The sequence below is a fragment of the Leiobunum rupestre genome, chromosome 4 (genome assembly GCF_980474605.1).
Source record: "Leiobunum rupestre chromosome 4, qqLeiRupe1.1.hap1, whole genome shotgun sequence".
Taxonomy (NCBI): Eukaryota; Metazoa; Arthropoda; class Arachnida; order Opiliones; family Sclerosomatidae; genus Leiobunum; species Leiobunum rupestre.
In genome coordinates, this window is record NC_143387.1 from 68739612 (window position 1) to 68864415 (window position 124804).

Genomic DNA, 124804 nt, shown 5'->3' on the forward strand with positions numbered 1-124804 from the left:
CGACACTCTTCGGGACTGTCTCCAATGTTCTTAAAATAAGTGGATAATGTATTTTGAAATTTAAACTTTTTCTTATTTTTTATTTATTTTTATTGATATTTTTTGTTACGGATCAATTAAGTTGACGAAAAAATTAGGCCTAAGCATTTATACCCTCGGTCTTGGATAGTTCTAACAATTGCGTATCAATATTTTATATTTGTTTCAATACTTCGTCATTAATTACCTTTTAAAACCAGATAGTGTATGACAGGGATGCCCAAATTTGTAATTTGAAAGATAATCATTCTGAAGGTCGATCATTTTCAAGATCCATATCGTTGTTTGTAGTAGTATTTTATTATAGTATTTAAGTATATTTTCTTGATAAACATTTTGTTGAAATAACAATTTTGAAGGTCGAGTTGGCCATTTGGTCAACCCTGGTGTATCACTTAAGCCACGTTCACAACCACTTCCGTATAGATGGCGCTATTGGACCGAACCCTGTAAATTAACTTCACTCTGAACACTGAAGCTTCGCGTGTGCGACACTTCTACAGGCGCCGGTAGACCAAATTTGTATCAGGGTTCTTTAGCAAGTAGCAGCTCCAACGTCTTGAATTACTTTCCGTATTAGAGCAAATAAGACCACCTAGAGTATTCGCCCCCTATCGTTGTGACCGCGCGAAATACTTTAATATAATTACTTGGCCATTTCTCAGGTTAGCCGGCTAAAATAATTTATCATTATTCTTTAAATAATAGATCTAGTACAATCTATGTTGATATATATAAAAATGGTGGGTACCTTTTCATATTTTACCTTTAATTTGTTTATTATAATTTAGGATTAAAATTAGCCAGAAGACGCTGAACGTGTTAAATACCAATGACAAACAGTAAAATAGAACTTTAAAGCGATGCCACCTGAATCGTTGTAAAAATACGGTAGTTATTTTGTCCCCGAACGTAGACTTTAGAAATCACCCCTGCCGTCAACGACATCTATGGAGCCATCGAGGCTCTACGCTTGAGCTGACACCCGCCTCAAACGTAATAGCCGCTCGTTAGAAAACACTTGATATTTCTTTTGAACGATAACGAAAATTTCGATTTTTATCAGGTGTACTTAACTAGTTCTTAACCGCTAGAAACAATTAGATAGAGTGCACCCGCGAAAGTTGAGCCTGTTTTCTGAAAAACGTCGTTGCTCCTCTAATTCCTCGTGGCTATCTCATTCAGCAGCTGCTGTTCGTTCACTCTCTCGCCATTATTATTTCTTTTGTCTTCCCGGAAAAAAGCAACGCGCTAACAATGAAAGCGCGAGAAGCGGCTCTTCGATCGTGTTAAAATCCGGCGAAACACGACATCCCCAGTTGCCTCGATGTTACCTCTCTGTCACTTACTCTCCGCTTTGTTTCTAGGGCGCTATGATGAGCCACGTCTTCGGCAGTGGATGGGGCATTGCGCCCCTGGACAAAGATCAAAATAGAAACGCCAAACGCTCTTTTATGGAAATGTCAGGATGGATAGATTTCAGGCTTCGGAGTTCACTGTTTTCGGCGAAGATCGATGATTGTTTTGATTAGAGCGGGCGGTTTGGATGGGCCCTAAGTCCTTCTGGGATGGACGGCCGAGTCCTTCTCTAATGACAATGCGGGGATTAAGCCTCTTCGCTTCCGTGTCAAATAAGAAGATGTTCGAGTCGTCTTAATTGACTCATTCTAATGAACGGAAAAAGTTTCGCAACCAAACGACCGAAGACAGAGAGGATTTAACGCCACCACCATCAAATCCCCTATAATGGTACTTCGAAGAATCAATCCGCTCAAATAATAGAACTTTATTTTTTCCTAGAGTGATGGAAAACCTCTTTTTTTTGGCTCTATTAAACTTTGGAACTTTAATTGGGTTTGTCGCGCGATTCACCAGCTACTCTCGCTAATGGCTCCCAATTTTCCCATCGTCTCGCCGTGGTTGGAAAAACCAAGTTCGCCATTTAACCTTTAGACGGGTAATTGAACTTCATCAATCGACCTTGTTTCCGAAGTTGAATGTCCAGTTTAACTCCTTGGGGAAAGACTCTATTCTATATAATCTATACTCTGAAGTATTTGACCGGTGTAATTGAGAGGACAACGGCGCTATCGCTTTAGATAAAGTTCTCGGGTAAATGAGCCATTCCCTTTTCCGTCGAGCGCTCGCTTTACGTTTCCCTCAAAGATCCCAAAATCTGTTGACTTTCATTTTGAATAATGTATTCGGAAATGGCTTTTACCCCGCAATTAAGCTCGAGCCGCGCTCCAAACGACGACCTTGACGCGACGGAAACCTTGTTCTTTTTTTTACAGTTTATCTAAGAAGAGGAGCGTTAGTCTCCGCTCTACTAGCGCATCCTGGTGGTGAGCCGTGGAAATCAATTTCCTTTGCCTATTTCCTCCACTCTCTCTCTCTCTCTCACTTCTCTTTGCGTCCCTAATCTCTCTTGTCGGCTTTTCGGCCGCGAAATCTCTGGTGCCCCGTACCTTATTTCCTCTTGAATAGAGCCGCGCTTCCTAGTTTGGGTTCGGGGTGAGACCTAAAACCCTTTCTCGGGGTGTTTGCCGTTTTCCGTTTTGCCGAAATTGTCTCCCAATTCCACCCCCCCCCCCCCCCCACACCTACGTGCCACTTTTTTATTTCTAAATGGAAACTTTCTCGTTCTCTTTTCTTATTAATCGTCGTCCCATTTTCGCTATTCTGTTTTTACTACTTGAAAACTATTCGCCCGCTCTCTGAGCTATCCGAAGATACACCATTACCAACTTTTTATTATTCGGTCCCAGCAAAAGTGTGGTGCTAGATTGGCCATAAATGTGTTCGGGGTAGGCCGAAAGTATTCGCCCAGTATTGTTCCGTTTCTGTGTGCGCAATTATTCCGAAATTTAATAGGCGCTTAAATAAATCCTCCTCCCAGAAAATCGCCAAGAAGTAATATTTCCGAGAGCCAGGACCCGCCAGGTATTGTTTATATAGTGCTTGTGGAAATAATGGAAACTTTTCACCTGTAAACAGAGCGTCGTGTTTTTGCCAAGCCTTAATATGTCAAAAAAGCTACTTGGATAAAAGGGAACGCCATGGGGGACGCTTTCTACCATGAATATTGTAAAATATTATTTACCATCTGCGGCTAGGATGGGCGGTGCTTTTCTGATTTTTTACGTAATCTCTGAATTCCATCAGAAGGCAACCGTTTGTCGTTGACTCGATCCACAAAACATTTCCGGGAATTGCTTAATTAAACCCACGAATTAAATTACTCTCTAAAAAGATTTTAAAGGGAAAGATTCATTTTAACCATGAATATCGAACGGCATTAGGTAGTCTGGCCTCAGTCGCGAGGATGGGAGGAGCTTAGTTATTATGACGTTGGGAACGCGCCACCGCTCAAAAATTGTATCGAAGGGCAACGATTTGAAACTTGACTAGTTTTCAGTGCCAAGGCTTAGCGAGAAATTTAGTTTAAAAAATTTGAATACACATCGTTTTGATTGAACGAAAATAGGTAAGAATATTAATAATAAATTCCTTTATTTATGATTTTCAAGTAATATTGTTAAAGTAGAGGAATTGTTCTAAGAATCACGAATCGTTTTCTTCGCCGGTTAAATCCCGGAAACGTTTTGTGGATGGAGTCAACGACAATCGAATATCAGGAGGCCTATTCTACAGAAATCGGTCAGCGAGTGATAATTTTTTTGTCGACGGACTGAGCGACCACTCCCTAACTACAATCGTTCTGAATTTTGAAAATGGGTATTCTACTCCTCTTATTCGGCGATGTAGTTACTAGTAGGGATGCAACGGATAACCGGAACCGGAACCGGAACCGGAACCGAGAAGAACCGAGTAAATTCTAGGAACCGGAACCGAAACCGGAACCGATAATATAAAAATTTTATAACCGTATCCGGAACCGGACCCGATATTTGTAAAAAAATTATAACCGAAACCGGAACTGAGTTTTTCATTGTTTTAAACGGTTTTTAAACGGTTCTATAACTTTATTTACCAACATTTTTTGTATAGTAATTTAGTAATTAGACTTCCTAATTTACTATTAGTTTTTCATATAAGCTCATCTTTATCCTTCTCAGATAATTCTATGTGGGTTTCTACGTAACTGTCTACTGACACACCCTTACGTATTCTCAATTGAACATGGGCTCGTCCTCCAAATGTTTGCTTTCAAAACTAGCATAATCCGGAAATCCGCGATAGTTTTAGTTTTATTTTTTTCAGTCGGAAAACTCAACACAATTTCACAAATGTAGCAAAGGCCACAAAAAATATTTGTCGTCTACTGCTACTAGTGTTTCAAAAGGCGCGTCCAAAACTTTATAAATACAACCACAATAACCATCGCATAAATATCCAAACAACGTACAAAATGAAAGTAACATACTGAAGTTTGAAAAGTATCGAGACACGTGTTTTATAGCAGATCGTTAAACCCTGTAAATTAATAACTAAGTTGTGTTTCTGAATTTAAAGTTTTTAAGGTAAGACTAATTCGTTTGTATAATATAATCGCTGGCCTGGGTAGTTTTTGTCTAGAAAATCTAAAATTTCAACTTATGCATTTGCTTACATTTCACAAATGACAATGCTTATTGGTCGAAATAATATGAACTCCATTTAGAACGATATACTCAACTGAAATCAAAACGAGTCATAGAATTCTCGTCTTTATATTTTTCCATGAAATGCGGCAGGGGCGTTGGAACCAGGGGGGCAATGCCCCTCCCTAGAATTTTGCTGGGAGGGGCAACTAATGTTATTTCCCCTTCAACTTTTTGGGCAGTTGAAATCTTCAAAAGCACAAATTCTCAATTTAAAAGCATATAAAGTTTATAGAAGCTCAACTGTGTCTTTTCCCGCCAATTTACATAGTAGTCAAACAGTAACACATGCATTCGGTGAAGCTACACTCCTTTAAAAATTCAAAACCATTCTCATTTTATTATTGTGGATTTGTGTATCTTAAATTCATAAACGACTCTAAAGACTAAAATACACTTCGTATGATAAATGATGTTACTGTTAATGCCTTAATGACATTCGCAACTGAGTACTCACTCTACATCGGGGGCTAAGCTCCTAGACCCCCGTTTCGTTTCTTTTTGCCCCCTCCAACTTCCAAAACGTTCCTACGCCCCTGAAATGAGGAGCGGAAGGGAAAGCAATGTCTCCCCAAAACTTGAAAGTACATCATTTCCCCCCCCCCCCCTCGATCTTGAAACGATGAAACCGTGGGAATTTTCAAACAGAAGATTTCATTTTTACCCTACTTTATTGAATAAACAAATAACGCGCTTACATGAGTTCCCTACGAGATAATAGTAGTAATAATTTTTAATTATTTTACATTAAGTCATCTAGATCGTGATTCTGGTCGTACTTGGGAGTCTGAACTCCAGACTTGCAAGTTCTACCTGAACCTTTGTTTTTAATGCTCCAGACGCTGATTGCCGTGATTTATCTTAATCGTTTCACTTAGGGCTTAAAGTCATTTTTAAGCGTTTTATATATTTAACATGCAAGTACGTGTTAAATCTAATTGTAGAAGGCAATACATGTTAGCCCTAACTCTAGATGTCGATAATCGCGACTTGTACTTAATGATTATAAGGTACCCCAAAAACAGTTTCGCGGGAGGACCCCGAACCCATATCTACGTCACTGAGAAAGCTACTATTTTTAAAATATAATTTAACAAAAACCAATTTTATATTCTAAATAAATAATTGTGGTGGATTTTATTTATCTTTAACTTCATTTGAATTGCTTGTGTATTTAACTTTAATTAATACCAAACACACTGGAACCGTATAGGAACCGTTTAGGAACCGAAACCGATCGGTTCTAAATTTTGAGAACCGGAACCGAACCGGAACCGATAAATTAAAATTTTAAGAACCGGAGCCGTAACCGGAACCGATAAAGCAAAAATTTAGGAACCGGAACCGGATCCGGAACCGAGATAGTCCAAAAAAGTGGAACCGTTGCATTACTAGATCAGTCGTTCAATGGTATGAACGACGGAGATTTTAAACCAAAAATTCCTCCTATGAATTTAGCCAATCACGACGTCCGTTGAAAAGGGTTTTGCAATCAGCTGCTGCTGGTCAGCTGGGGAAAAATCCCCAACAGCACACTCTGCGTAACACGTGGTTATTGTTGGCTTCATATTGTCGTGTTTTAGAGTTAATTTCATAATTAAAATTAAAATGGCAACTAACAATGGGAAACGGTCGGGGAAAATATCGGATAAACAAAGAGAAATAAGAAATAATGGTGAATTATATGAGAAGTAATCCGGAGTTTTTATCTTCAAAACAATCGCAAACGTTCACAAACAAAAAAAAGGCTTAATGTGGGAAACATTAGCTAACATGCTAAACAGTGATGGAAGTGGTCCACAAAAAAGTGTCATTTAATTCGAAAGCTTGTGATTCATCTCTTATCACTCTTTGTCTTCTTATATCTCGACGACCTTACCAATCAGCTATTTCAGCTAATCTTAATATTTACAATTCGATTACTGCTTCCGCCATTTTATTGAGAATATTAGTCGGTAAGAACTACACCATCAGACCATTTCGTTCACTGAACGATAAATTCTGGTAGTTACCTAACGAGAAAAAATTTAACGACGGAGTAGAATTCCATTTTCATCTTTTAGCGACAAATTTTTTTAAACGACTTTTTTTGTCGTTCAAAAGCCTAACGAGTCGAGTAGAATAGGCCTCCTGATTGGCTCAAGTGATTACGTAAGACGCAAAAGCCACCGCCCATCTCAGCCCCAGATGATAGTAAGGGTAATTATATAGTTCGATATTCATGGTTGAAATGAATACATTCATGCTACTACTACTACTAAGTTAGTTGATAATCAGAAATAAAGGTATTTGCTGTTTGTAGTTTACTAAAGTTTTGTTTAATCGAAAAGACGCTTACTAAATTTTTACGAAATAGGTTTTAGGCTAAGCCTTGGCAGTAAAATACAGTGAAGTTTCGAAACGTCACCAATAAAACAATTGTTTAGTGACTGCTCGTGAAACAACGACGTCATGATAACGAAGCTTCCCCCCCTCACGATTTTACGAAAATGGTGGGCTCGCGTAGCATGAAGGGCTTGCCACCACCCTCCTATGCAATTTAATCCGGCCATATAAAAAGGCAATAAAATACGCTTGATGACTTGGGCCTAGGGCGGTGCCTTGGATATTAGCCTAGCTGATACTTGCTAAATTTGATCAAAATTATTAAAACATAATTTGATATAATAATTTTGATCAAACGTTGCCCCGAATTGGTCCAAATCTTACTTGATCAAATTTGTTTGATCAGAATATGATAAAATTGAATTCTTTATTGAATTTTGATTTGATAAATTTTTGATACAAAAATATTTGATAAAATATTTATCACCATTTGATCGGTCAAATTTTGATAAAATCATTTGATCAAAATTTTATCAACCATTTTCGTAAGCGACTCCCATTCCCGCGACAGAGGGCAGATTACTTACAATGCTAGTGCAGTTCGATATACATCTGTCATAATTTTGTAATTACACTAGTATCATCCCTTGACAGAGTGGGATCAACCTATAGCCGAATGGTCTGATTTCCGATAACTTGCAAACTACTTTTTAAATTACTTTTACTAATTCCTGACCCTCTAAAAACTTACATTAAATAATTAATCTTAATCAGTATCAGATCAATTAACGAGTGCCATTAATCTCACCAACAAAAAAGGGGGAAAAGCCTATGGTGTAGTCGGCAAATAAATTGTCCAGTTCAAAGCGCCATCTGTTGAAGGCTAAACTAGGTGCAAAAAACAACCGTTAACCATACGTTATTTATCACCTGATCTCGAAGCTAAATGTTCGTACGATAGTGCTTAGCAGCATGGAGAAAGTGAAAGCAGTTGAAAAGATAACTCGATTCCTCATCGTAATCGATAGGTGAGGGAGGTTTTTATAAGGGGGGTGTAATTGGTACACGATGGCCATTGAGCCTGGATTCCTAATAAAAAGAATTAATTTTGCATCCCCTTTTTGTAAACTTCCCCTCTGTCCCCAGCAGCGGATTGTCATTACGCAGTTAGTTGTAGCAGCCTCATGTTTTCAACACCTTAAGTTTTCTCCAGGTGTCAATCTCCAAAATAGATGGAAAAGCTCAGGGAAACGTCAGTGACATAGCAGGGATTTTATTTAATCCACCAAACCATACATCATCAACTATTTTCCCTAGAAAAGCTGCCGAAAAATGAATAAAGTTTGTGATATTTAAAATTTTTGTTGTTCTTTCACTTATGAAAAACGTCAGGAGTATTACAAAAAAAAGATCAGGGATATTGTCCAAATAAAAGTGGTCAAGGATAACCTGGAAAACTTAATGATTTTAGATCATAAAGTATCGTAGGAGCCCTGTTTACGTATTTTTAGATTTTATCGGTGACATCTCGTTTTGACACACGCGCATCAGATAGTTCCCGTTTATATTTTAATACGCCCAGCATTGATTGTAGATTCCAACAAAACCCGTATATGGAAACAAGACCCACAAACCATCTGTTTTTACATTGTATAAAAGTTAGACCCTTCTCTAAACTGCCGTCGCCTTCTTACTAAAAAGAAAACAGCGTTAAAAAATATCGATATTTATTTATTTATATATTTTTATTTCACGTGCTGTCAATATAATCCACTGGCTTGCCAACTTCGCTTTATACGGACGAACGCTGGCTCCGAACAAGAATACATTTGGGTTAACAGAGAATATGTGGCCGCTACTACAGGCGCTGTTTTCGTTTTTCCCTGAAGATATTCTCCACCTAAACGAAGTGTCTTCCCCCGTTACCGGAAGAAAGGGGGTGATGATAACAAGACGAAAATGTGGAGGGATCATTAATTATACCGGACCGTCTTCCTCCCTTACCTGCAGAAAGGTGGTGATGATAACGGGACGAAAAATTTGTAGGGGGTAAGCAATCATACTCGACTGTCTTTCCCCCTTACCGGCAGAAATGGGTGATGATAACGGGACGAAAATGTGGAGGGGTCAGCAATTATACCCGACTGTCTTCCCCCCTTACCGGCAGAAAGGGGGTGATGATAACAAGACGAAAATTTGTAGGGGTCAGCAATTATACTCGACTGTCTTTCCCCCTTACCGGCAGAAACGGGAGTAAGAATACGCAACGAAAGGCTGAAGGGCAAGGGGCAGAAAACCTAGTGCAATGTCTTCCCCCTTACCGGGAGCTAGAGGGGAAAAATAACGCGAGGAAAGGCGTAAAGGCGAGGTTTTTTCAGGAAATCTCGAGGTGCTCCCCGTTTATTCTCCGTTCACCTGAATATATTCTTGGTACGATATATATGTAGTATTTTCCCTTCGTGTGTCGTCCCTTCTATACGAAATATGTCAGATTTATTTGACACGGTGCTGAAACGAGCTTTTCATTTCGCTGATTTTGCCGGATTTTCAGGCAGGAGGTGGCGACGTGACGCTAAGAAGACAGACGTCTCCCCCCCCCCTTCTTCTGTCCTTTCCATGTCCTGTTTTTTATTTCAATCCGTGACCAAGATTCTCCTCGCGTTGATTCTTGACATTGTTCGTTGTATATCCGCCTGATAGAATTAACAGGCGTGTTTCTCGGGCTAAATTATTTCTGACGAAAGTCGCTTGGCTGCCTCCTCCTTTAAGTTAAAAGGAACCACCTATGGACTGCATTGTAAAGGATGAAAAAAATCGTCTTTCCGTTGCTATGCAACTCGTTTTGAAATTTTTAATTTTTAATATTTAGGCTTAGTTTCTCTATTCGGTGTTATAGTCGCAAGCCAGATTTCCCGCACGGTACTGACGAGTCAAAAACAGTGTTGGGCATTTTCTTCAAAGAGCCGCTCACGCTCACGTCTTATTGAGCGGTAAAATTTTCGCTCCTCTCTTTTCGCTCTTTTTTTGAGGGGTAAAATTTTCGCTCCTCTCTTTTCGCTCTTTTTTGAGCGGTAAAATTTTCGCTCCTCTCATTTTTGTTTTGCGCTCTTTTAAAAAGATATTTTACCGCTCATTTTCGCTCATAATAACAAATCCGCTCACAATGAGATGAGCGGTGCCCAACACTGGTCCCAAATAGGACGAAACCGGTCTACCGTTGGATTTCCCGGCTATTTTATTTTTTTTAATTTAATTTAATTTTTCACTCGAAGATCTATTTGGTCCGAGTATCGCGTTTTTCGTTTGCTCGAAGACCTATCAGTACGAGCTATTAGTAAGTTTTTAAATTTCTTCAAATTTATTTAGGGTTTAGCTTTATTATCCCTTTTCATTATGGACTTATCTACTTTTTCGCCAATTTTGCCTCCTCCTTTGACTACCCGGAAATTGCATCGACGTTACTTTACGGTAGTAAATTAAAAGCGGCCATCGTTAAATACCACCGAATGTATATAATATATCTCATACTATAAGACTATCAACGACCTCTAAGTTTGAATTAGGCATAAAGAGAAATCAAAATTAGCATCTACGCTACCTGGCGGAGAAATGAGCAAATCCTCCCAATCCCCATTCACCCACATCACCTATACTATTTGCTATTTCCAAATTTGTTTCTGAAAAATATGGTGTACATCCCCGGTTGGGCGGGAAAATCATATGTTTCGTTTTTATAGTCATAATAGTTAAGTTATATACTTCTGATAACACTGTCTTGGAAACATGACTAATTACGAAACATAACGTGGGGGTTTCAGATTATTGATAATATTACAACATAAGTTTGTATACCACTTCCTATTAATTACGTACATAAAAGATCTGTGAAGTAAAAGAGACATTCTTATAGCAGTTGTCAAAACAAAAAAAAACAAAACTAGAAATCCTGTTTATCCGTGTGTGTGCCTGTGTTAATTAGTTCCATCTCGAAATTATATACGTATACACTTGGAATGTCTAAGGAATGTCTAAAGACGCGCCCCCGCAAGAAAATGAAGGACACGCACTCGGAAAATAGACTTTCTAGAAAATGAATTTAAGAAACCCCGATTTGTTCTCACATTGAAGATCTTTGTAGAACTCGACACGTTCTTTAAGAGCTAAAAATCACTTATTTATATAGTTTAGAAGGACCAAAGAGGGAAGTCTACTGCTCTTCGAGACAAGGCTTAATGTCTACCAGGAGCCAAGTTTAGCTTAACGCGTCGCGAGTGAAATTCTCCGTTGAAAACCACACAGAATACTCACAATGCCAGAGCCACCACAGTCTTCCCTAGACATTCCTAGTCTGCACTATTGTATTTTTGAAAGCATGTAACTAACACTAAATCTGCATAAAACGTTTCATATACTTATTTCAATTACGTTTCTAGTCTATTGCCAATCGAGAGTAAAGGCCAATGAGCACGAGCCAACATTTTGGTGGGAATGGAGGAAAACTTTCAAGAAAGTGTTGACCAATGGACCAAGAAACTAAGGGGACTCACTATTTAGGCTTTAAAAAGCACGCGTGAATACTGGGAAAAGAAAAATCACGGTTCATTTTAGTTCAATGTGGACAAACTTGGCGCCGCTGAAGTAAATTTCCGACGTAGTTTCGTAGAGAAGCTGGAGCGTTCACGTTCAATTTTTGTAAAATAGCACCGTTGTTGTCGGTCAAATGATTAGGCTTAGTAAGCTTTAAATATTTTAGTTTTGAAATTTGTTCTTTAAAAGTTTAAGTAATTGTAATTAACCATTGTGTTAAGTAAAAATAACCAGTAAGCCGCATATGACTGACAATTTTTTTATCAAATTCACTGGAATCCATTTCTAAACTTTTATGAACTAAGCCTAACCTAACTTTATCACACGTACTGTCGCCTAAGCCCCCACTAAGCCTCTCGTAGTGATAATTGAACAGAATTCTTGAGGCACTTCAAAGCGAGTGGTGTAGCTCAGTAAGCCTTCCGATTGAGGCCACGCCTACCGTTTCAAAATATCGGGAACAATGAGTCGCCTAAGATTCTTGGTCCATGGTAGACCACAAAACGCTTTCGTTTTATGACCAAGGCTTCACCCCAAGTATTTAAATGGAATGATCTTCATCCTAATAATTTTTATTGAACGAAACTAATTGAAAATATTAATCTTATCTACCTCTATTAATGTAAATTGACATATTTGGTATTAATACGGGTATTTTTTTAATTAACAGGTTAAATATGGCCAACCCAGTAGCGTGGCCAGAAATTTGCTTCCGGTGGGGGGAGGAAGGAAACAATTGTCGGTGGGGTGGCGGAGTGGTTAGCACTTTCGCCTCGCAGCAAGAGGAGCCGGGTTCGATCTAAGTTTGTGGCACTGTGTGAAACCTCGGAACAAATCCTTCCGCGTTGAGTTTGCAAGTTCTCTCCCCGCTGGTTTCAGGGGTTTTCCTTCGAGCTCTTCGGTTTTCCCTTCCATAAAAACTTGTTGAGGTTAACGGTAATAGCGAGTGTAGGGAGCTGTTGACTCGCGTGGCATGAAGGGTTTGCCACCACCCTCCTACGCATTGTAACCCGGCCACCTGAATTAATAGCTTTAAAAGTAGCTTGATGACTTAGGCCTAAGGTTATTAGCCTAGCTAGCTGATTATTAATTGAATCAAAAACCAAACAATTATACATACAAAATTCGTATCTGGTGGCTAAGGTGAACAATGTAGCAGCCTTTCGTGGAGCGTGTGCAATAAAGTGACGCAAAAAATGTTGCCTAGTGTGAACAGCAACACCCAAAAATCCGTAAAAGTAGAGATACTTTAGGACATTTCCCATTTAATAAAACTGAAATAACATTTTTCCGTTGACCATATAGCAACGGGCTCCCCTGTTAACTTATTAGCGTACAGAAAAAGAATATCGGGTAATTAGGGCGCTCCTGTGGCTGATCGAGACGGATTAGGTTTTCGAGTTTATCACGGCAGATGGAGTCAGCTATCTCGGTAGTACCAGAAGAATATAATATAGCTCTTACGACAGAGGTGTCCATCTAGGATGTAAAAATGAAACATATACCTTTGTAGGCTAAAGCAGTTTTCAATTCTAGCGATGTAAAAAGTAAAATCTACACTGCGTAAGGATTTTGACCATATTTTCCTGTGTTCTTAATAACAAAACGCAATCATAGATGGCGATTTGTTTTAGAAAAATCGAAATCGGATGAACTTTCGCTACAAAGTATGCGAGGGTGGGATTTAGAATCCTTGCAGCTTCATCTAGAAAAAAATATTGAATGAGTAGGTGGCAGTTTGGTTTCATCAGTGACTGCCAGTTGGATGTAGTTACGCACTCCGAACCAGGGTCTTTTTCACACGGTGACATCTATACCCGGAATCGTTAACTAAGAAATAGGAGAATAGCTCTCTGATCTGAATACAGATGGTGCCAAATAAAAATGATATCGACTAGGAGGCCGAAACTACATCCAAGGTACCTTAATTCATTTTTTCTCCCACACTATTTTTCCTTGTGAAATGTACTTCGAAACGTCAGCGGTAGGCTTCGAACATGGACATTATATCTCTAAAAGGTATATTATGTACTTCTGATAGTGCTAAAAAAAGTAGTCGAAAGATATAGCACTCTCTATCGTACTACAGTACCGCTACTGGTAAAGTTGATATCGCAATCGAACAAAAGCCCTTTAACTAACTTTTCAATTTATTCAATTTGGTCCGAAAACGGGCGAAAGTTTCTGCTCAAAGAGGGAGCTGTCCTTTTCCTGAAATTGGATCCGCCAACATTATCTTTCTCTTTGCTTCCGTGTTAAACACGTACCTAATGGTTTGTAAGGATAGAGTAGACCAGCGTATAAAGTTTATATTTGGGCTCGGAAATATATTGAAGCCACGCAAAAGTTATCCATTAAATAAATTAGGGTTTCTGGAATTAGAAACCGAATAAGGCGGAAAACGTGCTCTGATCAAATTATCGGCTGCACGCCATGTTGCTTAATCGAAATTGACGCGTGTATTCGATGAAATACTGACGCTGTTAAAAGTCTAATCGAATTGCGATTTGGAATTAAGTTCATATTTTACTTATAAGGGTTCAGTTTAAAATTTTACCGAAAGCCATTTCTATAATCAGCACGCGCGGATCGAATATCAGATATTTGTTTTTTCCAAGTCAAGTACCAAATATTTAAAACTCCGAATATTTTTTAATGTAAAAACGGTGACAGTTAATTGATGAAATACCAGTTCGAATATTTAAAATATCGAATATTTTTAAATATAAAGACTGGGTAAGCGAAACCTCGCCTTATTCGAACAATTTTGCAAACTATTTAATACTTGTATTATAATTGGTTTTCAAATTTCGTATTTATTTCGTTAGGAGTGCCTATCGTTTTGGGTGTAACGTCAATTCAACGTCATTCAGCATGTAGCCATCAGCAATTAATTACAAAAAATTGACATCATTTTAGTGTTATAGTAAACCTTGCCCAATAGAAACCCTCTTTTTTCTAGACTTAAAGATATGTATCGAATTAATTTAATCGTATACTCGTTTTAATTCATACATGTAGTACATCTTAGTAGAGGGAAAGTGAGGTCGACCCGTCAGTCCTAGGATCGAGGATCCGGGATTTAAGGGGTGAAATGGGATTAAAATCGTCGAAAAGTCAATGTATTTATGATATTTTTCGCGACGATTTGTTTTTTCGTATATTAACATATTGTGTTCAGGACCAACTTGTTTCTTTATCTCCGCTTATCTCGAGTGACACTTGAACGTATTTCTTATCGCGTTTTATCGTACGGAATAAGATGAAATGATGTAAAAAGCGATAGCCTGGGAGATAGCACGCGTGCGCGGATTACCCGGGGGACGCGGTTAATTTAAATTTAAAACACGGATTTGAGTGTTTTGACGTCATGGAAAATTCGCTGTTAAAATGACGTAGAATGGAAATATTTTTAAACTTCATTTTAATATCATTAGCGTGTAAGTGGTACTTAAATATGATTGGCACTTGAACCTATCTCACGAGTATTTCAATTTGAGCTTTTTATCGAAAAAAACGTCGTTTTTCCGATTAATTTTACAAATTGATCAAACAAATTAATCGGATAATACAGAAATATAAATCACGTGATAAAAACGTTTTACGAATAGTTTTGAGAGCTTTATTTTTTGCATAAAGGTTAACCATCCCCGACCTCTAGTTTTGACGTCATGGAATATTCGAATTAGAGGGGTGAAATGGGGGTAAAATCGTTGAAAAGTCAATGTATTTCGGGTATTTCTTGCGACGATTTGTTTTTTTTCCCATATCAACATATTATGTTCAGAACCGGCTTGTTTTTGGGTTATCTTTATCTCTGCTTATCTTTATCAAGGAATATTCGTCATATGTCACGTGTTTTGTAGAATGGAATTATTTTTAAACTTCATTTTAGTATCATTAAGTGCCTATATACTAAAGTGACTGTTAAAGCAACGTAGATTTCTTGATAACCTGGGAGATAGTGTTCGCGCGCGTGCGCGGATTTCCTGGGGCGCGGTTTTCGCGGCGCGGTTAATTTAAATTTAAATGAAAACATGGATTTAAGTGTTTTAAAAAGTGACGTCATGGAATATTCGAAGTATAGTTGTTAAAGTGACGTAGAATGGAAATATTTTTAAACTTCATTTTAATATCATTAGCGCGTAAGTGGTTCATGTACCCAAAATTGGAGCGCAAGTTATTTTTCTTTTAGGTGAATCTCTATGGGAGTTTAACATTACAATAAAGCTAATAGGTCCAGTTTAGGGTACTTATGGTCCGAAATAGGGTACATAGGGCCGGTAATGGTGACTTCGGTCGCTTTTAGGGTACTTTCGGTCCATTTTGGTCCATTTTTGGTTACAATACGTGTGAGGGGTTAATGAACATAAAAAAGTTCTCGACTAGCTCATTTCAAATGGCTATACGAATACGTTAAATTACATTCCGATGTACAAATATATATGTATATACTCTACGTTCAATACGTTTAATGCAACAAAATACAATTCCGATATTCAAATATTTAAAAATACTTAATTAATGTACTAAGTTACGTTTAAAAGAACCTTTTATAACAATTCCAATACTTAAATATAGGTATAAAAAACGATAAAAACAACTTGCCTATATTTCAAATACGGTAAATTAAAAATATTTAATTAATGTAATAAGTTACGTTTAAAAGAACCTTTTGTAACAATTTCAATATGTAAGTGGTTTTACTGATAAACTCTTAAGGAATTTAACTTTAAAGGGTATCTTAGATTATTGTTTTTAATTTTATTCAAGTTCAAAACGTATAAAGAGTCCGTCAAAGTACTATAAAAGGTTTTTATTTACAAACTAAATTCATATTTTCTTCAATATTTACAAACTACATTCATATTTTCTTCAATATTTACTACTAAATTCATATTTTCTTCAATATTTACAAACTAAATTCATATTTTCTTCAAACTTAGAAGTTAGTTTGTATGAAATACTTACTAATACCTGAAAAATGGACTTTAGGCCATAACGTCGATGCCGTTGCGTATTGCTAGACCTGAACGTGGAGCTAAAGATATATACTATAGAATGAATTAAAGGGGATTAATTTTAGTAACCATTAATAAATAATTACCTATACGTCCATATGAACCCGCCGGAGAGAGATTTTTTGTTGAAACGGATATAAGCATATGGACGTATAGGTAATTATTTATTAATGGTTAGTAAAATTATCCCCCTATAATTTATTCTATAGTACATGTATCTTTAGCTCCACGTTCAGATCTAGCAATACGCAACGGCATCGACGTTATGGCCTAAAGTACATTTTTCAGGTATTAGTAAGTATTTCATACAAACTAACTTCTAAGTTTGAAGAAAATATGAATTTAGTTTGTAAATAAAATACTTTTATAGTACTTTGAAGGACTCTTAATACGTTTTGAACTTGAATAAAATTAAAAACAATAATCTAAGATACCCTTTAAAGTTAAATTCCTTAAGAGTTTATCAGTAAAACCACTTACATATTGGAATTGTTACAAAAGGTTCTTTTAAACGTAACTTAGTACATTAATTAAGTATTTTTAATTTTCTGGACATATGTTTTACACTTTGTTCTACAACGTTTTAACATACACCATTTCAATACATTATTAACTTATTCCAGCATACGCTATTTAAAACACATGAGACTTAGATAACGAGGAAACAAGTAGACTCTGAACAAATATGTTTTACTCTACGGGAAGGATGTTGTAAGATTAAATTCATAATGGTTAATAAGAAGTATTTTTCTACCTTTTTAAATTTTGTAGTATTTCTTTATCTATATATGTGTATCGGAAATGTATATTAACGAATCGAACGTAGAGTAAAGAGTTTTTTATTAGTATTTTCTGTCTATATTTGCGCATCGGAGTTGTGTTATGCCGTATTAAAAGTAGAATAAGGAATTTTTATATTATTATTATACCTATTAACATATCGGAAATTTATTTTATCAAATTTAAAAACGGATTTTAGTAGTATTTTTCTATCTATATTTTCATATTTTAAATGTATTTTAACGTAATAAAAGCAGAATAAAGATGCATAAGAATTCATCTTTCTGACAAGAGTCTTACCAATCATACATACATCATCTAATCTGGAATTTATGTTTAACAATTGGATGAATTCGTGTTTACAAAAGGTTCTTTTAAACGTAACTTAGTGCATTAATTAAGTATTTTTAAAAGTTTGAATATCGGAATTGTATTTTGTTGTAATAAAAGTAGAGTTCAGTCTTAGCTTGTATTTGAGTTAGTTTACAATTCCTCGCCGGGGTGAAATATTTTGTCTATAGAAAATTGAAGATAATTTCTGTACAAATTTATAATATTTAAAATTTTTCCGAATGCACTTCTTCTAGGGCAGCGGTTCCTATTTAATATTGGAATATTTATAATAATAAAAGGTAACTATTGTAGAAAATAAAAGATATTTTAAATAAAACATTTCTTAATTTTTATAGTCTAAAAATATTTACAATATTTAATTTTTTTTTATATTGTTTAACGTCTTTCATTTTTAAAATTGTAATGGCTTGACTTAAATTAAGCGTGAAAATTATTAGTTACAAAATGATATTTACAAATCTAATCCACACAAATTTTATTTTATTTTAATTTTTGTGTTTTTATATTATCTTCCTGACTATATTTGTGTATAAGAATTGTATTTTACCGTATTTAAAATATAGGTAAGTTGTTTTTATCGTATTTTTATACCTATATTAACATATTGGAATTGTTACAAAATGTTTTTTTAAACGTAACTTAGTACATTAATTAAGTATTTTTAAATATTTGAATATCGGAATTGTATTTTGTTGCATTAAAAGTAGACTTTAGATGTGTTTGTACTATTTTTCTATGTATTTGAATATCTGAAATATATTATAGTATCTTTCCGACTATATTCGAGTATAAGAATTGTATTTTACCGTATTTAAAATATAGGTAAGTTGTTTTTATCGTATTTTTATACCTATATTTACATATTGGAATTGTTACAAAAGGTACTTTTAAACGTAACTTAGTAAGAAATCTACGTTGCTTTAACAGTCACTTTAGTATATAGGCACTTAATGATACTACAATGAAGTTTAAAAATAATTCCATTTTACAAAACACGTGACATATGACGAATATACCTTGACATCGCTATTTAAGGAGTTAAACACTCGAGATAAAGATAAACGGAGATAAAGATAACGCAAAAACAAGCCGGTTCTGAACATAATATGTTGATATGAGAAAAAAACAAGTTGGCAAGCCAAAATATACCTATCCTCGGAAGAATTGTCCCTAGTGGTATTAATTTATCGAGATAACCCTTAAAGATATATCTCCGCAATTTAGAGTTATTTGTTAAAAATGTTATCCCAGTTCTATCCCTTCCGGTATAAAATTTTAATTATAATTAAAATAATTGAGACAAAACGACCAATTATTTTAATTATAATTAAAATAATTGAGACAAAACGACCAATTTTAATTTATTCAGAATATCATAAGTTAAGTAGTTACAACAGTGCGTTTGATGTACTATAACAATGCACAATTGAATTAAACCCTTTTTACAGAAAAAGTTTAACAGTTAAATATAATACGAAGCAAATTTTTATGAAAGAAATATCTACAGAGGCTTTTTGTAATTTTCTCGCTTACGAAATACTTGCCGCATCTTTAACGCTCATTTTATTTCAACACTCGCCCTTGATGAAGATACCGTAGATATCTGGTAGTGGACGATTCGTTCACTCCCTGTTGACGTTGTGACACATACCACATGAAAAAGACCAATACCGTCCAATTTTCAATATCATATAATGACTCGCACACCCAGGAAATCAATGACTGCATTAGGAATCGTAGATGTCCAAATATCCACACCAATACAAAATGAATTAACAGGAAGCGAAAAACTTACCATTCACAAAGCACAGAAAGCCACCTGACTAAACGACAGCTGATATATCAATAAATGACCGTAGACGGAATAGTTAGGGCTCTTTATAAATAATCACAAACGAACCAAATTGATGAACTGCATTAAACATCTTAATCAGTCGAGTTAAAATACACAAGATAAAAAAAGACTGAAACAACGAAATAAATTACAAAAAAACTAACGGATTCTACCCTTTATCTTATCTGCTGACTGCGCTAAAACAAGATTTGACCTTTAAATTGTCATACGTAAAATATTTAGACTTTAACAAGTTCACAAAAAGTAAAAAACAAAGTTCAATAAACAATATATACAGATATTGTATTCATCCGTTTAGTAAAATAACCCGCCTTATCATAATGTTTCCTTTACTTTTTTATTTTCCCAAAGGAAGTCAATAATAATAATATAATAATATAATATTTTAATAAAATTACTCATTTTAGATTGAACATTATTTGTGAAAGTTTCCTTTATTAATACTTTCTATTTCGCTCAATAGATGGCGCCATCTGTATCTTACAAAAAAATTAATAGAACATTTGGTAGAGCTAGGTGGACATGAAAGGTTCTCACTTGCGTAAGCCTTCTAATAACAGAGGCTGGCGTTGCCGACTTTGGTAAAAAGTCCGATGTCGTTTCAGTTTTGAATTTATTTCGCTCAGTACTTTTGTGTGTAGAATCATTTCGCTCGATAATACGTGAAATTTATATATTTTAAGCCGGTCTATAGATGACATTGTCAGTCACGCGGAAGATTGAGGGCCATCCTGGGAGCGAAATTCTTTCTTTGACAGCGATTATTCGTCGAGGGTCCTCCCAGCGGCTCATCTTTTCTCTCGCTTGTCAATTTATCGCTCTCTTTAAATTGTCAATTTTCTACGGATTTATTCCCTTTTTCCCGGATACCGTTTTTATTATTATTTTTTCCGCGGTGGCAACCCGTATTTCAAACGACTTCGGACGACTATATCCACCCAATAAGCCGATCCCACGGACGAAGTTGGATCTAAATTATACTAGAGATTCAACCTACCGTAAAATGTTGTCATAGCGAAGGAAACTATGTAATTACACTAACGCCATCTTTAAAGCCGTTGCTGAACCATTATTTATAAAACGACTGATTCTAGAGTTCGGAGAAGTTGGATTATTAATAGTGCTTAGAATGGTGCCACGTACAGCCATATCGAGCCAATAAGCCGATCCCACTACCTATGTTTGTACAAAAGCCGCTAGCCATTTCAAGATTAAAATCGACATTTACTAAACATTGGCCCTGTACCGTGAACAGTAGCTCCTTCCCCCCTAAACCAATTCAAATCAGCCCCGTGAAGAGTAGCTCCTTCCCCCCTAAACCAATTCAAATCAGCCCCGTGAAGAGTAGCTCCTTCCCCCCTAAACCAATTCAAATCAGCCCCGTGAAGAGAAGCTCCTTCCCCCTAAACCAATTCAAATCAGCCCCGTGAAGAGTAGCTCCTTCCCCCCTAAACCAATTCAAATCAGCCCCTTGAAGAGTAGCTCCTTCCCTCTAATCGAAATCAAATTAGCAAGGTATCTCATTGGTTCCCTAAAACTGACGTCTGGCGAAGCGATTGAAGCACGAGCCGATGACGTATTTAATTCCCCCTCTTGTATCAGAGGTAAATTAGGCCATGCTAGAAAATTTATAAATAGAAGAAATTCACACGGATATTTATTTCAAATTTTAAAACTTTAAAAAAAGTTCTAAAAATTCAAGCCACAGAGTTTTAAATTTTTAAATAAATATCCATGTGAATTTCTTCTATTTATAAATTTTCTAACTTAGCTTTTAACCATGGACAATAATAAATGGCATATGTAGATTAGGTCATGATGTCCGGGGATCCTAACAACATTATTTCATTCTTGTTACTAAAGTCCTTTAAATAAAAGATCATTCATAGCCGTTTATAGAGTTTGTTCAGCCGCGAATGGACATATAAATGGTTTGTCTATGGTTTCTCTTTATACTGCCAAAGCTGGGAATTTTCTATACCTAGATCTGGCAGCATTTATCAACAAGGGGGCAAGATAGTCAGAGAGGGGTTTATTTAAGCGCCTATTAAAGGAAGCATGGACTTCCATTATTATGAATTATGATGAATCCATCAATTCACATTTCGGCCACCAGGCTTAACAGAAAATAGGGGTGATTGGCGCTAGTTACGTGAAAAACAAGTCGTAGCGAGTATTAGCAAAATAAGTTTTGATCTACATTACCTTTAAATACGTCAGCTTTAAAATATAGGAATATATTTTTCACAAAAAAAAGGTATTAGTTTGATGAAATCGGTGACGTAACTATGACGTCAAAGTACCAACCTCGTCCCACAATTGCACACGCGTTAGACATTATTGAAACTGGCTGTATTATCTCGGTCTTCTTGTTTTCTTCGAGGACATTGTTGAGGACGCGTCCGTTGATGGATGGAATAATAGCGAAAGAGGACATTTTTCTAAAGCGGGGATTTTCTTTGATCTCGAAATTTATCGTATATTTCTGACGCCGAGGAGTTTTTTAATAAAGGAACATTTTTCTCGGTGGATTTTATCCGACAACTACTTAATTTCCAACTCAAAGCGCTGTCGTCTTCATTCAATTTACCGTCAAAGATTTCAAAAAATTTCTTCTTGTTTCCTCTAATTTTCACACAGGGAATTACTTTTAATGGGCTCATTTTGACTCGTGCAATGTTGCCGTATGGAAGATAAATTTAAGAAAGTTTCCGGGTGACCTTGAAAATAATTACGATTAGAACACCATCAGAGAAATCTACATCGAATTTTCTCGTTTGAATAGAAAGCTATTGCTCGAAAACATTTAATAATACGAAATCAGTATTGTTCAAAGTAAAATAACCTCGGCCAGTATTTACTTCTTACTCACAATGTCAGTGTTTTGGTGTGGAAAACTGAAGGCTGGTTTTCACTAGGGCATTAACACCATGACTAGACTAGAGCATAACGCCGATTTGATTTGGCTCGGTGGTGGCGTTTCGCCAAAATCCCCTGGCGGCGGTGTGTCGCACCGATTTTCGCAAATCCTCGGCGGAGTTGAATTTTTTCAGCGGCGGAGGCGTGAAGGGGCGAAAGTTTCTCACCCCTTTTAAAAATTAAGGAATAAGATCCCAAAATGTTTTTGAAGAAAAAAAAATACGTAGAAAATCTCAAAAAAGAAAATCGGCGGAGAGATCAAATTATATCGGCAGCCGCGTAGGCGGCGCGCTGAAAAGTAAATGACACGGCGGCGGCGGCGGCGATTCGGCGCCATACAAAATATCGGCGACGGTGGCGTTGAATCGGCGGCGCTAAGTTCTAGCAACCACCTTAATTCTTTACGCGCATGAACACGTTTGTACGTCTCAAAGTTGAGGCTGGTTTTCACTTGGACCCAAACGCCACGACGCGTAAAAATTGTATTAGGCCTAACGGAGATTTTTTGCGTCGACGCGTAAAAATTGTACTAGGCCTAAAGCTTGTTTTCCACTGGCGCGCGCAACGACGAGTTTCTCAGCTTTGAAACGTTCCAACGTTTTTACTCGCGTAAAGAAAATAACATTATGACGCCCGCTAGTGGAAAACCAGCTTAACGGAGATTTCGTGTATCGACGCGTAAGAATTGTATTACACCTAACGGAGTTTTTTTGCGTCGACGCGTAAAAATTGTATTAGGCCTAGTGAAAGCCAGCCTAATCACTTAATTTTTCAGCCACTCTCTGAGCTGACGTATAAAATAAGTTTTTAATATTATTCCATAAAATTGTCACTCTGGGAAATGTTTTTCTGAGAGCTAATAACGGAGTGACGTCATCACAAGAAGAAAATCTCCCCCTAGCGTGGCGCTGTCAAAGGCTACGCGGGAGCGAGCGGACGCAAAACGGCGACGATGCCCGTAATGCAGTCTGTCTCAGTAAAACTTTTGCATGTGAAGAATAGGAAGTGTCACACTGATGTAACAATATTATACACTTATGGTATACTTATTGAGAGAATTGTGTTATCTCTTTCCAGCCATTCTGACCATGGAATTACGCAAATAAATTAAGAGATCACGATTAGGTCGATTTCTAGTACGTATCTAAGCAGACCGATTGAACCGAAGTACATTCCAAAATCAGTCGATAGTTTAAACTTCCGTACCTCATATTTCCATATTTAGTTGTTATATTTAGGTTTATTTAAAAGTAGTAGAAAAATAGTTGAAATTAGTGTAAAATTAAAAATTTAACTTTATTAGGATTACCAAGATATGGCGAAATGGTAGTTGTTAATCAGTAACTACGTGGAAATTAAATATACCGCCTACTAACAAACAAAAGTGAAATAAATTTTGTCCGTCGTGTTTTGAAGAAAATGGAGTCTTTCACGGTTTACCGCGAAACAAAATGTATAAGAGTGCAGTACTTTGAAAGGGAAAGGAATGTATTTTAAATCATCAATTGTCTTATTTCGAATATATACTCCGTGTTTTTCCGTTTGCATAACATCCGGTTCGGGAGAGCGTTGCTCCCTTTCTGGATCACGTTTCGTCCGTCGATATCCACTTGTATGCCACTATCCTCTTTCGCGTCGAAGGAGGCAGCTCCCATTTCCAGAACGACGTCTTTTCTCCCGGGACCTCGGAAAAACATCCCCGATGCTCCGCTTTACGCTCCTTTTTGGAAGGAAAAGGGCATATACATTGTTGATCGGATCTCGAATGAGAAATGAAATTATTTACCCGGAGAAGATGGAGTTTTTCGTATGCACCCCTATTTGCTACTGTTACGCGCCTAACCTAGTTCGGGAATAAATTTCCCATAGAAATTCAATTCGATTTTTCAATACGTGACTAAAGATTATAAACCGTTACCTATTAGCCCATGGCCCTTCCAGGATTTTCGGAGGTGAAGATTCATTTTTTTTCTTAAACCTGAATCCCATTTTTAACTTTTGGGGCCCGACAAATTCAATCGAGAAGACTCTTCCAGGGCCTCTTAAATGTGATTTTGGGCTCTCAGATAGAATGGAAGGTAGGAAATATCCCGCGTAGCTTACCACGGGAGCCGTCACTGCTGTTAGCCTGCCTTACAATACCTTGGCTCGAAATAAACCTCTTATGATAAAGAACTCCTTCCGCGTTTAAGTTATTTTCCCACCGGATAAAAGGGTTTTCTTCCCAGCTCTTCGGTTTCCATTTCCTTTAAAACTTGTTGAGGATTAATGTAATATTAAGTGTAGGGAGCAGCTGTTGACTCGCGTGGCATAAATACATTAAAGCCTCTAGATGACGTGGGCCTAATGTGACGCCTGGGGTATTAGCCTAGCTCATTATTATTTATTATGATTACCCTCATACTAATTGTAAACCGGCCATCTGGAATAATGACACTGTAAAGCATCCGAGTATCTGGTTTGCCTTCGAACAATATCAGCTGGTCTGATAATATTTGAACATAATTGCAGACAATCTGATATGTATCGATTATTTCCTTGGGTCAGATAACTCCACTGTTATCCGCGAATAGGCTGGAAGCACTAGATTGGAGTTATGTTAAATCCAGAATGTATCTATATTATAAAAACCACTTCGTCGTCGTTGTTCAAGCTTTTGGTTAGTCAGTAAGGAAGGCGAAGGCGGGCCGGCGAGGAAAAAGTGACCCGTGGAACATAGGGAAACCGAGACTGCCTTTCGCTTCGTTACTGAGGTGGTTCGACTATCTATTTTCTCAAAATCTGTCGCCCCTGAGAGTTGGGCCGTGTTTGTCCCAACACGCAATACACCCGAAATTTTCTCTCTTTCCGCCGCGAATTTCGGAGGGGGGGAGGTAATCGTATGGGGTAGTTTCAGAAGGCCTGCGAGTTTCGGAAACGAGGAGGGGCGGGGGGGTTTCGGGGTCGTATAATCCGCGAACGACAGCCAATGAACCGCAAGTTTCTCGGGGTCGTTACAGAAAATTTTCTGTACTCCGAATTTCTCCATCGGCTATCGGCTAATAATTTACAGCAAATTTTCCAACATCGAGCTTACCTAGACCCCATTATATGAAATAAAGTTTAATTAAGCGCAGGCGTCAGACAGTGAGACTGAAACGATGGCATAGTCCTAACAAGCAACAAAGTCGCCCTAGCACCTAGGAATTGAAATAAATAACTGTAGAAAAGTTAAGAACAAAAATAATTCTTATAAACTTTTATATTTAAAAATTAATTACCATTCATGAAACGCACTGGAGAAAAACGATTATCCCATAGTGCTCAAACTATGTAAAAATAATTGTGTATGATACCGACTCAAGTTATTACATTCTTTTGAAAGTTTATAAAAACAAACTCTTGAAATCCCAAGACCACACAAATCGGTTCCACAATCAGCGTGGGAAATAAGGCGGTGGCAGTGGGAAAATGACCAGTTTAAAAATTGCCCGGACCCGTTTATTAATGAAATCGGAGGTGGGTTAGTGGTCCACTGGACCACTTAATTAATTCGAGGTAAATATTTTGAAATTGGTAGGTCCAAATGTTATATTATTAGTCTTTGGATTTGACGGTCTGTGTAACGGCGGCTGCGGCATGTTAGTACATTCGAATTAGAATTCACTAGGGCTGTGCGAGTAGTGGTTTTCGGCAATCGAGTCGGGTATCTAGTACAAAATTTTATATATAGTTATTAATAGTAAAATAACAATATAATTTTTTTTTAATTATTAATGTACCGTCTGTCCGTATATTGCTTAGGAAGTTAAGACTCCTATAAGTTCTAACGCCAGCCGACATCCGAATAATAATAATCCGACTTAATAATATTGTTTGAAGAAAAATCGCGCAGGCGCAGTACGTATTAAAAACCGTGATCCATCCCCAAGGTCAATCAAAGTATTTGTTGTTTCTATGTCTTGTAGGTACCGTTTATTATTTTCACCCCTAAAAGTGGCAAACACCATCTTGGAACTTACAGCAGCTTAATCGAGTTATCAGGTACCCGACTAGGCAATTTTTGGTACTCGATAATCGACGAGTATTTTCCAATTACTTATTCGAGGTCCAGTTCGAGTACTCGACTTCAAATGCCGAGTAATCGATGATGTTCGAGTACTCGACTTCAAATGCCGAGTAATCGATGATGTTCGAGTACTCGACTTCAAATGCCGAGTAATCGATGATGTTCGAGTACTCGACTTCAAATGACGAGTAATCGATGATGTTCGAGTACTCGACTTCAAATGACGAGTAATCGATGATGTTCGAGTACTCGACTTCAAATGACGAGTAATCGATGATGTTCGAGTACTCGACTTCAAATGACGAGTAATCGATGATGTTCGAGTACTCGACTTCAAATGACGAGTAATCGATGATGTTCGAGTACTCGACTTCAAATGACGAGTAATCGATGATGTTCGAGTACTCGCACAGCCCTAGAATTCAAGCTATTAAAAACGGTTAAGAGTTAAAACACGCTATTCTAATGTGCAGTGGTCCAGTTTATTTATTCTAGGCCAGGTGGGTCACTGGTCACCTGCCCACTTTCAAACAATCCTTATTTCCCACCCTGTCCATAATGCTATTAAACTTACTTAGAGAAACGTTGCAGTTGTACAGCTAATTCAAATCATTTTGGCCTACTAATATATAAAAATAGGCTGAGTCCGAAAAACTGTTGGTGATGGCAAGAATGTATTTATTTGTACTCAGGGAGAATGAATATGTCGAGACTATCGACGGACACGTTGAGGCCCTAACCCCGTCACGCTAAGGGGGGGGGGGGGGAGGAGGCGGTCTTATTTTTTTGCATCCTAGCAGCAGCGTTAATCGCCTCTAAAAACGTAATTTTTAAGAATCAATGAGATTGCAGTATTATTTGATTTTAATAAAGCGGAGGAGCATACCGGGGGCCCCAACGGGTGGAATTGGAGAAACGCTAAAAATAATCTCGACATATTCATTCTCCCTGAGTAAAAATAAATACATTCTTGGTGATGGAAAACAAATTATCGAGGGTAGAAATCAGCTTAGACTAAAAATGCGGCGACGTTGTCCGCCCGTCCTAATAAAACGTCTGAGTGAAATACAAAATGGTTTTGTATTAGGCCTGAGGGGGCCCCTTATGAACTCGGGGCCCTGGGCCAGGGCCCAACGGGCCCAATGGGAAAGACGGCACTGGGAAAAGGGTGCCACGGAAATTCTCGCGTCGGAAAGAGGGAGGGGAGTACTTCCGAAATTCTCGCATGGAGAAAAGGGGGAGAGGGTACCACGGTAATTATCACATGGGAAAAGCGGAGTGGGGTACCACAGTAGTTATCACATGGGCATAGGTGGAGGGGTACCCCGGTAATTATCACTTGGGAAAAGGGGGAGGAAGGGTCTTACTGGGGTGGTTCTACTATGGGGAAAAGTGTACCACGGTAATTATCACATGGGTAAAAGGGGGAGGTGGGTACCACGGTAATTATCACATGGGAAAAAGGGGAGAGGTGGGCTCCACGGTAATTATAACATGAGAAAAAAGGGGAGGAACGGTAATTATCACATGGGGAAAAAGGGTAGGTAGGGCCTTACTGGGGTGGTTCTACTTTGGGGAAAAGGGTACCATGAAAATTAGCACATGGGAAAAAAGGGGAGGAAGGCAGGGCTGGCGCTAGGATTTTCGGGCCCCAGGTAATTTTTACTCAAAAATTTGTTTTTTTGGAAATAGTCAGATAGTTTTAGTTAGGCACCCGCTCCGGCGGCCCTTTTCGGAGGCCCGGGCCCGGGGTACTTTTGCCCCGCTTACCCTCCCTAACACCGGCCCTGGAGGAAGGGCCTTACTGGGGTGGTTCTACTTTGGGGAAAAGCGTACCATGGAAATTATCGCATGGGAAAAGGGGGAGGGGGCCTTACGGGGGGAGGTCGACTATGGGGTTAAGGTTACCATGGAAATTATCGCATGGAAAAAAAGGAGGAAGCCTTACTGTGGTGGTTCGACTATGGGGAAAAGGGTGGCACGGAAATTGTCCCATGGGAAAAAAAGCGGTTGGGGAGGCGTACTGGGGTGGAGTGCCTCGAAACACGCAACTAGCTGAGGGCCTGCCTGTAAGGTGGGCAAAAGGGGGAGGGTGCCTTACTGCGGTTGTTCGACTATGGGGAAAAGGGTTTAAGGAGGCGTACTGGGGTGGAGTGCCTCAAAACACACAACTAGCTGAGGGCCTGCCTGTAAGGCGGGCAAAAGAGGGAGGGTGCCTTACTGCGGTGGTCCGACTATGGGGAAAAGGGTGGCACGGAAATTGTCCCATGGGAAAAAGGGGTTGGGCAGGCGTACTAGGGTGGAGTGCCTCAAAACACACAACTAGCTGAGGGCCTGCCTGTAAGGCGGGCAAAAGAGGGAGGGTGCCTTACTGCGGTGGTCCGACTATGGGGAAAAGGGTGGCACGGAAATTATCCCATGGGAAAAAGGGGTTGGGGAGGCGTACTAGGGTGGAGTGCCTCGAAACACACAACTAGCTGAGGGCCTGCCTGTAAGGCGGGCTTCTTGGCTAGTTTATTTATACTCAGGGAGAATGAATATGTCGAGACTAGTATAAATAAATACATTCTGAAAATAACGGAAAAGAAATTTATTATTGCATTAAAATATTAACGAATTGGAATTTAAAATTTAAAGTGAAATTCTAAGAGAAAACTAAAGGAGCCTTACGCCCATTTTTTATTGCCAAACGAAATGCTTAAAGGTGTTTACTTCCAAAAATTAAACTTTAATTCGCTTAATTTCACAAAAATTCAAATTATATAAAATAGTAAAACATTTGCTCTTTTTAACGCTATTTTTTATCAAATTTATTATTTTAAATATTTAAATATTTCCATAGTAATGCAAGTTGCCGTAAGCAGGCTTTCCCTTAGCTTGTGAAAACTTATTTCTCCTATGTCATAACATCTTCTGTTCCGTCGTCTACTTATCAACGTAGCGGAAGTGAGTCTTCCCAAGATACGGGAAGGAAATTTGAACCCACTGACTTTCGGAATCGTTCTATTGGACAAAAACGTTTAATTTTTTATCCGACATCAAAGTTTACTTTTTCGAATTACTAAGGGGGTTAAATGTCGCCAGTCCGCCTCTGATTTTAATTATGAAGTACTCGACGAAGAGGTAGAAATATAACTCGGATAAATTTACATGTAGTTCCAGAAACCCAGTGTAAAGGAAACTAGTTGACGAGAGCTTTCGACATCTCTTGATTTTCCTGAAAAATTAATAATAACATTACCTTTATTATTTTTTCCTTTCGCTCAGAAGCCAACAGCTTTTGTAACAAGCTAGAGCAAAGTGCTCAAATAGCCAATCTTTAAGAAATGCCGGTTTCAACCTTGAAAATAGCATCTCAACTTTCATAATGGCAAAACTAACATAACAATTATAATTATGATAATTACCAAAACTTTCCATCGAACTGAATTTTCGAGTTACTGCTCAATTGAGGTTTAATTCAGCATAGAAAATTATCATAAAAAATTGATCTGAATTTTCAGACTTATGATAATGGTAGCCTCGTCTTTCATAACGGAAATCTCCACCTTCAAAAAGTATAACTCTTAGCTATACTCAAATTTTAGAATTAAACATATAATACAGGGTGTCCGGAATTGCTCTGACTGGGCATTTTTGTCAAAAACTAAATTTGTTGGGTATTTGTTTAAATATGGGAACGCTTTCAGAAAAATCGAAAATATTTTCACGCTTTTCAAAAATTTATTTTTTGGCGAGAAAATGCTCGAAGAAAACATTCAAGAAGAAAGTAGTAGATAATTATACAAAATTTACAATAAAGTGGGTTTCATTGAAATAGACCAATTTTTCACGGAGATACGAGGTGATGAAAAAAACCAGCTCGTCATAGGAAGCAATAGTTTTTAGAGTTTTGTACGTGAATGTAAAAAATGGCTTAAATGGTTCATTTTTTTAAACAAAAAGATATTTTTTTCATCCAAATGCACAAAATTTAAAAGTGAGGTTCTATGATTCCTCGGTTGGTCGCGATATAGTGGTCTCGACACGAGCGTGCAATCATTTCAGGTGTGAGAAGTCCGAAGATTGCAATGATTCATTGTTCTAAATCTTCGATGCTCGCTACAGGCGTCTCGTAAACTTGTTCTCTGATGAAACCCCATAAGTGAAAGTCTGGAGACCTTGGAGGCCATTGAACGCGACAATTTTGAACAAACCAATGCTGAGGGAACTCGTTGTTCAGATGCTACACAACACCTAAAGGTTGATGGGGTGGCGCGCCGTCATGTTGGTACCATAGCTGTCTGCAATTGGCCAGCCTACTACTTCATTCCGCAAAAGCTCGAAGTAATTTTATCAATTAAGACGATTTGGAAGAAAAAATGGGCTGATAAATCGATCCCCGACCAAGCCTGCCCAAACATTTAGTCTAAATTGTTGTTGGTGATGGTGAGGGAAACCCCAATGAGGATTTACATAACTCCACGTGTGGTTATTTTTGTCCGTTGAAAGGCCCATCTCTCGCAAAGGAACACTCGTCGGTCACCAGAGTTGATTGAGGAAATTGGGTTATCATCAGACATGATCATTAGCCAATTACAGAAATCATATCGACGTTCCGTATCTCCTTCGTTCAGAGCTTGGTCGAGGGTCGCTCGAAACGGATGGAAGTGGTGGTTGCGAAGTGTTCTCCACGCATAGTACCTTGACAAACTAAGATCGTCGCGCCTCTAACGCTTGCTTGAGGATACGCAGTAAAGTAAGCCCGAACGGTGTCTTCCATGTTGAGGTTTTGACAACCTGCTCCACGGAACCGGGGATTGACGTCTCCATTGTCGTGGAAATCTCAAACAGCACCGAGATTCGTGTTGTGGCTTGGTTTCATGTCATGAGCATTACGATCAGCATCTCCGTAATAATACAACTCTACCATAAAAGCACGCTGTTCGCGATAATACAGTGGCATAATTCAAAATCGATAGAGAATGGTTTTACAATGGAAATATTTCGCTTTAAATACTAATTAAAAAAGCAAAAAGAAATATTTTATTAGTAGGCGTAATAATACCGGGGTGGCTTGTCAACGAACGTTTTTCACGAGTGGTATAGTTAAATATACGGCTGGAAACCGTCCCTAGCGTTGATTAGTTCCATGGAGTAACCCACTCGCATAGAGTGGAAGGCCATATGGAAACGCGTGAAACATTAATCCTCACGGGCCAGCTGGTTTTCAAGGCGTGAATAAATTTAGTCCGAAGAGTGATGGTGTTGTTTTTATATTTTAATTTTATCCAGATATTGTACATTAACTTTAGGCCAACTTGTGTATTTCACGCCTCGAAAACAAGACATTGCGCACGAAAAAAATTTACAAGTTTCGCTGATAACCTTCCACTCTAGGTGAGTGGGTTACTCTATGGTTTTAAATGACGATTTACAAATCGGCGAGCTTAGTCTTTGAATTTAGACCTTGTCTTTTTTAGAAAAAAATATATATTATCGTCTGGGGAAACTTTTAGAATATATATTTTTATTTCAAACATTCAATGAGACAAATGGAAGATATAGGTAAATATTTTTACTTCGAGAGATAAAGAGTCTAGACAAATGAATTATGTACACTTTTTTCGAAAACTATTTCGAATTAAAAATATAGTGTTTCAGATGTCTCTGTACAAGTTATGTACATGGAAATACTCCTACATGTTCCAAGTCTAATAACCTTTTTCATATACAAACTGTGGATATAAGTTTGATATTCGTCACATACAATATAATGTCTTCGGAAATAATCTTATAATTTAACAATCTTATTTTATATATAAACTATAAATATTAGTGTAAATGTATTTGTAACAACGCAAGGTAACGTAAAAGCAAATATGACACTAAAACATTTCCTTAAAGGTCTCAATCTCGAAAATAACTAGCAAGTTTGATTAATATCTAAATAGGTTAAATATCTAAATAGTTTAGGGTTGAAGGTTTTTTTAATCTGTTTCCTAATCGTACAAGGAAAATTCGAAAACTTTGCGACAACTATAGTTTCTTTGCCAAAGCACCGGAAAATTATATAAACGTTATAGCCAAAGCTTTTATACGTTTCGACGTGCCTCGCATTGAAAATTAGAGTTGTAATTTTAACTAATTGTTCTAACTATGCAAATAAATTGGTTAGAAGCTTTAGTAATTGCGCGTTGAAGCCAACGTTAATATCGCACGTTTATCCCTGTCGAAATATGCGACTAAAATATAGATATATTAAATTTGAAAAGTTGATTTAAATATTATTAAAATTCAACTGTTTAGAAATAATAAACAAGTGTAAACTAAGTAATTAAAATAAAAACTATACAACGATTACCGGTACACTATAAAGCATAATTTTTATTTTTAAAAGTGTTTAAATTTTCAACTTTTGGTTCGTCATAACCTGACATTTCCAGAGTTCTCAGTCCTTATCCACGTTATGATTTACGCGACTACTGGAGAAACAGGTTGGTAGAATATGCAGTGTTTTATGTGAATTATGTTAATTATGGTACTAATTTGATATTAGAAACATACATCACAACGTCTCTTTTTCAAGGAACTTTAAAAAAAACAGGGGTTGATGGTTAATTTCTTAACTCTTTCGAATTTTTATTCTTACGAAACATTTGACTTTGACTAATAACGTCTTTTCCGCCAGAAATAAAATTAGAAAATGCAGCCTTTTCAGACTTCCGCTTTACTCAAGATTCTTATAAATTACACCAACTTTATTTTCTAATTAATTTGAGCGCGCAAAACCTCCAAAGTTCGAGGCATTAGTTTCGTTGTAATCGTTATTAGAGGGGGGCTCAACGTATTTGCTGTTACCCTCGAAAGAACCCCTACGTGATTAATCTCCACGAATTTTTTCACAATCAGCATTTTTAAGTGTTTCAAACTGCTTTTTTTGAAAAAGTTAAATAGTGGCAAGATTTTTCTAATTTTCACACGTGTAGTGCAAGGAACGACGAGTAGTGAAAGCGGAAAGATTCCACTAAAGGCCTGTGCACACGAAGTTATATATTTGCACAGTTTTCGACTCTGGTTCGCGAAACATTAGAGATTTCGTTCACACACTCCGAGATATCGCGTGTTTACCGATGAAAGAAATTATTCGTAATTCTTAATAAAAATGCCTCTACTACTAAAAAATATGTAATTTACATTAATATAGATATCTTATATGCATATTATCATTTAATTTTGTTCAATCGTAAAAATGTTTACTAAAATTATTATTAAACTTATCTATTTGAACAGGAATCCATACGTCTACTTGGAATGCTTATCACGGCACATTTTCGTCTCGATGTGGCTGACGGTTTTTTTGACGTCACTATGTAAACTTACCAAACAACAACGTGAGAGGGAAGCGCGCGCAGAGGAGATTTTTCTCTCGTAGGCGGGGCCAAAGCCGTCAGAGTGATCTTACCATACGCGATACGCCAGGATAAGCATTCCAAGTAGAGGTATGGATCCCTGATTTGGAGATAAGCCTCGGTAGCAAATTGTTGACTCGTGTGAATTGACCTTTAGTCCATTCCCTTTGAGACTCCTGCAGAAAATGAGCTCTTTGAAACGCTGTTTCGTAAACGTTCTTAAAAATGCTTTCAAGCAGTGTACGGTTGACTCATACGGCCGCTTCGGTCTCCGGTTTTGGGGTAGGATGAAACGCGCTCTTGATGTCACAAGCGGCCTAGGGAGAGGGGAGAGAAGGAGGCCCGCGTGTCTCCGCCAGGCGCTACGAGAAAAGAGGGGAACGACCAATTTACATCTTGTGACGTAGGCGCAGATGCACCGTTCGATTTTTTCCCTTCCTCTTCTGGAATTAAGTGTGGCGACAGGCGCGTTAGGCGAATGAGCACCCTCCTCGGCGTTACGCTAACTTAATCACTGTCTGTCGCCGCTATTTACTCCGGCCCCGTTATAACAATAGTTTCGAATTTCTCGCTGACCCCATTAGGGGCCAAAGTGTTTTTAGAGGTCTCGTTCGAATCGGTGACGCCGGTACTCTTCGTAACGACGATGACCGATTCGGTTTTGTCCCTGGCGTAATTTGCCACACCCCCGTGACCAGTTTTGCTGCCTCTGGTCACCGACGAACCCCCTCCTTCCGGCGAACAACAGGTGGAGAAGATCTCTCGGAACTCTTTCTTGAAGTTGTCGTTGAGCCATCCGTACAGGAGCGGGTTGGAACAAGCGGAGCTCATCCCGATCATGTGGCAGCAAGCGAACAGAATCCGGTAGTCCGAGATGTCGAACGGGAAGTAGAATTCGGCCAAGATGTTGAGGATATTCAAGGGTAGCCAACTGACCACGAAGATTAGAGCGATGGCGATCAGTAGGCTGTTGGTTTTGCGCATGCGCCGAATATCTCGTTCTTGTTTCTCTTGTAACTTCGTACCCTATTTGGGATTAAAAATATTCTTTTTACAGGCGCGGATTGCGATATTCTGAAGTGGCTTTAAACATAAAGTTGCACGTGTTAAATATTTACTGATAGTAATTTCTAGTTGAACCACGCGTAAGGTTATAATTATATTTCAGTCTGTCAGTTTCTTATATTTCTGCATGCGGAATGTTTGCTGAGAGCCATTTTAAATGGACTTTAGACTAAATCATTAGGTCCAATACATGGGCTTTGCCTGTCGTCATAGAAAGCTCGAATTAATTCTCAAAATAGTTGAGTTTTTCCTTAAAAACGCGTACAATGGTAGGTTCAATTTAAAGGGACTCGAAATGGAAGTACCTAAGAGACGGATCATGTTCAATAAACGTCAGCGATGACGCCGATAACGGCATCGCTCTACTTTCAAAACAATCGCGAGAGCTGAAAAAATGTGAAATGAAGCCACAATATTTAAATATAACTTTCGAGACCCTTTAAAGGGTCAAATAGTCGTTTGAATTTTGAGAATAGGGCTACTCAATCACTTGTTTTGAGATGCTCCCTTACGAAAATGGTGGATCAAAATTTGAACCAAATTTCATCCAAAATTGGACAGATCAAACGGGGATCCAATTACAGACTTCTCTGGATTAAATCTATTTGGGATCCAAGGGTCTTGATCCAATGAGATTTGGATCCGCTCTTGATCCAATGAGATTCGGATCCACTCTTGATCCAATTAGATTTGGATCAGCTTTTAATCCAATGAGAATTAGATCCAGTTGCGATCCAATGAGATTTGGATCCGGTTGGCATTCAAAGAGATTTGGATCCGATCTGGATACAATTAGTTTTGGAACAGCTTTTGATCCAAAGAGACTTTTATCCGGTCGGGATCCAATTAGATTTGGATCAGCTTTTGATCCAATGAGACTTGGATCCGGTTGGGATCCAAAGAGACTTGGACACCGACTGGGACCAGCATTATAACTACGGAATCTGGGTGGTAATCAATACTTTGAAAACAAGGTGATTTTAGTAGCATGAATTATATTTAAATAACACTAACAGCGGATACTTCCCTTTTCACTTAGCTGTGAGAGTAACTCACAGTGAAGCACATTTGACATGTAATTAAAGTCAAAAGGACAGGAACAAGAGGAAAAATTTATTACATACATAACAAATCATGCCAAGAAACGATAAGGTACTATAATTAAAACGTAATGTTTAGGCCAAAGACCTAGGAAACCTACGATATCTGTCAAAATTCGTCTACTTTGGCCTAAAATAAAGCAACTGATCAAAAAACGGCACGTGCATCACGTGCTTAAAACGCGGTAAACGAACATAATTGAGGTAAATATAACAATAATTAACAACAACAATGAATTATATCCCCACCCAAGTCCCTTGTTTTTACCCCTGGATCCGCTTAGATAGTAGATTAAATAAAACAAACAAATGTAATTGGCCAGAACCGAGTGACGTCACTGCAACTTTGAGAAGGCTAACTATTAGAGAACCGACTAGCGTGTAGAAGGCAGGGAACAGACTTAAAATAAGACGACGCGAAACCAAAACCACCCAAACGAGGCTACCTTTTATAGAATTTTTTACTAACCTTGGGCGTTACTGACTAATCCGCCAGTTTCAAATCGGCGCGTGGTCCATTGCAAAAATCGTTCTAGTTACATTCCGATTTCTATGCTGTAGAGTTTAATCAAAATGTTGCCAGTTGTTCGATAAATTTAACCATTGAAATAATAATATATTTACTGAGATCGATATTGTTCTGGCCAGACATAAAAAGTAGTCATCCAATCTCCTATCGCCTTCTATACCATAGCGGATATCAATTGAGTGTTCAAAAATCTAGAGTATATATTCCTCAATGGTATACCATTGAGGAATATATACTCTAGATTTTTGAACACTCAATTGATATCCGCTATGGTGTCTCGGTTGGGACCACTTTCTAGAAACACTTACGGCGGCTGTCATTTAACATTATACGGTGCCGTCATCTATTTTAGAAATATCTAAATATCTAAATTTCATAAAATTTTATTTGATCAAAATTATTTGGATAAAACTTGGATCCAATTCTTAGTTAAAAGATTTTTTTGGATTCAAATTTGATACAATTTTATTTGATCAAATTAATTTGGATCCAAATTTGGATCCAATGCTATTGGATCAAACAAATTTTGATCAAACTTTTATCCAGTTCTTACAAGGAGACTACCCGAGGTGGTTATCACCGATTTTTTTGAAACTCGGGGGTAATTTAGACCTTATGGTAGAATGAAAATTGCCAAAGGGAAAAGTTGCAATGGGCTTTAGTTTTCCTATGGCAACCGAAAATGTTTTTGATCTCTCCATTTAAAAAAGGATTGTATTTTCTCGGTTACCCAAATTTTGTTAAAATTTAACCAAAATTGATAAATTTTAGCCAAAATCATTGATCAATTTTAACCAAAATAGGTCAAATTCATCTTTTTGGGTAGGTTTTGAAAATTTAATTTCTTCAAATTTTTTAAGTAAGTAAGTACCCTGTGAAACCGAGAAAATCCCATGCTTTTTTAAATGGAGATTTTTTTGTTTTGAGAGATCAAAAACATTTTCGGTTGCCATGGGAAAACTAAAGCCCATTGCAACTTTTCCCTTTGGAAATTTTCATACTACCATAAGGTCTACTTAACCCCCGAGTTTCAACAAAATCGGTGATAACCACCTCGGGTAGTCTCCTTGTTAGTTAAAAGATTTTTTGGATCCAAATTTGATAAAGATTATTTGATTGGATCCAATGTCCAAAATTGGATCAAGTTATTTTCGTAAGGGCTAGGCCTGTTCACGACACCGAAGGGGAGGAGCTCCTTTAAGTTGGACTCAAATTTTTCAAACGATTCAGTTGACCTTTAAGTCGCGTATTTTTCTCTTTATTTTATCATACGTAACTCCACGAAAAGCTATCGGTAATTATTTCAACAGACTGATACCGTTATAATTTAAATAATATTTCAACGCGATTGTGAAAAATGAAAATTTTTGCTACTAGCGCTCACTTTGATGACGACCCTGTATCTGAGCTTTTTGGAGATGCGAGCGTAGGCCACGCTGACGATGACGATGGGCAGGACGTATTGGAACAGCATGGTGAAGATCGAATAGAATCCACCGCCGTGTTTGATGGGCCATTTTTCGAGGCAGTAATCGACTTTCTCGGTGAGAATAATGAAAATCGTCAAGTCGTACGAGTCGATCGACTTGAACCAGAACATGGGTGAAGCCAGCAGCAGGGCGAACACCCAGATGCAAGTCAGGGTCAAAATTGCGTTCAGGGGCTTGCAACTTTCTTGAGTGGGATAAACTATGACCTTGTGGAATTCAAAGAATATAATTAACGTTGTAGAAGAGCCTACACGTAGCAACGGTTCTAATTTCACTGGCAATTAATTAAAGTTTTCGGGCGAGGTGAGATCTCTCAACACTGTTTGAAGGTGTTTTCCCACGAGTTTTTCGGTTTCCCATTTGATCGTGGGGTGGCGGAGTGGTTAGCACTTTCGCCTCGCAGCAAGAGGAGCCGGGTTCGATCCCAGCTTGTGGCACTGGGTGAAAACTCGGAACAACTCCTTCTGCGTTGAGTTTGCAAGTTCTCTCCCCACTGGTTTAAGGGGTTTTCCCCCGAGTTCTTCGGTTTCCCCTTCCATAAAAACTTGTCTAGGTTAACGGTAATAGTTAGTGTAGGGAGCTGTTGGCTCGATCTCGTGGCATGCAGGGCTTGCCACCACCCTCCTACGCATTGTAACCCGGCCACCTGAATTAAGGGCTTCAAAAGTCGCTTGGTGACTTAGGCCTAGGGTGGTGCCTTGGGTATTAGCCGAGCTGATTATTATTTATTTATTTATTTATACAAATTATTGCAGTACACACGATAATAGTGAGCATGAAGGGATTGGTACCACCCGCCTACGCGGTATAACCCAGCCACCCGAATTAAAACTCGCTGGCTAACTTGCTCATATCGCTGTACCTGGGCTATTAGCCTGGCTGGTTATTGGTTTATTAAATTAGGCTAGCATATGCTTTAAGAATTACTTAGAATTGGTCGAAGTTTTGACCAATGTAAACTGGAAACCGTTGCTTCATTTAATTACGAGTTTCTCTGTATAACTAATGTTGCCATTACTTTGTATCTATCGAGAGCGATGGCGGTAATGCTGATGGTGGAGACGAAGATAGAAGTGGCCTGCAGCCCGGCGACCAGTTTGCAAGTCAGGAGCCCCAGCGGCCAGAACTTGAGAACGATCTCCACCAGCGAGAAGGGCATCGTGAACAGACACAGTATCAGATCAGAGATGGCCAGGTTTATTATGAAGACGTTCCTATTCGTAAAGATTGTCATATTTAATTGGTTATAAGTACAAGTTAACTTGCTTTATTGCTTCCAATAGTTTAAAGCTATTTCACCAGCATCGCGTGGCAAAACCAGTCTCCTGTTGGAGCCTCTAGTTTTTATTTCTTAATTTTGATAACCGTTTCAAACATCTGCTCTTGGAATTTCTGGATCTGGTTATTATAGCTGGTACGCGAGGGTAACAAGCTGACTTTTTGAAATACCTGGCAGTCCTCATTTGGGGTTTCCTGGCCACGGCCAGACAGACGAGTCCGTTTCCGGTGGCCCCCGTCAGAATGAGCAGGACGTAGGCGACCAACAGGCTGATCAGAGCGGTGTCGTCAATGGTCTGGTTGTTCATGAACTCTCTGACTTTGGCCAAGATGATGGTCCGGTTCTCTTCGCGTGACATGTTTTGCAGTTGGGCCAAATTGAACTCCGATGCGTTGGCCGCTTCCATTTCCTTTACTGATATTTTCCAATGAATGGATGAACTACCTGATAGAATAAATAATTTATAATTAAACCAAGTGTCAGCTCATCAATGCTCAATAGCCTTGGAAACAAGTTGATTAATCTAAGGGTTAGATGATTATTAGTATTTTATTTTCATGGCAAGTTGGTTATTTTTGGATATTCGTTTAGTATGCATGGCCCCCAATAGATGGCAGTAGTATTGCTGGAATAAGAGCACCTTCCAGAATCGTTATTAGTTCCATATCGATATATATATATATATATATCGATCGCCCGACATTAAACGTAATTGAAAAGGGTGGAGGTGTAATTATAGCAACTAAAAAAGAACTAAAAACGATTAGACGGACAGACCTGGAAAAAATCAATGATTGCGTATGGATTTAAATTAAATTAACCCGGGATACTAATTTATTAATTGCAAATCATTACCTAACTTCATATTGCTCAAACGTTGAACTACTGAATTATATTGAAACTATCGGCGAAACCTTATCAGATTACAAGCACAGGTGCATCTTATTGGGCGATTTCAATTTACCAGGAATTGACTGGTCTACTTTCGACTGTAGTTCATGTTTGTCTGGAGTCAAGCCAAAAGCAATATCTTTGACAGAATTTGTCTCTACTAATCATTTAGTGCAACATAACTTAATACCAAATAAAAAATAAAAAAGGCAATGTTATAGATCTGGTCTTGTCTAACCACTATAATCTCAAAGTTCGTGACCTGGATAACCCTTTTGTTCCTGTAGATGACGCTCATCCGCCTTTAGAAGTTAATATGTCAATACCTAGAGCAAAAACTGAAGTAGCGAGCGTTTCTAAATTTAATTACAAGAAAGGTGACTATTATGGCCTTTATTCTCATCTAGAGTCTTTAAATTACTCAGAGATATATCAAGCTATTGACGTGAATGACGCGGTTATTAATCTTACTAACCATGTCCAAAATGGCATGAATTTATTTATTCCTAAAAAAGACAATGATACTTTAATAAATAAGTACCCTGCATGGTTTTCTTCGGAATTAAAAAAATGCCTACGTAGGAAGCGTTATTTCCACCGTAAGCACAAGAGAACTAAAAGCCTTCATGATTTTAGTATTTATAGAGAACTTAGACAAGAAGTAAAAACGCTTATAAATAGGGATCGGTTAGAACATGAAACTAATATTGTATATAAATTAAAATCGGAACCGCGTAATCTTTGGACGTATGCTAATAGCAGAATAAAGGGGAAAGACGGCAATATTATATTAGAGGAAAATGGGGAGTTCATAACTGATGCAAAAGAGGTCGCTGAAAAATTTAAAGAACAATTTACTAAATGCAATGAGCCGTCAAATCACCAAGAAGATATTTCATATCCTAACTCTATTCCCTTTTCAACCATATCCGTAAAGGAAGAAGATGTTAAAAACGCAATTAAAAAATTAAAAAATAAGCGTTCTACTGGGATTGACAGCGTACCAACTTTTATTATTAAAGGATGCTCTGATATATTTGCTCCAATCTTAAAATCTATCTTCCATTTGTTTATTAGAACTGGAAAGTATCCGAAATTATGGAAAAAATCTATTATTTGCCCAATTTTTAAGAAAGGATTTAGAGGGGACTCAATAAACTACAGGCCCATCTCACTTGTATGCATTTTCGGGAAAATATTTGAAACTGTCATTCATAGTTACCTATATAATTGGTTCAAACCAATGATGGTTGAATCACAACACGGATTCTGTGTCGGAAAATCAGTAGAAACCAATTTAACGGAGTTTATGGCATACACAGCAGAAAAATGTACTAAATAGGGGTCAAGTAGATTGAATTTTTCTCGATTTTTCAAAAGCTTTTGATTACATGAGTCACGGAATCCTTAAAAATAAACTTAAAGGTTACGGTATTAATGGACACATACATGTACTATAGTGAGTTGCAGGCTAAGAAAGACAAAATATGTAGTACAATTGGCGCAAGGATGCCTCAGATCGTTTCCGGTCATTCCACCGCGCGAAATTCGAATTTTGCTCTTTTTATCGTCTTTTAGCGCCATCTAGAGACCGAAATTGGAATCTTTTTTTTTTAATTTCATAAGGCATTCCTATAATTCTTAAATTTAAAATAGTATGTATAATTATTTATTTTTGTAAATTTATTTTTACGTCTTACCAGTTAAATCGGCAGTTTCTTTTAAAATAGTTACCACGCTTTCTGGGGGGTAATAATAATAATAATAATAATAATATTTACTTGTTAACAATAAACCTTTATCATGCTTTTTATAGTAACCTCTTGGGCTATTTAAAATATTTGGAGCTTCAATTATCGAACCTTCTTTAGCTGCATTCAGTAATTAAATTCATGACAACATGAAATTAAAAAATAGATTCCAATTTCGGTTCCTAGATGGCGCGAAAAAACGATGAAACTCACGAAATTTGAAATTGACCGTAAAGTGGTCAAATTTAAATTACGCGCGGTCGACTGGCCGGAAATGGTCTGAGGTATCCTTGCGCCGACTGTACTATATATTTTGTCTTTCTTAGCCTGCATCTGACTATAAATTGGACTACAAGCTACTTAAGCGATCGAACTAATATAATTAGATGCAATAATGTTTTAACAGATGTCGCTTTTGTATCAAATAGGGGCGTGCCGCAAGGGTCAGCACTTGGCCCTTTATTTTTTAATATATTTGTTAATGATATCTCAAGCACTTAAAGGCGTCGCTCTGTTTTAAAGCAATTTGCAGACGACTCTAAATTATTTAAGAAAATTACTTCTGTTTCTGACTGTAAAAATTTACAAGAGGGTATAAAATGCGTTGAAAATTGGAGTAGATATAACGAGATCCCTTTAAATAATGCAAAATCGGAATTTATATGTTTTACACGTAAAACAAACACAATACATTATCAATACAAAGTTAACAATGCGATAATTAACCGTGTCGATAATACTCGTGATCTAGGTGCAATTTTAGACAGCAAACTATTGTTTAATAAACATGTGGCTAAAACTAAAAAAGATAGTCTAAGGAAACTATATATAATACAATCTATTGCGAAATCTCTGAAATCGGGAAAAGTTTATAAAAAATTATATGGTGCTTTAGTACGTTCACGGTATGAATTGGGTATAATTGTTTGGGGAGGTTGTAGTGAATATTTAATCTGTGATATTGAAAGAATACAAAGAAAATGCGTTTATTTTTATAAATATTACTTTGATAAAAGAAATAATTCTAATTATGAAGAAACTTTGAAACGTTTAAAACTCGACTCTTTCTCTAGCCGTAAAGAATATATTGATATATTATTTTTATATAAAGTTTTAAATAATAAAATAAGTAGTGCAGAGATTTTGTCGAAAGTAAATTTAAAAGTTCCTTTTAAACTGCCAATTAAACCCAATTGAAAGAATTCAACAATTATACAATGAAAAGTTTAAGAATTTTGACATTTTCTATATTAAATGCAACAGAACTAAATTGTGGAATTTATTACGTGACTGTAAAATTAAAACGTAAATTCATAGAAATAAAGACGGGACCGAAAACGTAACGTATGTAAAAAAAGCTTTAAAGTTTTTAATTTATTATCTTACGACGTTAGTGTAACTTTGTATAAGAAGAGGAAATTAACTATTTTAAGTTTTAAATTGTATAAGTATAAGACAAAGAGCTCCTGTATATTTTAATTTTTTAGAATTTTTACACATTTTTTTTATCGTAGTTGTAATTTATTTCTTGGATGCAATCGTTTAATATTTCTATAAATGTTTTATGGTTAAGTTTTGTATGAATAATAATATGCGCTAAATATTAATTTGGGCAGGTTATAAAATATATTTTCGTGTATATATATATATATATATATAGGAGAACGCAGCTAGCCTTTAAACACGCTAACGCAATGTTGTGTACAAATTCCATTGGACGAGCCTTTACGCTGAACGTTTTACGGGCGGGGAGAAGACAATTTCCGGATTTGCCGCTTCCGACGGCAGCACGCGCTAAAGCGGCTAACCAATGAAAAACGTACACAAATGCGTTCTCCTTGTGTGGGGTGCTATGGCCGAAATTCAGTAGTACTAGTAGTTGTAATAGTCGTAGTAGTAGTAGTCTAATGGTGAGACAGAATTAGAGATGGCGCTAGCGCCGAGTGAATATAAATCTTTCTGCCTCTCCGCGCGCGAGAAGAAGAGCTTACACTCTCGGCCAAAGAGAGGTAATTAGTTTTTATTTCGGAACTCCCTCTGATCTCTGCTGGTTCTCTTATCCGCGTTGGTTTCTCAAAGCACTCGCGCGAAATCGCTATAGAAGGCAGTGTTGCCAGAAGTACGAAAACTATCGTCCCAGTCGATAATATTGAACCGATTTTCAATATATTCCGCGATGCCTTTAAATATAGATGACTGCACCTCTCTCCCGGTTAGGAGGCGCTGGCGATAGCTCGCCGTTGCTACCTTATTTCCAAAACCACGTATCTCAAAAAATCCGGTTTGAGTAAAAAGTAATGACAATTAACGCGTTCGCGTTTCACTATCTTATTTCTAAAACCAAGTATGTAAAATTCAGTTTGGGTAATGACAATTTAAATTTAAAAACGGTTGGGGCCCGTAACTTTGGGCCCTTGATTTCTCAGCACCCACTGAGGCGACAAACATGAACGATACGTCCATTAATGGGGCATGGAAAAGTCTCGGAGGTATGTTACCCGTTTGCGCCCTCAGGGGCCCATAATTTTGGGCCCTTGATTTATCGGCAACCGCTGAGCGAGGGCCTAACCACTGTCTGATGGCCTGTACACCTATTACGCGTACTCCACACTGACAAAGTTACAGACTCTAAAGATTACGGGTTAGGTCATTAGTACAGTCAAAGGTACGGGCTTGCACACCGATTACTCGGATCGAGATACCCATTGGGGCCCTCGGGGGCCCTTAAATTTAGGAAATTTATTTCTTGGAAAACGCTAAGACCACATATGTAAAGCTACGTTCACACTTACCCCTAAATTCGCTTCGTTTAGATAACTGGTTTTTAAAACCAACGTGAGAAATCGCTTCGTGTTTGTTCGGAAGCCACTCGTCCAAGTCAGTTCGCTTAGAATCGCTTTCAAAACGACAAGGCGGGGAAGTAAAATTGCTCGTATTTTCAAAAATAATGGGGATAAAATTCTAAACAATGTCAAATAATATTTCTATATGTATTTTAAACATGCTTAAATAATTGTTTTGGGATACATTTTAGTATTTTCAAAATTCTAGTCATAATTTGAAATGACGTTAAGCCTTGGCTATAAGCGAACCGGGGTGAAGCGATTTCGCACGTGTGAACCAAGAATTATCGTAGGCGGTCAAAACTGGCATTCAAACCGGCCTAAACTGGGTTTTAGGCTCTAGTGTGAACGTGGCTTTAGTGATACGTCAATTTGACGATCCATGAGGTATAAAATTTACCCGATAGCGATGCCCATTGTGGCTCTTGGGGGCCCATACATTTGGCCGATGTGGGACTAATATTAAGGCTTGGCCCACTTGTTTTACTTTAAAATCCTTTCATTCTCGCACGCCGTTATCGTGTAGGACAAGAAGAAATCACTTTGTTAGTAAATTGAATTTGCTTTGAAATTCTGAGGAATAAATTTCCCCACTTATACAGAAAGGCCAATCCGTCCGTTCCTGGAGGCGGCGTTTACGTCCGAGGGTCTTCGCGGAATCTTTTCAAACATCCGCCGCTAGCGCCGTGCATATTAATTAGGACACCGTCTAATTAAATCATTTCTATCGCTACGCGAGCGAACGTTGCAATTCTAGAGTTCCCTTTTAAATCCACCTTTCTTTAGTGGCTTCCCTCCTTATTTTGTTCAGATTTTATACGTTGCCCATAAGTCTATAATAATTCTCTCATAAGTATGACACTTCCTATTCTTCACGTTATAAATTTTTTTAACGCACACACACACCATACGTACCATAATCACTCGTAAGTATGCGTCTGTAAAATATTTGCATCGAACAATAATTTAATGAAACCGGTTTCACGCGGAACATACAATAGATGTTTTTATATTAAAATAAAATGAATAAAAAGTTTTAAAAAATAAATATATTGCTCTTACGTCACAAAACACGGCTTTATTAGTATATTCATGGCATGCACGTTTTGCAGGCACTCTTCGAAAACCTATATTCCTCTGGCGTCTGTAGCACCTTGAATAAATTATATTAGTTCCTACCTGGACATATCACTCTATAGTTCCGCGTGCAATTGCTAAGTGTTTGTTGTTAAGAAACTGTTAAAACTATGTGGAATGTTAAAAATAAGAATTAAAAGTTTCAAAACTAAATGTTAAAAAGATAAAAATTAAAGGTTATCTTAAAAAGTATTTTGTAATTTTAAACTTGTTTTTCTGTCGATAATGGTGTATTCGTAGACGTTTTCGTGTTCGACCAGCCCTTGTAATGGCTGCCAAATGAGACCGGGGACCCCGCATTGTTCGCGGATGCTCCTAATTTCTAGAAGGCCCAAGACACGTGTTAATACTCTCTTGGGGGAGCGGGTTTAAACGTGAAGCGGTGCTGCGTTTATACCAAATATAATTAATAAAAATTGTATCCGGACACGAAGAAATGATCCCACGCTACAACCTAAGATAAATCCGGGTACACGTTTGGCTTTCACTATTGGGGCCAACGTTAAACTTAAAATCTTAATTAAAACTTTGTCTAGGGGTATGGTTAAATATTAGAAAGGTCAAAAGGTTGCCAATGAAAGTTTGATTTTATGACACTTGTAAAATAAACTACAAAACTAAGCTAATACTACGGTGCACCTAGATTATTAACTACTTGTGACTTACTACTAAAAACTAAAACGTATACATGTAACAAACCCGTTAAGCGGGTTGAACTAATTATTTATAACAAAACTACAACGCACTCTCGTTAGGCGTGATGCGCTGACGAAGAGTTCCGTTAGGAATATAGTTTCCTTTTGTTTGTCTTTAAACAATTATATACTCAAATTTTGAAGATTGCTGCTGTACACGAACCAGTTGAAGCCTCTATGATACTCTAATTATCGTGCTGGGGCGTTGCGCCGCACCATGATGGCCGTTGGTGAAATGATGGAGGTATGGCGGCGGAGACGACGGCTTTACTTGAGCTCTGGTAGAGTCTACTGCCTCTTTAAACTCCTCCAAACCCCTCTCTCTTTCGAGTTTCATTTCATTCGTGGTTTAACGAAAATAGTTTTACTTTTCTTCTCAATCAAAATCACAACCGGGCTTAATCATTATTTTTCAAAACACGAGCCCGTTTTTAAAAAGCGCGCGCCTCGATCGAGAAACTTCAAATCTCTGCGCGAGTCTATTTTTTAATCCTCGAACATCTTTCAAAAGTTTTCCATACATATATTACTAACAATTTTGTTGCTAAGGGAAAGAGAGCTCTAAAATTTCCAAATTTGTCGAACAATAGATAAATACAAATTAAACTGAAAACATTGGCAAACTTTTATTTACAGTAAAATTAAATTAACGAAGGTGGGCTAAGGGAGATAAAATGGAATTCGTGAAAGCCAAAACTAGAGGGAAATATGCCACGGCCGAGCGAGAATCGGCACTTCATTCAATGAAAAAGAACCGCTGTATATTGGAGAATACTAAAGCATTCGCTTTTCGGACGCCAAAGCGTTCACTTTGTAAAGGTCCTCAAAAATAAAGCTATTTTTATCGGTTTTAAATAGACTCTGTTTCACTAGTTATTCCACCAATTCGATCAAACGATAGTTAGTGGATTGTTTCAGTCCGATTCGCTAAAATCAAACGCTCTCCTAAAATTAAAATTGTTACGGGAAGAAATAAACCGAAATTCTTCATTTGCTACGGATTCTGCCTTGTAGAAGGTTACTTGTTACGGGAGTTTCGGAAATTCTCCGCAACGCTGCTGTCGCAAAAACCATTTGCTGGTCAGGTTTTTTTTCAGTTATATATCCAGATAGGAACTACTAATATTAATCCAAAGTAACGTGCTCGAAGACTTGTAAAAGTAAGATGCTGTGACGTAAGAGGCAACATGTTCTATTTTTTACCAAAAGTAGCTTAAGACTTTTGTTTTTACTTTTTATTCATTTTATTTCATAGAAACATCCGTAAATGAAAAAATTGTTATATCCTTTCCGCTATTAAAAACGTTACCATGGAAACCTAATCTCGTGATCGCGAGGAATTCCGTTTCCCATCTATTGTGGTTGGAAGTGACGTAATTAGCGTCATATCCCATGAACCAGGTTTCATTAAAGAAAAGCATACTCATGAGTGATTATTACCTCTCCGAGGGGACTTTGTACCCTAGGAGGGGTTATACAACCACCTGTCCGTCTGTCTGTCAGGCCTGCGAACGCATTTTCGATGCAAAGGGTAATCACTGCGTACGCAGTTTCTTAGAATCAGGGAAAAGGTTTTTCCAAAAGCGCCCTCTTTTTGTCATTGGGTGTAGTATAATTTTTTAATCGGTCGGGATTCGAACCCGAGCCCTCTTGAACGACAGGTGAGCGTTCTACCGCAGAACCACGGATACAGTTACGCTTCACTGAAAATTAAAAACTCTTCCGAGGAGAGGTATATTTTGGCTTGCCAGCTTGTGTTACATATAGCATAGCGCCGATTTGATTTGGGTCGGCGGCGGCGTTTCTCTAAATTCACCCGGCTAACCGATTTTTCAAAAATTCTAGGCGGCGTTGGTTTTTTTCGGCGGCGGCGCCGTTAAGGGGCAGAAGTTTCTTCTCTATTTTTACAAATTTCAAAAAAAAATCTAAATATTTTTGAAGAAAATAAAAATAAAATTACGTAGAAAATCTAAAACAATTCGGCGGTGGGATCAAAATTTATCGGCGGTGGTGTCGGCGGCGCACCGAAAAGTAAATTAAGCATAAGTAACACAATAACAATGAGTATGACAATTAACGAGATTTACAACCAAACTGATTTTTATAGTTATTGCGTAATCAAGATGTTTTCTCAGCACAGAGCCCTCTAGTGTCCAAAATATGCGAGACTTCCGCTAAGCCGAAATATATCTGGTTTCCGATAGATAGGCGGAACATTAGGCTAAAATGATAAAAATTAAAAAAGTTTTTCTCGGCGCCACGAGCTCATGGTTTTTTATCACGCGTGATTCGCACGCGGGCTTCGAAACAAAGCCAAAGCCCCTCGCGACTCCAGAACGTGCTCTCCGATATTAGTCTTAAATTTTTATCGAAAAGTAGTCATCCAAAACGGTAAGTCGCGAGTCCAAGTCACAGCTTGAAGAGAGTATCAGTGCCGAAAAAAGGTTCGGTTAGCCTACTTAGAGGGAGTTGATCCTCTCTCATACCTCCTCTTTTTATTTTTCATTTTTTTTGTGATGTGATGATGCTCTCGGAATGTTATTCCACGCGTGCGTCTAGATGGCGCTGTAATAAAGGTTAAAGCCTTGGTAAAGTGACCGAAATAGAGCGCAATTTTCTCGCCTAAGTCGATGGCTTATTTTGCGCCTCTTGTACGCTTGTGTTTTTTTAATATCTCGCTGTTTCTCTTTACGATGTATAATTTCCGTTTACGCCGCTGCGGCTGTGTTTAGACTTCGGGGAATTCCTCGAGACACGTGTCCAAATATTCCCCATCGCGCTCATTTGCGGCTTTCGACATGGAAGACGCAAAAACAAAAAAAGACACTTAAAATGATTGACTCGAGTTTACGTCTACGCTCGCGTTTATCGCGGAAGCTTTCAATGTCCGCCTTTTCGCGTCTCAATTTCCTCCCTTTTATTGACTTCTATTGCCATTTTTAAAAGCCCTTTAAACCTCGTTGACATCTGAAATATTATCTACGAGCGAACTCGGCGCTTCGAGATAAAGATGTGGAGGAATCTCCTTCGAAAGCTAAACTTTTCTGGAGACCAAGGCCTATTGAAAATTAAATCGCTTTCATCATGAAAACGGACGCCTACTTCGGAGAAATAATTATCAATAGAGTGCTTTCAATTTGAAACTCATGACGTCACCAATGTTATTCGCCTGTTGAGAACAACCTGCAACAGTCATCGTGGCCACGGTGAACACTACAGCTGTGACGTTTTAAAAAACGTATCAAACGAAAGCGCTTTACAGGTGATTCCGAAAAAGATCGGTGGTCACATGATTTTATTACTTTCTGTCGTATGGTTATTGTATTTAGGCACTTTTTTTTTTAAATCGCGCGAGCCACAATCTACTATTATATCAAGAGCACGTGCCCAAATAATTACTCTTTTTTATACGTATTTTTCGATATTATATTTCAGAATAGGCGCTAGCACAAATTATTCATGTCTTATTCAACTTGTTAAAATGTTCCACGCGCTCTTTAATATTTCAGCGTAAAAGGCTCGCGCATTTTTTTTTATTTCATGGAGCACGCGCAAAATCGCTCGAGCCCGTTTACGCTAAAATATCAAGACGCGCGTGGAACGTTTTAACAAGTTGAATAAGACATAAATAGAATTTATGCTAGCGTCTATTACCAATTATTCAATCGGAACTTAAATACGACTATTAAAAATACTAGCTTCGTTTTTGATGTTACTTTTTTTTTCAAATTTGAGATTAGAGACGCGTTATCACTGGTAGCTATCGCCATCAACGTAACTTGGTAGTCATTCTACCTACCAACAAAGATAACCTAAAGATGCTGGTCCTTAGTAGCTGAAGTAGTGTTTCGTCTAAGCATACGCCTTGAGCCGTCTTAAATGGACACAGTATCGTTTGAATCTCAGTAATTTCCCGAATTTGATTGGTCGCATCTGCTATCACGAGGAGATGACACTTCAAATGATTCCGTAGTCCTTCAAGGTATTTTGAAAATTTCCTATTTTCTACATCAAGACATCGTAATACGAAAACGGGGTAGAAGAATATATTAATAGTAATAAGTATGTTAACTACCAAAAATTATCATCGATCTGATTGCTCAATCAAGGTTTAGTTCTCAGCACAAACCTGCCTAGGGTCAAAATATGCTCAAGGCTAAATATATTACTACCAAGAACTATAATATTCTACAAATTCAAGTCAGAGATCGACCTACGTTATTAGGAATCCCCTGGCACGTTTCCCAACTAGGAGGGCTATATTTTAACGACGCGATCAGAACCCAGGGCCAGCAGAAACTCCAGCCATACAGCCTCTACTCTAGGGATAAGGGTTTAGTTGGTTAAATATTATTTATGCTCATTTAATATTATGTGTCTTTTAGTTACGTCTAAAGTAATTTTAACACTGTCAATAAAAATCTTATTTTCAGTAGGCCTATGTTATACTTTTGAAATTAAAAGTTTTGGTTTGATTATTGTGTAGTTGAATTTAGACAACGGACATACAAAGGCTGACCGTTGGGGATGTAAAGGCTTTAAGAAATAATTTAGCCCAGGGCCGGCCTGGACGCGATGACTTGTAATAATTTTGAAATTAGCTTAAACTTGCGCAAAATGATAATTTTATAATATAAGGACACAACGTAATGGTCTGGTGCACAATAGACCATTCTATAAAATACTACTTATGTGCTTATTTACTTTTGTGTATAGGGAGGAAGAACGTTTGACCCGATTTTCCATGAACCAGGGAGGCTCAAGAAAGTATTATCTGGCAAACCTGCCAACCTAGTTGCAGAGAGGGTGCTAGTTGTCTGGATAAATAATGGAGATTTGATCAAAATCTTACTCATTTAACGGTTATAATTTTATAAAAACCATTATAAATAGTTAAACTAAAATTAAAATCAACGACGGATACTTCATACAACCATGAAGTATCCGTCGTTGATTTTAATTTTAGTTTATACATCGAGACCATGGTCACAAAATTTAATTTATACGATTATAAATAGATAATTAACTATATGTCATTAATTTTGTAAATAGTTCAGTTATGGACTTACTATATTTTGAAATATACTATCTTAACGTAGGCTACCTTAGCTTTATTTTAAAAATCAACTTTATGGGTGACGCATCAGAAAATACCAATCAAATAGGAAGGAGCATAAGTAAAATTTTAAACCAAGGAATAATTAAGTCCTACTGAAGTAGCGCTATGTTGTCTTTGAGAAACTGTTTGGCCTGTTTAGCCAGGAATTTATAGAAAGGTCTATTAAAGGTTTATTGATAAAAAAATGACCCAGGTTCCGGTAACCTTCATGGTACCATTGTCAAGAGTGGAACTCGATTTACGGCTATGGGGGTTTAAATACAATAAGAAATGTGTCGTGACAATTAAAAAATAATTAATGATAATAAAATAAATGGGGGTATTAAAAGAGGTATTTTTCCAATTGTTTACAAAATCGATTCCAAGCCCTAAATTTTCATTAACTGATTTTTTTGCTGTTTCTTTGTTTCTCATTCACGAGAGGCGACTCTCTGATCTGGAAGTTTTCATGAAGTTCCTTATGAACATTTTGAGCATTTAAATGATTTAATGAATATTCTGGGAATTAAAAAAAGCTAATTAAATCGAAAATTACATCCAAAATTTGTTATAATACAAAGGTTTACAACGCCAAATTTTGGTGACTCTTGACTGTAGAAAACCTTGCCGTTGCCTAGGCAAACGTGGTCCAGAGTCCAGAGAACCAAGTGACCAGAATTGGCGAGCCAAAATGCCAGAAATAAAGTGAAGCAATTTCACGCGCTCGGGCCTTTATAATAACGGAGGCAAAGGTCAGTGTCGAAAAAAAGTACGATCAGACAATTTGCATTGAAACAATAGGAAGTGTCATACTTATTGTGAATACGTTATTCTGATTGTACATCTTAAGGTATTCGTTATATCCCGTATGATGTCTCCATTCGAACATTCTAATTAAACTTACTGTTAAAAAAATGTCCGCTGTCTAGTAGATTCGCCGTTTCCCTGAGACGCTCCCGTGACCTAATTAAAACCTTAAGTCTATAATATTTTTCATAAGTGTGTCACTTTGGGGAATATTTTACTGAGAGCTAGTAACGCAGTGACGTCATCACAAGAAGAAAATCTCCCCCTAGCGAGGCGCTGTCAAAGTATACGTGTGCAGTCTGTCTTGTGAATAGCTCGCAGTAAAACTTTTGCATGTGAAGAATAGGAAGTTTCACACTTATCACACTTATGTAACGATGTACACTTATGTTAAAACCTATTCATTTTGTTGGTAATAACATGAGTCGATAAATACTTCTATAAGTGTGACAGTTAGTCGTAATAATTCCCAATAAGTATGTATGAAAGTGACCCAAAAAAGGATACCCAAAAAGATAAGCGCCACTAGCGTGAGAAATACAAAACTTAAAACGTATATTTTCACTGTTCCTGCACGAGACTTGACAAGCCTAAAGTGCACTGGAATTATGTGGTCATTCTAGAAATAGTTATCAGTGAAACCTCGGAACAACTCCTTCCGCGTTGAGTTTGCAAGTTCTCTCCCCACTGGTTTAAGGGGTTTTCCCCCGAGTTCTTCGGTTTCCCCTTCCATAAAAACTTGTCGAGGTTAACGGTAATAGTGAGTGTAGGGAGTTGTTGGCTCGGTCTCGTGGCATGCAGGGCTTGCCACCACCCTCCTACGCAGTATAACCCGGCCACCTGAATTAATGGCTTCAAAAGTCGCTTGATGACTTAGGCCTAAGGTGGTGCCTTGGGTATTAGCCTAGCTGATTATTATTATTATTATTATTACCTTAACACGTGCAAGATAGAGAACTGACACACTGATGTGATATATAATAATGAAATGAAAACCACAGAATAGCCGAAACAACTGTAATAGTTAGTGTAGGGAGCTGTTGGCTCGCGTGGCTTGCAGGGCTTGTCACCACCCTCCTACGCATTGCAACCCGGCCACCTGAATTAAAGGCTTTAAAAGTCGCTTGATGACTTAGGCCTATTGTGGTGCCTTGAGAAATTAGCCTAGCTGAATATTATTATTACCTTTCAAAACGCGACTAAATTGCTGGGCCTTTTAAAATTAGTCAAAAGAATCTCAAAGCCCCTCAATAAAGTGATCGTAGTGCCTAATAACCATACGTAACATAATCACTCATAAGTATGCCAGAAACGTTGTTTCGTTAGATAAGTCACTAGTGACGAAATTTGCCAGTTTCAATAACATTACCGGCATCTATCGGTTTAAAAAACTTCCACTGATTAAAATTAGTCTCGCGCAAAAGTATCATCCTGGCTAATTGCGAGAAAATCGAAGCACGCGTCAAAACTATTGAAGCTGGCTCCACTTGCGGTATTTGGAAATACCTTTACATTATTGAAACTGGCGAATTGGGTCATCCATTTTATAGATGGGAAACGGAAATTAGTTAAGCGGATTTTCTGGCTTTGGCAATAGATTAGCTCGCGCCTTGCGATCCCAAGAATTTGGTTTCCATGTTAACGTTTTAAATAGCACAAGGAACATAGTTTTCGTACGGGGGCCCGACCCCGAAAAGCCCCGACATTTTCCCCCGACCCCGACCCCGGTACCGAAGATAAAAAATGAAGTCGGGAGTGTTATGTTTCGGGGTTAATTTTCGGGAATTTATGTTTGAAGTTTGAACTTTGGATTTGGAAAAAAGCTTATTATATAAATTTATAAATACTATAGAATTTTTTATAGTATCATTTTTTACTATAAACCATCTTCCACGAAATTAATTGGTTTTTTATTTATAAATAAGCCAGTATTATTTTTTTCGGCGGTAGCCTTACCTGATCCAAAATATTTTTTTTGGGGATAGCTTAACCCCGACCCCGACTTAATTTTGACTCCGTACGAACATTAAAGGAACATAAGCATTTTCCATTCACGATCCACTAGGTTCATGTAAATGTTATACAAAGCAATTCTTGTAATTATGTTACGTACATGTATGTTATAATCGATCACTATTATAGAAGAAGAATACGATAGAGCGCAACATAAATCAAACATAAAATTGTTTGTTACCATACGTTAACTTAAATTGCTAAGCTTTGAAATAAATGCCCGTAACGCTTTCGTAATTGTAATACCACTTAGTCTCGTGTCTATATGTGGATCAACAAATTTCACATTTATGTCCCGAGGTTTATTTTGGTGCTACGTCTCCCGTTGAAACGTTTTGCTTTCAATTATAAATTTATGTAACTATGACCTCTGAAATTTATGAATTGATCATACAAGTTCGTTAGGGTAAAAATAAAATAATTAAAATCAACCGCTTTCGGTTCTTTAGTTTCTAGATTTTAGCTTGGCAATGCTGTTTCTCAGTAATAATATATAACACCAGGAAATTTTTACTTGAATTTGCGGATTTTTTAATTATTCAACTGGATTTGTGAATTTTTCTCTTGTATTTTATGGATTTGTGAATTTTTCTCTTGGATTTTATGGATTTGTTAATTTTTCTCTTGGATTTTATGGATTTGTGAATTTTTCTCTTGGATTTTATGGATTTGTGAATTTTTCTCTTGGATTTTATGGATTTGTGAATTTTTCTCTTGGATTTGTGGATTTGTCAAAAATCCAACAGTATTTTTATTTAATATCAATAAATATAGGATTTTTCCATGTTAGTTTTATTTTTCTGTGTATTTTTAGGTACGAGTACTGGATGAATGTGCATTGAAGTTTGATGGATCGCCATAGTTAAAACAGCCTTAGCGTTCCTCCAATGGGATTACTAGCGTTTTCATTTTGCCATCATCTAAGCTATTTCAACTCAAAATAAATGAAACTAAAACATTTGGTTTGTTTAGACGACTACTGCCCCTAAATATTTGTTTACCTGCTATACAAATCAATTCAAACGTCTATGGAATAGTAAACCGATTTACAAATCGCCCGTAGGAAAATAAACTTTGAAAAGTTAAATTTGAATACCGTTATGCGGGAAGGGAATAAATACAATGTATTAAAGAAGCAACTTTTAAGACTATTATGTTACGTAATAACTATAAAACTTAGGAAAAATTCTGAAAAAAAAACACGAAAAAATATTTGTCGACGTTTTTAGATAATTTAAAAATTCCGTGTTTGGCGCCATCTAGTAAAACTTTGAATACCTAAAAATTGGCCTTTAATGGCGTTACCCCCGCGAGAGGATATTCTTATTTCGCGGGATGTGTATCGGTGGTAAAAGACACTGAAGAGTCGCCTCTAGATGGGAAATGGTTGATTTCCAAACGTTGAGCACGTTCCCGAAAAAGTTTTTAGCCCAAGTTCTGTTCGCGTCCGCCCACTTACAAGCCCATCCGGACCACTTTATTCGACTACCAGTAACTTCCCCTTCCTTCGCCGGTCGCGTGTACCTATTCAAGTTCTCCGAGAGACCATGACGGCAAACAAAATTGAAAGTCTGACCAACTACTCTGAGAAGAGACCACTTTCCCTTGACCGCAATGTGGACTATTTTTTCTAAGGTTTTTTTTCTTACTCCGGGGTAAATGGTGGATGAAAAATATTGGACATCTCTGGAAGTTGTTTTCCTCGGCCTCGCAACCCGCAGCCTTTGCCCCCATATTTGTAAAGAGCGCCGGAGAATGTCCCTTTTTTGACAGAAAGAATAGATGCTTTTAAGCAGCCGCCCGTGTTATATTGATTGATATCGAAGATACATCGAACGCGACGGCTCCAAACAACAGGTTAAAGCACACTGACGCGATAAAATACGCCTACCAATACTCCATTCTACTCGCGAAATAAAAAATTGTTCTTTATCATCTGAAATACGACATCTACTGGGCATTCGCTAGGTATTGTAGGTATCAACATTTTCGCGATTTCTGTCTGCTTAGCTCAGACCGTTTAAATCGTCTGCTACGTTTTTAAGAAAGGCTTAATAAGTTTAGATACATTTTACGATTTATAAACATGATGGAGAGACTAAACAGGTAATTAAGAAAAAATATATTCGCTTATACTTTGAAATAATAATGGATTAGTAGAATTCAATCAGCTCCTCATGATTTCAAAAGTAAATTTACAAAACTGGATTTCTTCACCTACTAGTAAAATCTGCGGATACCATTTCAACTAAATGGCGAGAATTTCAGGGCTACCAGACGTACGATTGTTATTCTATCAATGGAATCGACGCGGTGTTTTCATCCAAAATCAACAGTCAAGAAAAGCTCGATATTATCCAGCGTTTAAAAGAAAATAATATATGAAAAAAATATCGATTGGATTATGAAGTTCTCGCGAACGAACTTGGCGTTACGTGTAACGACGGCGAGGAATCTCCTGCGATTAATTTTCCCTTTCGGCCAAGGCCTATGGAAAATCAAAACGCAAAAAAAAGTAAAAAATAAAGCTTACTTATAGAAGAATTAATGATGTATTATCGAATTGAAGTATAAAACTGACGATTACAAACCCTCGTTTCGTAATTGAAGGTACTCATTTTGAAATTTGAGCTTAAAAATGCATTTTCACTGGTTTTCAGTAACACCAATTTGCGAAAATTAAATTTCCCTTTCAGGGTGTTAAAATTTTCCTTTTCAGACCAAACTATCCCTCGTTTTTCTTAAACCCTAGAAACGCGATATTTACGTAAAACTTTACTTTGGTAACCTTGTTTACTTAATAGTTATCCCTGTATAGACCCTAATGTAGAAACATCTACTTTCTCAATATATCTCTAATATTGTTTGCTATTTCAGTTTTTAGTTTAGTCCTTTCATGAAGGTTTACAGATTCTATAAACCTCTCGACCTGAATATGAAGTTCACACACACGCCGCAAAACGAACAGGTAAGCAATCCGGGGCCGCTGAATAATCTCGAAAATTATTAGTCTCGAATATGAATAACACCGAAATATTGTACAAAGTGTACTAGTCTCGAATCTGAATAGTCTCGAACATGAATAACCATTAAACTGATTAGCGTCGAAACTGACTAGTCTCGAAAGCTCAATGTGCGCTACTGGAACAGACTTGAAACTGAACACACTCGAATCGGAATAGTTTCGAAACTGATTTCACTCGAATCGGAATATCTACCCGGATTTTTTAGGTAATGATAATCAAAAAAACGTTTTATGAAGGATAGGTCATGCTTATTTTCTTCTTCTTGTTCTTCCTACACGTTTTCTTGCCATTTTCTGGTGCTTGCTTAACCTCTCTATTATCTATTATCAAATCGGAACGTTAAATTGATTATTATAAAAAAACCTCGCTTCGATGCCAAAGGCACTTCATTTGAAATTGGAGAGCAAAAACGCGTTATATCTAATTTATCACCCGTCAACGTAACCTGACAGCCATTCTGCCTACTAAAACGGATAAACTTCAAACTCAAGTCTAGTTTTTTTTTTCCATAAAGTCGAAGTTTGAAGCGGCTTTATGCCCGATGTAGCTTTTCGAAGTTGACGCTCGCCGCGGAAGCGTATAGTTGACGAGTGAAAATAGACCGTATACTCTTTATATTGGTTTCATTTTAGTTTGCGAGAACGAAAGACTTAACTTAAATTTCCATTTAGTTCACATTTTTTAAAGATTTTTTAGCCATTTTTATACACTTTCCTTAAACGTCTTTTCGGGAAACTGGGGGTCCTTTTTTATGGCAACAGATGCGGAGCGTTTTCATCGAGAAAAAGCGAAAGCGGTCGAATTTTGAGGGCCATAGTCTTTTGCTTAACGTATATAAAGTGTGCCGAAAAACTCTTTGACGGCGAACGCCACTTATTCGAGATTTATGTCAAGTGCACTAACCGTTCCTATAGTGGGGAAAAAACGCCAAAAATTCGATAGTCTAAAACTAACGAAACTTGGAAGAGTCCCTTCGGTGAACATTTTTTTTCCATAACTCATCCGGCTTATACGCATTGTAGGTCTGGGTACGATTTTAATTAAGTTCCGTGTACGAAAAAGAAGATTGCCTTTCGCGTCTTAGCCAGAACCTATTTAAGCCATCAATATTCAACTGGAATACCCTAGGTCACCTCCGGCGACGCGTGGGGCGGAGCCAATTTATAGTGACGTAGTCGAAGTAGAACTCGGATGTTATTCATAAGCAGGCCCGGACTGGCCACGTCGGCTGGTCGGTGATCGCCGAGGGCCCCAAATTGCTTATAATAAATTTTTCCTAAAGGTCCTTTAGACGCGTTTGACGTTTCAAATTAATGTGCACGTAGAATCTAGTACATTTTAAACGTTATATGTTGTCCTATAAATAACCATTTAAATTTTTCTTCCATACCCCCACACCGCCCCGTAAGGGGGCCCCTCTTTAAACTCTATAGCCGAGGTCCCCCCAAGGAATCAGTCCGAGCCTGTTTATAATCAGTCGAAGCGTTAGTTATTAAAATGGCGCTTTATGGTTAGGTTTTCTTTTTCCAGTATTTATCATGAATCTATTAGTATAGTTATTATTATAAAAAATTATAACAGATCATTTATTATTTAATAATAATAATAAAACAAACACTGACTCAGGTTTTCTTCGAAAAGAATCACCGAGGCTTAGCCTTTCAGATGTAGTTACTATGTTTAATTTGTTAAAACCCTCACAGGCACTCGATAGAATCGCTTCCAAAAGATCGGAGTTACATTCCTTCATTTTGTATTTTTATTCTTGAAATATTTATAACTGTAAACTTTATTTTTAACAAAATAACGCGAACCATCCGTAAGAAATCATTAAGTATCGCCGCCTACCGACTGACTTTTAAATTGAATATATGAAAGCTGTCTGTTCTTTCAAAATTATCTCTGCGCAACAGCTGAAAGCTCAACCGAAAAACATAGAAATTCATAAGCCGTCTGCTATTTCATATTTAGTTGACGGATATTAAGCCAGATGGCGCTATATTTCCGAATTCGTTCTTATTGGCTTAAAAAAGTAAATCACTCGTGTGGCGCGACAATAGGCTCCGCCCCACGTTCTCTCGGAGTATACTGTGGCTAATGATAGAGTTGAATATTCATGGGTTAAATAGATTCCTGCCAGAACCCAAATTTAATGGCTTTTTAGGCTATCGAGGTAGGGATCCGCGTTGGATTATGTACCGCGCCCCTGGCATAAAAGTATGTTTCATCTGAGCGTGACAGTTTCGTATCGTGGGCGGGTTCATTTATTACTGAAACCATTTCTAGAATTTCATTAGTCGTGGGAAATATTTTTAATAATTTTTTTAAATTTACATTAAAATTTCGAGTATGATCACGCGTTTTTGGTGGAAGTCATTATGACTAATGCACAATCTTTGCCTCGTAATCAGAGTTTTTAAGGTGCCTATTGGCCTGAATTTGACGTCAATTAAACGTATAGCTATCAGCAATTCGACTAGCTGCCACTCACTATGGAACAAATAATTATCGATTTATGTAAATACCTTGCTAAATTGTTACATAACGTGATACGTACGGCACGTCTTTGGTAAAGCTTCCAGTACAGCCTTTGCTGACAGTGCTTTCAGAACAATATCGAAGTAGCACCAACCGGAACAATAGACCTTTCCATAAAATGTTCGTTACGTTAAGAGAGGGAAGGAAAACTGTTTTTGCCAGGATGATTTAGATCAACGATATATATATTATAACAAAAACAGTTCTTCGAACTGAAAAAACAGTTTAGAGCTCGTTAAATGTGCAGCCTTAAAGGGACATATATTATTTTTATTGTTGATTAATATGTCAAATTCATTTAAAGTATTAAAAAATATTCCTGTGAACAACAGAATGACGTCATTCCGCCTTTCAAATCACAGTCCACTGCTCCTCCAATTTTTAACACCAAATCTTTGATCCAATTTTGCCCACAAAGGTATCCATATTTATATTTATTTTCTTCCATACGCATTTAAGATAAAAATTTTAAAATGTATTATTATTATTATGTATTATTTATTTATTGCAGTAATCTGCCAATATACGCGCAGCAGAGGTGGAAATGGGGGGAAAAGATGAGCTCTAAATATACTCCGCGGGCGCGGAGTATTATTACTCATTGTTTTTACCAATCGCTCGACTCTGGAGCTCGGTATGTCGTCTGCTACCGAGTATTAACAAAACACGGCGGATTACAATGAATCCAAGTTATATTGTTAAATTTGTTATATCAAATGTTTAAAGTATAAACGTATTACGTTTACTTAACTAGTCATAAAAGGAGAGGGTATAAATATTAAAAATATGAAAATTTAGTACCGTTTCGATGATGTTTTAGTGTTATAGAGTTTATAGCCTTGTGAACTAAGGCTTAACATTTCATTGACAGCCACAGTAGCGTATCAGGTAAAGATTGTTGTTTATCTTAAAATACTACTAATAAATATTTAAGAATTAACAATACTTTCACAGAGTTGAGTTTGAGTATTGCAATAATAATTCGTTTAATTAGTATCGAAAAGAAATTAAATCAGTTTGAACTCTAAAGTCACCAAGCCTAACCCGAGCTCCGAGTAAAATGTTTGGGGAAATCTTACCCGAAAATGCAAAAAGTACAGCCAACTTATTGTTTAGTTTTAGCGAAATAGGTGGTGGGTGACGTAGAAATATTTTATGGAAAAGCCAATTTCGAGAAAACCCTCATATAGCTGCTCTCTTGTTAAAAATTTGAAGCCGAGGCCTAGCGAAATTTAAAACCTTTCAGAATGAAAACTAACGCTTACTTTGGCCAAATTTTGCGTTCAGTTTGTCAAACCTAGGCAGAGGCGGCGATCGGAAAATATTTCTGTGGGGGCCCGGGCCATTATTTTTTCATCCAAAAATGCATATACTTAAATCTGAAGCAAGAAAATGTACAGCTCTAAATTTCTATATATTTTTAAAAGTGTTCTTTATAATATCTCATCCGGCATGGATTACATTGATAATAAAAGTTAAGTCGATATCTTTAGAAAAATATCTGTGTATATGTCTAGATAATTAAGCCCTTCTTGGCCACAAGGTATTTTAGGTAAAATAGGGTACACGACGGGGCGATTTTCTGTTTGAACGAATCTATCGAAATAAATTTTACGGTTACATCATCTTAATGCTACTCGTATCTGCAATCTCAAAATAACTTCTGTCAAAAGACTGAATTCGGACCCAAATAAAGGCAGTGAGATTATAAATTTTACCCTGGTTGCTATTTTTCCCCAATTTAATTTCTGTGGGGGCTCTGCCCTCGTTAGTTTTTCCCTGTGGGGGTTCGAGCCCCAGAGCCCCCACGGGATCGCCGTCACTGAACCTAGGAGCAACAAACACAAGTAGAACGCAGCTATAGCCTTTAAACATACTAACGCAGTGTTGTGTACAAATTTAATTGGATGAGCCATTACGCTGAACGTTTTACGGGTGGGGGGGAAGACAATTTCCGAATTTTCCCCTTCCGACGGCAGCAGGCGCTATTAAAGCGTCTAACCCATGAAAAATGTACGCGAGAAAATCCACGACTTTTGACGGGTTGCGTTCTCCTTGCGTGAGGTGCTGTGTTTGTGGCTCCTAGGTCAAACCAAGAATGTATTTATTTGTAGTTAGGGAGAATGGCTTTGTTACGACGACCCGCGGGAATCGTGGCCTAATTTTCTGTCAACACGTGTAGGGGGAAGGAAAAACGTCACCGGCGTGTGCTCCAATCGCGTCGGAAGACGTCAGATTGAGAGAACCAATGAGATACCGGGGAAATTTGAAGGGGGCGGAGCTTACTATTCGAGCATGAGGGAGATTGGAAGCGACGATGAAAGTCGCCTCAGCATTGTCATTCTCCCAAACAGAAATAAATACATTTTCGGTCAACATTGCTATCATTCGTACAGCTCTACGGACTAAAATGTCGAGTATTTTTGACATGACCATTTTGGATGTTAACCGTTATCGTAGATGTGAAGAAATATAAGCCCACAAACTCGTAATAAGGGTTATCAGAGTAATAAATAATGTGGAATTTAATTAAGGTCCGTACAATCCAGATAAGCCGGACTCGTAAAAAGTAACCTTTTCCTTTATTTGCCGAAAGTCGTAAAAGAGAAAAGATCCAATGAAGCGATGTATTGGAGAGATATATAAATATATTTATCTCCAATTCAGGAGCCAAATATTCCGGTTTTCTGTAGTGTCGCGGTGTTACCCTCGCCATCATAAATTTATATTTTTCATTTGGGGCCGCTGTGTGACTTTTAAAATAAATTCGAAATGAGAATCCTAAAGTATTTTTACATTACACTGACTTATTAATTTATTTTAACATTAATTTAACCTAATTTTTTAATATATTTCCATTTTTCTCAAATTTCTGTTTTTAGGCTCGCTTGACATTTGGTCTCAGGTACCGAAATTACGTAACGCACAAAATCGAATTTTTCAACTTCCTTTTCCCGTCGTAACGAAGAGTGATATTTTTTAAGATCACCCACCCCCAAAATTACGTTACAAATACCTAAATTACAATAGCACCATGAATCTTAAAATTATGAATTTTATTCAGCAACTAAGCCGATTTATTTATTGTTCTTCCTCTAGAAAATTGATCATACTATTATAAATGAGAAAAACAAGTATTACAAATCTAGTGTACCTTAAATTAATTATAATTTAGGTTCCTCTAAAAGAATTACATTATTTGTGACGTAACATTTTAGCGACTACTCGCGTCCACCTGTAACATTTAAGCCAGGCTCACACTTACTCCTAAAATCGCTTCGTTTAAGATAACTAGTTTTCAAAACCAGCGTGAGACATCGCTTCTTGTTGGTTAGGGAAGCAACTCGTCCAAGTCGGTTCGCTTATAATCGCTTTCAAAACGACAAGGTGGGGAAGAAAATTGCTCGTATTTTCAAAAATAATGGGACTAATATTCTAAATAATGTCAAATATTATTACTGTATGTATAGGGATACATTTTAGTATTTTCAAAATTCTGGTCATAATATGAAATGACGTTAAGCCTTGGCTATAGGCGAACCGGGCTGAAGCGATTTCGCACGTGTGAACCAAGAAGTATTGTCAAAACTGACATTCAAACCGACCTAAATTGGCTTTTAAGCTATATTGTGACCGTGGCTCAAGAAATGCTTGAGAACATAACTAAAACAGATAGTATTATGCCCAAGTATAAACTATTGTCTAAAATAGTAAATCTAACGTGCCTAGAACCGAGGGCGTATTTCAGATATTTTGCCTTTCTTAACCTGCAACTGAGTATAGAGCTATATTAGTACTATTTTATTCAGTCTGAAAGTTATTAATTACAAATTTCAAGAAACATTAGTAGCAAACGACTTATGTCCCTTTATAGTCTGGTAAGCAGGGCCGCCTTATCCATAAGGTAGACTAGGCAAAGGGCCTAGGGCCTACGAAAATTTTAGTAGACATTAGGGCCTACGATTCCGTATAATAGGGCCTACGAAGGTCCGAAAAGTTGGTAAATTAGAACCTAGGGAAAGGTTAAAACGGCTCTGCTGGTAAGTACGGTCAAGGGTGCATGGTGACACCGCGAGTTACGGCGCCGGTGACAACGCCCTTAGTGACAACCCTTTCTTTCCCGAATTTAGCTTATCGAACTGTCTCTGTTTTTGCTAATATACCACTCTATTTTTCGAGACTGTCCAAGAAAGTTGTTAAAATACGCGAAAAAGTAGATAAGTCCATAATTAAAAGGGATAATATAGCTAAATCCTAAACAAATTTGAAGAAATTAACAAACTTACTAATAACTCGTACCGATAGGTCTTCGAGCAACGCGAAACTCGGATCAAATAGATCTTCGAGTAATAAACTAAATTAAAAATAAATAAAATAGCCAGAAATTCCAACGGTAGACCGGTTTCGTTCTATTTGGAACTCATCAGTACCGTGCGGGAAATCTGGCTGGCGACTATCAAATCGAAAAGAAAAACTAAGCCTAAACATTAAAAATTTCAAAACGCGTTGCGTATAGCAACGGAAAGCCGAAAAGGGGGGAGTGTGGTGGAGAATAGTATATACGATAAGTTAAGTTAGAAGAAACCACCTATGGACTATGAGAAGGATGATAAAATACGCGAAAAAGTAGATAAGTCCATAATTAAAAGGGATAATATAGCTAAATCCTAAACAAATTTGAAGAAAATTAAAAACTTACTAATAACTCGTACCGATAGGTCTTCGAGCAACGCGAAACTCGGATCAAATTTTATTTATTTTTAATTTAGTTTATTACTCGAAGATCTATTTGATATTTTTTACTTCTATAGATCTAAATAGATCTTCGAGTAATAAACTAAATTAAAAATAAATAAAATTTGATCCGAGTTTCGCGTTGCTCGAAGACCTATCGGTACGAGTTATTAGTAAGTTTTTAATTTTCTTTAAATTTGTTTAGGATTTAGCTATATTATCCCTTTTAATTATGGACTTATCTACTTTTTCGCGTATTTTATCATCCTTCTCATAGTCCATAGGTGGTTTCTTCTAACTTAACACAAGAAAGTTGTTAGGATATCGAAATCTTTCTTAAGAATGGCAGCTGATATCTTAGCTCGACTTTCAGGCAGATCGAGCCTGTTGATACTTACTCTCTAGCGAGAGTTTCAAAATAACGCCAAAGGCACAAAAACCAAACAAAAAATAAGGCGAAGCTGAAGGGCTCTTTGATGCTTTTTAGTTCCACATCGATATATATATATATCGAGTGGCACTATTGCTATGGCCGAAATGTAGTAGTAGTTGTTGTTGTTGTAGCAGTAGTAATAGTAGTAATAATAGTCTAATGCCGCGACAGCATTAGAGATGGCGCTAGCGCCGAGTGAATTTTATTTTATTGAAAATGGACATAGCGGATTTGGATCACCGGCTAACGCTCTCGGCCAAAGAGAGATAATTAGTTTTGTTTCCGAACTCTCTCTGTTCTCTGTTGGTACTCCTCTTATCTCCGTTGGCTTCTTAATGCGCTTGCGCAAAATCGCTATAGAGGGCAGCATTGCCAGAAGTACGAAAAATATCGTCCCTGTCGATAATGTTGAACCGATTTTTCAGCCGTACAATGGTTTGAAAAAAAATGTTCAATATATTCTGCGACTCTATCATATATACATAAGTACGCCTTTAAATATAAATGACTGCACCTCTTTACAGGTTCGGAGGCGCTGGCGATGGCTCGCGAGTTAGTTGCGGTGGCATAGGTCACCGTTGCTATCTTATTTCCAAAACCACGTATCTCAAAAAATTCGGTTTGAGAAAAAAATGATGACAATTAATGCGTTCGCGTTTCGCTACCTCATTTCTAAAACCAGGTATGTAAAACAATTCAGCTTGGTGATTAAATTTTATCTCGATATACCCATTGGGGCCCTCGGGGGCCCTTATATTTGGGAAATTTATTTCTTGGAAACCGCTGTAAATGATGTCAATTCATGAGGTATAAAATTTTCTCGATAGCGATGCCCATTGTGGCCCTTCGGGTCGATGTGAAACTAATATTACGGCTTGGCCACCTTGTTAATTTTGGTATCTTTCCCGGCGCATCACAGCACTTTTTCCCTATATAGATGGAACAAAATTGCGCCTTTTAAGTAGATCTCGTTTTTCAAGTTTCAAGGACGCTAGGCTGCTCTGTTGTTTCCGTAGCAACAGTTGAAATTGAGCTTCCCAGTAGAGATGATGTAAATATTGATCAAGTTTGAATAATTCTCGCTCTTCTCGTGGCAGGTTTAGTAATAAATGAAAAGCGAATCTGTTGCTAATAATAGATAAGGCCGTTTAGAAGGGACAGCTTCGGAAAATTGCGAAAGCACAACCACCAGTTATTACCACAAGTATAGAATTATTTCCATAAGTGTGTGGCAATAATTACTGATATCTATAACTGAAGGTACGTTGAATCGACATCATACAAAAAAAGTAATGTCTCTAGGGATAAAATTACGTCATTAACAAATTATCAGAAAACATAGAAGAGGAACAGCATCTCGGCCAATTTATTATCTTTACGTAATGCTACGACTTGAGCCTAGTTCAATGAAATATAAATGTTCGCCCAAAGTACCTATAGTCGCTAATCCTCTTTTATATTTTCAGTGATTTAACCAAAGAAAATATGTTCTTATGTTATGACGTCTGTTTGATTTATTGACTCACCGGAAAGCAAGAGCTGTTTCAAACGTCGATATATAGTCTCATCGGCTAACAGAAGCTACAGAGGTTCTATTCCCAAACGGTGGTTAGGTTGGGGAAAAGTTAAATGATCTAATTAACTAGCTAGCCATCATCTGCTAAAAGGGAATAATGCAATTTAAGAGTGAAAACGGGGAAAATGAGGGAAAACGGCCTTTCGCGGGGGAAAATGAGGGAAAAGTGTTCTTTGCACGGGAAAATAGGGAATTTTAAGCTTTTCTGATAACATTGCCTGTTGCAGTTATATTATGAGTCACATATGTTAAAAATATTTTTAATACGTTCCTAAAATGCTGGTAATTTTGATAGTAATGAATGTCATGATTTAAATACCCATTTGCGACTTATATATTTGGGCAAAATTATTCAAATGTAAGTAATTTTGTAATAAATAAAACCTTATATTTGGAATTATTTTCAGAATTAAAATGAATATTTATATAAATTAGTATTAAAAGTTCCAAAATATAGCGAGGGATAAAAAATGAGAATTTCCAAGTCAAAAAAGGGGAAAAGGGGATTTTTCGTTTAATTAAATTATCGCAAACGGGAAATTTTAGATATCAAATGTGGAAGCCCGGTCATTATTCAAGCGAAAGCGATATCCCAATGAGAAACACTATATTTTTAAGATCATGTAATTTTGGCCTCGCATTTTGAAAAAGGGCTTAGCAAAGTTTGGTAATATTTGCCTGATCAGAACCCAACACCTACGCGCTGTAAATTGTACATTTTACGTCATTTGGCGAAGTAATACACTCTGTAAATTTTGTGCCCGGTTTGGAGGGGAAATGGCTCCAATTTTAATCCGCGTTGAGCCTGCGAATTTACATGTTTCATTTTAATAGCCTAGACGGATGCTTTTCTTGTAAGAGAGATTTTATAAACTTTTGGAATTAGTCTAAAGTCCACCAAAAATCAGCGCTTATTCTAGAAAAGGCTCTCCGTTAAATTTTAACACGCGTATAACGAAAAACAGCGACACACTAATGATAAGCTCGTGTTAATGCTGTTCGAACACTAAGCACATTTAGTCAAGATCCGCTATTCCGATACAGAGACAATCAACCGATCAAACAATGTCAATACTCGAATCAATATAATTAATAGCGCGGTTGTAATTGACAACATCGAAACGGTACGACATGCAGTTTAACTTCATTTTATCCTTTCGTTAATTAGACGTAAGACTTACGTATTTCGTACGTTGACTAAATATTTGTGACAAACCCGTCGGTCTGTCAAGTGTACGGTTGGTTAAATCCGCGTGTATAATGACGGAATGTATTTCCACACGTGGACTGTCGATGACGGATGCGCCTCTGGCATATGGGCCGGAAAGTAGCCTACGCCGAGCGTCCAACGAGATCCCCGCTGAATATTCTCGGCCGCTTCTTTGACGCGCTCTCTCCGACTAAATTTATCTCGATCTTCTTTCTGTACTCCGTCTTTGCGCGCGCTCTAGCGGATAAAAGGCGAAACTGAGCGGTAAGCGAAATCTGGTTTTTTCGCGTCACGCTGATGTAGTCGGATGCTTCTTCCAAAAAGGACACGCGAAATCTAGTCACTCGGTGGACTTTTCGATCCTCTGATCGCGTCGGTCGATTTCCCTGGGGAACCCGCGACTACCACCTTCGAAGCAATCTTGGTTGAGCTTACCCTCCAAAAGGTCCGGGCGACTTTATCCGTTCCGCGACGAAAAAAAGGGTCAAACGTTAGCTTCGCGCGTCATCCGTGCCATTTATGAAATCATCCGCGCGGGACCGGCTCCCGACGGGTCTGTTGGCTCCGTCTAAATTAACAAGTGGCCCAAAAAGGTGCTGATCCGAACATTTTACACGATGCGTTTACCCTCAATATGTCAAACGAAAAAGCGAAAAGCGCGCGAAAAATAGAAAGATCGGAATACAAAAGTAGGCATCTCCGCTAGCTAGTAACTGGATTCCCTTCTTCGACGGGTTGCGTTTGTTTATTCGATTCGCGAGTTTGGCAGACTCTCGCCAGAGGTCACCGTCGTCGCTTCTGTCTCTCCGTTTTTCGATTTTTTTGGTCACGATTCCGAATCAAATTCTTTCCAAAAACATTCCAGCGAAGAAAGCGCGTTATCTCACTTTTCCTATTTTTCCTTTTTCTCTCGCTGGCTCTCTTTTATATTGTAGACTTTCAGATTTTGGTGTTGGCCCACCTCCTCCTCCTTTACAAACTCGTTCAGATTTCCTTTTCTCGCGCCCCAACTTTCCTTCGCGGTCCCGACCTCTGGCTCGAGTTCCCCCTATCTGCCTCTATCAGATTTCCAATAGACTCTCGCTGCGTCGTATCATTTTCTTTTCCGCGAATTTTCACTGCGTATACGTAACGTATGACACTTCGTATGGTTTTAACGATAGTTTTCTTACCGAACACTTGGACTTTCAACCGATCTGAATAGTACAAAATCGTTCATGGTAGCGCCAATAATAACGTAAATCGATGTAAATTAAAAAACATTTAAAAAAGTTTAAAAGGGATGTGTTGTTAAGAGACGATTTCGAAAAAAATAAAGTATGTAAATAGCAGGGCTTGTAGTTTAATTAAATTAATGTGGTTTTATTTTCAATTTTTTAAAGTTATTAAATAGTATTGTATAGTTAAAAATTAAAATTTCTATAGTTTATAAGGACCAAATAAATTGTGAAATCTCATAATAAGCTTAATTGATTGAAAGTGAAAGTATATTACAATTTAGACACTACGCGCCTCTGTCCTGAACTAAACATTGATGGCTCCGATTTGAGTTGGGTCGGCGAAGGAGAAAAAATTAAGTTACGTAGAAAAACGTAAAAAACTTTCGGCGGCGGTGGTTCGGCAGCGGTAGGCATGGCCAGACTAAGCAATTTTTCGCCCGTGGTTAAAAATAATATGCACCCCTAAAAAAATGGAGACTAATACTTTGCTTTCGTAGTCAGGTACTCTTCAAAATTGTTAGAATAATAATCGTTAAGCCAAAATATAGTGTTCAATCTTCTACTTTTTATAAAGAAAGTAACATGATCACAGAATTATTTCGGAAATTATTCCTTATATACCAACACAAATTAAGCCCTAAAATATTAGCAGCTTAAAGGGCCACACCAGCGTTTGAAAAAAATTGGTCCGGGTTTACCACGTGGTAGCAGATAGGACCAATCATATTCTGGAAACTGGTTAAATTCAAACGGAGGGGGGGGTCCCATTAATAGATGGCGTCACTTGACTGCAATGGTGAGCTATAAAGTACTAAATAGTGTCTGGGGTATCCTAGCTCCGCAGTGAGCGCTAGCCTAGTAATTAAGTTCCTTACATTTTTTAGAGTGAAAAATTACTTTTTTATCCAGATATTGTACATTAACTTCAGGCCAACTTGTTTATTTCATGCCCGAAAACAAGTTTCACTGATAGCCTTCCACTTTAGGTTTATACTCCGTATTTTCGTCGCTAGAGGAGCTTATTTTTTCGAGTGTGACGTTAATTCTACGTCACTCCACACAAAATTAACAGTAATTATTTCAACAAACTGCATTGCACACTTTTAGACTCATGTTATATCTATTAATTACGCCTTGAGCTAGTTCGTTCTTGACGAAACAGAGCAAAGATTGTAGTTATTTCCCATTTTTATTGAAGAAAAATAAAGTATTTACTTGGAAAAAACTCATCCTTGACAAGAGTACATACCTCCTTCTCTCGTTTGATCCTGGTGGAATGTTTTCTGGCGTTAAAAGATACTTCGTAGAATGAGTGCTTCCTCGATAATCTCTTCCCCCGCACGAAGGAACGCCGAGTAACAGAACTATAGTAAACAAGTTGGCCAATTAATCAACATAGTTCGGTGCTTACCTTAAGACGCCCAATTAAGGTGGCAGGATCGTGCGGTGTTTTTTCTTCGTGAAATAATGTCATGGCGGCCGTTTCAACTTCAAGACGTGACTTAGTTAAGCCGAATGCCTGAGGCGCTACGAGCAAACACCGAATTATGGGCACCCGAATAGGCAAATACTTAAAGTGTGTAAACGTTTAATATTTGTAATTAGGGATAATGACAATGTTGAGACGATTTTGGTGTTTCTCGCAACCCCTCATGCCCGAAGAGTAGAGCTTCTTACAATCAAAGAAATCGACACGCGTATTTCATTGGTTATCTAAAATGTACGCGATTGAAGAGCGTGACGGTGACGTTGTTCCTCCTCGTGCCGGGCAAAATTAGACCAAGATCGTCTCCACATATTCTTTATCTTCCCCGAGTATAAATACATACATTCTTGATATGACCAAAACAAAAATTAACTTAAAAACAATTAAATATTTGTCAATTTCCAATTAGCCATTTTATAAACTTGGGAATGGCGTGTATGGGTTGAAAGAACCCCTAAAAAAGCGCCGTTAATGGTCCACAGAATCGTTTGACAACTAGCTCCTCCCCTTCTGTCGCGTAACTCGGACTTCCCTTTCCTCGATCCAGCGACACAAATCACGTGATTCGGTATTGCAAACCTCGAAATTCAAACAATTTTGTGGCCCTTTAAGGGTTGTCACGTTAGGTGCGTCACGAGTAAAACGAAAAACAGCAGAGCATTTGCTTATAAATAGATACTACTCCGCCATTGGAATACAAGAAAAACAACATTTATAACCACCAAAATATCCGTACGCTCATTGATTCATTAATATGATTCATCTATGGTACGCTCAGAAACATTTCTATAAAAATATACAGGGTGTCTCAATTTGCTCGATCAGGCCCTTTTTCTCAAAATGTATTTATGCTAGGGTTCTGAAATTTTCAGGGTTTATTTGTTAGTTATGGAAGGCTTTGGTTACTAAATTTCAGAAAAATCGAACGATTTTGGGCCGTTTTGGAAAATTTATTTTTTCACCGGTAGGTGTCACGCAAAATGTTTCAATAGAAAAGTTGTAGGGCATAGTCGAAAGTGTAAAAATAATTTTGGTTCGGTTGAAAAAGACCTATTTTTCACTGAGTTTGGAGGTCGGGGGAAAAACAAGGTGTACTATCAGGCAATAGCCTTTAACGTAAACAATCGTACATAATCACAACACACATGTACATTTATTTTAGGGAACTTATTCTTTCAGCTATGTAGTTAATAATCAGATCTGCAAAAGGTTATTGTTAAAGAAAATTATTACGTTCAACACCTAATTAGACAAAGTAGACAAAGACCGCGTCTTCCATTTCGACGTGGTTACGAGTAAGATCATCAAACAAAGATTTGTAGACCAAAAATTACGCTTATTTTTCTTTTGTTGTTTTTTAACGTGAAATATCAATTGTCCGAGTAGTATTTAAAGCGTTTACATTTCAAAGTTAAAACATTATCTCAGCTTGGCCGATTATTGTCCAGTATGACTCTTTACACTCGAGATCAGCGCGCTCATATGCTAGAATTATTTCACGGAGATGGTCGTCGTAATGCTACTCTAGTAAGTCAGTTATTTAGACGAAGATTTCCCAATTGCAGACCAAGTCATACGACGGTTCTTAGAGTGGTCCGCGACTTCGACAACTGGGGTAATATCAATCCGAGGTTTCGTGGTCGTGGTCTCCAGGACATCGACATGGAAAACACCATACTTGCCTACTTCGTCGCCTATCCTCGAGCGAGCGTCAGGACTGCCAGCTTTGACTTAGGGTTGGATCGAAACTACGTTTGGAGAACACTCAAAAGACACCATTTTCATCCTTATCGAGCGACACTTCACCAAGGACTGCATGACGGTGATAGACAGCGCCGACTCGACTTCTGCAATTGGTTTTGCCTCATGGCTGACGCACACCAGGATTTTCACGATCAACTACTGATGTCCGACGAATGTTCATTCGGAAGAGATGGGCCTTTCAACCGTCAAAATCAACATATGTGGGACTACGAGAATCCACACTGGGGATTTCCTCACCGCCACCAAGTGCAGTTTCGCTTAAATGTGTGGGCTGGTCTGTTAGGTGACAGAATTATTGGCCCGTTCTTCCTGCCAAATCGTCTGAATGGTCAAAACTACTTGGAGTTCCTTCAAAATGAAATATCCAACGTGTTGGACGACATTCCTCTGGCCGAGTACAGACGCATCTGGTTCCAGCAAGATGGTTCGCCACCTCACCAATATCGTGACATGGTTGCATATCTAAACGACGAGTTTCCTGGAAGATGGATCGGAAGAACTGGTCCTGTTCGTTGGCCTGCAAGATCCCCTGATCTAACACCACTCGACTTTTTTCTTTGGGGATTCGTAAAGGACTACGTATACCAAACACCTGTGACGAGCGTTGAAGATTTACGACAAAGAATCATCGAAGCATGTCGCCGGGTGACTCCAGAAATGGTTCGGGGAGCATTTCGCAATATGCAACATCGTGCATATTTGTGCATTGCATCAGAAGGTGGCTTTTTGAAAACATTTTGTAGAAGTCATTAAAAAACATTTGTCACTTGGGCTAATTATTATTTGTTTATTTTTCGAAATCTTATAACTGAAATGCATGTTACCTACAATTCGTTAAAGGCTATTGCCTGCTAGTACAACTTGTTTTTACCCCGACCTCCAAACTCAGAGAAAAATAGGTCTTTTTCAACCGAACCAAAATTATTTTTACACTTTCGACTATGCCCTACAACTTTTCTATTGAAACATTTTGCGTGACACCTACCGGTGAAAAAAAATTCCAAAACGGCACAAAATCGTTCGATTTTTCTGAAATTTAGTAACCAAAGCCTTCCATACCTAACAAATAAACCCTGAAAATTCAGAACCCTAGCATAAATACATTTTGAGAAAAATGGCCTGATCGAGCAAATTGAGACGCCCTGTATTTCATTTGGTATTTCTTTAGAACTATCCAAAAGCGGAAAAACTAGCCCCTAAACTAAGACACGGATAAAATATCTCTTTGCACGCACCTCCAATTCCATCAATAACCCCAAAGTACATTGAACAAATTAAATTATAAAAATAAAACCGCATGGACGACCAAAACATTCCGCGAATTCCACAAAAACCGTCATCCTCGTCTCATCTTAATTTGATTTATCCTAGCGGATCAACGAATTTCACGTTTTTGCCGCTATGAGCGCTGTTTATTGCTTTTAGTGTGGAAAGTATGTAAGAAGATGGAACAAATCCACTCTGGTGATGGTTCGCTTGCGTAGATTTTAACAAGGTTATTGAACTTTAGGAGGTTAACTTTCGGACAGCGATCAGTAAGTAAACTTCCCCTCTTTCCTCGTTATTGCACGGGAGCAGTGTCTAGGTCATAGAGTAACCCACTCGCATAGAGTGGAAGACCCTATGAAAGCGCATGAATAGAGCATGGCGCCGATTTAATTCCGGTGGGCGGCTGCGTTTGGCAAAAAACACTGGGCGGCGGCGGCGGCGGCGACGTGAAGGGGAAAAAATTAAAAATTTCAATAAAAAATTCCAAAATGTTTATGAAAGAAAAAAAATAAAATTACGTAGGAAAACTCCAAAAATTTTGGGAACAAAATTTATCGGCAGCGGCGTTGGCGGCGCGCTGAATAGTAAATGACTTCGGTGACAGAGAAAATATTGGCGGCGGCGTTGGATCGGCGGCACTGGGCTATACGCGTGAAACATCAATCCTAACGAGCCAACTTGTTTTCGAGGCGTGAATAAATATAGTCCGAAGAGCGATGGTGTTGTTTTTACATTTTTTAGAGTATAAACTTACTGTTTTATCCAGATATTGTACATTAACTTCAGGCCAACTTGTTTATTTCACGCATCGAAAACGTTGCGTACGAAAAGTGTTAACAAGTTTCGCTGATAGCCTTCCACTCTATGTGAGTGGTTTACTCTATGGTCTAGGTTAATTACATTGAGTAAAGATAGCCCACAATTTAATATTTATTCATTTGCAAAATTATTAAAGTCATTAGAGGTACTAAATTATTTTTATATTTGATCGACCTGACTATTGTTCTGAAATAGAAGGTACTGTTGAAAAATCAACATAAAATCCCTTTCCTTCACCTAGGTGGGGGGAGTGTGACATTTTGAGTTACACGCGTTTCCAATACTGGTATAAAGTCGTACTCCAACCTCGTAAAAGTAGAATATCCCTGGTTTTATCTTAAACAAAACTCCCGCTGTTTTGGGGAGTGTATGAGCCCGGCAGGTCCGACAGATGTCGCGCGCGTCGGCATAAAACGAAGACTTCCTATCTAACTCGGTTATTACGCTTGACATCTAGTGAAACCCCGCATTTGTTTAGCTTTCACTCTCGGTCTCTTATTTCTTTTCGTTTTTGGTCGTTTTTATTAGCGAAAGTGAGCTATTATTTTATATTTGCTCGTCTTATTTACCATTCTATCACGCTGACATGGGGCCGGCTGCGATGGACGGACGTAAGGTATCTTTCTAGATCGTTATCTCGAGTGGCTTCCTCCTTGATAAAGAGAAACAACAAAGGCCAAACGAGAGCTACTTCTCCTTGAAAGCCGCTTCGATGTTTATTGCTGCTCCAGATTGGGACGGTTTTAGGTTGTCGTTCCTTTTATAGCCTTTTATAGCTACGGTTGAAATTTTTTATTTTTCTATTTATACCCTGGATATGTAAATTTTCTGGAATAGAGTACACCCTTTTTCTGGTTCTTAAAAGAGTTTTGACAACGTTAAAGGGGCCGTTAACGAATTGCCTAACGCAATCACGTAAAAAGAGTAACGATTGGACCCCGCCCCCAAAATTAAGTAACAAAACGTCCGTCCGTGGAAATTTAAGTATTTTTTTATTGTTTTCAATCTAGAAAACAAATCATATCTTATTAAAAATGGACGGCTTCTTACATATTTGGTAATAAATAAAAATTAAAAACCACTTTAGTTACGTAATGGTTTAATTGAAAATAATTAAAATAACGAATTCTAGTTACCATACAAATCAACAAAGAAAACTAATTATAAAAAAACACGGAAAAAGTCACGTGTCAGGTGCGAAGCGATACAGTTTTTTAAACTATGTTTCGCGAGGGGTCCGTCACTTCAAGGAATCATGAATAGGACCTGATTCCCTTATTCTGAATCACAGGAATCTGGCCGGGAATCGGAAAATTTTTCCGAAATCAAAGAATCATCTTCGAATCTGGAATCATAACCGAATCATGGAATCTTATAGTGTATTTGACAAAAACAGTCAAAGATAGCAGAACCATACTACTGATGGTCACACCCTCGACGCACGCCACTCATCCCGACAAAATACGCATAAATGGGGCGACCAGTTTCCACTTCGCGCACAGCTGTGGAATAGAGAGTGGATGCTATAGCAACCCCAGCCGACACCCTACGTAGCACTTCAGAAAAGGCTCCAAAAGGGGAACAACAAGCACACAGCGGCCCACATAGCCCGGCACAGCTGGCACAGACTCCCCGATAAATTCACCAGTTATTGCACACTCCAACCCCTTAAGGGCCTGAAATCATACCGGAATCGTGGAATCACCTCGGGAATCAAACTCTAGTGATGGAATCTTTTTGGTTAATCATGGAGGATATGAATCCGAATCGCCCCCGCCAGTAACGGATTTACTGAAGGTGAGGCCCTAGGCCGATTTTCGTGGGGGCCTACGTAAGGAAAGCATAGAAACGCGAAACTCACGTGTCCCGAAGCTGAGCTTATGTCACGAGAAAAATGATTTTACAAATAATAAAGCAACAAGCCTGATATGTTTTTCTCTTAAACCGAATCAGTGAAAAATCCATTGATTTCATCAGTCCTTAATCCGGCACTAGCGCCCTCTCGGTCTCACCACTGAATCTTTGCTACTTCGTCTATTTTTCTCCAGCTCCGAGTCCGGCCTTCACCGGAGCCGACTGGAGCCGATAGGGTTTAAGTCAGGGCCGGAGCCGTATTGGAGCCAGAGCTGGAGCCGAGCCGGCTCCGGAGCCGGAGCCATGCGGAGCACTAGATAAACTTGACGAGTTAAGACACTAGTCACTACGGTATTTATGAAATACCGTTTTCCTGTGACATGGTATACATAGGTCAATCAATGAGAAATTGAGAATAAGAATTACATTAAAAACAAACAAATACATTCATCCGCCCTTGCTGAACACGCCACCAACAACCCAGGTTATATGATTGATATAAATAATACCGTTAATATTGTAACAGTTGATCATTCTTTAAAAATAAACATTTACGAATCATTAAAAATTCTCAAAAAACGTAAAGACAATTTATAAAGATAAAAAAAAACTGCACCGCTTCGCACCTGACACGTAACTTTTTTCTGTGTTTTTTAATAATTAATGTTTTTGTTGATTTGTATTGTAACCAGAATTCAGATCTGATAGTGCCTCTATACAGAGCGCGAAACTAGTCGTTATTTTCACCATATTTAATTAAATAATTTTTACTACCTAACTATATAAAGTGGTTTTTAATTTTTATTTATTAAACTAATCACGCTGTTAAAAATGACCATAGACAGATTAAGCTACCCTTCGTAGGAATAACTTGTAGGAGTGTAGATTGTACAGAATAAAGCTACCTACAAGCTTCTCCTACACGTTTTCTAGCGTTGTCTTAGCTTGTCTAGTAACGAATATTAATTAAAATTTTTGATAAATTAGATTCCGGTTTGGAATTATTAAATGTGAACCCCTTTTACCTGGTTTCGCGCAAAAACTATCCTCGAGTTATACCTCCTTTAACTAATCAACTAAAGATTACCAAATTTATTTTAAACACTAGAGGAATGTTTGATACATATTATTTAGAAGTATAGCTTTTGACTGTAAGTATGAAATCAAAGACGTTCTAATTCAAATAGAAAGCCGTTAACGGTCGAGGAAATATCATGTTAAGTGAAGACGGCTTTTCTATAAATTCCTAGCTAAGTCGGTCAAAACCTTCACAAAGACTATATAGCGCTACTTCTGTAGGATATGCAACAGCGAGTATTCTTTAACTTTAAAAATGTAACTATGTTAAATTTTTATCACAGCTTAATGACAAATTTTGTACCAAAAAAACGTTTATTGTAATATATATATATATCTTAGTTGCACGAGTCGAAGCCCGAGTGGTCATTTTCGACTTTGTAGTTTCGTTGGTAACGTTTTCTACGAGTCCTTGCGTTTTTAATTTAAGAGGTAAATTATAAACACAGCAATCGTAAATCGATGTTTCAATCACGATTTAATTATCTCAATTGTGATTTAATCATTTTAATCTTTATTTAATCATTTTAATCTTTATTTAATCATTTTAATCTTTATTTAATCATTTTAATCACGATGTAATCCTTTCAATCACGATGTAACCATTTCAGTCATGAATAAATCCTATTTAATCATTTGTGGGTGAACTAATAATCATGCTAGTGATCTGCCACTAGCTGCACAAGTCAGTGGTTGACTTAGGCCTGTTTGGTTCATTGAGTATTTGCTTAGCTGATTATTATTATTATTATTGAGATACAGATAAGTGAGATGATGATGTTATTTTTCTTTCCGAGCCTGCCTGGTTCAAGAAAAAAAAGTTAGAAAACCCTCTTCTCTTGAGCTTTCTTCTTACTCAAAAGGGGGAAAGCATTCGCGGAGCAATTTAAAGAAGGGTCTATGACTCTAGCCAGAGTGTCGCCCTTACGAACAGAGCGATAAATGAGCAACCAATGCAGTTTGAGGGTATAAAAAACATCACCCCTAACAGCACGGTACAACGATACTTTCTTCCTCAAAAGGGAATCTCCGAATACAACCTTGTAATTTGGTATCTTATCCTTGACCTCGGATTTGAGAGAAAGAAAGTGAACGAAGAATACAGAACCATAGTGCCGTAATGGTTATGTTTTTTTTTCCGACCTTAAACTCCATTGATCCCTCTTATAAGGCATACCTAGGCTACGTTCAGCGGGACTCAGCGGACTCAGCGCTGAGCGTTGAGCTTACTGTACGCTTTTTTTAACTTCCGGTTTCTACGTCATGTTGCTCAACGAAGTCAGCGGTCGGAGGAGCAGGTTTTTCCGTTGCTCATCGGTGTCGTGACGTCATTCGACAAAGTTAAAGGAGGGGTAGCAGACGATATTTTGTTCGTTAAGTCAGCGAACCAGAAATCGTACAACAACTTTTAGATTTTTGTGACGTAGCGTTGATTAAAAGAACTCAACGATAACTCAGCGGTTTTTCTCCGTTGATAGTTGTTGAACGCAGCCCTAGGCTTTAGTTGAATCTACGATACAACTACAAGAAAAGATTTACGCGAGGAAGAACTTACAGCTTATAGCTTGGAGAAGATAGCGCCGCCGTGCTACGCGGTTACAACGACGTCCCGTCCAATTCTAAGTCCATTTTGATATTAGGTCTAGAGCGCCATCTCTTGAACGAAACACAAAACATTATGCATAAGTTTTATTTAATTAGTTTTTTATTTTATAAAAACGTTTTATTTTATAATATGGAATACAATTTACAATTCATCCATATTATTTTGTTGTTTATGTATGATTTCATTTTATTAATTAATAATATAATAATATAATACAATGTGATTTGATGTGACGTAATGTGCCGTGATGTGACGTAATGTGCCGTAATGTGACATAATGTAATGTGATGTGATGTAATGTAATATAATGTAATATAATATAATGTAATGTAATATAATGTAATGTAATGTAATATAATGTAATACAGGGTGTACCCTAATATCTTAAAATCTGTTATAGGTACGATTTTGAAATTTTTAAGTTGTATACAAGATGTAGGGGGAAACCTACTGCGAAAATTTCGATGACCTTGTACCATGTCTTCAAGGTCATCCAAAAACTAACTCGAGAAGCGTAAGTGTTAGAAAGTTGGTTCCAATTAGAAAAGTGTTCCACGTGACTTTTTAAAGGGAATATAACCTCAGGTATTTGGTGTGGAACACCAACGTTTGCAGGTTTGGCCACTCTAGCCTTTGACTTTAAAAATGTTTGGCGCCACTGTACAGGGAAATTTTAAAAATTGAAGGGGTCTTCCATAAAGATTGCTTTGCAGGTTATATTCCCTTTAAGTACAAGTAGGTTTGGCCTGATCGGATTTGAACAATTGGAAGCCGAGAAATGCTAGATGAAAAACAAGAAGGTCGTTAAGTTGATAACGTGTCGAAAGCGAGGTTCGGGAGCTGATCACTCTAAAGATGCTCGTGTTCGAGTACTGAAATTTGCTACACATCCTCATCAGGATTGAGGATCTTTAGTTTAAAAATTTCAATGACCTTGAACCATCTCTTCAAGGTCATCCAAAAACTAACGCGAGAAACTCCCACCATAATGAGTTTGTCTAGCAAATTTCGATGTAACACGAATGGGTTTCGAGTTATGTGCGTTTTCTTTCAATTTTCATTTTAACGACCTTTGTGATTTTTAAAAACAATTCCTCTACTTCCTATTGGTCAAATTCGATCAAATCAAAGCTAATTAGACCTACAATGTGACGTGGAACACTTTTCTAATTGGAAACAACTTTCTAACACTTACGGTTCTCGCGTTAGTTTTTGGATGACCTTGAAGACATGGTTCAAGGTCATCGACATTTTCGCAGTAGGTTTCCCCCTACATCTTGTATACAACTTAAAAATTTCAAAATCGTACCTAAAACAGATTTTGAGATATTCGCCCTGGTTCATTTTTTAGTGGACACCCTGTATAATGTAAAGTAATATAATATAATGTAATGTAATATAATATAATATAATGTAATATAATGTAATGAAATATAATATTTATTATAAAAGTACTCGTTTTAGAACTAGCATTATAAAAGTATACTTATAGGTAGTTAGAAATTTAAAAGATTTTGTGTTAAAGTTGACTTTATTAAATCTTTCGATTTCGCTCAATAGATGGCGTTATCTGAGTCTTAGAAAAATAAAAACCACATTTAGCGTTGTTTATTTCCATACATGGATAAACAAGTTGGCAAGCCAAAATATAGGATGATAAAATGAGCGAATAAGTAGATTAGTCCATTATGAAAAAAGGATAATAAAGCTAAACCCTAAACAAATTTGAAGAAATTTAAAATTTCTCCAAATTTGTTTAGGGTTTAGCTTTATTATCCCTTTTTCATAATGGACTAATCTACTAATTCGCTCATTTTATCATCCTTTACAGTGCAGTCCATAGCCGTGGTTCCTTTTAACTTAACAAGCCAAAATATACCTCTCTTCGTAAGAGTTTGTTCATGGAGAAATAACAGGAGGGCCGACTCAGCCTTTGGGCTATGTAAGATTAATTTGAAAGAAGATGCCAGTGTCACCTGGCTCTCGTACTGTACTAAATAGCGCGGCCAATTTAAACTTCTCCTGTTATTCCTCCACGGTTTGTCTATGATTTTATTTATTTTCAATTTGGAGACGAGGAAGTCAATGACTGTAAAAGGTCCACCTGCAAAGAGTATGACCCGGGTTCGGTTCTTGACCAAGACGGTGTTTTAAATTAAAATAATTAATTAATTTTAATTCAATTTATAAATATTAAAAACGTTATAGAATAAATTGACGTTACTAACAAGGAGAGTATACCGAGGTGTTTATTGCCGATTTAGTTCAAAGTCGGCCGTAATGTAGACCTATATGAGATATGAAATTTCCCATTCTATTTGTCATGGCAACCGAAAATGTTTTTTACCACTTACAACCAAAATAAGATTTTTTTCCATATTTTACCCAAATGTTTTTACAAATTTACCCAAAAAATGTTTCAATTTACCCAAACTTGATGAAATTTAACTAAATGTGGTCCAAATTACACTTTTCGTGATTTTAAAAAAATTCCAAATTTCGTAGCTAGGACCCTGTGAAACCGAGAAAATCCCATGCTTTTTTAAATGGAGATTTTATTGTTTTAAGTGATGAAAAACATTTTCGTTTGCCATAGCAAATCAAATGGGTAGTGCAACGTCTCCTTTTGGGAAATTTCATATTTCATATAGGTCTACATTACGCCCGACTTTGAACAAAATCGGCAATAAACACCTCGGGTACTCTCCTTGTAAGTTTTAAAAAGCGTAAAGGAACACGGACTTTCTCCAAGGCTGTTTGTCTCAATATCTTTGTAGCGTATTTTCAACCCGCTGAGGTAAAGGTAAATAACTTAGGGGTAAATTTCCCGACTGCTTAAACTATGACTCGGGTTCAATTCCTGGCCATTAATTAAATCAATTAATTGCAATTTAATCTATAAATAATAATAATCGTACAGAATAAATTGATTTTTATTAACATAAATTTATTATAGAATAAGTTCACGTTAATAAGTACATAAAAGTGTAAAGGAAGACGGACTTTCATCAAAGTTGTTTGTCTAAATATCGTTCTAACATAGTGAGACGCCTGAATAGTCTCGAAAATGATTCGTCTCGAATGTGAATAACACCGAAATATTGTACAAAATGTACTAGTCTCGAATATGAATAAACATGAAACTGATTAGCGTCGAAATTGATTTAACTCGAATAGGAATAGTTTCGAAAGTGATTTAACTCGAATCGGAATAGTTTTGAAAGTGATTTAACTCGAATCGGAATAGTTTCGAGACTGATTTCACTCGAATGGGAATAGTTTCGAAACTGATTTCACTCGAATCTGATGGAAGAGAAACATTCCAGGCATTATAGGATTTCAATGGTGCAAAATTTATTCTTAGCAAATAATTATTTAAAAAGTTATGGTTACTTGAACGAAAAGTTTAGATACGTTTAACAGTTGATGAGGAAAGATACTATACTTTGATCCTAGAGAAAGGATAAAGATCCTTATTGTTAAATTTCAAAAAGTTATTTTATACCAAGAAAAATACTACAATTTGATATTAGCCAAACGGTAAAGAATCTTATAATTAAATTAAAAAAACAATTATCACCAAAACTAACATTTTAAACCTATCGTGTCTGAAAAAAACGTACAAATACACGCCAAAAGGATTGTTCCTTCGGATAAATTTTATTTCAGAGATTTTAATTGGAAGTTTTAGTTGATTCGTCGTTGATTGAAACCGTGAACCAAAGGTTCTATGGTCGGTCTTTTGTTTCGAACCAAACCTGAAACCTAAGTTTTCCTGTCCTATGTTTCTCATTAACGCGAATAATGTTCTTTCGGGTGACTCTTTCATCTCCTTCTCTTCGTATCTTGTTCTTTATGTTTCTTTTTCTACTCGGATGATTTTCTTGTCTTTGTTGAAGAAAGTTGTCTTCTCATTTGCATTCTTCGCGGTTCACCAAATCGATTCCTCTTCAAAAAAAGCTGATCTGGCCTAGACCCCCTACAAGTATATGGCTCAATCGTACATTAGCCACTAGTCTAATATTGTCTAATTACTTATAGCTTACAAGTTAGGTTCCGGATTGTGGATGAATGAGATACGAATCTGTAACGACCATATACGACAAAGATTCTCTATCGGGCGGTGGCAACTAATTACTTGTTAACGAGAGACAAAAAGACAAATTGATTTAACGTCCCTCCACGCGCTAGCGGGCTTCAGATCTCAACCAGAAGGGGCTAGTTTCGATTTTAGGGGAGTATCTCTCTGTCTATTCATTGTCTTCCCTTAGAGTTAAAGAGGCGTGACTGCGGAATTGATATAGTGGTTAAATTTGAATTAATATTTATCGAAACACCTTAGGCGCGTTCCATTAAAGTGGCTATATTACCAATATATTATCCATTTCAAACGAGAGATGACGCTCTCCACGTGCGCAGAGTCAGTTTTAAAAAGATGGCTGATTAATCAGATATAATTATATAGCGTGATTGAACATGTTATGATGGCATTATAGCTACGTCACTCACTATTAAAGCCGCTAGATCAGCGGTTCCCAATTTTGTTTGCTATGGAACCCTAAATTATCCGCCTAATTCTGGCGGAACTCATTTTCTTTACTTATCTTACAAGATTCTTGACACAAACCAAGATGGCCGCGCTGCGAGCTCTTGGAACCATTGTGACTCTTCCACGGAGCCCTAGGGTTCGGCGGAACACCTTTTGGGAACAGCTGCGCTAGATAACTATGTGTGAATATTTATATTATCGAATTACGGACACTACATGTATACACCTTCAATAGCGCTCGCATTAATGTATTCATTCCAACCATGAATATATCAACACTCTTAGTATCATCTGAGGCTAGGATGGGTGGTATCTTTTTCCGTGTTAAGGCTAGTTCCCCCTTTGCGAATCTTCGAGACGAATAAAATTTTCGCGCAATGAAAAAAGACGCTGGGGAAGCGGTTCTCACTTTAAAAACGCTGAAAACAACTCGTGCGGGTTTTTAGTAATGTTTTAGGCCTAACATAAAACATCAGTTCAAAATGAACCAAATGGATGTTCATATTCGTGAGATAATTATCTTTACTTCAGTATCTTGGTCAAGTTGGCTGAGCTGCTTTTCTAAAGACCTAGGCTTAATAAGTGACGGACGGGAGCGGAATAGATCGAGGGAACGCGTTTTCTGATTGGCTGAAGCTTTTTATCGCCAGGGTGAGGACGTCAAAAAATAGAACATTCGCTAGATACCGCGGAGACGCGACTTTAGCGGCGAATTGGGAAAAAAATCGCAAATTTTATTCGCGAGCGTCAATTTTCAGCGCGAAAATTGTTTTTTTCGCTAAGTGGTAACGAGGCTTGACGTAATCACTGAAGCCAATCAGGAGACAGCCGTTTATAGTTGTCTCAATTAAAAAAATGTTTCCCGGGATTGCGTGTTGTAACCGGACAATAAAATTACTTAGAAAAATATCTGTACTACATCAAAAATCATAAAGTAAGGTATTTAGTATTTACTGTTGATATTTTTATCTATTTTCGTTCTATCAAGGAAAGAATGGAACGCCAGTCTGGCGGAATTTTGCAGCCTACCCGTTCAAGGTTCGTAGGGGGGAAAAGCTCTTAAGTTCAGTTCAGATCCAATCAAGAGAGTGTAATTTGACGGAACTAGCGACATCATACGAGTATACGACCCGTATGATACGGGTACATAATCTAGTCAGAAGCAAAACTGTGATATCATGCATTCGATTAAACGAGATCATACTTATTCGAAGGAAGATTTGAAGATTTTAAAAGTTAAGAAATATTAAGGAAGATTGAAGAATCTGTAATTATTCTTCTTTAATCTTCCTTGGAAATATTTACCCGCTTTGAGGCCTTGGCCAATCGCCCAAGCTTAATAGCTTATGCTTTAATTACTTTTCAATTTTAGGTCCGCTATACAATTCGGAATTTTTAAAAGGAAATTGCGGCGATATATTAACACAGCTCTTCAGAATTCTTCTAACATAAACACACAAACTTTGCCCATTATTTAAGATTAAGATGAAACATACTTTGTAGAAATCTATCGCTTTTACGCGCCAAAATTGCGAGAAAGGTATGTACCAAATAATATAGCAGAATCAATACATAGCATATGGCTCAAGCCAAAAGTGGATGGCGTTAGCTACTTATCGTAGATCGTTTCCCCCTTTTCGCCCCCGACTAGTTCGAAATTTCCTTGAACGGGTCGGCTGCAAAATTCCGCCAGCCTGGCGTTCCATTCTTTAATCTTCCTTGGTTCTATCAATAAATGCGTATTAAGATTTATTTACTTAAGAATAAATTTATAGCTAAGCCTTGGCAATGAAAATAGTGAAGTTTCAAAACGATGCCCATTAAAACCGTTTTTGAGTGTCGACGCGTAGCCCACGTCATAATAACGACGCCCCTTCCATCCATTACGACTGATGGCCAAATGCAGTTCGATATTCATGAATCATGATTAAAATGAATACATTGATGGCTCCAGTGAAATAACTACGAGCGATTTTTTAATACGCATAGATATCTTGCAAGGTAGAATGATTCCGTATAACTGAAAAATATATAAAGCGTCGTTGCAGACGATCGACATGTTTCAACCAATCAGAGCTCAAACCGTGGTTCCGGAAATAACAATTTGTTTTTATTTATCATTTTTTTCCCGCGTTTTAAAACCAGGGTTAATCTGCCAGTGCATAGAGTAAAACACTCACATAGAGTGGAAGGCTATCAGCGAAACTTGTTAACTTTTTAGGTACGCAACGTCTTGTTTTCGAGGCGGGAAATTAACAAGTTGGCCTAGAGTAATAGCGTTTTCCATTGGCCTGGTCCGAGCGATCGCGGACTGCTCGTAATTTTTTTGTCGTTTTCCATCGGGTAGAAAAGACCCGCTCCGAGGGTGAGTGACGTCCTCCATTGGCGGAATCACTCGCTCGCGGACCACTCAAAACTGGTCTGTCTTCAGTTACGGAGCAACTTTTTTTGCTCTCACAAGGATTTCGCGTCGGTCCGAGTAAGAGTCCTGACGTCATCGTAAAATCCCGAGCGGTCTCCGAGCGATCCCAATGGAACACGCTATTAATGTACACTATCTGGATAAAAAAGTAAGTTTATACTCTAAAAAATGTAAAAACAACACCATCGCTCTAACGCTCTTCAGACTATATTTATTCACGCCTAGAAAACCAGTTGGCCCGTTAGAATTAATGTTTCATGCGCTCCTATAGGGCCTTCCAAGTTCCACTCTATGTGAGTGGGTTACTCCGAAAGGTGCAAAGATAAAATTGGTACTTAAAAAAAAGAATTGATCTATGAATTTAACTAAAGGGCAATTTATCGTATATAAAGCATTTTATTAAATAAAGTTAAAAATATTAAATCAATTAGCCAAAAAAATCAAAAGATAGCTTAAATAATAATAATTTAAAATTGATTTGGTTAAAAATTGGCCAAAGGAAAATATAGATGACTCTACGGGTATCGTTTATAAAATCCATTGTGACTGTGGAAAAATTATGCGCCAAACAAAACGAACATTTAAAATTAGAAAAAAAAAGAACATGAAAATTGTATCAAAGAAGTTTAAATGCGCAAAGGCACAACTAAACACGTTTGGGATATAAGAAACATAATATGAAATGGTATGATCAATAATGGTATTCAAACTGAGGTACAATTAAGCAGATCTAAGTGAAAATTATCAATAGTTAATACTATGAACAAGTTTGTGTATTTTGAAGAAGCATGGCCTACAGGAAGGGCAACTTAATAGAACAAGATGGCACAGCCACGGTAGTAGCCTCTTCCTCCTAGCACTCTTGATTTTACCCCTTTGATTAAAAACTGCGGCTCAGCACTGGCATAGGTAGATAGAGCGAACTAATACCAATCTAATGACGCCTGACATAAATTTATATCGAGTGCCGTTGAAGATAATTCGTCGATTCCCGGGGACCTATACGGATCTATATAGACTATACGGATCTATATAGACTATACGGACCTATAGCTTCCACTGTATTATTCACCTTTAACATCACCACCACCACCGCATACATCAGGAGCGAAAATAACAGCCTATACTAGAGGAAGAGGCTAAAAAGGGGGAGACTAGGCCACCTGCTATTCAAAATCATATACAATAATTGTAATTTTTTGATTGGACGGAGACAGATTTAGTGTTTAAAATGGCGCACTCTATATCCCGACGAAATTGAATAAGCAAAGGTGCGCGGCTCATTTTTTCGAAATTTCTAGAATTAATAATCCCCAATTATATTTATTTCGCTTTCCTAAAGGTAATTATTGCCAGTTTTGTTCTTAATTCATTTACCGACACAATTTATCCAACTGAAGACACTATAAGCATATGTCACTTTGTAATTATGCAGGTGTCAAATGTGTAGGGAAAAGAGATAAATTCAAATACAACTAACTGGAAATATGAACTTTAAAAAACGCGAAGAAGTAAAGGACAACAATTAGGGATAAAAACTTTTTTTTATTGACAGAACAGAAAATTCAAAAAACTAACTTGTAATGTGATTTTCACCATCAGTAGTATAGAAGCCCAAAAGCCAGTTCATATTCTTTTGGTAGTAGTTGAAAGTTTTACAATGATATAAAACACTCTAAAATAACGGAGATTCCTTTTTTTTTAAACAATGAACAAATATTAAGCAGCGCATGCTAAAAATTTTTCATAGATTATTATTGTAATAGAAATTGCCATTAAATTTAAGAATTAGCAAGTTCTTATGACCGACAGTTTAAAATAATTATACTTTATAGATAAATAAAAAAAATCTCGAAACATCCAGAGAACTGTAATAGAAGTTTTAAATCTAATCAAGATTAATCGACAATGTGGCCAGACTAGATATTGAGCGTAGACGAGTTTTAATTCTTTTAAGGGAACTGAAACTCCTTTCTGAAATGGTAATGGCCACGGGAATGCGTAAAACCCCTTTATAGTACTTGGCTAGGTCCGGAAATCCATTGTCCATCGTCATCAAATAATGAAAGCACTCTGTTACGCTGTTTAAATTTTTAGATTGAATCAAATTTCTAGCTATTTTAATTTGAACCTTTAAGGAATCTATGTCAAAGTTAAACTGGCTGTATGTTTGGCAATGGGCTAGGACGTCGTTTTCGGTAAGAAAGTTTTCGGACTTAGGAAGCAATTACATTCTTCAATAACCCACTGTTTTCCAGTAGTCGAATCTTCATTTCAGATAGAAATTTATCGATTAATTGGTAATAGGTGGATCTCAACTGATTATATATGGTATTTGAATACGTTTCTCTACTTCCCGTCATGCATGTGATCTTGTCTTAGCCTTTTGTTGGGGGTTATTTTTCGTTTTCTTAAAGCTAAAGTTTCGCTATTACGATCCGGTAGCTGGATAAAAACAGACTTTGAAGCTTTTTCACAAATTGAGTCGAATCGTTCAGAGTTCCAAATTTCCTCTAAGGTAGCTGTGAAAACTCACAGAATAGAGAGTATAACAATTTTTTTTTTCTTTTGTTGTAATAATGAAATAAAACTTGCTCATGTATAAAATCAACAATAACCATAAAAGTAACAGTAACTATAAATTTAACCAAAATGTAAAATATCTTATAAAAGTGTATCTGAAATAATGCCTACAAAATAAAATGTAACAAAAGAAGAGTTTCACGGGAAACTGTTGAAATTCAAAAGTACCTATTGTAAGGAGAGAAGGCCGGCGCCGGACAGTCCGAGGGGTAAAACACTCTGCGAACACGGTGTACACTGCCGTGCATTTGACAGTGCTAAATGGAACTCGCGAACTCTTGAAAATATGTACCTTTAACAGTGCTTTATGCACGAACTCGGTGTACAGATTATCTAAGACTGTCTTACGCCTCGGTCGGCGAAAGGGATTATCTTTCGATCTTTCGGGACGGTTCGTACCATCCTAAAATTTTGACCACCCCGAACTGCCCGCTGGCACTTGATGGCCTTGAAGCAGGGAGCCATAAATTCCTGACCTACTGTCCGTTGCTAGCGTTCTCTCTATCCCTGGATAATTGGGCAAAGAAAGCAAATGATTGGCTGAGCCTTTTCAAAATAAAAGAAAACTGATTTTGGAGAGGGGACCGTTGGAGATTCACTCTTCAGTTATTCTTTGGGTCCCACAAAGGAAACATCCCAAGCTTTACCAAAAATAAAATAAAATAAGTTTAGAGCAAAAGAAAGTCTAATTCTTAAATTTTTAGAAAAAAGTCTTCAATAAAATAAAATAAGATAATAGATTAGCTATTACCATTTTTTCAGTCGGTGTTAATTAGCGTTAGTCTCTCCCAAGAGCGCGAACCTTAAAACTTTAAAATAAAATAGAATAAATTTAATAGGCGGGTTTCAACAGTAGCTACAGTAGCTGGGCAAATAGCAACGGCTTACGTATAAAAACTTTCGAACTTTTTAAGTATTCCGATAGAAAATTTGTAACACCTAAAACTTTATCTAACGCAACAATCAAAATTAAGTTGTTAAAATACTGTAATTGAGAAATATATCCTCGACATTCAGCTGCTGCCTCAAGTTTACCTTTCTCAACCACATTTTCTAACGCTAGAACAACAGATTTGAACCTATTTCTATAATAATGAATTCCCTTCTTTTTGCTCCACCATCTTGAGGCATTTTAAGGGTGACGTCATAGCCCAGCTCTTTCTGGGATTCCTCAAAACATTGGCTTCTAATAACCGAATTGCTTTGGAAATTGTAGATTGCTTGAAATAAACCAAGTAATTCCCTCACTGCCAATATATTAGAGCAGCAGTTAACCAAAACTAGATTTAACCGATGAGCGTAGCAGTGCACGTATTGACAATTACTACCTACTGCCACTTCTATTCTAACTCTAACACCTGATACGTGTCCGCTCATTACATTAGCCCCATCGTACGTTTGTGCACAGGGCCGACTTATCCATAAGGCAGACTAGGCGAAGAGACATTAGGGCCTACGATCCCATTTAATAGGGCCTACGAAGGTCCAAAAAGTCGGTAAATGAGAGATTTTTGCCTAAGTCCTACGGAAAGGTTAAAACGGCCCTGTTTGTGTAACGCAAGTGCAACGCAATTTCCAATTAATAAACCGCTTTGCGAAATGAGGTTTATAATATCTAAGCTGATGTTTTCAGAATCAAACTGATGAAAATCCGTGTACCCTCAAAATCTCTCTACGACGCCTATTTCTTTTCTAGTATACCGAACGCAAACACTTAATTCGAATTTTTTGTCATATTTTTCCATCAATGAAAGCTGTATTTCTGTCGCTGATAAAACGCCGGCAACAAAAACAATAAACTTTATCTTTCACTACCGAGTTCTCAAGCATTGGGTACTTGGCGTACCAAAAGGAATTAATGCCTCGATTTTTACCACCAATTAAAGTTTTGGGAAAGGAAGTGAGCGTAGGTTGAACGGGTAAACAATCTTTATCCAAACTAATATCAAAAATGCTCAACGGTCTAATAGTTAAATTAGACGAGGCGTTGAAAAACTACGATAGAGGTCCGAGGATTCAAGGAAGTCACTTTCGCTCCCTGTTGCAATCCAAAACCAGTATGTACAAGTACAACCCGTGCCCCTCTCCACGAACAGTTATTGGCCATTCGTCGGAATTCTGAGAAATTCACCTTTGCTCTCCATGACCATGGCAGGTTCATCTTTCCCACTGTCCCACATTTCCCTCTTAACAAGCGTGGTGGGAAATTTCGGTGGTCACTAACAATTCCCAGAAAAGAGGAGAATTTGCTCTATAAGATAAGGCAGTGAGAAAGGGGAAGGAATTATTGTGAACTCCCAGCAGCCTCTGTCGAAAGCTCTCTTCCCGGATTTTGTATCAACAACAGTACTCCAAAGCGGAGCTGTGGAATGTTTCACCCAAAGACGTAGAGGAATCGCTTCGGGCTCCAATATGTCAGCCACTTTTGGCAAATATGCCGTCTAACATTAAAGTGGAGAGTCACTGGTTAAAGGACGCGAAAAGGGATCTATCGGACACAGAGCTGTATCAACTCTTCCAACTGCAACTAGAAAAGACTGGTCAGCCCTTCCCCACGATGGTGGCTTATACTGACGCCTCAGTTTGCTCCAGGGAAAAAAATAGCTATAATTGGACTATACCTCCCACAGCTTGAAGCTAGTTATTCGCTAGCTGTGAATGGCGGCCATGATGTATCTATTAAAGAGCTTTTTTTCTCTCTTCCAGGCTCTACTACACATACCAACTGATAAATATGCATGCAATTTAATAATTTGTACTGATTCAAGGAGTGCCTTGGATGTGTTATCATCTAAATCCTCTCCATTGGTAGATGCTATTAAAAACTACTCTACCCTTTTCAAGACTCTCTCCTTCCTATGGTGTCCGGCGCACTGCGGAATCGAGGGAAATGAACGAGACGATGCATTAGCGAAGGCCGCCACAGAGCTTCCACACCCAACAGTCTGGCTTCCGTTTCTGAGGAGGACATTGAAACGCCTTTATGTCCAAGCATACCTATCCAACTATAATACAATGTGGAAACGTTCTACAGATGGGCAAAATCAGATATACAAACCAAATTTCTTTTTGATCCGGTGGAACATACTATTTCAACAAGAATTGAAAGCAGTATCCTTTACATGACGTTATGCCAACAATGTCCTAGCCCGCTTTACTTTACTGGGGGTGTCAAGTCTTTGTGGAAATTGCCTATGAACAGAAGTCATGGAGCACATCTTAATATACTGCCCCTCTACACGAGCCAGCAACTCAAGATTCGAGACTCTCTCCTACACGGCCAACCCTACTCATTGGAAAACATTTGGCAACAGGTTTTTAAACTAAACTCAGCATTAGTAACCGCTTTAATAGCCTTTTTCTACCACTACTGCAAGATAAACAAACGGTTCTCGTTCAGACATTAATGGCTCTTTCCCGTACAGACAATATGCGCTGCCAGAGCTTATCACCACAGGCTATATTCCCAAGAAGGAGGTCAACCCTAGCGGTGGGCTTCGATGTGTTCAGTCCCAGTACAGTTTCAATCCCTCCAAAGTCCAAGAAGCTAATACTCCTGGATCTGGCACTAGCCATTCCAGGAAACTGCTGTGGCAAACAATCTCTCCTAGAGAAAGGAATTTATGTGGCAGCAGGTGTGATTGATGCCGATTTCCGCGGCAACGTAGGAGTGGTCTTATTTAGCATGTCGGACAGCGAGTACACAGTGCACAGATCAGATGCCATAGCACAATTAATTTGGGTTGTGCTCCAGGAGAATTACAGTTGCGAAGAAATTACAAGCCTCGAAGACACTGGGCGGGGTGCCATGGGTATTTAGAGTGCTGCACCAAACTATATAGATTTATATAATAAAAAAATAAAACAAATTGTAGCTATTACTTTGTATAACAATGGGTGAGTGGACTCTCGGCTGTCCCAACTTCGCAAGCACCGTCAATTATGAATAAAAAAAGAATACGGCTGAATATTTAAATAATTCATATTTATTAATTACCGGAAAAGATAACTTTAGACTTTTGGTATTTTATCGAACTAAAAAAAAGATTTTTAAAACGTACGCGCAATGTAGTTGAAATAAATATTTCACGTTTAATTATTACGATTAACCTAGTCTGAATTGGTTGAGTGTGAGTCGCTAGAACCTCAAGGGCGTAAACTTAGAAGCCAAGTGTGGAGTCACTTTGTTGTGGATGGCGATATTACAAGCTGTAAATATTGTGACAAGTAAAAATAAACCATTACTGCTTCTTTTTTTTCATCGATGCTCCTTATTTATTTATTGGTATTTATTATACGGTATTATTTAAGGAAATATTCAGTACGAAATAAAAGCCTAGGATCAAGACACCTGCGTTATCACTTAGAAATAAAGGACCCTGAAATAAGTGTTAGTGTGTGTACGGACAGATAGACTAACCGAAGCCACATTGGGCCATGCCAATGATGCCACCAAGCTTTTTGCGCTTTAAGTTTATTAACATCCAACCCTCTTGTTGGGTAGTCGGCTGAGTTTTCCTTTCCATTCACGTGATTCCATTGTTGGGGTTTTGTTAAAGCTTGTATCATGTCTAGGACCCGATTACTCACAAAAGGTTTAAATTCTTTTTCCGATGAATTTATCCACCCTAAAACAATAGTCGAATCCGTGAACATAAGTATGTCATATTTTTTGTCGGCGAAATTGTTCCGATATAGGTCACTCGTTAATCTTGCGCCTAGAAGCGCCCCCATTAATTCCAGTCGTGGTAGACTGACCTCGGTGACTTCTTTTTCTTGTATTGGCGCGACACGCGTTTTCGACGCCACGAACGCCGTTCCGATGGTTCCAATTTGACTGGTGTCGCGAAGGTATACGACCGCCGCGAAACTCTTTTCGCTCGCGTCACAGAAGCACACTAATTCCCGTTTAATTATTTTCCCAGTGGTTTCGTCAAAATAGCAGCGAGGTACCTTGATATTTTCCAACTCTGGAAGCTCCCTGCACCATTGCGTGAATTTTGAAATCGTGTTTTCCGGTAAGACGTTATCCCATGAGAGCTTCTTCTCCTTCCAGAGTTCTTGAAAAAGTCATTTACCTCGGATTGTAAAAGGCGCTATGAGGCCCAATGGGTCGTAGATTTTGGCTACGGTTTCTAATATTCCTCTTTTAGTATTCGATCTTAGCCCCTGATTTTCCGTAATTGACGAAGTGTTAATACACAGCGTGTCTGGCTCTGTCTCCCAAAGTAATCCTAAAACCTTGACTTCCGGTTTGTTTTCCCCTTGATGAATGCCGTCATCCACCCAGGCTATTCTTAATTCTCCTGAATTGGTTTGAAACCTTCGAAGATTCATCTTCGCCCTTTTAAATATATCTCGTGACTCGTAGGGACAGTTTTCTCGCTTCTTCTACAGTGTTTCCACCTCCAAGAAGGTCGTATACGTATTTCCGGTTCCTAATCATATTGCAAGCATCTGGGTATTCATTCTCATTTATCTTTAAATGATAATCCACTGTCGCGTTCAGCAAGAATGGGGAACAATTAGCCGATAAGTATCAAAGTCATTTTCTTTTTCTCCGGACTTCCATAGAAATCTAAAAGCATCTCGGTCTTTCGGATCCAGTAAAATTTGATGGAAAGCTTTTTCCAAATCCGCGGTGTAACCGACAGGACTTATCCGAAATCTAACCAAGAGGTTCAATAAATCCTGATTCATATTAGGTCCAGGATTTAGGCAATCATTTACAGATAGTTTCCCAAATGCGTGTGAGGACGGGCAGGGCCGTAGCTAGGGCTGGGCGGCTGGGGCGCCATGCCCGCGATAGGGTATAGGGGCGCCAAAATTGGTCCATATTATTATATTAGGGGGCGCCAAAATTGCAGCTCGCCCCTGGCGCCATTTTCTCTAGCTACGGCCCTGAGGACGGGTCAAAAACTACTCTAAAGCGTGTAGTTTCTACGTCCTTCCGAATTACCTCTTTGTGTGGTAAATAACACGTCACGCTTTGAGAGATGACATCATTCGGTACGCGTTCGACGACTCCTTGGTCTGTTTGCTCTTGAATTACTTCTCGATATTGTTCGTGCAATATTGTATTTCTTTCGAACCGTTTAAACAACTGTTCATTCCTTTTTTTTTGGAAATTCCGTAATTGTCACCCAGCATTTCATTGTTTGACTTCCAGGGTGTTGTATATTTGTTATCACGAGAGGGCGCCACTCTCCTAGCGGGAGAGACGGTCACTTTCTGTACAAAATGTCGGGCCTAATAAACAGGTAGTTCGCTCGCCCAAAGTTTGCTTAATTATTAACCATACAACTAATGTAGATAAGTTTAGCTGCTACGACATATTATATGGCGTCAGAAGTACCCTATTACGAACCAATTTCAACAAAGATAAGTACATTATTCTCTACGCTACGTTTCTTTGTCTCTTCGCATTTTCGCAATGGCAGCGCGTTACCGTACTCCCGACGAATTTGTGCCCGGTGATAATCCACCAGCCGCGTGGGACGACTGGCTCGAGACTTTTCGCCTTTACATGTCCGCTACTGAGTCTACCCAGAAGCCGCAATCTTCGCAAATTGACTCCTTTTTGTACCACGTTAAAACTTTGACAATTACGCCTAATACACCGCCAACCACGACAACACCTCACCCTCCCATTCTGTTGGACGATATTCTACAAGCCTTTACAGCCTATTATGAGCCTTATAAAAATGTAACGAACGCCCGCCATATTTTTTTGTCTACGCGCCAGCTCCCCCATCAAAGTTTCGACGATTTCGTTACGGATCTTAAAATTAAGGCTATTTCTTGCGATTTTGGTGCCATCCATGATTCGCTAGTATGTTCTCTCATTGTTCTTGGTGTACGCGACGATGCCGTGCGTAGATAATTATTAAAAATACCGGTTCTCAATTTGAATGACGTAATCGCCCATTGTCGCGCGGATGAAAGTTCAAAAGCAACGGCTTTAGCCATGTCCGCTCGGCTTCCGTCTGTTTCGGCGGATCCCTCCAATTCTCTCTACGCTGTGAATGTGAATCGCCCGCCAAACGTGGACTCACCTCGGTCTCGTCCTTTTCAACGTCGCCGTGTCTCAAATGATCGCGGTCGTTCGAATACGCGTTCTCACGGGCGTACCTCGGGTTATACCTCCGCTTCTTACTCCTCGGTGCTCTGCGATTATTGCGCGGGACGACACCCTGATAAACCGTGCCCCGCGTGGGGCGCCAAATGCAACAACTGTCACCAACTTAATCACTGGGCCAAGGCCTGCCGCCAAACTTTTGCAATGACGGAGGTACATCCTCAGCCATACTTCCATTCCACGCCAGGACAATATGTCCAACAGGACTATTCTTCTGCCTCACCGCATCCGCCAGTCTATTCCACTGCCGCTCTCAACCCACGAGTCTCGCGTATCGACGGTCTAGCAACCAATTCGCTCTCGGTTCCTCTACATTATACGGGTTATACCACACCCACCACACTGGGCCCGGCTACTCCCTTCCCGCCGCAGAGTTCGTCTGCCCACAATGCCCATCCGGAACAATCGAATACACTCTTCGATGACTTTTCTGGATTGCAAATTGCGTCGCTCGCATTAAATGCTGTACACTCATCAAATGAGTGGGTCGCTACTCTTCACGTCAATGGCCTACCTGTCACCTTCAAACTTACGGGATCCCAGGTGAACGTCCTCACTAACACGACATACAACCGTCTGCATGACCGCCCCCTCTTGCCCCCAACTCCAGCCCATGTCATGTCATATTCCGGCCATTCTATTCCTATGCTCGGCGTTATCGACGCTGTCTGCACCGCGCCTACTACCTCGCTGACGTTGCCTTTTTACATAACGCGCCAAGACACCGTGCCTATTTTGGGTGCTCATGCCTCCGCGACTCTTGGTCTTATTCAACGACTGCATGCCACTAACACACCCGAGCCCCCACTGCCAGTTCTCGATCCCGATCCACGGACCATCTTGGAGGAGTTCCGAGATTGTTTTGATTCTGTGGGCTGTATCCCGGGTGAGCACTCCATTACGTTAAAACCCAGCCCTCAACCGGTTATTACTTCACCTCGCACGGTCCCGCTCGCTCTTGAAGTTCCGTTAAAGGACGAATTAATGCGCATGGTCGACTTAGGCATTATCAAACCAGTCACCGAACCTACGGACTGGGTCCACCCCATGGTATTGATCCCGAAACCCGATGGCACTCTTCGGGTGTGCTTGGATCCGCGCAATTTAAATGCCGCTCTGAAACGGGAGCATTATAAAATGCCAACAACACAAGAAATATTCAGTCACTTACGTGGTTGCACGGTGTTCACCGTCCTCGACGCAACATCTGCCTCCTGGCACATTCGATTAACTGAAGAGAGCTCCAAGTTGTGTACCTTCGCTACCCCATACGGTCGCTTCCGTTTTCTTCGTTTGCCATACGGCATCGCTTCGGCTCCGGAGATTTTCCAGCGTACGATGCACGAGATTTTTAAGGACATTCCGCATAATTTCTCATCTATGGACGATCTACTACTTGCTACACCGGGAGTTCCGCATCACTTGTCCCTGCTACGCCAAATCTTATTACGGGCTCGGGAGGTTAAACTGCGTTTCAGCACAAAAAAGCTACAGTTGGCCGTCCCTAAAATCACATATTTGGGTCACACTATTACCGGAGATGGCATACGTGTCGATAACAAGAAGGTGCAGGCTATCACTGAGATGACTCCTCCGACAGACAAACAAGCTCTTCAGCGATTTCTGGGTTTGATTAATTATGTGAGCAAGTTAATTCCTCACCATTCAACCAAAACGGCGCCACTCCGTGCCTTACTCAACAAGGACGCCAGTTTCCTGTGGGGCGCTAACTCACAGGCAGTCTTCGACGAACTCAAAGCGTCTATCATACAAGCTCCGGTATTGTCTTTTTTTGATTCCCAAATCTTGCCGGTTATTTCCGTCGACTCAAGCCAAAAGGGGATTGGTGCTGTGTTACTTCAGGGTGACCATCCCATCGAATACGCGTCCTACCATATGTCCCGATTCCAACTGGAACTGACGTCCGCTACTTTGCAGGGCCTCGCAAATGGCTTAATGCACGGGTAATTGGACGCGCAAATGCGCTCGATTCCTACATGATCGAAACACCCGCCGGCAAAACTTATCGCCGTACCAGGAAACATCTAAAGCTTGTTCGCGTGACGGTACCATCGCTCCCCCCGGTCGGTGTGGCACCATTTCTTCACCATGCACCCCCGCCATGTGGTCCCGGGTTGCCATTATCACCTCCACCGACGCCGCCAAGCGCACCTCAACCTGTGCCACAGCTCGTTCCACATTTGGTCCGCGAGGATTGCAATCGCCTTCTCTCGTGCGCGTGCCGCCTTCCGCCTCGCGACCCCCGCCGCCCTTTCCATCGCTGGATCGTGCGCCGTTGCCATCCGAACCTCCAGCGCTCTCGCCGTTTTCCCCAGCGTCCGCTGTTCGACCTTCAGCAGGTTTGCCGAAGATGTCCGTCTTCGAGGCTATCCTGATTCATCCCAGCCAACGCCCTCCGGCTCTCTGGTCACCGCAGCCTCCGATGTCGCCAGTTCCTCCGCCACCATATTCGGTCACTGCCAGTGGTCGACTTAGCCGCTACCCAATACGCTATCTGCGTTAACTTTATCTTGTTTTCTTTTGTATTATTTTACCATATTGTTTAAAAAAAAAGAACATGTTGTATATTTGTTATCACGAGAGGGCGCCACTCTCCTAGCGGGAGAGACGGTCACTTTCTGTACAAAATGTCGGGCCTAATAAACAGGTAGTTCGCTCGCCCCAAGTTTGCTTAATTATTAACCATACAACTAATGTAGATAAGTTTAGCTGCTACGACATATTATACAGGGGAGAGTCACCTGATATCGACAACTTTTACAGTTTCCTCAAATTCTTTTAAAACCTCTACATCACCCTTATCGGGTACCATTTCTCGCTCTTTCACCCCTAGAGTTTCTAATTCCCAAAAAGCTCTGATATTCGAGGAGAGTTCATTTTCTACCATGGTCATACTCATCGAAACTGTCTCCTGAACGGCTGTTGATAGAATTAAACTGGAAGAATTCCCTAGCAAAGTCCACCCAAACAGCGTTCTCATAGCTAACAAAGCTGGGCTTAACCTTTTGGTTTCACGCTCAATGACTATAGTCCAATAATAATCGCTGCCAATTAGGAGCCCAATTTTTTCATTTTCTAGACCCATGTCCCAACCTTAATTGGTCAGCTAAATCTATTCCCTGTTTTTCTAATTTCGATTTAACCTCTCTTCCCGGTAACGATATAAATGCGCTACAAATTTCTGGCCTTACCAAAGCCTCTAACGTTATTTATTTACTCGGGTTCCTAATATTCTTCACTACCACCTTAACGCGGTTCGTTGTCACGAGTTGACCCTCTTTCATTCCAAAACTATGTAGAGTCAAAGTTTCCCTTCCTACTATCGGTAGGCCTAATTTAACCGAAATATCCTCCCTTATATATGTGCGGTGGCTTCCATTATCGAGTAAGCATCTAGCGTACAGAGTTTGCTGAACCTTGTTGCCTTCAAATTTAGACCGTAAAACCCCTGCCGTTTGCAAAAATATTTGTTCTTGCCCCCCTCTATTTTTACCCTCACTCGAGGTAGAAAAATAATTAGCCGTCTCTACTTGGGAATCATTTTTACTTCCCCCTTCGACTTTTTCGTCGACCTTGGTTTAACTTTTCTCTTTGAAGCTCTCTGTAGGATCTTTTTTCTCACAAAGTGCCACGTGATGCGATCCTCCGCACCCCCTACAAACCCTATCTTTTTTATAACAATCTCTCGCTATATGAGACTTTCCCAAACAAATAAAGCATATGACTTTTCTTCGAAATATCGTTCGCCTATCCGCCACCGTACTTTGTCGACATTCTTCCGAATTATGATTATTACGCCCACAAAATATGCAAAATTTCCTATTTTTCGTAAATGAAGCGAGAGCCGCAGCCGTCGGTACCGTTTCTCTATTATTCCTATATTCTCTGTCCTTTCCTTTTTCGTACTTCGACGAATCCTTTTGCCCAACCGTAGGGTTACTATAAGCGGCTGCTTTTTCCCGACATTTTATCTCCCTTCCCAAGAATTTCATCATGTCAGCAATCTCCCAGATTTCTTCCTCGTCTTTCCATTTTCTATTAAATTCTAATCTAATTTCGGGGGGAATCAATCTCAACATTAATAGTCCGTGAGCCAGACGCCGAAAATTAACTTTTTGGTACCAACTCGAGGGACCAGAAAATTTTATAATTTCTAGTTAGGGGGTCACGTGTGCATGCCGAAAACACTTGATAGACATCTGGATCGCCCAGCTATCCAAGATGGCGGCCAATCCAAGATGGCGGCGCGCGCCTTTCTATTAACGGCCATAACATTTGATCTACTCATCCGATTGCGACCAACTCAACGTTATAAAATAGGTATTTGTATTCTTAATATATTAGATCCTATGAGTTAATTTCGTAAAACTAACGGTTCACCTTAAAATACAAAATATCTCCTTTAAGTAATTAAACGTATCGCAGCTTAAGCAACTTCATTACGCTAAAAATAATGTTTAATTTTTTTGGTGTCAAATAAATGTAAGACTAGACTCCTAGCTTTCATTTGATGTACATTTTGACCGTCTACTATGTATACTTACCTACTTATGCGCAATATTAAGATAGGGGGCGATTTCGATTTTTGACTCAATTCGTGATATGTCTATACGAAAAATAACAATAACCCACTTACCCATCTCTATTAATAAAAAATAATGTGTTTAGAAAAATACAAATGATACGATGGCGTTACTAAGGGGTCACGTACCTATTCCCCCGCCCAATCGTAACAATATTGTTTATTTTTAAATTTATTTGTTATTCGATTGTGTGCTCATACGATCTAAGATCCTACCTACCACACTGATGTTTTTAGTAAAGATTAATACTCAATTGAAGTTAATGTTAAAAAAGTCACTTTATTACTTCACATTTTATTCGCTATCACTTTCGTCAGTGTCTTCAAATGGAGTATAAATGTTTTCCTCTACATCAATATTTGTACATTCTTGGAGTTTGCACGCAGCTGTGCATTTCATTTTATTTAAAATACAAGTGCAGTTTAATGGACGACAAACTCTGGTGCAGCTGCAAGCCATTAGGCTTAGTACAACATCAGGGGCAGGAAGTCCGGTCATCCAAAGGATATCGAGTTGTCCCTTATCGTTCAATTTCCATCCGTGTTTTTCTGTCGGATCTGGTATATCTGGAGAGCTAACTAAACTTCTCTTCCAAATAGCAGTTTGATAATTTGCTCGTAAGGTATGCTGTCTTAGGGTGTCTTTGCAAGGCGGTAACTGTCCAGACTCAATGTTTCCTTTCTTCGCGCGGAACATTTGATAGCGTAAAGCGTTCACATCAACGAATTTTGTTTTGGCGCAATAAATTTGGCATGTTAACGCTTGAAATGATGAAAATGTTCTATCAGAGAGTTCCCATTCCGAACCGAGATCCGAGACGGCTTCCCGGATACTAGTGTCTTGCAAAATGCACTTAAACGCTTTGAGCTTACCTTGACCCGCGAGGGCGCTTACAGAGTCGCAGCCTGTCCAACAATGAAGTCCAATAAGCGCATTACATATACCTGACCCCAAAGCTGCAGCTAGTTTTGATACGTCAACGATTCTTATTTTATCTTTTGTTCCTCGTCTTACGAAAATGTTACTTGAAATTTTAGAACTGAAAACTATGCACAAAATAAGAACGTCAGTGTCGTCAGCGGCAATTATTATTGTCGGGTATTCTTTTTCCGCGTGTTTTGCGTGTAAAATTAACCTTGTATCGGCCTCTTCTTGGCTTGACTCTAGTTCTTGAAGGTCTTCGCAGCTGTCTTTCTTCAGTTTCGTGCATTTACCATTGCACGACACGATCATGGTCTTCGTTAAAAGTCTATCTCTTATTTCTTGAGTTTTCCAATTTTTTTCCAGGAAAGTTATAAGATTAGACTTGCTTTCGGCGCATGTTAAAAGTCGTCTCCAATTTCGAATTTTGTGGCCTGGTCTTATGTCATGAAAAACCACTCCTTCGTTAGAGCCTCGATTTACGCGTTCGGCAGATTTTATTGATACTTTCTTGTAAACATCAAACACTACATCGATTCGATCACTGTCTCCACCAACACTTAGCATCTGCTGAAATATTTGGAGTGAAAGTTCCTCAAAAGTATGGTTTTCTCCGTGTAGTCTTTGAATAATTGCCATTGCATCGATTAAAGTAGCTTCTAGTCGGAGCCACTTTATTTTCGAGAAACTTCGCGAAAGATGCTTTGTTAGTTTTCTTTAGTGATCCATCCGCGTTTGCGAGCGTCCAAGGTATAGGACCAAGTGGGTGAGAAAATACCTCTTGCATATCTAATTTGCGGTTTTCTGCTACTAAAACCATATTGGCGAAGAGCCTTTGATCCGCTTTTAAAATAATTTCCTTGTTTTTAACTTTCATTGATCGAGGTTTCGTAGATGAAAATGTTTTCAGTTGAAGTTTTTTAATGGGTTCATGAAAACCCTTACCATGCTGGATTCGATTTCCTTGAAAGCTTTTATAGGCAGCTTATCCTTTGTGATAAGCATTCAAAAGATCTTGGCTAACAGCGGGGGGTGCGAGGGCTCCAGTGGATATATTGACGATATCGGAAGCATCATCGCCAAATGGATTAGTCCAATTGCTATCTAATAGTTCGTACATCGAACGAACGTCATCTTCGTCTCTTTTAATTCTAGAGTTTTGCAAATCGTGATGAGAAAAAAGAACTCTTTGATTAGAAATTTGCTCTCTTAGTTGACGTAAAGACCATGCTCTATGTTCGGATGTAAGGTAATATTTCGAAACCGTCCCTGGTTTGAGACTGAAACCTCGTGTCCACCTGCCGTCTGGGTATCTTTGTTGACGGTTTCCTCAGTCGTTTGATCAACTGCAATCCTACCGAACGGATTTTTGTCGCGAAGTTGTACGGAAAAACCACCACGTAGAAAATGTTCGTGCAAATCAGGTGCTGTATTTTCAATTTGGGTCATTTGGGCGTAGTAGATCGGTAAATACCTCGCGTAGTTTATTTTGTCCAGAGCAAAAGCCCACGGAATAATATCACGAATAGCTGCTAAATGGAGGTACCAATTGCCTTCACGGTCGGCTCGAATCAGTCTAAGCAACGTATCGACCATGTCAATGTACGTCATCCAGTATTGCGAGAGAGGGCCACGCTCTTGGCGCAACAGATTCATATACTTCTCGAGTTTGTTCAGTATAAGCTTGCAAGATTCGTTTTCCAGAGCTGAAATGTACGTATCCCTGTTTGCGTTCTCACAAATATCTGAAATAGAAGTTTTAGCTTCTGCTAAAACATTTTCGTCATGTTCCAATTCGATCCAAGTTTCGAAGCCTTTCCAAACCAAACGCATCAGTGCTTCGTAAGTCAATTTGTGTAAGCGAACGGCCCTGTTATAATGTTTACCTTCAAGAACTTTGTTAATAGATCCTTCAGCGATCACCCCAGATTCCACAGCTAAGTCACGCAGACCCGAGTCCCCAAACATTTTACCAATATTGGACAGAAAATTACAGATTATGTGGAAATTTCCCATCATTATCACCACATTTTTAAAATATTCTTGGTTACTCCATACAATTTCAGCTGCCTTAGCGTAAAGTGCTTGGTCGATAACCACTGCAATATTTTCAAGATTCAGGGAGTCCTTAATTTTTAAACACTGCTTTATAATTTCTTGTACTGTGGACATTTCAGTCGCTGGCGCGTTTATAGTTGGTAAATATCCTACTGTGTCTGCAATAGGACTTGTTCCGTTCATTTTTGTAAGAATGTTGAATCCTGTCCAAGAACATACTGTTTGTTTTTCAGAACAGTGGTTTCTAGAAAATATCCAAAGTAAATCCTGGACTCGAGAATTTTGTACATGTGTAAATGTGTGCTCGAAAATGTTCTTCGGTACAATCGCTGGTGGACTTTGCTTTTTACCAATTACGTAGACATCAAGTAATTTTTCTGCAACTTTTATTGTTCTTCTTTTTTCTTTCTTACTGATTACCGAAGAGGTTCTTGGTGGTAAACACGAATGGGACACATTCTGAACAATTATCCCGTTAACTCTATGTGAGGTTCCAGCACCACTTAGGACTTCTTCTTGGCGGTCAATATTATCGAAGGCCATCACAGTTGGGACATTTGGGTGGACGTTGGAGGGTAGTGGAACGCAATCGGTAGCGACGCTCTCTAACTTCTCGATACATAGAGCAGTATCAATTTCCTCAAGTTTCGAATAGGATATGGAATGACCCAAGCTATTCATAATTTTTATTAGCTCTACATTTCCAGTAAGGGTTTTGATGGCCCAGGGAAGTAAAATATGTTTAGGAGTTAAGACTTTGCCTAATAAAATAGCATATATAACATCTTGGGATAGCGACCACATGATTCTAGAGAGCTTTGTAGAAAGAAGTTGATTTTCCCCCGCCAATAATACTCTTAAAAACTGGCTTAAAGATTCGGGTATCGCAAGATAGTTTGAATCCAACTCTCGTGGGTCAGGTGGCCAATTTTGCTCAAAAACGCTTTTTTTAACGTCTTGCCGCAAAAAGGTTGCCGCTTGACAAATAAACGATGATGAATTTTGTGTTTCGTTTAGCTGAATCAATTTGCGTTTTAATCTAATGTGATCCTGAAGTAGCGTATCTAGCGACATGTTATCAGACCTGACATAGGATCTGTTATCCACGATAAAAAAGACAATGGACTCACCGAATTCGGTTTCAAGATTTCTTCTCAAATGTTTTTTAGTTGAGTTCAGTATTTGGTTTTCTGGTACACTTTCGTTGCTCATTAGATTAACTAACTTCGCTGTAAGATCTATCATTGAAGTAAATGATGATTTCGAAATTAAATTATCTCTTAAGTATTGAAAAAGTTGGTTTAAAGCTGATATTTCTGCCAGTTTATATGGTTCAACTGTAGACAACTTCCCTACTTCACTTTGCTGACTTGCAAATGACTTTTCACGAGTGTAATCCTTGTAACAAGATTTGTGGTAGTGAGCTTCCGCAGCGATTAAATCTCTTGACGTTATAGCTATCATTCTTGAATCACTTCGTTCAATTGCAATTTCGCGGACCTTTTTATCCGATCTCAGTTCGAGAGATTTCAAAAGTGGTTCGCGGGTATTGGTTCCAGGTTTATATTTATTTCGCTCGCAGAATATACAGAGTTTTTCATACACCCTTGACTCGGACGGGGCATTTCGCGTGGACCGACGTGGATCAAGATTTACACAATCACTTTGCTCACCCGCTGCAGGTTCCACTTGCTTCTCTTCTAGTTCCTTGAGAGATTTTTTTAATGTAAAAGTTGACCTGCAGTTTCTGTGGTAGAAAATATCTGGGACACTCGATGTCGCTTCATTAGATACGTGTATGTCCAAAATTGGTTGGAACTTTCTAATTTCGGCAGCTTTGTACAATGCAATCCAAGACTACATCTTTTGGTTTTATAAGCTCGTTCAAGGGACTCTTTTTCTCACATAAAACACAAACACCTAACTCTTTTCTGGATTTCGTTTTTCCCGACATGTTTCATTTAAATAACCTAGCTTAGTTTTTAGAGCACTGAGCTTCCTCGACCAGCTCGAAAAAATATAACTTTTTTAAACAAAAGTAGAAATACCCCAGCCCAGGCCCAAACGGACTACGTACTATTATACAAGTGATAATGGACACCAAAAAATTATCCCGTCCGGCTCTATACTTTCGTTGTCTCGCGCATAAATAACAATAATAAGTAAATCGCCCCCTGTCTTAATATTGCGCAAAAGTAGGTAAGTATACATAGTAGGCGGTCACAATTTACATCAAATGAAAGCTAGGAGTCTAGTCTTACATGTATTTGACACCAAAAAATTAAACATTATTTTTAGCGTAATGAAGTTGCTTAAGCTGCGATACGTTTAATTACTTAAAGGAGATATTTTGTATTTTAAGGTGAACCGTTAGTTTTACGAAATTAACTCATAGGATCTAATATATTAAGAATACAAATACCTATTTTATAACGTTGAGTTGGTCGCAATCGGATGAGTAGATCAAATGTTATGGCCGTTAATAGAAAGGCGCGCGCCGCCATCTTGGATAGCTGGGCGATCCAGATGTCTATCAAGTGTTTTCGGCATGCACACGTGACCCCCTAACTAGAAATTATAAAATTTTCTGGTCCCTCGAGTTGGTACCAAATTTTTGTCTGGCTCACGGACTATAATGGACAGAGAAGTGTTCCGTAACTATCCTGCCCAACTCCTAAAGCTTCTAAACTTCTTGTTTGTACCTCTAACGTATCATAAAATTGTCTCAGACCTGCTATGTCAGTGGCTCTCCTTACTGGTTCCAATTTGCTGAGTATTTCCATGTGATCACGAATAATTTCTTTTTTTATCCCTGAATCGTTTCTTGAGAATAGCTATTGCGCTCTCATAATTCTCGTTTGTACGAGCCAGACCCGATATTGCGGTAAGAGCTTTGCCTTCCAAATACGAGAGAAGGTACGTATACTTGTCGCCGGTTTTCATTTCCGTACTGTGGATCGCGGTATCGTAACCATTGAGTTGGGAATAAATAGAGGTACAACTAAATCTGGCTGGCGCGGGACCAATTTCGTTCAATAAGAAGACTTTATCAAATTTATCGTTCTACCGTGGCGGCATCCGTCTCTAGTGGTGGCCACTATATTGCAATTGAATTTTTTCGCGAATCTGATGCGAAATTTAAATGTATGATTACTCGTAACAAACAAACCTTTGAAGTTGTTGAAAAATAATTTTATTCTGTCAACCTCTCGCCTGTCTTTCTTGGTCCTTAACGTAGATTGTAATTTGTAACCTTCGCTTTTGCATCGGTAATCTTTTTATGAAAATTGATTTGATCCGCCATGGTAGCCCCGAGATCGTCCAATGCTGTTTCTTCCTCGACCCTTGAGTAGGTTTGTTTCAATAGCTGCGAGATGATCTTGTAATTGAGTTGTTTTCAACTCATCCACCTGTATTCTATTTAATTCCGTTTCCAGTTCCGCTATGCAGATGTCCGCTTGTTGCCGAGTCACATCTCGCATCACCAACAGACGCTGTAACGCCATTTTTACGAACGTTCCGTTTCCCGACTTTTGTCTTTTTCACCTAACTACACACAACACTTCCTTATACTTATCTAAAAGTATCCCAGTTCCCGGGTTTCGGCACCATTAAATGTGTTGAGAAACGTAAAAATAGTAAACCCAATAGATATAAAAAAAATCAAAGGTCCGACGTCGGCGAAACGATTCCGTTAGGAGTTCCGCAAAACAAAATACAAGTTTTAAAAGAAAAATATAGCTTAAAAATGTTTATTTTTGGTTTTTTAATTAACAACACTTATTTCCGCAAGGCCTTGGCAAAATCTATAAAATAAAAAGTCCTCGCTGTTTACAATACTTTCTACAACGATACATGTACCTCCGTTCCTTCATCTAGTACTACGAACTCGACTGAAGGTGATCTTGGAATTTTGACTTTTTATCCTAAACGACCAATGAAGTTAGTCAAAGGGTCGGAGTTTTTCAAATATCTTAAGGACGAGCTTCAACCACCCAAGATTAACATTCTTCAATGGTGGAAGGTAACTTTCTCAAACTAATTTCATTTACTTACAGTCAAACAAACTTTCGTGTGGTTACACAATGAAAGAGTTGCGAGAATTCTACCATTTTCACAGGCTCCAAGATCGCGCCAAACTGTCTCCATGACCCAGCAGGCGGTCCGACACAGCATGGTCATCTAAGGAAAGTGTGGGTTTTGTCAAAAACCAAAAACGCCTGCTTTTGGTATATGCTAACCTGCACACTTCATTATTACTTCTGGTAGTCGACATATTATTACTTCGTCACAAATTCAAAGAGGGGTTTTGGCAACTTATTGAGGTGGAAATAAACCCTACCTATAAGACGTACAAACAACAAACACTTCGTATGACCTTGGGGATGGATCACGGTTTTAATACGTAGTGCGCCAGCGCGGTTTTCTCCAAACAATATTATTAAGTTTTGGTTTTGGTTTGAAGCGTCATTTGATGTCTCTTCGCGAGTTCGGATGTCGGCCGGCGTTAGGAATCAGGAGTCTTAAGTTAAGATATAATATATGGACAAACGGTACTTAAATAATTTAAAAAAATTGTAGGCCATTCTTATTTAAGGGGTCAGCGCGATTTCCTATGGCTAAAATTAATACAGCCAAGCGCAGGAGAATCAAAAGTCGGGTCGCTAAAAATTTTAAGACTTTTATTTTAAGCGAATTTCATGCCCAAGATTCAGTATTGTGGACGCCTAGCGGGATTATTCTAACTGTCAACAATTATTGTCTGGAAGTACTACAATTAATATTAATGTATCAGCGTTGGTGTACAGTACAGAGATAGCCATACGGATTTGTTGCTACTGTCAACTTCAGCGAGAAACGTATTGGAATCCGGTCATTTAACGAAAGTTAGTCGACTGTAGATAAGAACCTTCGTAGTGTAATGAGTCAGTGTACCATTTTTGACATGGAAGGCCAACTGATCAGCTCGTAGCCAGTTTCCCGGAAAAATGCAAAAATAAAATTTTGTCCGTCTTCGAGTTAACGTTGTTTTTCGCACTTTACTCAAGAAATAATAAACCATTTCTTATGGGAACTTTATTTAAATCTCATTATTTATACGTAATTAAGTATTTTTTAAGTAAAAATTATCATTATCGTAATTAATTTACTTGCAGTTTTTTTTTTAGAGTCACACGGTATGGTGTCGGCAATTTACTTGCAGTGGCATAGTAATTAACATTTAACCGTTAAGCCTTTGCTTCGTAGGGAAAATTAGCCCGTAGAACCCGATCATATATTCTAGGTTAAAAATAACGTATGTTGTAGTACCAGAAAGAATTTTGTGGAAAGTGAAATTTAGTTTAAAGTTAATTTTGTTTTATCTCTTCCATAAGTTTTTTTTACCCAGCTGATTTTTTACAGAGTTAAAAAAAATAATCATTTAATTTTGATTTAGGTGTATCCATCTAGCATTGTATAAATAATTTTGCTAATTTTAATTACAGTAATGAAGTATGGTAAATATTTGAATAATTTTTCATAACAATAAACGTTTTGGGCATTCAAACTTAATCCTCTATGTAAAGGCGTCTTAATTATTCAAAAAGCTTAAAGAGTGAGTAGACTGAAATTATTGTTATTTGAGAATCAGCAGTGTACGAGCCATACCGTTGTAAGGTAGTACAGCCAGAACAGGACTGGTGTTGGGAGTTTGAAGTTTTTTGTTCCCACTATTTTACCTTAGGTAATAAAACTTAAGTAGGTCCTGGAATTAGTGAGGGAGAGCGGTTATCGGCGGACTGAAACACCGATCGGTTTGGTGTGAGACGAACAGACTCTAACGCTTTTTCGAATTTTCTCTATTTTTACTAAGCCTAACGGAAAACAAGTCCCTTTTGAAAAAAGGTTTATCACGAGATACAAATTTTAAAACGTCTTTTCTCGAGCTACAGCAATTCGTATCTAACAATAAAAAATAAAACTCTTCTTTACGAAACACGTACAGTTTTCACGCGCTGCATTCTATTATATTCTACACTTATATTTATATTTACAAATGCTACAAATAAACGTTTATACTACAATTTTACTATATTACTATTTGTTTTCTAATGACTTCACGATTTCAATTTTCTAATGATACTATATTTTTTATTTTACACTCCCGCCCGAAATGCAACTAGCATTTCTCAGTTAATTAGATTCTCCTATTTCTAATTTGTATAATAGCTGAATTGGTCTTCTCAAAAGAGAACCATTTGCGGTTCTCACGAGACAAGACCTAGTTTTTCCGTCGCGCCCGATTTGGTTTTCTTTAACTACAGCCATTTTCCACATTTGTTTAGATAATTTGTCATCATGAACTAATATGACGTCGTTCACTTTGAAGCAGGTTTCATTTTTAGTCGGAGGAGTGTGATGGGCGGAGCGTAGCTCCATTAAATATTCAGATTTCCACCGACCGCATAACCGTTCCATAAGAATGAGACGATGACGTTCTCTCTTCAATATCTCTCCTCGAGTTTGCGTTTCGAAATTTATTTTAACCCTTTGCGATGGCAGAGTTGTCAATCGTTTCCCTATCAGTAGATGAGCTGGGGTTAGAGGTTCTGGTTCCCCCGCATCTGAAGATATATAGGTCAAAGGTCTTGAATTAATAACAGCTTCTACTTCCGCTAGTACTGTTTGCATCTCTAATGTGGTTTTGCCTAGTCCTTTTTTGAGCGTAGTTTTGGTCGAACGTATTAATCGTTCGAAAAAGCCGCCCCACCAAGTGATTCCAGGTGATTCTGTGGTTAGCGCAATAATTTTCTACCTCCGGTTTGTTTATGTTTTTAAAGATTATTTGAAGTTCAGAATCCGCTTTTACGAAACTCTTAGCATTGTCCGAGATTACTAAACTTGGAAGTCCTCTCTTGGCCACGAATCGACGTAAGGCCAGTAAAAAATCTCTGGTTGATTGAGTTTGGACCAGTTCTAAATGTACCGCTCTGACAGCGGAACACGTAAAGAGACAAACGTATGACTTTTCCAAGTCCTTGTCATTATTTCTGCCTTTTATGAACAATGGCCCACAAAAATCAATTCCTACGACAGTAAAAGCCTCCGAGATACGGCTTCGGCCCGCTGGAAGAGGAGCGAATGGCATTTCGCGTGGTTTTGACTGATATTTTTTACATGTTGTACAATCGTTTACAACCTTTTTTACCAGTTGCTTACCGGCGGGAATCCAGTACCTCGTACGTAATTGCGTGAAGGTAGCTTGAACACCTCCGTGAATGACCCGTTTGTGGCATTCTTCGGCTATAAGATAAGCTAGTCTTTGGTCCTTGTTGAGAATTGCGGGATGCTTCTCCTCGTAGCTCAGTTCGGACTGTTCCAACCTACCACCTACGCGAATTAACCCATCAGGTCCTAACTTTGGTGTCAGCGATAGAATTTTTGAATTTGAAGGAATTTTATCGTTAATTTTTAGAGCTCGACTTTCAGCCGGATACTCCTTGAGCTGAGCAGATTCTACCCATAGTTTTTCGGCGTTGTTTAGTTCGTTTGCGGTTAAAGGACCACGTAATTTTTCTTTCTTCTTCCATTTGTTAACGACTCGTAACAACATTGCAGAAATTCGCAGCGGTTTTCTCCAGGTACTAAATTTGTTTAAGTCGATTAAACATTGAAGGTCTACAGTTTCTACTACTTGGATAGCCAATACGATTGTTTTGCGTTTCTCCAGTTCCAAGACTTCTCGCGGAATTTTTTCCACCGGATTTTTCGGCCAATTTTCTTGACCCATTACCAGCCACGTCGGACCAGAGAACCAGGCGTCTCCTTCGATCAATTTCTTGACTTCGATTCCTCTTGACAGGAGATCAGCTGGGTTTTGACTGCCGGGGCAATGCGACCAACTTTGCGGATCCGATACGCGTTCTATTTCGGTGACTCTGTTTGAGACGAAAGGAAGCCAGGTTTTGGGGTTATCTTTGATCCAATGAAGCGCTATAGTTGAGTCACTCCACATGATGTTAATGATTAGATTTCCTTTAACGAAAACGCTTTTGATGTGGTTGACGAGTTGGGCTCCAATCAGACACGCTAACAATTCCAATCGAGGAAGTGATAATTCGGGTTGCCTCTTCTTCAATGGCGCAACCTTGGCCTTTGCAGTAACGAATGATACTCCAGTTTTACCGCTTTCTGTTTCGTACCTGACGTAAATTACGGCTCCGTACGCTTTGATACTGCTGTCACAGAAAACGTGTAGTTGTTGGGATTTGATTTTATCTTGATAGTAGTACCTCGGTAATTTCAGCTCCTTTAGATCCTTCATCTCGTTACTCCATTTTTCAAACTCGTTTACTATGTCGACTGGGAGATCTTCATCCCAAGTTTTCTCTAGAGCCCACAGTTTTTGAAACAGGATCTTCGCCCGTATGGTATACGGTGCAAGAATTCCGATTGGGTCGAATATTTGCGCGACCGTACTAAGGATGAAACGTTTACTTCGTTTGGGATTTTTCAAAGTGTCCAGGATATTACTGAGATCGAAAGTAATGACGTCTTGGTTGTTTTCCCATTGCAGTCCCAATACTTTAAGAGAAGCGTTTGATTCGCCAGAATTTTCTTCCATTGTAAAGTTTTCGTCATCTTTCCATTTTTTCCCCAATGTTTTTGAGTTTGATTTCCACTTTCTAAGATGCATTCCTGCCTCCTTCATAATTTGATTGGCGCCTGAAGACATTTCATAGGCTTTATCGTCATCGTCATTTCCGGATACCCAGTCGTCCACGTACATATCGTTAGATAGGGATATGACTTCTTCTTTAGTTTGATCGTATTTTTTTAAATGTAGTTTTATTGTAGCTGCCTAAAGGAATGGTGAACTTGTAACTCCGAACGCGGCCCTTGATACTCGAAACACCTGAAACTGATCTCTTTTGAATTTACCACCTTCTTCAATGACCCATAGGAATCTCAGACAATCTCGATCTTCCTTCTTTAATTCCACCTGCAGGAAGGCTTTCTCGAGGTCTGATATTACGGCTATGGCGTGTTTTCGAAAGTGTAACCATAATTTAAGCAGCTCAGGATTTAAATTTGGACCAGATGCCAGGCAGTCATTTAGGGACGGTTCTCCAACGGCGTGGGCTGACGCGTCGTACACGATTCGAAGTTTGGTTGTGCTACTTGATTCTCTTTTGACTCATTGGTGTGGAAGATAAAACGTTCCTGGAGTGTCTGGAGTCTCTACGATTTCAATGATTCCAGTGTCCTTTTGTTAAATAATGATACTTTTGTAGGTTTCATAATATTCTCTATTTGCTTCAAATTGTTTGATTAAACTTCCCATTCGCTTTGTTGCTACGCTTAAGTTGTTCTTTAGAGTTGATTTTTCGAAGAGTTAAGGTAGTTTAACCTGATAACGTTCGCCTTGAAAGGTGGCATTGTTTTCAAACTCTTCAATAATTTTATTGTTTGTCGGAACTTGGTCCTCGTTTGAATCGATACCTAGCGACTCCAGCTCCCAAAACCTTTTGATCGTATCCGATATCAATCTTTCTTCAACACTGACTCGTAGCACTTGCACCACTTCATAATTCCCAATTCCAGTTTGATTTACGTTGATGGGTCCCTGTAGAGTCCAGCCTAGTTTTGTTTCCTGCGCCACTAACGAAGGGCTTAACCTTTGCATATTGCTAGTTACGAATTCCCAGTAGAAATCGCTTCCAATGAGAACGTCTACCTTGTAAGCACCTTTTGGACCATGTCCAAATTCATCCGCCAATTGATAATTGTTAGCTTCCACAAATTTCTTCATTGCTTCACAGCTCACATTGGCGACCGCTTGACAAATATAAGGTACCTCAATAGCCACTACTTCGATTTTGGTTCCCTTTTGATTGACGTTTTCCAATGTCAACAATACTTTTCTTCTTCGAGATGACTCAGGTGTCTCGTTCCCAAAATTGTTTATAGCTATTGAGGCAATTCCTACACTGAGAGAAATTTGTCTAGTTGAATTTACAGGAAATCCTGGCAACTGGAGTAGCCAGGATTGTACTGTATATTTGAAGTATTATCCTGTAAAATTGCGTTATCGATTATATCTGATAATTTTTACAGGACAACCTCTTGTAATTTCCAATAAAACAAAATTGTAATTTTAGCACTAAAAGCTGTTTTTTTAACCAAATATAAAGCTGCAAATTCTACAGGACGGTGATATTATATTTCACCGAAAACATCTGGTGGTTTTTATAGGAAAACATCTCGTAATTTCCACTAAACTGAAATTACAATTTTAGCACTAAAAGCTGTTTCTTTGACCAAATATAAAGCTGCAAATTCTACAGGACGGTGTTAGTATATTTCACGGCATTACGATTTTTTGAAACCCAACAGATGGCGGTAATATGGGGACAATATTAAACAAGTTAATAGAGTGAGTATTATCACAATATAACACAGCGCATGCTTGTACAAAATTTTAACTAGGAAATGCTTACTACAAATACGCTGAGGTTCGTCTAAATTCAAGGTAACTGGTTTATTTGCATTGTCATTAGGAATCTTCTTCAAAATTGTCGGTTCCCATTTCCGTCGAAGTTTTTCATTTTAAGGAAATTTGTGAAACAAACTTTAGTTAAAGCAGCGTCAGTTTGCTTTTTAGTCGACAAGCAATTTTTGATCAAATGAAATAAGCACACTCACTTGTCACTGACAGGACACTGGACTTTCTCCAATAAATTTCGCAAATGTCCCATATCTTTTCAAAATCTTAAGGGATTCATTGGACATTTGTACGATAACTTTTCGATAAACTGGGAACCTTTTTTTTCTATAAAACCAAAAATATTAAACAATTATTTACCGAAATAATGAGGAAGTACCGAGTTGATAGTTTTGTCAGTCTATCCTCTCTGTGAGTCTGTGCTAAAGAGAGAGGGATGGCGGCCCGGGGAGGCTGTGTTGGAGGGTGGGAATAAAAAAACTCGAGTTTAACAGAACTCTTACTTGACTTACGACTCCTATCTTTATGCCTATAATTATTAATAATTTTATTTTGTAAAAAAAAAGGTTCCCAGTTTATCGAAAAGGTTATCAGACAAATGTTCAATGACCCCCTAAGATTTTGAATAGTTATCAGACTAGTCCAATGCTTTTGCCCTGTGTTTATTTCAAACCCTGCAGCCAAGTAAGGTCACTAGGTCTGTGTTGCCGACTTAATGCTGGAAACCACGGAATCAGGAACTAAAATAAGGATTTTTTTGAACTGCTTTAAAAATAAAACTGATAACGGGTGAGCTGCTATATAAAATCTACAGTCTGTTGAATCCCGTTGTTTAACTTAGGACCGAAAGGTAATCTGATACTTTTTCTGATATTTTTCGGTATTCTTGACGTCACAAACATAAGTTTATTTAACAATTGCGAATGAAAACTAGGGCTACGCCCTCTTTTAGCGGCAGGCGCAAATAGTAAAAGGTGGCGTTTAAGCAGACGTTACTGACAATACAAGTTTTAAACCCATGCGGAAATTTATGGAAATATATTTTTTCCCTTTGAAGTTACTTTCTTTAGTATTACATTACATCACAGAACAGTAAAGACTTTCAGAATGAAATATTTTCGACTCTAGCAGAAGCTACACACGTAAGAAGTGGCGAAAAAACGAATATTCGTGATTCCGACAGGTGCTTGTAACACTATAATAACATAAAGTATGAAGTCGCTTTTTTATTCACTATCGAAACGAGTCTACACTCTTAAAAAGGTTGGGTTAAAATTCAACCCAAACCTGGGTTCAAATTTACCCAGCCCAAAATTTGGGTTGTTTAGAATTAACCCATGAAAGGTTAAAAATGAAACTCGATTTTGGGTTGAAACTTTATTAAACCCAGCTTAGGTTGAAATCTATCCCACCTTGGGTTGCAAACTCCCCACCTTGGGTTGAAAAATACCCCACTATGGGTTGAAAGCTACCCCACCTTGGGTTGAAAACTACCCCACCATGGGTTGAAAACTACCCCACCTTGGGTTGAAAACTACCCCAGTTTGCCTTGAATTTTAATCGCGTGTTTGGCCGTGCAGCTAGGTAGGAAAATTTTAGACTTGAAAATTTTAGTCTGCCTGTATTAGACAAAATGAATGTCCCCCTTAGATATGAAATGTTTAGAGGATCCATGAATCGATTATAGGAATAAAATATAAACGGAGGACACACATGGATTATTATTTCTCAAGGTAAAATCCGTCTTGAGCTTTCAACCCGCGGGTCTTTAACAAACGAAATTTAATGAAACCAATTTTCTTATATATATCGTTTCGTAAAAAACCTACAAAGTTATCAATTGTTAAAAATAAAAATATTTTTTTTTAACAATTGATAACGTTGTATGTTTTTTACGAAACGATATATATATAAGAAAATTTGTTTCGTGCAAGTTAGTTTGACTAAACTCACGGGTCGAAAACTCAACACAGTTTCTACCTTGAGAAATGTGTGTCCTCTGTTTAAATTCTACTCCTATATTTATCTATGTTCAAAATTCATATCTAAGAGGGATATTTATTGTTTCATATATTGGCAGAAGAAATCGTCAGATCCTAAAATTTTCCTACCTAGATGCACGGCCAAAGACGCGATTAAAATTCAACCTAAGATGTAGTAATTTTCCAACTAAGATGGGTTAGCTTACAACCCAAGGTGGGGTCGATTTCAACCCATGCTGGAGTAGTTTTAAATTCAAGCTGAGGTTAATAAAACTTCAACCTAAAATCAAGTTGCATTTTTAACCTTTCATGGGTTAATTCTAAACAACCCAAATTTGGGCTGGGTAAATACGGACCCAGGTATGGGTTGAATTTTAACCCATTTTGGGTTGAAAACAACCCAACCTTTTTAAGAGTGTGGGGTGGCTGAGTGGTTAGCACTTTCACCTCGCAGCCGGGTTCGATCCCAGCTTGTGGCACTGGGTGAAAATCCGGAACCAAAGTGCACTCCTTCTGCGTAGAGTTTGCAAGTTCTCTCCCCACTGGTTTAAGGGGTTTTCCATCTAGATCTTCGGTTTCCCCTTTCCATAAAAACTTGCCGAGGTTAACGGTATAGTAGTAAGTGTAGGGAGCTGACGGTTAGCTCGCGTGGCTTGAAGGGCCTGCCACCACCCTCCTTCGCAATATAACCCGGCCACTGGTCAAAAGGCCTTAAAGTTGCTAGATGACTTATAGGCCTGTAGTGGTGCCTATAGGGTATTAGCTTAGCTAATTATTAACTCCTTCAAAACCCGTGCTACGATTACCAGGAGTCAAAGCTATATCGCCACTGCACTTAATAAATTAATGCTTGTTTTTTAGTCTTCCAACCTGTAAAACTGAATTAATGTAATTTACTGGAATATGTAGAATCGAGAGCACTGTTTTTGGGAAATGAACACTCTTGTAATTTTTTCAGGTTCTAAGATACAATAAAAACCGGTATTAATTTCAGTTTCACAACCTGTAAAATAATCTTACTGGAATTCACTGCAATATTTACTGAAGCTTCCGGTGTTTTGAATAAACGGGCGGACCTGTGAATGTTACAGGTTCCATATACAAACCTAAAACCCGTAATAAATACAGTTCGAAAACCTGCTAAACAATCTTACTGTAATCCACTGCAATATATACTGAAGCTTCCAGTGTTTTGAATAAACGAGCGCACCTGTGATTTTTACATGACTAAAACCCGTAATAAATACAGTTTGACAACCTGTAAAGCAATCTTACTGGAATTTTCTGCAATATGTACCGAAGAAACCAGTGTTTCGTAAAAACATGTAACTCCTCCTATTCTTTCATGTTAACACTACAGAAAAACTGTACATTTTACAGCACTTTCCTGAATAAATAGTTTACAAGACGTTTCTGTATTATTTCCTTTTAAAACTACGAATTTTTCTCTCAGTGTATCACTGGCAGATTGAGTTGACGCGACACGCTTTCCTGGACAAAGGTGGCTTCACTCCCTCCATCCAGCAAGCATCTTACGCGCGACACCTTGTTTGAAAGGTTGTCTCGGGGGTTTCTAGCGATTGCTTGCCCTGTCTGTAGAAATACAGTTTGATTTACCGTAACTGAGGCGCATGTTTTGTTTTCTGTGCTGAAATTCTCGTCGGTACGTTTTAGTTTTTCTTCTGATTTTGGTTTCGATTTCGGTGCCCCTTTGTTGGCGTTGCTTGATGGACATACGGCCATATTGTGGTTTTTGTGACAAATTCGACACGATCTAAATTTTGAAGGACAAACCCTCGCGTTGTGATTTCTTTTTAGGCAATTAAAACATCTTCGATCCTTGCTGATTTTTTCTCGTTTCGTGTCAATGGAATGCGCGCAGCAATTTGATGACCCGTGAGTGTCCACTTCGCAAAAAATGCAATACGTATTTCCTTGAAGAAGCTGCTGATTTACCCGCGTTGAGAGGGCTGCCGCGGAACTCGAATAAGGGTTTTCGATGGCGCTTTGAAAATCTGGTTTTGGAGGTTTTACGGGGTGTTTGCTTTCACATTTCTCCTTTTCGATTTCTCCGCCTAGAAGACTGCATCTTTCGCGGCTTTCTACTTCTTTGCGCAGAAACGCTACGAGCGTATCGGAATTCCATTCAGCGTCCGATGTACGCGTACGGCTAAATTCTAATCTCACTTCGTCGGGTATAGCACGCGAGACAGCCGGGCACAAGCATGAGCTACTATTTCCAGTATCACAACCTAGCACTTTTAAGCTACGGATGTGATATTCGCGCGACAAAAGCAAATTACGCAACTATTTTAAATCTCTAACTTTCGTAACTGGGTCTAATTTTAACATTAACTTTTGATGGTGCAGTATCAGTTGATCTGTTCGGCCGTAGGTATCTTTCAACAATTTAACAGCTTCGTCGTAAGAGCCATCAGAAACGTCAGCTTCATAACTCGATAATAAATTTTTAGCTTCACCTGATAGATATGATATCAAATAGTTAAAGTTTTCTACTTTAGGAAGGTTGGTTTTATCAACCGCCGCTTGATATCTGCTCCAAAACCCGTTGAATTTCAGAATGTCTCCATCAAAGATTGGCATTTTGAGTTCGGGAAGCTTGGTCACCGAAGGTACTTGACAGATGGTCATATTTTGACCCATACTAGCTGTTGCGATTTTATTATTTGGATCGTGAACTTGGCTAGCGTTGATAGCTCACGTTGCTGCCTCCTTTATTCTCCGGTTAGCTCTTGATTTGGCGATGGTGATTGTATCCACGTACTCGTCGGCGGCTTTTGACTCTCGTTGGAGTTCCGTTAGAATGAGCGTTTGATCTTGAACTTGTTCTTCCAACGATGTCAGCGTTGGCTCTTTTCTGATCAGTATATTAAGCTGATCTTCGACATCAGCGACGTCCGAGTTAACATTATTGAGTAGATCCTCTATTTCCTTGATTACTTTATTTATTTGAGAATGAACTGTTTCTCTTTGTAGCTTAAGGCGTTGTAACTCCATCGGCTCACGTCGGTTTGGATTATCCCCCTCCGACTCAAAATCTTCTATGATAGCTGTTTCTCTAACTACTCTGCTCGAAGTCGTCTCCTCCGAATTTTGAGGTTGATTTCGTTTTGTTGGACTTCTTTTCTTTGGCATTTTGTTGATTGATTTCTTTCACTTCAATCAGTTGTCTCACACTGCGAACTAGTTATCGCGACGTTTGATCATCCCGGGTTTCGGCACCAAATGTTGGGAGTTTGAAGTTTTTTGTTCCCACTATTTTACCTTAGGTAATAAAACTTAAGTAGGTCCTGGAATTAGTGAGGGAGAGCGGTTATCGGCGGACTGAAACACCGATCGGTTTGGTGTGAGACGAACAGACTCTAACGCTTTTTCGAATTTTCTCTATTTTTACTAAGCCTAACGGAAAACAAGTCCCTTTTGAAAAAAGGTTTATCACGAGATACAAATTTTAAAACGTCTTTTCTCGAGCTACAGCAATTCGTATCTAACAATAAAAAATAAAACTCTTCTTTACGAAACACGTACTGTTTTCACGCGCTGCATTCTATTATATTCTACACTTATATTTATATTTAACAAGTTGGCAAGCCAAAATATACCTCTCCTCGGAAGTATGGTCCCTAGTGGCATTAATTTCTCGATACGACCCCCAAAGATATCTCCGCAATTCAGAGTTATTTATGAAAAACGTATTCTCGGTTCAAACCCTGCCCGGTATAAAATTTTAATTTTAATTTAAATAATTGAGACGAAACAATCGAGTTTAATTTATTCAGAATATTATAAATTAAGTAGTTACAACAACGAGTTAGATTCACTAAAACAATGCACAATTGAATTTAACCCTTTTTACAGTACATGTTTATAAGTTGAATATAATACTAAGCAAATTTTAATGAAAGAAACATCTACAGATGGTATTTGTATTTTTCTCGCTTACGAAATACTTACCGCATCTTTAACGCTCATTTTATTTCAACTTCCAGTTGACGTTGTGACACATACCGCATGAAAAAGACCAATGCCGTCCAATTTCCAATATCATATAATGACTCGCACACCCAAGAAATCATTGACTGCGTTAGAATTCGTAGATATCCAAATATCCACACCAAATATATTTACAAGAAGCAAAAACCTTACCATCAACAAAGCACAGAGAGCCACTTGACTAACCGCCAGCTCTTAAAGCAATTAACGTTAAATTATCTCCTTTGAATTAACACAACTATATATAGGTCGTTAATAATACCCGTAAATAAATAACAAAAAAAACTAACAAAGTGGACCACCCACAGGGTCTACCCTTTAACCCTCTAATCTCGGCTGACTACGCTAAAACAAGATTTAACCTTTAAAAAAAACCAGATTAGGCCTTCATAAATTCATTAATAAAAAAAGACTTTATTGCCTATTATCTAAGCAGCTATCGGTGGTTCTGTGGTAGAGCGCTCGACTGCCAAGCCGAATGGTCTGGGTTCGAAACCTGGGTGGCGCATTTGTTTTTAATCAATAGAGAAACGCTAAATTAGAATTTCTTCGATGCAATAATTTCAATTTCAATTCTATTTCAATTAAACCAAAATTTCGTACTCTATTAAATACGCTTCCGATAAAGCTGAAGGTCTAATTTTCAATAAGGCGTAACAAGTGTCGGTGGTTCTGTGGTAGAACGTCCGCCTGTCAATCAGGAGGTCTCGGGTTCAAATCCCGCCCGATGCGATCGCAAATTGATACTAAGACGAATACCGTGTACAACTGGTGGAAACCCTGCCATTGGACGTTGAGAGGTAGCATTACACTCAGCACTCGGTCCGTCCCAAAGTCATTAAGAAGAAGTTGGAGAGAAAACGCCCATATAAACACAACAGACTCAACATGCATAACCATCAGAACACAAACACAACAAATGCAACACTCACAACCTACGCATAACCATTACAAAAACGTAATACACCAAGCCGTCACGACGGTGAGCGAAAAAACACCATCCAAACCAAACCGCAAATGCATCCGTTAACGCTCACCGTCACACGGTGGTTTTGCCAACCCTTTGAGAAACTGCGTACGCAGTGATTACACTTTGCACCGAAAATGCGAACGCGTTCGCAGGCCTGACAGACCCACAGACCCACAGACCCACAGACAGACACGGTGGTTGTATAACCCCTCCTAGGGGACTTTGTCCCCTCGGAGAGGTAAAAATGCTACAAATAAACGTTGTACTACAATTTTACTATATTACTATTTGTTTTCTAATGACTTCACGATTTCAATTTTCTAATGATACTATATATATTTTTTATTTTACAACTGAAGACCCACTATTCAAGTACTGTTGATAAATGTGCTTACTTACACTAAGCGCGTAGAATTTGTTTTTAGGTTTTTAATATAACATATTCATATTAATTGCCTTTGTGGCTATTTTTATTTACAATGTCTGTGTACTGTAACCCCATTCTATTTATATTGCCTTGTGGCTATAAATTACACTTTGCCTCGGTGAAAATAAATTACACATGGTTGGTTTTTTATTTGAAAGCTCGGCAGAGTTGGAAAACTCTTGATACATGATTGAGATAAAAGTAAACGGTTAAAAGCTCTTCACAAATCATGCTATGCTACCCATAATCATTATCGTATCAAAGGTCTGTTTTTGATTGAAAGTTTTACCAAAATTAGCATATTTCACTTCCTTACTAGAACCAGTTATACACCTATTATCTTGTTATCTAAGTCTTAATGGGAAATTAAAACTCGATTTGACGTAACCAATTATCATCATTATTTCAAAATGTTAAGTAAAATATTTAAAATAATATTCAATATTTTAAATTACATTCAATAATATTAAAATGTCTGTTCAAAATATATTTAAAAATAAAACCTATTTATTTTCTAACTTATGGCTTTTATTTTCAATTATAAATTTTAGGCAAAATATGCCCTGTGAGGCAGAGCAAAGGGACAGCTATTAAATAAAAAATGCTTTTATCAAAGCAGTTGGAAGGTTGATTTAAGGGGTAGTTCGGATCTATAAAGGCACCGATATTGGAAATGTTTTAGAATGAAAGAGTTGTTTTTTGGAATTATTTTAAAAAGCAAAATATATTTCTAAAATAATTTCCATAAATTTATCCTCACCTTTTATATATTTTAAAACCCTTTCCTTAAATTTGAGCCTTGAAACTGTAATAGTAAACTGAGAAAATTTTCAATCGTAAAGGATTACGTGTAATATTACAGCATTTAAATTGCTGAAACTCATTATAGAAACTAAACTAGCAAAAAAAGTCATCAATAAAAGAGATTTGCAATCAATTTAATCAAGAAAGTTATTAAAGTTAACATGCCGTACATTGTAAACCCAAAGTTACGACTGAATGACTTATTTCAATTCGACTAGGTCTTTCTTGAAAGTCCCTTTAACAATTCAAACAGGCTACTGCAGTGTAACAGTCACTTGTGATAAGGTCGCCGAGATGACAAGGCCGACTACCCTGCCATCTCGGCGACCTTATCACAAGTGACTGTAACTCAAGCCACCTCGGTTCATGACGCTTGGGCCATTATCAAGGCGGCCCTTCACTCTACTGTACTCTCTCACGTCCCTTTGAAGAAACTATCCTCACGGCATAACCTGCCTTGGGTAGGTCAGTCTCTCCGCCGACTCATTCGCATCACGAAGCGTCGCTATAATAGGGCTCGAAAATACCCTTCCGCTTGTAACCAGCAGAAATTCTCCCATAACCGCTCCATTGTCAAATTCGCTCTTCGTGCTGCACGTACCCATCACATGGACCGAGTGGCATCAGATCTCACTAACAACAGGCGACAGTTTTACCAGCTTGTTTCCCAAAAAGCCAAGCACTCTGGTATCCCTGATCTTAATGGCCCGGAGGGTGCTATCACCTGCGCAGAGTCTAAAGCCAAACTACTGGCCGAAACATTTCAACGCACTTTTCCTGTTCACACATTTGAAACTGTCTCCCTTCTGCCGCCGCGATGTCCTGTAATGCCTCCGATCATCTTCACGGAGCAAGGCGTACAACGTCTGCTGCAGAGAGGCAGGTCTTTTAAGGCTGCGGGCCCTGACGGAATTCCAGCTGCTGTCATGAAGAACTGTGCCGTGGCCCTGACTGCTCCCCTAACGCGGCTTTTCCAACTCTCGTACGATTCTGGGAGTATTCCGGCTGATTGGAGTACAGCTAATGTGACTCCCGTTCCAAAGGGCGGTGACAAATCAAATCCGTCTGAATACCGCCCGATTGCACTACTTTCCCTGGTGCTCAAGGCTGATGAACATATCGTGGCTTCGGACATAACCTCCCACCTTCAAGCTCATGATGTTCTGCAGCCTTACCAACATGGTTTTCGTAGCGGCTTTAGTACGGAAACCCAACTACTTTGCTGCGTTGAAGATTGGTTCGACGGGCTGGAACGCACTGGACGTGTTGACATTATCTTCCTCGATTTCCGTAAAGCATTTGACTCTGTGTCTCACGAACTCTTAAAAGCCAAGCTCCACTCCTATGGCATTAGGGACCAGACCTTGCTTTGGCTGGCTGCCTACCTTCAAAACCGGCGTTTCCGTGTTGTTATTCCAGGGGCTGCGTCCGACTGGCTTCCTGCGGCCTCTGGTGTTCCACAGGGCTCAGTTCTTGGCCCCCTTTTATTCGTCATTTTCATAAACGACATAGGGGACCATGTTATCTCCCGACTGTATATCTTCGCCGACGATGTTGCGCTCTCAAGAACCATTTTCGCCCCCTCCGATGTTATTACCCTACAAGAGGATCTCAATCGTATTCTGTCTTGGAGTGACTCGAACAGGCTACCTCTAAATGCCTCCAAATGCTCAGTCCTCTCCCTTCACCGCTCAGGGCAACCAGCTCACTCTCCCCACTACACTTTGGGGGATGTCGAACTTAAGTCCGTCACCTCCCAAAAATACCTCGGGGTAACGCTATCCTGTACCCTTGATTGGAATCCCCATATCTTGACCGTCACTTCCAAAGCCGCCCGTGCCCTAGGTTTTGTGCGCCGACACGTCTCACATTGCTCCTTCCAGACAAAAACCCTCGCTATAAAAACATATGTCCTCCCCATTCTGGAGTATTGTTCCCCAGTCTGGTCCCCCAACACCGCCAGCGGTATGCATACCATTGAAACCATCCAACGTAAAGCCCTCCGTTTTGTTGCCAACATCGGTTTCTCTTGGAGTACAAGCATGACGCGAGTCTTGAAAAACTTTAAATGGGATTCCCTCTCGGACCGTCGCCGCGTCAAACGCCTCGCAATAGTAAACAGTGTTATTCACCGCTCCAACGGAGCCCTGGCCCCGCTTACATCCGCCATCTCGTCTTGGCGTCGTGCTCCGCGCGGGATGAAATCCGCGGCTCTCATTCTTCCTGGCTTTCGACTCTCCGTCCGCAGGCACTCCTTCCTCCCCTCTTCGGTCCGTGACTGGAACTCTCTCCCGGACTTCCTAAAGTCCATTCCCAACCCCAAACAGTTCCGCAAGGAGCTAACTGAGTTCCTAGAACTTCATATTTAACTCGTTTACATGTAATAATGTAATATAACTCCTTTATTTTGTTTTATTTCCCTTGTATCTCCCTCACATTGTACTGTTTTCCTGTACATACAAACTGTATATATTTTTTCTCTGTATATGTATAATTTGTATTGTCCACTGTCTTAACGTGATGGGTCTTAGACCTCTTGTTGAGCAATAAAAGAACTAAAGAACTAAAGAACATTTCATCAGGCCTTTCTAGAAAGAAATGTGGTCATTTTAA

At 38.4% G+C, this 124804-nt stretch overlaps 2 protein-coding genes and 1 pseudogene across 2 annotated transcripts; 1 reads left to right on the plus strand and 2 right to left on the minus strand.

Moving 5' to 3' along the window:
* Window positions 1-34254: 34254 nt before the first annotated feature.
* Window positions 34255-68277, minus strand: LOC149948838 (neuropeptide F receptor-like). Its single transcript, XM_090172735.1, has 5 exons — window positions 68110-68277; window positions 39557-39830; window positions 39126-39321; window positions 38002-38313; window positions 34255-34949 (listed from the first exon to the last, which is right to left on the minus strand). Exons 2-5 carry the CDS (start codon window positions 39790-39792, stop codon window positions 34455-34457), a joined length of 1239 nt encoding a protein of 412 aa, XP_090028861.1. The 5' UTR covers window positions 39793-39830; window positions 68110-68277; the 3' UTR covers window positions 34255-34454.
* A 23940-nt stretch (window positions 68278-92217) lies between these two features.
* On the plus strand, window positions 92218-92607 carry LOC149948839 (deoxyuridine 5'-triphosphate nucleotidohydrolase pseudogene; annotated as a pseudogene).
* A 17075-nt stretch (window positions 92608-109682) lies between these two features.
* On the minus strand, window positions 109683-118640 carry LOC149948840 (uncharacterized). Its single transcript, XM_090171165.1, has 6 exons — window positions 118333-118640; window positions 117594-118242; window positions 112940-113376; window positions 112405-112678; window positions 110359-112350; window positions 109683-110300 (listed from the first exon to the last, which is right to left on the minus strand). The coding sequence occupies exons 1-6, from the start codon at window positions 118638-118640 to the stop codon at window positions 109683-109685; spliced, it is 4278 nt and encodes a 1425-aa protein (XP_090027291.1).
* Between the last annotated feature and the right edge of the window lie 6164 nt (window positions 118641-124804).

What these genes read in the sequence shown, in the direction of transcription:
- LOC149948838 (XM_090172735.1), bottom strand. Translation starts at nt 39,792, where the DNA reads ATGGAAGCGGCCAACGCATCGGAGTTCAATTTGGCCCAACTGCAAAAC. An exon ending in CCCCAAATGAGGACTGCCAG is followed by an intron (nt 39,322 to 39,556) that starts GTATTTCAAAAA and finishes CTTTACGAATAG; the next exon opens with GAACGTCTTCATAATAAACC. An exon ending in GATACAGGGTCGTCATCAAA is followed by an intron (nt 34,950 to 38,001) that starts GTGAGCGCTAGT and finishes AATCCCAAATAG; the next exon opens with GGTACGAAGTTACAAGAGAA.
- LOC149948840 (XM_090171165.1), bottom strand. Translation starts at nt 118,640, where the DNA reads ATGGGTCAAAATATGACCATCTGTCAAGTACCTTCGGTGACCAAGCTT. An exon ending in AACAATAAAATTATTGAAGA is followed by an intron (nt 112,679 to 112,939) that starts GTTTGAAAACAA and finishes ATGAGTCAAAAG; the next exon opens with AGAATCAAGTAGCACAACCA. An exon ending in CGGACAATGCTAAGAGTTTC is followed by an intron (nt 110,301 to 110,358) that starts GTAAAAGCGGAT and finishes AACCGGAGGTAG; the next exon opens with AAAATTATTGCGCTAACCAC.